At 38.9% G+C, this 140,535-nt stretch overlaps 9 protein-coding genes and 1 long non-coding RNA gene across 21 annotated transcripts in view; 4 read left to right on the top strand and 6 right to left on the bottom strand.

The window, feature by feature from the left end:
- Window positions 1-638, bottom strand: part of lpl (lipoprotein lipase) — a 7,967-nt gene extending 7,329 nt beyond the window's left edge. For both annotated transcript variants that reach the window (XM_038281076.1, XM_038281077.1), the window contains exon 1: window positions 367-638. In XM_038281076.1, coding sequence (XP_038137004.1) covers window positions 367-472 — 106 coding nt within the window. In that variant the 5' untranslated portion in view covers window positions 473-638. The remainder of the gene's footprint in view (window positions 1-366) is intronic.
- Window positions 639-19,464: 18,826 nt separating this feature from the next.
- LOC119780850 lies at window positions 19,465-21,866 on the bottom strand. Its single transcript, XR_005280454.1, has 3 exons — window positions 20,849-21,866; window positions 20,672-20,766; window positions 19,465-19,893 (listed from the first exon to the last, which is right to left on the bottom strand). It is a non-coding gene; the product is annotated as an uncharacterized LOC119780850 (long non-coding RNA).
- Window positions 21,867-29,877: 8,011 nt separating this feature from the next.
- On the bottom strand, window positions 29,878-43,120 carry safb (scaffold attachment factor B). Of its 4 annotated transcripts, none has more exons than XM_038281071.1 (20): window positions 42,831-43,120; window positions 42,491-42,581; window positions 39,179-39,240; window positions 38,881-39,084; window positions 37,628-37,661; window positions 36,469-36,853; window positions 36,115-36,158; window positions 35,938-36,029; window positions 35,272-35,421; window positions 33,806-33,885; window positions 33,677-33,711; window positions 33,494-33,579; window positions 33,222-33,364; window positions 32,980-33,073; window positions 32,696-32,892; window positions 32,467-32,593; window positions 32,203-32,267; window positions 32,050-32,105; window positions 30,961-31,015; window positions 29,878-30,867 (listed from the first exon to the last, which is right to left on the bottom strand). In XM_038281071.1, the coding sequence occupies exons 1-20, from the start codon at window positions 42,981-42,983 to the stop codon at window positions 30,750-30,752; spliced, it is 2,271 nt and encodes a 756-aa protein (XP_038136999.1). In that variant the 5' UTR covers window positions 42,984-43,120; the 3' UTR covers window positions 29,878-30,749. The 4 variants fall into 4 exon arrangements, with proteins under 4 accessions (XP_038136999.1, XP_038137000.1, XP_038137001.1 ...); XM_038281072.1 differs by having other exon boundaries at window positions 35,938-36,026; XM_038281073.1 differs by having other exon boundaries at window positions 36,469-36,820.
- Window positions 43,121-45,530: 2,410 nt separating this feature from the next.
- Window positions 45,531-63,131, bottom strand: malt2 (MALT paracaspase 2). Of its 2 annotated transcripts, none has more exons than XM_038281052.1 (17): window positions 62,911-63,131; window positions 62,342-62,494; window positions 60,963-61,129; window positions 57,570-57,700; window positions 57,322-57,478; window positions 57,049-57,233; window positions 56,003-56,099; window positions 55,764-55,814; window positions 55,508-55,585; window positions 55,222-55,425; window positions 53,827-54,004; window positions 53,670-53,744; window positions 53,457-53,584; window positions 50,665-50,814; window positions 50,364-50,521; window positions 48,276-48,413; window positions 45,531-46,612 (listed from the first exon to the last, which is right to left on the bottom strand). In XM_038281052.1, exons 2-17 carry the CDS (start codon window positions 62,461-62,463, stop codon window positions 46,205-46,207), a joined length of 2,427 nt encoding a protein of 808 aa, XP_038136980.1. In that variant the 5' UTR covers window positions 62,464-62,494; window positions 62,911-63,131; the 3' UTR covers window positions 45,531-46,204. The 2 variants fall into 2 exon arrangements, with proteins under 2 accessions (XP_038136980.1, XP_038136983.1); XM_038281055.1 differs by having other exon boundaries at window positions 62,342-62,489.
- A 983-nt stretch (window positions 63,132-64,114) lies between these two features.
- mrpl54 (mitochondrial ribosomal protein L54) lies at window positions 64,115-67,547 on the bottom strand. The gene is made up of 3 exons (XM_038281068.1): window positions 67,415-67,547; window positions 65,953-66,109; window positions 64,115-64,528 (listed from the first exon to the last, which is right to left on the bottom strand). The coding sequence occupies exons 1-3, from the start codon at window positions 67,545-67,547 to the stop codon at window positions 64,396-64,398; spliced, it is 423 nt and encodes a 140-aa protein (XP_038136996.1). The 3' UTR covers window positions 64,115-64,395.
- Window positions 67,548-67,726: 179 nt separating this feature from the next.
- Window positions 67,727-71,943, top strand: fam32a (family with sequence similarity 32 member A). Of its 2 annotated transcripts, none has more exons than XM_038281069.1 (4): window positions 67,727-67,884; window positions 69,039-69,186; window positions 71,477-71,530; window positions 71,732-71,943. In XM_038281069.1, exons 1-4 carry the CDS (start codon window positions 67,811-67,813, stop codon window positions 71,798-71,800), a joined length of 345 nt encoding a protein of 114 aa, XP_038136997.1. In that variant the 5' UTR covers window positions 67,727-67,810; the 3' UTR covers window positions 71,801-71,943. The 2 variants fall into 2 exon arrangements, with proteins under 2 accessions (XP_038136997.1, XP_038136998.1); XM_038281070.1 differs by having other exon boundaries at window positions 67,733-67,881.
- Window positions 71,944-72,008: 65 nt separating this feature from the next.
- On the bottom strand, window positions 72,009-73,897 carry fh (fumarate hydratase). The gene has a single exon (XM_038281065.1). It carries the CDS (start codon window positions 73,813-73,815, stop codon window positions 72,316-72,318), a length of 1,500 nt encoding a protein of 499 aa, XP_038136993.1. The 5' UTR covers window positions 73,816-73,897; the 3' UTR covers window positions 72,009-72,315.
- A 2,136-nt stretch (window positions 73,898-76,033) lies between these two features.
- hdgfl2 (HDGF like 2) lies at window positions 76,034-84,714 on the top strand. 2 transcript variants are annotated; one of them, XM_038281064.1, is made up of 16 exons: window positions 76,034-76,281; window positions 76,691-76,767; window positions 77,641-77,782; window positions 78,233-78,409; window positions 78,617-78,739; window positions 79,107-79,175; window positions 79,273-79,453; window positions 79,544-79,628; window positions 79,750-80,047; window positions 80,129-80,259; window positions 80,357-80,424; window positions 81,694-81,764; window positions 81,848-81,949; window positions 83,225-83,381; window positions 83,456-83,573; window positions 83,663-84,714. In XM_038281064.1, exons 1-16 carry the CDS (start codon window positions 76,210-76,212, stop codon window positions 83,760-83,762), a joined length of 1,971 nt encoding a protein of 656 aa, XP_038136992.1. In that variant the 5' UTR covers window positions 76,034-76,209; the 3' UTR covers window positions 83,763-84,714. The 2 variants fall into 2 exon arrangements, with proteins under 2 accessions (XP_038136992.1, XP_038136991.1); XM_038281063.1 differs by having other exon boundaries at window positions 78,230-78,409.
- A 2,927-nt stretch (window positions 84,715-87,641) lies between these two features.
- On the top strand, window positions 87,642-118,762 carry ap3d1 (adaptor related protein complex 3 subunit delta 1). 5 transcript variants are annotated; one of them, XM_038281058.1, is made up of 35 exons: window positions 87,642-87,973; window positions 91,326-91,421; window positions 92,098-92,178; window positions 92,315-92,395; window positions 92,517-92,624; window positions 92,801-92,930; window positions 93,743-93,882; window positions 94,831-94,904; window positions 95,017-95,066; window positions 95,306-95,355; window positions 95,618-95,666; window positions 98,697-98,842; window positions 102,152-102,300; window positions 102,389-102,619; window positions 102,703-102,934; window positions 103,013-103,158; window positions 103,292-103,433; window positions 103,743-103,814; window positions 104,508-104,583; window positions 104,784-104,983; window positions 106,608-106,681; window positions 107,249-107,272; window positions 108,669-108,831; window positions 108,975-109,124; window positions 109,699-109,752; window positions 111,654-111,755; window positions 112,027-112,182; window positions 112,455-112,502; window positions 113,236-113,256; window positions 113,560-113,749; window positions 113,842-113,930; window positions 114,413-114,498; window positions 114,794-114,915; window positions 116,799-116,878; window positions 117,126-118,762. In XM_038281058.1, the coding sequence occupies exons 1-35, from the start codon at window positions 87,878-87,880 to the stop codon at window positions 117,219-117,221; spliced, it is 3,804 nt and encodes a 1,267-aa protein (XP_038136986.1). In that variant the 5' UTR covers window positions 87,642-87,877; the 3' UTR covers window positions 117,222-118,762. The 5 variants fall into 5 exon arrangements, with proteins under 5 accessions (XP_038136986.1, XP_038136988.1, XP_038136990.1 ...); XM_038281060.1 differs by lacking the exon at window positions 107,249-107,272 and having other exon boundaries at window positions 87,643-87,973; XM_038281062.1 differs by lacking the exon at window positions 109,699-109,752 and having other exon boundaries at window positions 87,643-87,973.
- A 1,509-nt stretch (window positions 118,763-120,271) lies between these two features.
- cdc34a (cell division cycle 34 homolog (S. cerevisiae) a) lies at window positions 120,272-132,013 on the top strand. The gene is made up of 5 exons (XM_038281066.1): window positions 120,272-120,724; window positions 129,656-129,742; window positions 130,357-130,454; window positions 131,247-131,381; window positions 131,467-132,013. Exons 1-5 carry the CDS (start codon window positions 120,542-120,544, stop codon window positions 131,687-131,689), a joined length of 726 nt encoding a protein of 241 aa, XP_038136994.1. The 5' UTR covers window positions 120,272-120,541; the 3' UTR covers window positions 131,690-132,013.
- The last annotated feature ends 8,522 nt before the right edge of the window (window positions 132,014-140,535 follow it).

Raw genomic sequence — 140,535 nt, 5'->3', positions numbered from 1 at the left:
ATTATGCAAACAGATCCTTAAATTGGGTTAAAAGTGTGTGGTTTTCCTTTATCTAAATTAACCATATCCCATAAATATATCCTTTTTTAAATTTTTATTAAACCCAAACAAAGTTTTCTCCCTCTGCTTATCTATCCTGAGACACAAAAGTATGTGCCGGCTGTTTTTCTTCATGCACACATGGAGCTGAGCGCAGTGAAACGGTGCGCAGACCTGCGCTCTTTTTAAAAAGGGGTTATTACCGGCCAAAAGCGGGGGAAAGCATGTAGTAATTAACTCGCTATCCACAAATTCAACCTTTAGATCTGCATTTCTTCTATTTTCATCCAAAAATATACATCATATTCAAACTAAAGGGGCTCTTACCAAAGACAGTTGAGTTGCTGGTGGTTTCAAGATCTGAAGAAAAAGTTGCAAGGATGTTTCCCAAAGTTATCCAAATGGTTAAAAAGCAAATCGTTTCTTTTCCCATCTTAATACCGAGTTGGGTCGTTTTATAATCTTGTTGTCCTGGTTTTAATGTTATTTTTGGGTTGGTCGAATAGTTGTAGAGCCACTTAAACCCAAAGCACCGGTGACAAAGTGGTGTGCTGTTTGTGGTTTAAGGGTGAAGTTGCTTATGGTCTCCGGCGGTTGGTGTAGCAGGTCATCTTAATGGGTGGCTTATTTGAATACTCAACCGTGATTGGATCTAGATTAAGGGGCGGGGACTAAACTTTGTCCCAGCTCTGGAAAAAAAAAAAAAAACCTAAGAGGTTGGTCATGCTGCTGTGAGGAAAGCGGGGCCCCTGGCTCCACAACAGAAGGTTTCAGTTACAGACTGTCATTAGTGTCACCTCCTAACTCACAGTGTGTCTGATATTTGCCATTGCATGAGTTTCCTATGATCTGGTACCAAAATCTATTTTGAAATAGGTATTCCTAGAATATAGTATGGTTTTGCAAGACAACAAAATAAAGAATCTTATAAGCAAGAAAGGGGTAGAAAACATTATAGCAAGATACATCTTTTTATGATACTTGAAGGAGACATTTCCCTTTTTAGGGCTGCGTGATGGACAGTTATGCTTTACAGCAAAAAGACCTTGGGTTTAAAAACTGGCCTGGGTCTTTCTGTGAGGTTTGCATACTTTATTTTTTCCCAAATCTCTAGTGTCAGCCACAGACATGACTGTTCTCTGGTCTCTCAAAGTCAGCCTCAGTATGTGTATCTGTGTTTTTTCCCTGTGATGGACTAGTGACCTGTCCAACGTCTACCCCCCACAATGACTGCTGGAGATAGGCACCCAAGACCCTGCACAGATAAGTGAGTTTAGACAAGGCATGGATTTTCTTTTTATATAAAATTATCTAACTTGCACAAATGTATACAAAAGACAGTTAAATACCTATTAAAGAATATAAACAGTTTTGTTTCAAATGCTTGGAAAGAAATCGTGATAACTCTTGATCTTTTTTACATTTTGTCATTTTTCAAACAAAAGTGTGAATGTAAATTATTTGGAGTTTATGTGAAACACCAGCAAAACATAGTTTAAGGGAAAGGATGCAGTTCTATGTAGTTTTTTTTTTCATCCATCCAACCATTTTCTGTCACGCTTATCCCTTCTGGGGTTGCGAGGGGTGCTGGTGCCTATCTCCAGCTGTCTATGGGCGAGAGGCGGGGTACACCCTGGAGAGGTTGCGAGTCCCTCACAGGGCAGTACAGAGATAAACAGGACAAACAACCATTGATGCATACATTCACACCTAAAGAGAATTTAGAGCAGCCAATTAACCTAACAGTCATTTTTTTGGACTTTGAGAGGAAGCCGGTGCACCCAGAGAGAACCCACACATATACAGGGTCAAAACACAAACTCCATGCAAAAAAAGCCCCAGGGCTGGGAATTTGTCCCCAAACCTTCTTGCTGCAAGGCTGCTACCCACTGCTCAACTGTGCAGCCAGTTGTGTTTTTTTTACAAATGAGAATATAAAAAGTTTTACCATGTATTGTTTACAAGAATTATCCTGATACCCTTAAGAAAAATAAAAAATAATACCGATATAACAAAGTCCATCTTCGAGTGATTAAACATCTGTATAAAGCCAGATATTCCCATGAGGGCAAAATAAACAACATTATGAGGATCGAAGAATTTAAAGAAATTAAAATACCACTTCGTATCAACACAGCTAGACCACCAAATCGGACAAGATACACCTAAAAAGTTCATGTTAACCGGAGGAGCAGCTGACATCGACAACTACAGAACAGCTTATAGTTTTTCACTGTAAATGCGGAGTTTTATGGTAAACCTGCCATGAGAAACCTGCTGTTAAAAGAATGCCTAAGCAAGTATCCTTCACATCTGATTCTAAGGAATATTATATTATATACTATATTGAGATGGCCATGGACTTTAGAAAGAGAAAAGCCCCACCCTTTCTAGTCACTGCTGCGGACTTCTTCCAATTCCTGGGCATCATCATCACTCAGCATCTTAAGTGGAACCTGAACCTCACCTCCCTTATCAGGAAAGCAAAGCAGAGGATTTACACACTGTGGCAGCAGAAGAAAGGCAAAGTCAATGATGGTGTAATTGTATTTCCGCATCACTGAACCCATTTTCTTCTTCTCCATCATCATATGGTGCATTGCTGCCACCGCCCAGGACAAGACCAGGCTGCAGGGTACCGCTCGCTCTGCAGAGATCGTGCAAACTTCCTTACCTTCAGGAAATACATCTTTCGAGGATTTAAAGCCGAGCAGGTATGATTGCAGCAGACTGTGCCACTGGTGCCATAAACTCTTTTTGATTCTTTGCAGCAGATCAGGATGAAAAAAAAATCCTGCCAAAAAAACAGCTTCTTCCCATCTGCAGATAGTCTCATAAACAAGCCCAAAGTCCCTCACTGACAGTTTCCCCTAGCACATTATGCCGCTTTACTTTCTCTGTTAAAAACGTTGCTCTATTTTTCTCTATTCTCTTATTATTCCTATACAACTTGGATTCGTTTGAACACATTCCATCCATCCATCCATCCATCCATCCATCCATCCATCCATCCATCCATCCATCCATCCATTTTCTTACACGCTTGTCCCGAGTGGGATCGCGAGGGGTGCTGGTGCCTCTCTCCAGCAGTCTGAACACATTCCATATTTCTGAATTGATTAATGTCAGTTGACTGTTTGTCTTTGTGTGCACTACTTGGAAGTAAAGCTATTTCTGATTCCGAATACATTTTATAAATTTTATAAATTTATGTTGCACAGCAGCCTTTAAAAACCCGGACGGAATGACCTTCGATAGACCTGTGGCTGTAATTGAAGCACATGCAGTACACTTCAGACAAAAAAAAAGATTAATCATCTTCATTCCACTTTACAGCCACTGTTTTGTACAACCTTTTATATCATTTAAACTTTAAAATAATATAATCTGGAGTTGGAGGTTGTTACGTGATTAAATCCTGGCCATGCTGCTGGGAACACTGGAAAGATGTGTAGCGAACCATAAAACAAGCAATTTATTACATTAATATATTTGTTTTTTGTAAGATTGTATTATTCATATTATTCAAGTGTTAAAACTCATTGCTAGCTGTCTAGAGGACTTCTGCAGAGCCATTCAAAACCAAGAAATCCAAGCAGAACAAGTGACGGATATTTTTTTGTGGGAAGCTGTTCCCTTCCCCTCAGGGTCTTGGTCTAATAGAAGTCAGTCCGGAGCAGTTTTAGTTTGTTTGTGTGGCAGGAAATTCTAACCTTTTGGTAAATGCTTGATGAGGAAAATGCAACATGAAAACATGACTATTCTTTATGCTTAAACATCCTCATGGGTGTGGGCATATGATTACAAGCCGTTTCTTTATTCTTGGGAAAATATTCACGGTCCAACTGGTTCTGTGGGGCCCCACTGTAAGTGTAGGGGCCCCCAAGCAGCTGCTGTGTTTGGGTGAGCCTCATGTTCTATGGTATACACTGCTGTATTTGTATTGTAACCCATGATGGCAGGAAAACAGATGTTTCCTGTGTACATTGAAAAAAGGCAAACCTTCAAGATTATTTGTAACTAGCATGACGTATTAAAGAAATCACAGGTACAACAGAGCTGAGAGCAAAATAATGGAAAAAAAAATAAAACTACTTTTAAAAGTAACATTAAGTTAATCACAAATAGAGGAAAGTGTGAAACACTAAGCTGACCGCCTTTTTCCTTTGTTATAAGGGCAGGAGTTGGGGGTGGTGTGCATTCAGGCTGGGGCCCACCGTCTGATAATCCATCCATACATTCAGGATCTTTCACATGCATGAGAGCTGTGTGGGTGTGGTATATAATCCCCTCTCCTTATTGGCTGACCAGGAGACTAAAGTCTAAAACAGATTTGGAGCTCCACTGGTTTCCAGAGGATGCCCTCATTTCTCTTGAGAATGACATTCCTTCCTCATATCAGGTCACAGAAAATAAAAACAAGATGTGGAGACAGACAGTATGCACACTAGGTGCCTAAACTTCAAGCTCTATTTTACACCCCTTAAGGGCACAGAGGCAGCTACAGAGCAATGAAGAAAACAAACAGACGTTTAAGTCATGAATATTAGCAGTTAACATTGGTAGTTCTGTCCTGACATGGTCCTGAAGTCAATAAACAGAGAGTGATAAACACCTTCCATGTTGTTAAACAGAGAGAGATGCTGTATTTTTATCTTCTATGATGGTAAAAAAAAAATGTAAAAGTGTCAAATGCGTAAAACCTGAACACATAAATGGGGCAAATCCTATCAATGCTATTCATTATCAATTATCATTTTTCTGTCATTGTTAAAATAAAACCATAACAAATAAAACTGATGCATGGGACCCATTATTTACTGTTGCTGTACCAGCACATGTCATTATTTGCATATATTTATTTTGTATTATGTCATTTTTAAAGAAGAGGGGCCATAACATAAGTCAATGGTTCTACAATTGCCCTGGGCCCTGCAGGCCTGTCTCTAGAAACACTTCTGCACTGCAAAAACAATCTACAAACGAGTTAAGGTTTCTTAAAATAAGTACCCTAAATTTAAGTAGGCAAATAACTGATCTGCTAATTGAGTATTTTTACCCTATAAAATAAGATACTTGATATTATGTACTTGAAATAAGAGATGGCTGTTGATTTTTCTTATTTTAAATGTAAATTGTCTTATTCCATTTGCAAAGGGTCTCACTTACCAGTTCATCCTTCCTTAATTCCCTCCATATTCTCCCACTTATTCCTTCAGGGTCATTGTTGGCCTGGCACCTGTCTTCGGCAACATTCTGAACAGAGACACTCAGACCTTTATGAAAAACACACACTTGTCTCTGTGGGACTGATAACGATTCAGAACTACGGACAGTTCCAGCCTCCTCGACAGGTCCAGTTGACCTTGGCACATGGACTGGGTCACAGCCTGGGATCTCCAGTCAGTCCTCTCTTTTAACACTCAGCATCCACCTATGTATTACTCTTAATTTTGTTTATTAAAACTATCTCTAAAATTGGATCAGGACAATTTCAATTTTAACACAGATTATACCATTATTATTGCTTTTTATGTCTGACTTCATATTAAAACATCACACCACTTCAACTCTTTAATTTCTCACTAATTTTTTGGCTCCTTGATTAGCTCAGTGAACCTTGTAAGGAGAATATTGCTAAATACTCTCTCAAACTATATATATAAATATATATATATATATATATATATATATATATATATATATATATATATATATATACTGTATATATATTAGCGCATATCAGCATGTTAATACATTTGATCATTTAATCATTTTAACTAAAAGTATTGCTTTTGAACAATCCACCCTCAAGGTTCTGTGTTGCCATTTGGTTGGGTTTTTTTTTTTTTTTTTTTTTTTTTTTTATGGAAAGTGGGCAACAGCAATTTTTTTAAATCTGTAGGACTATAAAAAAAAAAAGAGTGCAATAAAATAACTTCATTTCTGAAAGTTTGATTTGTCAATTAACACTTCTTAGACAGAGTACCTAAATATATAAATGAACAAATGGAAAACCAATTAGTCTAAATGTTTTCCCAGATTTTTGCAGAAAAACAACCTTCCTCCCATCTTTTTATTATAGTTGTGTATAGAATTGTTTCTAAGATTTCTCCATTAAGGTTTTAAATGAAGTTTGATTTATTTACAGTTTTTAATACTCCTGTATGTAGTTGCATGTTTTATTTTTCAGAAAACATTTTTATCGACAAACTTCATGTTTCTTCTTATTCCCTTTTACAGTGCCCCTTTCTGCCAGCCCATATTTACATCTTAAATGTAACATTAACAAGTGTGTTTCTTTTATTTGTTTATTTATTTCCTCCAAAGATATCTCAGGACAGTGGCCTAATCACTTCATTAAACCCAGATTCATCCAGCATGAAGTAGGCATACCAGAACAATATAGTACTGCAGCCTTTTATGTATGACCTTCAAATATTTGGAGTAAATGTGTATTGATACTTACAGTAGGTGGGTTAGCACCCACAGTACTTATTTAATTTTCACAACACCTAATAATGTTTTTTCTAAACACCCACACACCATGAATAAACCCTTCCAAGTATGACTAAGTTAATCTGTGTTGAATGTGAAAATAGGACTTAGGACACAAAGTTCCTCCTGAAACTGTAGATTAAGAATAAAGGATAATTTAACATTACTGATTGCCATGATCTGACTCAAAGTAAATATTTTTACTTAGCATACATGTGTGTTTGCATCTCACTTGAACAAATGGTACCTGTTCACCTGAAGAGACATTACAGTATTTGGCCTTTATTGATTGCCTATTCTAGAAGAGACACTGGCGTCACCAAATGAGCTCTGATGTCACTAACTTTCATCCATCCATTTTCCGCCACGCTTTGTCCCTGCTGTGGTTGCGAGGAGTGCTGGTGCCTATCTCCAGCTGTCTACGGACAAGAGGTGGGGGACCAACTGTTGCAGGACACACTTACCTGCTCAATTCAAGAAAAAGTGTATTTATTTTTTTTAAAAACTTGACTTAGATTTCACTTTTTTTTTCTTTTTTTTTTCCAGTGTGCCCCAGAGAACTTGAAAAGGTGCTGTATAGGTGCAGGCACCAAACCATGTTTACATTTTTTTTAACAACTAGTATTTCTTCTACAGAATAGTACATAAAACACTTCATAGCATCCCCCATGTTCATTTTAGTACCTTTAGACATTTCTTTCATTTACTTCAAACCCCTGCAACGCTAGCATGAAAGTACTGAAAGAAGGACAAAAGGTAAGAGGATCTGTAGATGTTTTGGTTATGTTTTCTGAGTTTATGTCATTCACTTGTCATCATTGTTCATTATGCACATTAGCTCATTCCTTCATTCAGTCCATTCTTGTGTGCTCAGATCTTTAGAAAAGTCTCTCTGTAGTTTCTCTGTTTATTTTTATGTTCTTTACTGTAGATTGGTTGTTATAACAGTTTACATCTCTGCTTGATAGTTATTGTTTTTTTCATCAGATAGTTCCTGTGTATTTCTGTGCCGCTTCATTTATGTCCACTAGTTTATTTTCAAGGTAGCGACAATCATTCACGCTCAACACCATTAAGCTCATTCAGCCTGCCAGTCATACAAATGCCTCTCACCTGTTTCACCCACCATTTATGATCCTGACTATTTTCCCCTGAGAGTCAAGTAGATATACATCATATGCTTCCCTTTTCGAATACGGAAAATAGTAAATTCAATGCTGTAAATTCTAACAGAAAAACAGTATTTTCGAAACATTTCTAAAAAAGAAAAAAAAAAAGAAAATAAACAGGATATTTGGCCCACTGTTGGTTTCTATTTCCAAAGTTAAGGTTGGGAGCCTCTTGGATGTGACAGATTGAAACAAACAGGGGTTTTAGATTTGATTCAGAAATCATTTTAGATTATGAAAATCATAACTGATAAAGCTAGAGAGGCTCTGATGGGCTAAGGCAACATTAACTAGTTATCTTTGAGTTCACTGGTGTACGGCGATGTCACCGTAATGCTCTAGAAACCAGATTGAGGGTATCTGGGCTTGGTGACTTTGCAATCAGAATATACACTGCACTCATAAAGTGGGATGCATTGTCAACAATAATGCTCAAGTAAGCTTTGGTGTTTGAAGAGGGCTCAAATGGGACTAAGGGGCCAAAATACCACCATCATTAAAACAAAAGCAGCAGCCTGAACTGTTGATAGAAGGCACAAAGGATTCAACATGTCTTGTTATTTTATGCTGAATTCTGATCCTAGTTTCCAAATGTCGGAGCTACCAAAGAGATTAATCAGAAAATGCAACAATAATGGTGAGGCTTTAAGGACTGTAACATCGGTTTCCTGTTTTAGCTGACAGCAGGGGCTCCTGGCGTGTTCTACAGCTGTTGTAGCCCATCTGCTTTAAGGTTCAACATGTTCTTCGTTCAGGGATGTTACACATTCTTTAACCTTCCATATCTACAAGGCAGTTTTGCTCACAAAAGTGCAGCTTTTTGAGATACTCAGAACAGAATGCATCAAAAAAACATGATACAATAAAAATCTATAAAATTCCTTAAAATGTTGGTGCCCAGTTTGAGTAAACAGGTCTCCTTCACCTCATGTAAATGCTTTATACATTAGGTTGAACGTATGGATTTCTATTTGTGAAAATAAGCAGCAGATCAAGTGTAAAAAGGTGCTTCTTGTCCGTGCGTGTGTCAATTTTGTTGGCAAAACACATCAGACCAGTAAGGTCATGCATTCTCTGTAGGCTTGTTTTCCACAGATAGACATAAGAAGTGAATGAACACCTCGTTTTCCGGTAGGTTTATGAGAGGTGAAACCGTCAACTTTCATATCAATGCAGACTTCACAGTTGCACTGTAGTTCAGGGGACCCGGTGCTTAGCTGTTCTCCTCTGCTACTGTAAATGACTACATCATGTTCGTATGTCTCTGTAAAGAAGGTAGTGCTTATTTCCCGGCAAGTCGGTCCAACCCAGCGATTAGGCAGAGGAGCAACGCCCATTACTCAGTCTGTGATTTTGTGTTTCTGTCTCTGCTTGATAACATGACCTAGAGATAGGTCAGTGATACCAACTATGCAGAGTGATACACGCCCAACGGGCTCCAAGTTAAATTTGACCTTATGGATGTTTTTTTTTTTCATTCTAGAGGTCTATCAGCCTCTTGGAGGTTGTTGTGACTTAGAGGAAAATATGGTAGATAAATAGAGGAAGGAGGGTCATAGATACTGACAGAGAGAATACATTTAGATAGTTTGCTGTTCAGCTTTTAAATAATTCAGTTTGGCTTCCCTTGAAGGAAATCAAAGGGATCTTCAGGGGAAAAAACACAGATAACCTTTGCTTTCCTGTTATTGCTTTTGTCACGAAAGGCTCACAAACCCAAAAAACAGAACATTTGTTTCACATTTACCACGTCTGCACAATCTGACCATCCGAATCTGAGCCGCGCACCCAACTCTACAAAGAAAGAGAAACCCACTGGTGTCTGTGTGCTGTTTTTAGGCCTAGCTGCAAATATTTGAATTAGTTATAAACATTTTCCATCTGCTTCTTTGTTGCCTCTCTCATGCCTGCAGGGTTTACATGTGTTTACAGGATGTAAAAAAAATAAAAAAAAAATGCTCAGAAGAGACACTCAAGTTCTGCAGGTGAAGCTGCAGGTGCAGCTGCAGTCTTTGTGAAAACATAATAAAGTTAAGCTATATGCTTAAATGGGAGATGTAAACCTCATGAACCTGTGTTGATGAGCCTGCTGCAAACACACAGCTTAGAGCAAACATAGATTTGGATGAATTACAAATAATTCATTCTAGGAAAATCTAAAAAAGGGGAATTTTGCATCTTTGTTTCCCTCTTCTTAATGTGGATAGTTGCGCATTTGCATACATAATGTTAAATTGTGTTTACAATGCTGAAATATCCAGCTTCCTTCTTCATGGCAACTTAAAGGAGAATTCCGGTTTTTAACACTTTTAGCCCATTTTCTGTAGTGTCCAGGATGAAATCGAATGATCGACACCAAAATTTTGACAATTGGTCCTGTCTCTGCTTTTTGGCTCATTTAGAATCCACCCCTGGCTGCTTCAGAATGGCTTTCATAGTGCATGTCCACTAATGTCCTTAAAACAACCTTAAACGTTCTTTTTTTAAAATATGCTACTCACCGGGTCATCAGCGCTGTTCAATGACGTTCCAAAAAAAGTTTCGTAAAGAAAAAACGTTCCTGTAGTGTTTTATTTAGCATTTTGTAAATCCCATTGAGTTCTGTTGGAATAGTCAATATTCCCCTGCCACCGGAAACGGAAATGGGGCCTGTTTACACAGTTGTAGTCTTTTCGCTTCACTCTGTGTACTCCGACGTCGAGAATCAAGAATCCACCTTTCGTATTCCATTTTCAGAGTTTTTTAAAGTGTTTAACAGAGACGTTAGCACCTCGACGTCGGAGTACACAGAGTGAAGCGAAAAGACTACAACTGTGTAAACAGGCCCCATTTCCGTTTCCGGTGGCAGCGGAATATTGACTATTCCAACAGAACTCAATGGGATTTACAAAATGCTAAATAAAACACTACAGGAACGTTTTTTCTTTACGAAACTTTTTTTGGAACGTCATTGAACAGCGCTGACGACCCGGTGAGTAGCATATTTTAAAAAAAGAACGTTTAAGGTTGTTTTAAGGACATTAGCGGACATGCTCTATGCAAGCCATTCTGAAGCAGCCAGGGGGTGATTCTGCATGAGCCAAAAAGCAGAGACAGGACCAATTGTCAAAATTTTGGTGTCGATCATTCGATTTCATCCTGGACACTACAGAAAATGGGCTAAAAGTGTTAAAAACCAGAATTCTCCTTTAAATTAAATAGACTTCTCAGAAGTTACCATCTTGCATTTCTTTGTTTCTACTTTTATCAGTTAATATCTATATTATGGCAGCATGCTGACTTGTCTAAACAACTGTCACCTAACTTGCATGCTTGACGTAAAACACCAAGCTGCATGTGCAAGGCCGTTCTCTGTTTGTATTCACTTTACATTGTGTTCCGCTCTATCTGTTCGACTCCACTTTCAATTTGTCTGCATTTATAGTTAGACACAACAGTACATCAAAAAGACCTTCAAGATAGGAGGTTTGAGATCATATTTCATGGTTAAAGCTAAAGAGAAAGTTTCAATTAGCAGATTATATGGTTCGTTATTCCAGTGACCCGTTCAGTGAGAGGTATTTTCTCTGTGGGAATAAAAACAAGGAATGAAGAGTTGGACTTCATAAGTGCCTCTCTAAAGACTCACTAAGGTTGTAAAATAAGATGTAGCTACAAAGAATAAGAAAAAAGGTATGTTGATACAGTGAGGACAGCCACATTTCAGTCTTGTATTCATTTGCTAATGAATAGATTTTATGGGACCCTTGTCCCGGGGTCCTACAGCCAAACTACTTGTTGCAGGAACTTTGGGTGCTTGCATGTCGTTTTTTCATTGCAGACCTTCTTTAGTAAGTCAGTTGTCATCACTTCACAGAAGAAAAAACAGCTTGCAAGTAAAAAAAAAAAACAAAAAAAACTCAAAGCACTTGGGGAACAGTTTGTGTTTAAATGTGGAAATGTTTCGAGTAGAGACAAACACTTTGTTGAAATCTAATTAAGTCATGTTTTTCTTAAAAAAAGAGAATATTTTGAATAGTTTGCCAATGGAACAAGACAATTTACATTTAAAATAAGAGGAAACAGTTGCATTGTCTCATTTCAAGTGCATTGTATCTAGTTATCTTAATGTAAGAGTAAAAATACTCATTCCGTTGGCAAATCATCTTATTTCTTGTAAATACACTTAATTTAAGAATGTATTAGTTATTTCTAGATCATTTTTGCAGTGAAGATAAATGTGTTGGTGTTACACTGCAAAAGCAACCTAGAAATAAGTAAAAATGTCTTAAATTAAGTGTATTTACTCTTAATTTGAGTAGGTAAACAAGATGATATGTCAATGGTATTGGTATTTTTTTAATTAATAAAATAATAAGCACTTGAAATAAGAAAATTGAATTGTTTTTATTTTATTTTTTTCTTATTCTAAATGTGAATTGTCTTGTTTGGCAAAATGTCTAACTTACCTCTTCAATTCAAGAAAAATAACGTATTTAAAAAAAAATTACTTATTTAGATTTCAGTTTTTTGCAGTGTAGTCCCTTTGAAAATGTGAATACTCACGGTGTCACGCCCTAACCAGCTAGCTAACTCAAAATGTCCTGAGACTTTAAATACACTCTCACTCTGGGTCAGTAGGTTACACAATTACTGGGAAGACTGCTGACAGGATAGATGTCCAGAAAACATTCATCGACACGCTTCACAGCTCCATTTCTGAAGAAGCTGGTTAATCCACAGTGCTATATCTAAGTATATTAACAGAATGAAATTAATTGGAAGGAGGGAGTGTAGCAGGAAAGGGTTCCCTAGCAACAAGGAGAACCACAGTCTTTAGAGGCCTTTCAAACGAAATCTATTCAGGGTAGGTTTGGGGTCCATGCATCTAAAGTCACTATGAACAGAAAAATCCCATGCATCAGCTACCAATGTTGCATTCCTCATATCCAGTCATTCCTAAACCAGAGAGAACATCAGAGGCATCATAACTGGGCCAAGGAGAAAAGGAAGTGGACTAGTGTTCAATGGATTAAAATCCTACTTTCAGATAAAAGTAGATTAAAAGTGTAGTTTATATATACCGTAGGTCAGTAATGGCTTGGCGTGTCAAGTCATCTGCTGGTGTAGCTCTATTGTGTTTTCTGAAGTCCTCTATCAATGCAGCCCTCTATAAGGAAATTCTAGGGTCCATCCTGCCTCTCTCTGCTGACAAGTTTTATGTAGATGCTGATAGTATTACTTGGCATGTACTGTATTAAGTATTTACAAAGCTGCTTCAAAGCAGCTTTGTAAATACTTTATATAGTACATGCCAATGCATAAATACCATGAGACTTAGGTTCCAGGTGTTCACAGATACACAGTAATACTAAATACTAAGCTAAAGATATTTACAACCCTGGATAATATTGTGTAATCGCCACAGGTTTTTAGCTTCGACACACATGGATATCTAAGGGATATGCTCTTGAAGTTTTTTCTAGATGTTTTACTTTGGTCATCTTTTAGCTATTGTTTTGAAACTTTATTGAAAATAAAGACGATTTTAATAAAGTTTCGGATGCAAGTACCGAGCAGAACCTTATGGCAGCAGTCATAATGGTCTGCTTGTGAAAGCAAAGCTGTTGGACTTACACCTAGAGCTTTGGGACATCTATTCCCAGACCTATATTGGAAAAACAGGACACAAAGAAAAAAATAATCATATCCACTACTTGCCTGATGTAAATTTATATGAATGTTATGAATTTCCCTATTAGATGCTTAAAAGCCTTATCAGGAATTTTTGATCAAGTAACAAAAAAAATCTTAAGAATCAACTCGCTCTAATCATAATTGACTTAAAACAGGTAGGGTCATTTGATTTTATCTCAGAAAACGAGAAAAAAAATGGTTTGTATCCATTTACAGAGAGTATGTCAATAACTAGGTATATGAGCAAATACACGGGGTAACGTACATGTTACTCGAGGCACGTGTGTAGTTCAAACATCTGAGGTTATCACAACACACAGAACTCCGCTTGTCCTTTACCCACTGTGACCACTGCTCTGATATGTTTAGCACTTTAACAGTAGCATACATATCGATTGTACAGTTCAGCACGTGTGGTGCGGGGTCATCTGGATCTTTTGAGTGCAGAAGGATCAGAACAGAAGCCTGGATTATTCCAGAATTTCAACCAATCACAAAGATGTGCAAGTGGTCACTGCACATTATTCTAGTTGCAGGCCTGTTTGCAAGTTTCTCAAGTAACCTCTGCTTTCACAACTGGAAGAAAAATGACATTTCGAAAATAATTTGATTTCATTTGCTCCAAAGGATGCCAGTGTCTGGGAGGCAGTGGTGGGGTTAGATTGCACAGTAGAACACTCTTAGAGGCCTGGTCAGCTATGTAGAAACCCGTCTGAGCTTAGCGAAAACTTCACACAAGCGGCCCGTTTTCATCTTCATTTGGTTTAGAGTGACATTTATAGCTGCATTAAGATGAGACAGATCCGTTTTGTTCCTTTCCCTTCATAGATGATATCAATGTGCACAGCTTCAAATCTTGAGACATATTTATGGAGCATGGTTTATAAAAGTTATGAAACATTCTGGGACTAGTCAGCGATTACTAGCAATCTCCTGGTACAAAAATTCACTTCTTGAAATATAAAAAAGTATACCACATTTACATTTTTATAAGAGGAACTACTTTGTCTCTTTTGAAGTTAGAAAAATTTATATTAAAAATTATTTTAAAAAACTAACATGTATGTTTTGACAAAGTTTATATGATTCAAATGTGAAAGTCTACATATCTCAGCGTTAGAATGTAAAAAATAAAAAGCTGGAATAATATTGTTGCATTATTTGGCAGTTCTTTAGGCAAAAAAATTTGATCCGTTTGCTTTATTCAAGCTTTTGTCTGCTGTCCCAGGGGATTTTTTTTACATGAACTCACCTGCAATTACATGTTTGAGCTAAAGCCAGGTTTGGCAAGGAGTGGAAATTATCTCATTTAACAAAGGTATCAGACAGGAGGACACAAATAAATGTTTTCAAATGTTTTAGAAAAAATTTACTGAGATCCCTGTCTTTTGGATAAAAAATATCTGATGTTCTAACTGGAGACAAAGAATTGTTTGAGCCAATGGATATGATGTTTCTAAAATAAATGATCCAGGGAAAACGTCTTACTAATAGTTCCACATGTGAAGCTTTTAGACATTCTGTTTGCATCCTAAGCATGAATTCAAAATCCTTCCTTTTATAACAATAAACTCTCTATTGCCAAAAAAAAAAAAAAAAAAAAAACTGTGAGAAAGGAATTGCATCCTCCTGTGTAATGCTGCAAGAACACTTTTCTATCGCTGTGGAGGAGATTTGGGCCCCTCTTTTTACAGATTTCTTTAAATCTAACTAGACTGAATCTGTTTGTTTTTTTTCCTCGTTTAAGTGAGGCTTTATAACGGGTTTTGTAACCCTTCCCATATTATCCAGATGATCCTGACTTGTTGAATTTGTTTAAATAGAAGCGTAATGGTTTGTGTTTTTATATCTTGGAGACGAGTTTGTGATGTCTGACAGGTTTCTGCAGGTCCATCAAGAAGCAGGGTTGGGTTCGGCTTAACAAATTAAAATTTGCTTTCCAAAAATGTGGTTAATAAGAGCAGATTCAAATTTGAACAAGAACGGCTGTTATCTTTTCACAAAGGCTCAAATAACTTCTGATGCTCTTTCTTCTACATATATCAAGTCAAGAAAAAAAACAGTTTTGCTCTATTTTCTAAAGCTATCTTTGTCTAATAGTGGGATTGTTTGATGATTTGAAACATTTTAACATGACAAAAATGCAGAAAACAAGACATCGGTAAAAGGGCAAATACTTGTAACGTTTTCTATTATTTCTAGAAATAATGGTTTTCTATTTTTATTAACGATTTAGATAATCAGATCTCTGTTTATTAAGGCATTCTTTACACTATTTTTGCTTTTTAATGGGTTAGCCAGCAGTTCCTCTTGAAATAATGCTCATCAGCTGTTGAGCCAGCAGACTTGAATATTAGCAATCTGTCTGTCTAATGACCCAGTTTGTCTGAAGTTCTCTGATTCTCTCAGTGGGGGGTTTGTCTAGCGTCATCCTTCTTCTGCCACACTCCAGCAGGGTGCCATTAAGTCCCCTCTTTTCACACAAATAACTTCAAGAAACGTTTTTGCATGTTTTCTTTTAACTGAAAGAGTCCTACCTGCCCACCAATCACCTCCCTGCTCAAGCCTATCAGCACAGATCTGCACTCTCACCTCAGACAATCAAATCCAAGGATGCCCCCACTTTCCCTTTCAGCCTCCATACCATACCAGGTTCAGGTTTTGGAGGAGAAGACGTCTCTAACCTATGTTTACCCCGAGGGCAAGTTTACCTGTCCTGCAAGTTTGAGATATTTCCCTGCTTCAGCACAGCTGATTTTCATTGATAGCTGATAAACAGACTTTTGCTGCCCTGCAATCATCAGAATCAGCTGTGCTTGAAGCAGGGAAACCTCTAAAACCTGCAGGACAGTGGCCCTCGAGGGCCAATTTTTGGCAGCCCAATATGTATCCATATGTGTTTATGTCAATAAAACTTCTAATTGCTGTTTTTTTTCTCTCTCTGTTTGAGACTCTCTGGATTGAATTGACTTTTAAATATAAAGAGTTTCTTGAACATGTCTACATCTATATTGGTTTTCTATATAGCTCTAAAATTGTAGATTGGAAATCAAGAAGTTCAATCCAGCAGTGCATCACTAATAGAGATGAGTGTAGTTCAAATACTAGATTAGGTTAGGCTTTACTGTTCCCACAGTAGGGAAATGTTCATGTTACAACAATAAGTAAAAGAAAAGTCCAAGAAATTAAAGGAAAGTCCACCTTATTCCTTAATGGTAATTATATATTTTTTTTTGTCTGAAATTAATTACCATGGTTACAGGTAAAGAATAGAGACTATATCTATGAATAAACCTTGATCTGATTCGATTCAGACTTTTTAATTGCATCTTCCTCTGGAGTTAACAATCCATACGTTTCATTACAGATAAATTTGGCATTTTCCCCTTTTAAAGTGTGATAAAGTTATCCATGAGGTATTTATTAGCATTTTAAACCAGTGTTTCTAGGTTATGTTTGCTTGCAGCCAAATGAAGGAGCTTTGCTGCTTCTCTGAACTGCATCTGTGTTGGAACATAATAAGGATGTTGTCTCAGCTTTGTTTTCGTTCTGCTGGTGAGGACACTCCGGGAAGATCCTCCCACGGTGGATCAGCAACATTCGGTATAGAAGGGAGTTTGATCACATTTCATCAGAATCACACAGGCTGAGATCCGCCAAAACTGATTATTAAAACTTGATCATATGACAAGACCTTTAAACTTTATTTATTGTTATGATTCAGGACAAGAATGCATCTCATTGCAGCTTTTTTTTTAAACCGCTTATCTCATTCTTATATTTATAAATCAACTCCTACAAACAAAGTTCTGAAGGTATTATATAAGGTAATAGGGATACTATTATAAGTCAATAACAGGATGTCATGACCAAATTAGACTTTAGGTTTATAGTTTGTTTCTTTAAGGGGATGAATTATTGACTATCACTTATCAGTTTAGTTTTAATGAAACACAAACATTGTAATTCAACCCATGTGTGCAGAAAAGTGAAACTACATTAATGAAAACACAAAATGTAAATAAATTGTGGCACATGAGTCACTATGGCTGATTATTTTGTAATTATTCTCTTATTTAAAAATGCCAGTTTTATATTTACAGCTGTACAAAAACAACAGATCTTCTTATGAATAATTAAAGCTAAGAATAGCTCTTCAAATCAAATCAGAAGACACATCAAAGCAAAATAAACATCTTCACGTTTCAGGCTGCAGGAATCTGGGTAAATCATGTTTCACAGCCAGGGGCCGACACTGATGATCAGCAGGGCCTCTTCTTTGCTCTGGCCTCAGTTCGGTTCAATGGATGGACACACATTTCAATCCAGTCCCTCTGAGGCATCTACAACCCTTCTGAGGATCGAGCTGCTGTTTTTCTTCTTCCAGTGGTGGTTGTGTTATTTCATGTTGACTCTTCTACAGCTGGTGAATTGTTTGGACTTCAGGAGTGGTCAGTCGAAGCCTTTACACATCCCCTCCTTCATAACAGATCCTCTTTACTCCTGAGCTACAGTGGGCCTCAGACTTTTCCACATTTTGTCACATTAGAATCACAAACTTCAATTTATTTTATTGGAATTTTATGTGAAAGACAAAGTTATATAGAATTGTGAAGAAGAAATGAAGCATAGGCCTAGTAGTTTTCATTTGTTACCAAAAAAATACTGACTGAGTTAATACTTTGTGGAATAACATTTTGCTGACATACAGCTACAAGTCTGTAAGGGTCTGTTTCTAGCAGCTTTACACATTTAGGGACTTAGATTTTTACACATTCTCTTTGAAAATATGGCAGAGATTGTTTGTGAAAAGCAGTTTTCAGATCTTACAGCAGGTTCGTCATTCTAGCATACGAGTTTTTATTTAAACCATTCCATTGTAGCCCAAGCTATATGTTTATTCTCATTGTTCTCCTGGAAGGTGAACTCTCTCAAATATTTTTCTGACTCCAACAAAGCTTCTTCCAAGATTTCCCTGTATTTGGCTCTATCCATCTCTCCATGAGACCACATGTCCCTGCTGAAGAGAAGCACCCCCAGAAAATGATACTGCCACCACCATATTTGACAATGGGGATGGTGTGTTCAGAGTGATGCACAGTCTTAATTCTCCACCGCATACAATGTTTCTTATGGACAACTCACTTTCAGCTTTTTATTTGTAATAAATGTCTCAAGTCATGTATAATTTTCTTTCTACTTTACAGCCACTCTGCGTCATTCTTCCCAATAAGATTCCAATAAAAATGTATTTATTTGCTACGTGACAAGATGTGGAAGAGTTCAAGGGGTGTGAATACTTTTGCCAGTCTCTCCTACTTCCTGCTGCACATTTGCAGTCAGACTGAGGCTTTGAAGATCATCATCAATTCATGCAGGTCAGGCAGGTTCTTCAGTTCAGCTTATTTTCATGTTACTTATATCTGGGAATACATCGCCATCTACTGATGGATGAATGGATGAAGTCCATCAGGGAACCAGATGTTTTTATGTGGATGTTTGAGCTTTGATGGTGTTTTTAATGGTAAAAACACAAATGGACAGATAAATAAACTGACTAAAATAATAATACTGGGAGCTATTTGTCAATAGCTAAGTTTAATTTGAAAGCAAATTATTAACACTGAAATAACTTGGAAGTACCATTTATTTACAAAAAGACAAGCAACTTTTTCCAAATAGAAATTCTTTGTTAATTTCACTCAATAAAATCTAAATACATTTTATTTGGTAAGAAGAATTGATTTAACAAATAAAAAAAAAATTAAGAACATTTTACTGTAAAGGTTTTTTTGTAATAAATTTTACACATAGACACACAGACATACGACCATGCACACTCTCTAGAGAAGCCAGTTCACCTAACATTTTGTCATGATTTTAAAGCGAAAGTCTTTTCATAGCTGGATTTCTTGCACAGGTGGCATCTTATCCCAGTTCCTGACACATTCTTGGACAAATGTTTATCTTACAGTCTGCAAGCCTAGGTCCTTGATTTTATATCTGAGTGGCCAGAGAAGTGATTGGAACACCTGTACATTAATTCCAATGACTTGGATGGATGAGGAAATGTGTAACGCTTGTTAAAGGCTAATGACAAGGAACTGACTATATAGATGTAGAAAGATGTTACCAGAAGAGGGTTCGTTGAGGAGCCCGAGGTGTGAATAATCACAGAGACAAAAATAAGGTTTAACTAGTTTTGTATTAAAGTGGCCAAGACACACACAAAAAAAAAAACAACAAACACACAAACATTAATAACAAAACAGTTTTTGATTAATTGTCCCCAAGGTTCAGTTAGGTTAGATTGTTAGTCCATACGCTATGGTAATCCAGGGTTGGGAAGAGAATAGTTTTTATCCTTATAGGAAAGAAGAGTCTGTATCCTACCGCACAGGTAGAGGTCTTAGCTCGCCATCTTCAGTTGAATTAGAAGAAAAAAAAGTTGTTGTGAACCAGATTGTAGTGAGGGTGATGTCCTTTTTCTGGCATAAAAAAAAAACCTGACCTAGAATGGTCAAAAAAAAACAAATGAGCAGTTCTTAACCAATGAGATCTGCATGTTTAAAATATGTGTGCATTAAATTTTGGAACACATTTATACATGCAGATAGTTTTCCATATTTACACATTTTACCAATATATATACAAACATATATATATATATATATATATATATATATATAGCTATAACAAATAACTATATAAATAAAGAAATAAATCGTTTAACAGATTATCACAAAAGTTTTAGATACTCAAAAACACATTGTAATCAAGTGCACTTTTTTTCCCATAAATCATGAATATTCAATGTATATAAAAAAAAAACTCTTTTCCAATTAAATTACTTGAGCAGAGAAAAATACTCAAGCAGATCTTAAGTTCTTAAGTTGCGCAACAAATTCCACAAGTACGTAGCTACATTCAAATATTTATTTAATTTTCAATGAGGTAAGAGGAAGGAAGAAAGAAAAAAAAAACTAAACCTCATTGCTTTTCTAATGATCCAGTCAAAAGCTGGAAAAAAAGGGGCGCTTCTGTTAAACTAAAATGTAAAGCAAAATTCGGCTTGAATGTAAATTAAAAATAATTTATATTAAACAAGCAGAAGCGATATTTTACACACTACAAACGTAGTTCAAAATTCATAATAACGCTGGGACTCAGCGCGGCAAGGAATTAAGTGGAGGCAGCGGTACAAACAAAAGACGCAGATCGCGGAATATAAACTTAAATCTAGCCGCTGCAAACAAAATAAATGACCCGAATCGGAGTTAACAACTCACCGTTGAAGGGATGACAAGTTGATCTCCGTCTGTGTAGTGGTATTAATGAAAGACAACATGAGCGGTTTGGCCCAAGTTGTGAGAGAGAAGCGAGTCTGTAAAAAGTTACGCTTGGTGAGTAATCACACGATGTTAGTAAACATTAGGAGATTGGTTTTGTAGCGTTAAAACACTCACCCAAAAGACAGCTTATAATATTAGATCTTTAGGAAGATCCAGTAGCTTTTTTTTTAAACGAGACGCCAACAGAGCATGCAACAGCCACAGGTGGGGAATGGAGGAGGGAGTGGCACTCTGACTCCGCAGGTAAATAGAGTTGGGGTGATGTCGCACAGGGCGTGGCCCGTCAAATTAAAAGGACTTAGGAGCTGAGGGCTACACGTTCCCCCCCTGAACTCATGTACGGCCCTGTACATGCAGCGGGCTGACGGCAGACGGCTTGTTTACTGGTAAGGGAAGGTTGGACCTCATCAATTTCAACAACATAATTAAAGGCGGTGCTTAGTCCATGGAACAAAGATTGGATACTTTGGAGCAGTGGATGGCCCAGCCTGGAGTATTGGAACCGCTCAGGAGGACGACGTGTTCGGATAGGTCGATGGCCTGGTGGTTCGGACCCGGGACTGGACAATTCAAGCTCAGAGGGTGAGTCAGATTCAGAGACAATGCTGACGGGGTCTGGAGTTTCCGGATCAGAGGAAGCGCTTTCTTCAGGCTCCAGGTTAGCAGCAGGTCTTAAGTCTAAGTGAGTATTTACAGCTTCAGCTAAGTGGTCAATGGTTTCTTGTGACGATTCAGATTCCGGTTCACTCTCAATCACACGAGGCCCCACTTCCATCAGAGGTTCTTCAGTCCGGGCAGACTGTGGTTGCTGGCCAGGCGGGACCACAGCTGACTCAGCCGGATGAGCAGAAGTGGGCAATTCGATTATGGATGTGAATCTGACTGGTTCTGAGATGGAGAGAGGTTTAACAGGAATCAGTTCTTCTTCCGACAGGATATCTTCACCACCATCATCAGGAGGATTGAGAGGTGTGCTTTCTGACGGTAGGGAATGTGTCACTTTCTGTTTGATTTGTTTGGCAGGGGCTGAGAGGAAACCACAGGGTAATAGCAGGTCTCGATGGAGTGTACGTACAGGACGGTCCTTGTTTTCTGGCTTCACGGTGTAGACTGGAAGTGGACTGGCTCTTTTGATGACTGTGTCACCGATCAGCAATTTTGTGTTTTCCCCTTATTCTCACATTTCTCACCAGCACACGATCTCCCACCGACAACTCTGAAGGAGTGATGTTCTTGTCGAAACGGGTTTTGTTTTTCAGCATCAGCTTCTCAGAGTTCTCAATGGCAATTTGGTAGCTTTCTTCGAGGTGGGCTTTCAGCTTTTCAATGTACTGAGAGTGAGAGGAGTGCGTTTTCTCTCCCAATGGCAGTCCGAAAGCGAGATCTATTGGGAGGCGTGGCTGACGTCCAAACATAAGCTCATAAGGGGAGAATCCTGTGACATCGCTCCGGGTACAGTTGTACGCATGCACCAGTGGTTTTACAAAATCTCTCCAGTGTGTCTTGTCGTGATCATTCAAAGTTCCCAGCATGTCCAGAAGGGTGCGATTAAACCGTTCTACTGGATTACCCCGAGGATGGTATGGGGTGGTACGGATCTTGCTGATTTCTGCCATTGCACAGAGTTCTTTGATAATACGGCTCTCAAAATCAGGTCCTTGGTCACTATGGAGCTTCTCAGGGATGCCGTAATGTACCAGGAAGTTGTCCCATAAGCACTTTGCTACGGTCTTCGCTTTTTGGTTTGGCGTGGGAACAGCGACTGCATACTTTGTGAAGTGGTCAGTTATCACGAGTATGTCTTTGGTATTGCTCCGATCAGGTTCCAACGACAAGAAATCCATGCATACCAGTTCCAAAGGTCTTGACGTTTTGATGTTAACCAGCGGAGCTGCTTTGTCTGGCAGTGTTTTCCGTCGGACACATCTTTCACAGTTCTTTATTTTGTTGTGGACATCTGCAGACATACGAGGCCAGTAAAACCGGGATCTTGCAAGGTCAAGCGTTGTCTCAATGCCCAAGTGTCCCATCTGATCATGCAGCTGGTATAATGCTTCAGAGCGACATTCTTCAGGTAGCACAAGCTGGTATGTGGTTTCACTCCCAATCTGCCTTCTCCGTACAAGAACATTGTTGTGGAGCTCCAGTTTTGTTAGTTCTCGCAGGAGTAAAGGTAAGTCTGGAAGTTCGTCCCTCAGAGAAGTAGGTGGACTTTCTCCTCTTTCCAACTGTGCAACAACATGCTGTATGACGGGATCGGTGTGCTGTTTGGCTGCAATTTCATCAGGAGAGAATGCAGGTATGACGGGTGAGGCAAACTGTATGTCATCAACAAAACTGTCTGGCAGACTTCCTGGATCAGTGGTGAGTGTCTGGACCAGAGCAAGAACTTGGTCTTCAGCAGTGGAACCATACACAAGCTGTCGGTCACAAATGGCATGGACTGTGTGCTGGTCTATGGAGACAGGTGAGGAATCTTGTAGGTGATGTTGGGTGAACCTTAAAATTCTCTCACGCTCTTTTTGTGTCAGGTGGTCATCTGGCAACACCTCATGCGGTCGACGAGAGAGACCATCTGCGTCAGCATTTTGCTTTCCTGCTCTGTAAATAATCTTGAATGAGTAGGTGGAAAGGGCAGAGAGCCACCTGTAGCTCGTTGCATCCAGCTTTGCAGAGGTAAGGAGGTAGGTCAAAGGGTTACTGTCTGTGACCACTGTAAAAGGTGTGCCGTACAAATAGTCATTAAACTTTTCGGTCACCGCCCACTTCAATGCTAGGAATTCCAGCTTGTGTGCAGAGTATCTGGCTTCACTCCGAGACAGGCCCCTGCTGGCATAAGCAACCACTCTGTTCTTGCCGTCGTGTTCTTGGTATAAAACAGCACCAAGTCCTGTGCAGCTGGCATCTGTATGCAGGGTGTACGACTTGCTAGGATCGGCAAAGGCGAGAACAGGCGCTGAAGTGAGCTTTTGAATGATGGTCTCAAAGGCAGTCTGACATGCAGGGGACCAGCGGCCACCGAAAGGCTCTTTTGGGTTCAGGTAGGTCTGGGATTTTATCAATGGTTTTCGTTTTTTCTGGTTTGGTGGATAGCCTGAGGTCAGCTCATTCAGTGGTTTGACGATGGATGAGTAGTCTTTCACAAAGCGTCGGTAATAACCGGCAAATCCGAGGAATGAGCGAAGTTCCTTGAGGTTCTGTGGGACTGGCCAAGATGTTAGGGTGGCAATTTTCTCTGGGTCTGTCTCAACTCCATTCCTCGACACCACATGTCCGAGATACCGCACAGATGGCTGGAAAAAGACACACTTCTCCACAGACAACTTCAGGCCAAACTCCTTTAACCGCAGCAAAACCCTCAACAGCCGCTCTTCGTGCTCTTCCAGCGTCGGAGCGAACACGATTAAATCATCGATGAAGACGAGTGCTTCTTTGAGGTTTAAATCGCTCATGCACTTCTCCATCAACCGCTGAAAAGTGGAGGGCGCATTTGTAACTCCTTGCGGCAAGCGGTTAAACTCCCAGAAGCCTAGAGGACAGACGAAGGCGGTTTTGCATTTATCAGATTCCTCCATCTCGATTTGATAGTAGCCGGACTTCAAATCTAGGACGGAAAACCATTTTGATCCGGACAGGGCCGTAAAGGTGTCTTCTAGCTTTGGCAGAGGATATGCATCTTTGATGGTTTGAGTGTTTAACTTTCTGTAGTCTATGCAGAGTCTTACGCTGCCATTCTTTTTGCGCACCACAACGATGGGGGAAGCAAATGGTGAGTCTGATTCACGTATTATGCCAGACTCCAACAGCTCTTGCAAATGTTGTTTGACAGCATCCAGGTCTTGTGGGTGGATGGGCCTGGGTCTTTGCTTAAAAGGTGTTGGGTCTGCAAGTTTGATCTGGTGCTTTACTTTGTCAGTGCAACCAAAATCAAGGTCATGGTGAGCAAAGACTTCAGGAATGCTATCGAGCTTGGAAATAATACGTTGCTTCCACTCTGGGGAGATGGGTGAATCAGCAAAATTGTAGTTCAGCTTTGACTCTGATGACTTTAGGCTGTCTTGCTGGCACACACTCTGTTGCTTGTGGAGGACTGACTGGAAGGCACACAGCTCTGCGATAGCAGCACGGGCTGGAAGGATGACATCGTGGTCAGACTCATTTGTGATGACAACTGGGAGATGGCACGGTTGGACTGAGGGAAGATCCACCAGGCATGACTGGACCATCAGGCCGCCGGGCAGGGAGAAAGATGTTGGATGCTGGATAACGACAGACTTCTCACCTTGTAACACTGGAGCGATGGATATAGCATCCATGACAATGGTTTTTCCAGCTGCGAAGGTCTGTGGACTGTTGGTCTGTAGCTTTAAAATGCCATGGTGATCATCAGTGGCAAGCTTGTGTCTTAGCTCTAGGATCTTCAGCACAGCTCTATGCCCATATGGTACTGGTTGGAATTCGGAGTCTTTGATCTCAGAGTGTTTCTCATACACCACATCCAGTGTGCTGGTACCAATGAGGACTGAGGGCTGTGATGATCTGAAGTCAGGTACCACCAATGCCAGAGTGTTCACATTCACTGACTGTCCCAGGAACTCAGCAGGAAAGGTAATGTCCAACTCCACAAATCCTAAGTAGGGCACAGCTTGTCCGTTTGCACCTTCCACCTCCAGCAGGTTATTTAGGGGCTTGATCTCGTGGTCGGACAAATATGTGTTATAGAAGGAGTGAGTGACAGTGGTAACCTGGGATCCGGTGTCAAACAAGCAATGAAAGTTTGAGCCTTTTATCTTGACCTGTCCTATACTTTTTGTTCCAATTAATCCTTTGGGAAAGGAGTTTCGTGGTGTAAAACGTTGATTTTGGGGACACAATTCAGTAGCAGCTTCCACCTGTCCCTCCGAAGAAGCTGCATTTAGTTTAACTGTTTGGAGTTCTTAGCGTCCCATGCTTGCTGCTTCTGTTTCAGCTGTCGGCGCTTTTGTTCAACAAGGCTGGAGTTGGCTAAATTTGTGCAGGCAGGAACAATATGTCCATCTTCGCCGCACTTGAAGCAAAACCAAGGCTTGGGCCTGGTGGAGACATTGACTTTTGGCTTTAACTTACTCTGCCGGTAATCTGGTGCAGAGGCGGGAATTTTCTTCGCCAGCAAAGCAGACATCTGATTTTGCAGTTTTACCATTTGTTGTTTCAGTTCATCAATGGCGCTGGTGTCCGTGCGGCCACAGACACAGGAGGATGCACTCTGAGACTGCAGGTTGGCACGATGTTTCGAGGATGTAATGTGTTTCTTCATTAAGGACTCTTTGGCCAACTGCCTGTCCTCTTCGGTCCGGAGCAGGAACAAAAGTTCGGAGAAGGTAGGTGGATTGTCTTTTTTTTGCTCAAGCTGTAATTTTGTAATGACAACATTGTCCCAGCATCCTCTGCAGAACTGTTTCAATAGATGCTTGTCAGTGTCTCTTGCTGGGATTCCGCCCCGCTTCACAACTGTGCTCAGTGTCAGTTGCAGTCTTTGCAGGAAGGAAGACCCTCGCTCTCCGTGGTCCTGAAGAGTGTTTAGGAACTGAGCGAAGAGCTCTTCTCCATCCTGGACAGTGGCAAAGGCTGAGTCGAGCACTTGGGTGAACATGATTGGTAAAGAGTTGGGCCCCAAGCTTTTAACAAGGTCGGCAGCTGGAGGGAGCAGGCTTTCTAGAATGCGCCTTGTAACGTGCAGTGGCGACAAGGTAGGGTCAGCTCGCAAGAGTTCAATATGGGAACGCCATGAGTCGTAATCTGCCTCATTACTTGGTTTAGGAATCCTTCCAGAAAATGTTCGTAGGCGCAGTGGGGACAAGGATTGGAGGCTCATGTCGTCCTTTCTCACAATGTGCTCCACGACAACCCTCTGTACTTCTGGGGGATTCAAGTCGTGTCCAGAAAGAGAAATCAGCTGTCCTGGATTGGCAGCTGTATTGACTAGAGGAGGGTCTGCTGATTGGCCAGTGGAAGAATGACCCACCGACTGAGAAGTTGATGGCATCTGAGACACAAGGGTTGAACCTGACATGGTCTGCCCCGTCTCCAGTACATCAACTGTAGTCTCTTGTCTCTCCTCATCTTCATCATCATCATCATTTCCTCCGACTTCTGCCAGATGTCCACTTATTTGATCCATTACCTCTTTAATAACTTCTTCAAAGGGTTTTCCACATCGGTAAGCAATGCGTTTGAGCTCATGGAGGTAATCAGTGGAAGGTACAGTGGGGGCAGGAATGATGGCAGTACTCCCCCCTGTGGCTGTGGCATAAAGTTCATCCGCAAGTAGTTTTATTTCACAGACTAAACCAGACTTGCTCTGTGATTCAAATTTATATGGCAAAAGAGGCTTCAATTTATTCAAAGCTGCGTATGTATCATATTCAACAATCAGGTTTTTGTAAAAAGAACTGTCAGAATCTGTAACAGTAAATGCCATTTTTAAATCCCCATAAGTACGCAAATAATCAATCAACTCATCATCTGCTTGAGTGTTAGTCACACCGGTAGCAAAAACACAATGGGAAACCTCAACCCCTGTTTTTTCAATGAAATCCATTTCAGACACTTCTGATGCAAGTTTAGTCAAAAAACAAAAAACAATCTCAGTAATTCACAATGAATATTCACACATCAGACTCCTGGCTAGCTCGCCAAATGTAACGCTTGTTAAAGGCTAATGACAAGGAACTGACTATATAGATGTAGAAAGATGTTACCAGAAGAGGGTTCGTTGAGGAGCCCGAGGTGTGAATAATCACAGAGACAAAAATAAGGTTTAACTAGTTTTGTATTAAAGTGGCCAAGACACACACAAAAAAAAAACAACAAACACACAAACATTAATAACAAAACAGTTTTTGATTAATTGTCCCCAAGGTTCAGTTAGGTTAGATTGTTAGTCCATACGCTATGGTAATCCAGGGTTGGGAAGAGAATAGTTTTTATCCTTATAGGAAAGAAGAGTCTGTATCCTACCGCACAGGTAGAGGTCTTAGCTCGCCATCTTCAGTTGAATTAGAAGAAAAAAAAGTTGTTGTGAACCAGATTGTAGTGAGGGTGATGTCCTTTTTCTGGCATAAAAAAAAAACCTGACCTAGAATGGTCAAAAAAAAACAAATGAGCAGTTGTTCTTAACCAATGAGATCTGCATGTTTAAAATATGTGTGCATTAAATTTTGGAACACATTTATACATGCAGATAGTTTTCCATATTTACACATTTTACCAATATATATACAAACATATATATATATATATATATATATATATATATATATATATATATATATATATATATATATATATAGCTATAACAAATAACTATATAAATAAAGAAATAAATCGTTTAACAGATTATCACAAAAGTTTTAGATACTCAAAAACACATTGTAATCAAGTGCACTTTTTTTCCCATAAATCATGAATATTCAATGTATATAAAAAAAAAACTCTTTTCCAATTAAATTACTTGAGCAGAGAAAAATACTCAAGCAGATCTTAAGTTCTTAAGTTGCGCAACAAATTCCACAAGTACGTAGCTACATTCAAATATTTATTTAATTTTCAATGAGGTAAGAGGAAGGAAGAAAGAAAAAAAAAACTAAACCTCATTGCTTTTCTAATGATCCAGTCAAAAGCTGGAAAAAAAGGGGCGCTTCTGTTAAACTAAAATGTAAAGCAAAATTCGGCTTGAATGTAAATTAAAAATAATTTATATTAAACAAGCAGAAGCGATATTTTACACACTACAAACGTAGTTCAAAATTCATAATAACGCTGGGACTCAGCGCGGCAAGGAATTAAGTGGAGGCAGCGGTACAAACAAAAGACGCAGATCGCGGAATATAAACTTAAATCTAGCCGCTGCAAACAAAATAAATGACCCGAATCGGAGTTAACAACTCACCGTTGAAGGGATGACAAGTTGATCTCCGTCTGTGTAGTGGTATTAATGAAAGACAACATGAGCGGTTTGGCCCAAGTTGTGAGAGAGAAGCGAGTCTGTAAAAAGTTACGCTTGGTGAGTAATCACACGATGTTAGTAAACATTAGGAGATTGGTTTTGTAGCGTTAAAACACTCACCCAAAAGACAGCTTATAATATTAGATCTTTAGGAAGATCCAGTAGCTTTTTTTTGAAACGAGACGCCAACAGAGCATGCAACAGCCACAGGTGGGGAATGGAGGAGGGAGTGGCACTCTGACTCCGCAGGTAAATAGAGTTGGGGTGATGTCGCACAGGGCGTGGCCCGTCAAATTAAAAGGACTTAGGAGCTGAGGGCTACAAATGCTTTTAGCATCATAGTGTACATACCCTTTTGATTGTTTATCTTAGTCAGTTTTAGACCAGATGACCATTGCAAGAACTGGGTATGAAGAGTTAGATCAACAGACCACTTATCAGTAACTATGCATTCGGGGTGACTTTTCAGTCATTTTTTAATGCTGGTGTTGATGTGGCAAGAAAAACCTCTGCCTTTGTAATAGGAGGAACACTGCCAAAGCCCTGCAAAATGACCTCCAACAGGCCACAAACGGTTTGAAACTGACTCCATGAGGATGGTACGGAGGCCTGATGTCGACAGATTGGGGGCTGTGCTCACAGCCCAACATGCCTGGCATTTGCCACAGAACACCAGTGTTTTTACTGAGCACATGTAGATGGATGAGTCTAGACACTGGTGATCAATCTGCTGCCTGCAAAATCTTTTTTTTTTTTTTTGGAGGGCCACATAGGCCTCCATGTGCTCACCAGAAGTAGAATGACTGCCATTAGATACCAAGGTAAGATCCTTAAACCGCTTGTTAGACCATATGCTGGTGAGCTTGGCCCTGCACTTCTCCTAATGCAGGAAAATGCTATGTCCGCAGTTCCTGCCACGTAAGCTTGCACCACTGATTGTCCAGGATTTGGGGGATGCTTTAGTCCAGGTCTGGGAGGAGATCCCTCAGAACATCCACCATCTAATCAGGAGCATGACCAGGCTTTGTGGGGTCATACGGGCACATGTAGGCTACATCCAATATGAAGTATAATTTTGACTTGTTTTGAGGACATTGCCTTAAAGTTGGATCAGCCTGTAGTTTTGTTTTCAACTCAAATGTTGTGCGACTCCAAATCCAGGCCTCCACTTAATTTTATTTCCATTTTTTGCTGTCAGCACATTCACCTTTGTACAGAACACAGTATTCAATAACAATATTTCATTCGTTCTGATCAAAGATATGACAATGGACCATAGCCAACTTTCCTCACATGTAGCCATGAATGATCTAAGCATCTACACCGATTCTGGTGTGACCCAATGTTTCTAGCTATATAGTGTATATGTGCCTCAGTGTTGTGAATAATAAAATGTCCTTTCTCATAACAGGACCCTTAAATTTGATGCTTTCAACCACAACTGGATGCATTTTTCTTTCAAGCCACAAAATGAAAATGTTTATTTCACCCTGTAAATCTAACAGGACACCCGCTGCTGTGAGCTGGTCCAATATTAAAAGACACTCTTGAATGGTGAAACAGGAAATCTCAAATTGTTACACAAAATCAAAAACATACCTGACTGAACATTTGAATTCAGTATAAACCCCACTTGAAAAAGGTGAAGAAAAAAAAAGTAATAATACATGCACAGGATAATGAATTGACATTTTCTTTAAAATTCTTCATATGTGCAGATGGCTTAAAAAAAAATTTAAGAACTAGTAGTTCACAGAAAAGCCCATCTGCTATAAATAGAACAAAAAGACTTGGATGCTGAAGTTAGGTCCATGAACCCAGGTTTCTAATGAACATCTGAAGTTATTACAGTCTAGTTGGATTCACTTACACTGAAAATGATCAATTTGTACGATAAACAGAAAAGTCAAATCTAGTCAGAAAAAAAAAATAGAAAAAAAAAATCAGAGGTACAAAAGAAAACGTCATATCCATGACGAAAAAAAAGAAAAAGAAAAAAACTTAAACTGTACATCGTTATCACACAAATCAGTAGCGCCGTCCAAAGGCTCCCCCCTGGATCCCTCCTCCCTGCATCATCTGGTTCTGTCTGTTCAAAGCTCCAGACAGAGACTGAGATGTTCCTGTGTTCATGTAACCTCCACGGCTGCAAGACAGAAATCATCAATTAGTGCTGGCCCATCTTATGGCTTCTAGGAAGCAAATAAGGAAGTTGAATAAAAACTCCTTAACTACTCACCCTGACATTCCTCCACGTGGCATGTGGCTCTGTCCTGGAATGCCCCCCTCTCTACCTGGTTTAAGGAGAGAAAACATCAAGGTTGTTGGTCTAAATTCCAAAGCCACCACAACTTATGAAGGTATTCATTCACACTTTATCATGTGCAAGCTTAAATGTCCATCCATTTCTCTAGTAAATATTACCGGGCTGTGTACAATATATAAATGACCAATCTTAAAAACAGAAGTCACTCAGAGCTGACTGAAGACTAGACGTTAACAGGCAATAATGGAGGAAAACATTAACTTGGGATTTTTCACCACTCAGGAAATAAAACATAATATAAAGTCAGCGCCACAAAGAGACTGTTTAGATCAAAATATACTTTTATAAATAATTAGTTGCACCTTTAACTGGTGCAATAATGTGCAACATTTATGTAGCCTGATAAAGCAGACCAAATGTGAGATTAAATGTGTAATTTAGTTTGGCCCAAATGAATGAGACGTCGGAACATTGTTGATGAGAACAACCCATTGCCTATTGGCCAACACTCTGTCCATTGAGCGCAACTGACTGTGACGTAGTAAGTGCAACAGAAAGCTGGTGGGGGGAGTGTACACAAACAGCACTTCGGTAAAACGGCGAAAACGTCCCTCTTAAAAATGAATGAGCGTAGAGCCTCTTCCTGCTCACATTTCAACAAAAACCCCAAGTCTAATCCTTCCAAAACTGATTCCAAAGCTAAGTCAAACGAGAGCTGTTCAATAGTTGTTGCCATCTTCCTTGTTGTGCTTTCTCCTGCGTCGCTCAGCTTTGTCGTCCCGCCCTAAAAACCCCGCCTGCTTTGCATCCAGGAATTCAAAACATATCTCTGCGTTGTGATTTGCCCACCAGTTCTAGGGCCTGGGGCATTGATCGAGGCTAGACCACTTGCAGGCAAAAATGATTTTGGCAGCTGGTGTGTTGGGCTAGTTTACTAGGCTAACATTTATGCCCTTTCAGAGCAGCTGAATGAATATGAATGCAGTCTTTTTCTGAGTTCTATTTGTAAAACATCACATGTCCAATGATCTAGGAGGATCACTAACATAAAGTTATGATTACCTTGCCATGGTCTGTCTCCATCCATCTTTCTGCCAGAGTCCCATTCACGGCCCTCCCTTGGAGAAAGAAAAATAAAGTATTACTACTGTTCATATCAGACCGGATTTATAATAGCCTGGACAGAAGGTGGCGGTATGTCTGAGTGATGCTCACCTAGGGTTCACACGCTTATCATAGCCTCCCCCCCAGGAACCTCTGCCATTTCTGTCTGAGAAGTTCTGCAGAAAGAAACAGGTTATAATTGCTTTTCTTTAAAGAGTGAATTTAAAGTGAGCTGTTGGATTTTTGCTCATTAGATTTATATAACAAGTTTTCACTAAGCTATTAGCTGAATTTATGACACCCCTGAACCTTTGTACCCACAGGTCTTGCTTTTTGAGAGTGTCAAGTACAAATGGAGGATCCCAGCCATCTTACCGGGCCATCGCCAGTGAAACGGCCACGATCTCTGTGATCAAAGTCCTGATAGCGGTCCTGGCGACCAAAGTCTGAGCGGCCAAAACGGTCATCCATAGCCATGCGCTTGTCTGGCCAATCGTCCTTTCTGGAAAAGAAACCAATACTGAGTTGTACTTCAAGGATAGTTCAGTAAATCTACGGGCAATGAAATAAATGTAGTTTTACAGACTATCACTGAGCAGTCTACCTTCCATCCATGTCATATGGCCTCTTTACGGGGCGTCTGTCCTGCTCAAAGCGCAGCTGCTCTTGCTGCCTCCTCAGTTCCTCGCGTTCCTTCATTATCCTGTCTTGCTCGCGACGCCGCTCGTACTCGATTCGCATCCTTTCACGCTCCAGGAACTGGCGCTCCATTCGGTCTGCCTCGAGGCGCTGTCTTTCTACCTGGCAGCAAAAAAAAATCCAACCACAACCGTTAGGCAATGACGAGAAGTTGGAAAACTTCTAATCTTCTTCTTCTTCTGAACACACCTCCAGCCATCGGCGGCTGTTTATCATCCTCTCCTCCCTCTCTCGGAAGAGGCGGATTCGCTCACGTTCTGATGGATTATCACGACCGCGATCACTGGAAGTAAAAGGGAGATCTTTATTTAGCATCTACTCTACATCACACTGCCCAGACCACTGTAAAGGAATCCATAAAGGAGTTTTCTTTTCTTTTTTTTTATATGTAAATCAAGAGAACAAGGTCTGTTGATGCTTTTAATCCTTACTTGAATCTAAATCTTTCAACCTCTCTTATCTCCCTCTCCCTCTGCCTCATTTTCTCCCTCTTTCTCTGCGCCTTGATTTGGGCAAACGTCAAGATGTCTCTTCTCTCTTTGCTGGAAGAAGCACGACTCCGACTCTTAGAGCTCTAAAGAGATACAAGAGAAGGTGTAACAAAAAAAAAATAAGCCACTACAACACTGTTTTGATTAGAGGAAAAGAAAAGTTGTGATAATGCAGAGCTCAAAGTAAAGCAGATGAGGAATCGTTTTCTCACCCTCTCCCTGCTTCTGCTTTTGGTCTTGACGCTGACGACAGGTTCTCCCTTAGATGAGTCCATAACTACTGTCCTCTCATTTTCATCTATAGAAAAAAAAGTAGAGGGTAAAACTTAAGATGCTCTGTGAGTTTTTATTTTTTATTTTAAGTCATTTAAAATTTAAAACAAAAAATGAGTCACCTTTGTCATCTCCTGTCTTATCACCCTTTTCAGATCTACATAGAAGAAAAACAAGTTTTTTTATAAGACAACACATTAACACATGTCCAAGATGATATGAACACCCAGAAATCAACCTTGTATTCTTACTTGGAGTCAGTAGAGTGTCTCCTGTCGCTGGCGGACTTGCTTGAGTCAGCTGGCTTTTTGCTTGCCGGCTCGTTTTTAGCCTAAAAAGAATAAGAATACATTTGTTTTTAATATCAAAATGTGTGTCAAGTTATTGAAAAAATTAATCTCTTGTTAGCTTCAGGGAACTTCCAACTGATTCTCTAAAACCATAAAGCATTTTAAGCATGCAAGGAGGCAGCCTACAATGAATTGAAGACTTTTAGAGGGTTTTCTTGTTCTAAAAATAAGAGCAAAGCCTAAACGTAAAGTAGTAAATTTATCTAAATAAACAGCAAGATTGGAATAATTCAATTTGAGCTCAAAGTTATATTTGGAGCCGGAGGTAAATGCGTCATGTTGTAAGCATTATTCATTACTGTTAGTATAGTATAACTAACAGTTGTATGCATGTATTTTATGCATGTTGTTGAGTTTGTCAAAAAGAAAAGGCCCTTCAGCCTTCATCTTGTTTCCAGATGGTCATCTGGATGTGCAATGTTCACCAGCATGGGAGGATGAGACTGTGTGATTGAATCCCTGTTCAAACAGTATTCTGCTTAGGCTGCAGAAATAAAGCCTTTGTGAAAGGCTGCGTGTCCAATGTGACCACAGGCTGAATTTTGTACCATTACTCACATGTCCAGGTCGGGTTTTAAACAGGATCAACAAGAAAAAAAACTGGTAGGTTCTTGGTTCTGGGCACTACAGGGGTGGATGGAAACCATTTAGAAATATCGGACCTGGTACAGATCCAAACAGAGCAGGACAGCTCACTGTCCACTGCTCATAACGAAGAAAGAATACCTTTCATATCCAAAGAGGCATTTGGACCCGAGTTCGACCATGTAAAAGTTGTTTAGAGCCACAAAGTATAACCCGACTTTAAAAAAAAAAAACTGCCTTTTTTATTATCTCGTATAGTAAATTATTTACCAACAAATTATGTATTTTTAGCTTTTAAAATACTATTAAAACATATAAATTCAAAGCTAGTTAAAGGATAAATGGTTCCAAAAACATTTTTGGTTCTTTTAATGTCATTCTTTTCCGTCTTATAAAAACCACTAAAGCATTTCAGACTAGTGCATTATTTAGTTCTTTAAATACATTTTAGCCTCTATGAAGAGGGTCCAAAGAGTCGCATGTGGCTCTAGAGACACAAGTTACAGATCCCTAGTCGAGGATATTGTTATGGATTGTTGCTTGCAGCCCATGGGATATCCCTAACTTCCAGACGTTCTACCAAGCAGACCTGATCACCCAAGATGTGGACTGAAGAACCTCATTGCAGCAAACTACTCTGCAGCTTAAGCAAATGTTTCGGTATCCTAAGTCCTGCTCTGGATATTCATAGGCTACGATGTCAATTAACCATTACCAGCAGCAGCAGAACTGAGGACTATTAATCCATCAAGTCACTAATAAAATCATGTTCCTTTACATACCCTCTCTACAAAGATCATCTTTCCATGAAGCTCAGTCTTGTGTAGGTGACTGATACAGTTGGTGGCTTCCTCCGAGGATGACATGGTCACAAACCCGTAGCACCGAGCCCCGGGGCTCTTAGCGTTGGTAACCACCTTGACTCCAACAACCTGGAGGAAAACATAGTACCCACAACTCAATATATAAAAATACTTCCCTTTTTAATCGAAGTATAAATTGGAAATTAGAATAAAATTACCCATTTGAAATTCTTTGTCTTAGGGTTTGAAAAAAATAAAAAAATCTTTTGATAAAAGTTTAAAATAATTCATTTCAAATACTTTTGCACATCTTAAGTATTCGGCAGATTATTGACTGCCATTCGCTTTGTTCATTTTGTTGCATATCTTCCAACAGGTCAATCATTAGTGAGTAAATATTGCTTAGAAAAATTAATCAAATCATTGTTTATATAAGAATTTATATAGAAATTAACATCAATTACTTCCTTCTGATCTAATTAAGGACTCTACAAAAATTGAAAACATGGCTAATACATGCTCAGTGGGAAAAAATAAATTCATCCTTCAGAGATTTTGTTCAAATTAGAAAAAGAGAAGGAATGATGCCAATAGTGGTGCATCCCAAAGGATTTATAGCCCCCCATGTAATTCAGCATAATTTACCTTTCCATGTTTGCTGAATAGCGCCTTTAGATCAGTCGCTCTGCTGGTGGAGGACAGCCCACTGACCCACAGATTTCGGCTAGTGTTTGCTGCGGGAACAGGCATTTAATATAGGTGAGCTCACATGCAATGAACACTGCAGATAAAAAAAAAATGTAAATAAAAAGTTCCTCTCACTCTTTTCATCTTTAGAGTCCGGCTTGGCTTCCTTTTCTTCAGAGCTAGAAAGAGGAAAAAAGTTGTGAATAAACAAGAACTAGAGCATGCTGGAACGCCTATCATACTTAGCTTTACTAAGCTTCGATGTTTCAGTAAAGCGCTTTAATGGTGATTAAATGATAACACACTCTTAACTTCATTACCATTTACTAAACAGTAAAGTGAGACAGGTGAGTGGAGGGCATGAGAAAAATCATCACAACTCCGGAGGAAAATTTACCTTGAAAGAGCATCCAATTTTTTTTGTAATCACAAAGGGGCCAATGCAACAGAGATAACCATTTGGTTTCTAGTAGACAGAAAGCAACAAACCTCTTGTTCTGATCATCGCCCTCTACAGAAGAGGACTCTTTCAGTGCTGAGGTTGAATCCGGGGCAGCCTCATCCATTGTCTTCTCGTCCTCCTCACCCTTCTTAGACCCCTTTTCTGAATCAACAGATTCACCCGAGCCACCCTGTTCGCTTACACTAACAGCCTCTGAGCTTTTGTTTTCAGTTTCAAGTGTCTCTTCTGGGACGGTATTCCCATCCCCGGCCTCTTTGGTGTTATCCCCATCCTCGGATGCAGTACTGCTGGCCTTGGCGCCAGCGTTGGACACGCCGTCTTCCCCTCCGGCAGCTTGCTCTTCTTCTGGGCTCTGGTGCTGGTCTTCTTTTAGTGGCTCTGATAAACAAGACCCGGCTACTTTGTTATTTTCTACGGATTTAACAGGAATAGAATGGCAGAGTTTAATCACTTCTGAAACACATCAATGGTTAACGAGGAACTGGCACGGCCTGGATTAGGAACCTCATGATCACTTGGCTGTGCTCTTAAAATCAAGTATCAACAGAAGAAGACCCTAACAAAGAGACTGGAAGAGGACCCAAAGGCTGCAGAACAACCAATCAACTAAGGTGCGGCAAACGATTGGGTTCATTTCTCAAGGAGAACCACATATCTCTAGTCTCCTGATCCAAAACACACAAATACTGTTCAGTTCTGAACAGAGCCACAACACCAGCTTTTTAGCAGCAGCCACGGGTCGCTGCAGTTCCATATTCTTCCAGCAGGGGCACATTCTCCGAGATCCAGGTTTCTTTGGACAGAACTTCAGCTCAGGTGGAGTCGTTCCATTCCCACGTCATTTCTGCATTGCACAAATCGTACGGGATCTTCTTTTTCTTTGTCTCAATTTAGCAAAACCTAGAAATGCTACAATCACTTGCAATGGCTCAATCATCCCTGACCATAAAGAAAATATAATTGCTGACATTATGCATCAGACTGTTAACTGTTTGAGAAAAAAACAAAACATTTACTTGATCATCACAAGCAGTGTGGATTTTTATTTTTATAGGTTAACAAAATCACAGCACAAAGTCAGCAATTTCCTTTGGGCTTCCAGTCTCTCCTTGTGGTTGAAACTAAACCGTTTCATATCCAACTCAACACGAAAACGAACCTTTGATCAACCTTTTGCTACTGTACCTGTTTTTTCTTCTTCAGCATCAGCATTTGGATTCTGGAAGGAAAGAAAGTAGATGGATGAGTTGAGATCCCCTTTAAACACGCAGGCCAAAAGTCAGTCCTCCAGGGCCGCTGTCCTGCAGGTTATAGAGGTTTCCCTGCTTTAGCACAGCCGATTCTGATAACTGCAGTTCAGGAAAATCTGCAGGCCAGCAGCACTCAAGATCCGACGTAGGATTGCCTACCTAGTCTTGACTTTCACATAGTAATGTCCTGATACAATTTTTTCCATTTCCAATACTGAAATTCCAGTTTTGAGCAGTGATAACATTGACCTGATAGAATATCAGCTCAAATCAATAATAATTATGTCACTCATTTTGTAGTTTAGAATATTAAACAAGGTTTAAGCAATATTCCTCAGAGAACAGTCAACAACAGGTAGGACAACAAGTGGCCTATCTATTATTAACCAGTGGGTTACATAAACAGAAGCAGAGTGTTTTATCTGTTTACTTGGCTTTTATCACAGGGTTTAGATGCAGACTTATTTGGGTATTTTTTTGGCTTACATCCGTATCAGATCAGGACATGCCTCCTTTCACATGCATTTTCAATCAGGTCCATAAACATTTCCATAAAAAATAAAAAACTTTTCCAGAACCAAAACTCAGCCCTATCTCAAAAAACGAATTAAAGGCAGGAGGTCAAATCTGGTCGTGGTTATTCTAAAACAGATCATTTTAAGAATATTTTGTGAAATCCTAATTTTTTTCTTTAGTTGAGAGAAAGAAAATACACTAGTCATCGCTTTTTTGGAGATCTCTGCCAGACCAAATTTAATAACTATTAAATTTCCACTTTTTCAATTACTGAATGAGTTATGCAAGTTACTAAAAACAAAGAAATCAGAAGGTTGAAGAAATGCTTCACTCTTGATTTGTCAAATAAAAAAAATAAAAAAACATTTAATAGGAGAGTGTAAAGCTTTCTCATTCTTTGAGCTAATGGAATAAAGCACATTCTAAATTTATGATAATTCACTTTTCTTGTCTGAACACTTATCCAGAGTTAGAAAATTTGATCTGAAACAGCAATCCCATTTAACCATGTCCAAATACACCATGGACAGAGTTACTAAACTGGCTGATAAACCTGTCACCTCTTTATTTCACACACCAATTTCAAACCAGCCCTACTGATAAATGAGGGAAAATCAGTTCTCTTTTTAATTTAAAGTGATTGTAACTTGGGCAGATAATTGTGCCTCTTACCTCTGTCCCTTGAGGTTCTTGCCCTGACTCAAATTCAGTGAAGTTGCGTTCATCCCCCAGCAATGCGTTGTCATCTTTGTCAGGATTCTCTTCATGTTCCGGATCATCAGCTGACATTCCAACTTCATTCTCGGTCTCATCCAGAACGTTCATGTCAAGGATGTCCATGTCCTGCATGTTCTCATGGCCGCCCAGAAAGTCATCCTTATGATAAAAAAAAAATACAAATCAAACTGTATTTCAGCAGCAACATCAGCACTTTAACTCTGTTGAAAATAGGTACTTTTCAAAAGCATACCTGTTCATCACGACAATCCTCCTCCATAGGGCCGTCTTCTGTTTCATCATCTTGTCGGGATTCTGAGGAGAAAATGCATTTGTTCATTACGATGTAACATGGAGGAAACTAGGCATGGGCCTGTTAACAGCTTCAAGATACGTCAGTGGGAAAAAGTCAGTTGTGATTAGTTGCAGCATCATGAGCCCTTGCCCTGCATATCCCAGAGTAGCTGCTTTCAGGGAGGAGGGGATTGCCCCAGACTTTTCCTCCTGCTTTGGCACATTCGGACACTGCAAAATGCGCCCACAGTTCCACTTTGGAACTTATTATTTTCCGCTATAGGGGAATATTTTGGCCAACGCAAGAAGACAGATGGCAACGGCTTGGAGGCAGGCTGCCCTGCATGTTCGAACAGCTGCAGCCAGAGGAAGCAATACAGTATCACCCAGCAATGTTCGCTAAATTCAAGGCAATGGAATTCTTAAAATTAAAGTTCTACCTTTAGCATCAGGCATTGGTGAAACAAATTAATTTATTGAACTTTATTCATCTCACATTGGAGAAATTTACCAGGGTGTCACTGCAGTGGACAGCTTGGGTCAGCTACTCTGCTGTTTTTTGGAGCTGTTGGAATATCTGGGAGACAGCCAGAAGATGGCAAAAGTGCATGTATATCTACCACTTGCATGTAGCACATTTCTTTTGACACCCAGTTTGGCTGCTAAGCGTTTCTGGAGCACAGCGTGTAAAGGCAAGTGCCTGGTTCACCAGTTGCTAAATGGCTTGCCCTGTCTCCTCCACCCATGCCCAGCGCCATTTATCTTTGAGACATTTATCTATGGTTGTGACATCTTCCCCGGAGTTCATTAACTGCATTGTGCCCACTCCATGCAATTCCGTTCCCTCCCTCGCCCTTCTCTCCAAACACAAAGTTTCTTTAATTTTTATTTTTACACATCTCTCAGTTGAATGGAGCTGTAAACGCCTCAAGGTGACTTTCCATGTAGAACTTCAGCTCAAATACAGTTTCAAATTTTAATGATAAAGGAACTACACACCAAGGAGAATGGGCTACATGCCAAAGTCCACTGCTTCCTCCACTACTTCAGTAACCATGACAACATTGGTCAGACACACCTGGATTAATAAGTCTGTCCAGTGAAGGCTGCACATTTTAATTTAATTTAAATTGATTCTTTAAAGGTTTATTACCTTCTGATTCTATGGCATGACGCCCTTTATTACAGTTTAATGGCAAAAATATACTTTAAGCATTTTAACATGAATAAAAAATTACAGCTTTGTAAAGTGATTTCTAATCTATTTTTATTTTAATGTCAATAACATTTAAACTAACCTTTTAAAATGTGCATTTTTATTACAAGGTTCAAGCAGGTATATTTTCTATATGTATCAGTTTTTAAATAATGTTTTTTTTCTTCTGGATATCAAATTTAAAAAGCAGAGTTTACTCATTTTTGTTATCCATATAATTGTACTGGAAAATTAAAACCATTGTGTAAAAAACAGCGCAAACGTTTCCTGAGGTTACCTTACCATTAGAGCACAAGTATTTCATGCATGGGCGTAGGTTTGCATAGGGACCAAAGGGACATGTCCGTACCAAAATTTTGGACCGACCTACTTGTCCCTACCAACAATTACATGTGAATAACATGTTTATAATTTACAATACAGCGTTGTTGCAGCAGTATAGGAGTTCTGGATGGGGAATATTGACAGACGAAAACATGTTTTATCTAAAATACAAAATGTTTATTTATTTATTTATTTTTTTTACAATTTTGGTATAATTCCTACTCTAAGTGGGTCGCTCTGTGAGCTAAAGACATGTTTTGGAGTCTCTATACCCCAGTTAATAATTAACCGATTTGTTGACATTATTTCAATAATTGATTTATCCAATGATTTGTTTCAGCCCTAAATAAAATACATGATATGGGTTAAACAGTAACTGCAGCCTAGATGTACAACTTGTGGAGTGAAGTTAATATCCTCATACCCCATTTACACTACCCTTGAAAAACCGGTCCATGCCTAGACCGGTTCGAGCTCGGATCAGTTAACCAGGCCACACTCGGTTGTGACGACCATTTACACATCACGCTATCTTGGCTCCTCGACTCCTCGCCTCCTAGTGATGATCTGCGGTATTACTGCCAGTATTGAAGGAGGAAATCAAGCAGTTGGTGGTGGTAATGCATCAAAAGTTGTTTGCCAACCACCATAAAACACAAGAAGAAGAAGAAGACGAAGAAGGAGGGAATAAAGCAAATCAAAATGGCGGCGCCCGTCACATTTGGAAAGTTATGCTTGATTGTTATTGCTGTACTTCGGTTTTATTATTTAAAATGCCATTATTCAAAATGTTGCAAAGATTTCGATTGTTGTTTATAACTACTTCTTCTGTTTTGTGTTGGTCGGCAAGCAACTTCCGGAGGGGCATTACCGCCAACTACTGGAATGGAGTGTGAATCGGGGTGTGCAGCCACACGGAGATGGCATGTTCTGCTCATGCGCTCCTGTTATCAGAGAACCAAGCCAGGGAAAAACCGAGCCGAGCCCACCTCTGGAACTGGTTTTGCAATTAGCTCGGTTTGGTTGTGTCAAGCTCGGTTCAGTTCAGTTTGCTTTCCATTTACACACGATAAGTTATCTCAGTTACTTAGCTTGGACTGGTCTCGGCATGGTTTTTCAAGGGTAGTGTAAATGGGGTATCAGCGTCAGTTCCTCTTCTAGTTCCAGTGCACAAGTAAATATAATACGTTTATTTGGCATCCCTTTAATCTATTATTTCGCTTTGTTTCGTCATAAAAACAGAACATTTAAAATATAAGAGTGGGTTTTACTTTGTTTACCTCTGCACAATTCTATATCTTCAAAATAAAAAAAGTTTAAATCCACATATAACGGACATATTTAGACTATATTCTGTTAAATAGGCACAGATTTACCTACTGTCTTAGTCACTAGTAATTTCAAAGACAAACCTTTTTCAAAATGGAAAGGAGTCCAATTTCCTCATTCATCAGAGCCAGTTATTGATAAACAGCATCTAGTGTGTGTAGTGCTCATAAGATTTGTATAAATGTACCAAGAAATGCTGCTTTTCTCTGTAAACGAAATACACCCTGATTTTCACGTCAAGCATAAAAAACGAGCATGCATATTTTTGCATAGGACCGATGACATCAGACCAATAGTGTCCCTACCAAAGCTGAAATCAAACATACGCTCATGTGTTATTCAACCAGCAGGCCTGATTGATTCAATGAGGCAGATGTTAGCCTAGCCAGCTGCTCTTGTTACCTTTCGTGGACCGCTTGGGTGTAGCTTTCTTGGGGTTAGAATCCGGGATGAGGACAATCTCCTCTGGATTCCCTCCTTCTTCCTCAATCGCCTGTTTGAGGATAGAAAAGAAAAAAACACTTTGGTAGATTGCACAAACACGGTCAGAAACACGGTGACGAAATTAAATGTATGCTCTACGGAGACCAACGGCTCAGTTAGCTTCAGCGCTAGCATTCCGTTTTAATACATTTAGGCAGAAATGCGCTTGATAAACCAACATGAAAACAGCACCGAACCCTCAAATATGTGATGGCTTATTAAATTCGCGATTGTTTCGTTTAATATGACAGAACAGTACCTTTTTGAGACGCTCCGACAGCACGCTCTTGACGCCAGTAGTGTCCAGGTTTCGTTTTTTCAGTTCGGCCTTCAGGTCGATGACTCTAAGCTCCGACAGTTTACGGACCTCCGCACCCTCAGGCATCTCCATTTCACCTGATGGATTCGCCATCGTTTAGGTAGGAGAATGATTTCTAGGAGGTTTAAAAGAATGTTCAAAATAAGTGTAATAGACTAGCGCTGCTTCGCAAATGGAAGCAGCAGACTCGGAAAAGCGACAGCAAAATGGCGGACGCGACAGGTCAAGATAACGCAATGCGCATGCGCAGACCAGAACTGTCTGCAGCGCTCCACCACCTCATTGTAAAATGAGGGTTTGACAGAAGAAAAACCCGTTACTTCTGAAATAATGTTCATACCTGAGATGGTGAAATTATGAACAATCCTTATTCTGTTAAGTATTTCATGTTTAAAAATAAAGAAAAGGCATTGACATTTTGTAAAAAAAAAAAAAAAAAACAAGATGGAAGCATACTTTTCCATAAAAGGTTGGTATTTGTTGAAAATCGTCCTCCTAGTTTCCAACCTTATTACAGAAACTGATCTAAAAAATCATTACTGATAACTTTTATGCCAATCTATTGTAAAGAAAGCATCTTTGCATTCGAAGAAAATATGCATTGCTGCAGTAAATATCATTTATAATTTTTCTGGATAAAACATTTGTTAATGTTTTTAAACTAATGGTTAATAAGAGGGCAAGTGTAAGTCTAAAGAGCTGGTATGCCCCCTACGCAATTGTGGACTAGGACGTTTCTTTGCAGATGTAATAGCGCGAAATGTTCCTCTTAAACCCACCTGATACTGGGTTGATTGACCGGACCTTATTTATACCCCAACACATGCCAGATTTCAACATGATGGTGAGCCATTTAAACACAACACCAATAGCAAAGCAGACAGTGGTACTTTTAATTACTATGTTAATAACTGTTCATTAGACGGTTGGTAAAAAATACACTCATATAATATGTTTCAAACCGAAATAAAGATCTTAAAAGAACGATGCATTTGAGTATTTTATTTTTACAAGATGACTTGGAATTATCGGTAATCCAGAGTGTAGATTAAAACCATAACCGTAATGAGCAATGTGTTAGCGACGTGGGGGTTTGGGGGGGGGGGGGGGGGGGGTTGTAGGGGGAGGGGGGGCGGATAGGGGGGGTTTTGTACTTTATATGGGGCCCACCCACATATGGTCGTTACACCATTGTCATTAAGAGATTTTTTTCTGTATTGTATTCTTCAGGGAATGCACTTCTAAAACTGGAAAACATTAGAAATACAAGGGGGGTCTGATCATCTTTCTTCATTCATGAAACTTCTCAACTATGGTTTGCATATTTAAACTTAATTTAACTTGCATTGTATCCGATATAGAATAGACCTCTGCTTTTAATGTGGTATTATGAGCCTAGTTTTGTCATGCATCAAAGTTGCTTATTTTACCTATTTTACCTGGGTTCAATCACAAGCTTGAAAATCTAGTCAAGGCAAGTTTATTTGTATAGCATGTTTCACTGACAATAGAGTTCAAAGTGTTGTACATGAACAGAACACAAAAAACACACAGAAAAGTAGATACAGTGGCATAAAACATAGAAAATTAGAAGATAGACTGCAGTATAAAAGAAAAGGTTGGTCTACAAACTTAAACTATTGATTTTTCTAGAGTGTATTTCAGTAGAGCATTCAAGGTAAACTCTAAACAAATAGAATTTTTAGCGTTTTTTTTTTTTACTTTGTTTTTTTTACCTAAACCCATTAATATGTTTTAATAACATAGCAGCAGTAATGGAGTTTGAAGTGCAAATTCTGATTTGGTGAAACAATCTTGATTTTCTAACTTGAAGCTCAAAATTAGTAATTTTCCATTACATTCATAATACCTTTGGCTTAGACAATAGTACATTTTATAATATTAGTAGTATTACTAGTAGCAAAATGGTTTTCTGAAAGAAGCTAAATCCAGTTGTTCATATGTAAGTCATCAATTCAATGCTTGTAAAATGATGGTAAGCTAAACAAAGGCCCCGTCCACACGAAGTCAAAACGAACACGAAACGCTGATATTTTCCAAAACGTTTGCCGTAAAGACGGAGACGTAAAATAAATGTGATCGTCCACACGAATGCATGAAAACGCTGCAAAATGTATGCCAGGCCTGTAAGTGGCGCTGTGGTGCCAAAGCAAAAATAAGCGACGAAATGTAGGGCATGCGCACTAATATTTATACATGGTTGCCCTGCGGGTCTATTTTCGTGGTTAAGTCAAATTCAGGTGCTGAACTATGTGGTCGATATTGCTCTGTTCTTCCTGGAGATATTCCAGAAGAAGAAGATTCTGTTGTAAGCCCGACCAGCCCGACAGCAGGGTGAGTAGCATTAGCAGCAACGGCGCCATTGTTGTTGTGATGTGTCGCGCTTGCGTGTTTAGAGGCGACGCTATGACGCATGCGTGTAAAAAAAAAATGCGGTTAGGGTGTAAAGATGGAAACGCGAATACGGCGTTTCAGAATCTTCCCACTCTGAAGGGTGTATAAAAAAAATGATCGTTTACAGACCCCCGAAACGCCGGCTTCGTGTGGATGAGAGGCTGGTTTGGTGAAAAATTTGTGCGTTTAGGCCAGGGTTCGTCTTCGTGTGGACGGGGCCAAAGAGGAGCAAAAAACAACAAGACTTAAAAGTATTTTAGGATATGTATTCAAACCTACTCACAGCTAAAGACATGCTAAATTTGAACTATTTCATTTAATATGTTGCTCATCTATTATATTCACATTTATAAGACAGCACAAATAAGCACAAACGTATATAAAATGAGGTGATATACATAGTAAAACAAAATAATCTGCACTTAATAAGTCTGGTTCATTTATAATGTGTTCTAAGGACCTGAGTATGGAAAAGTATGGAATTTGCTTTAGTATTTCTTAGGCATAAAAATGTTACAAAAGTGTTATATATAACTTACATATTTTGTTATTTTATTATAAACCATTTTAAAATATATTAAAAAGAAGAGCATAGTCTTAGTTTTCATTCACATTATAAAACTCTTTATAAAAATGTACCAAATCCATTTTTCTGCATAACTACACGCATCAACAGTAAACCCAGCTAAACAACCATTTTTTTATCAACCTTGAAATGTTATGAAGGACAAGAGAGTAAACATATTATAATCAAGAGAACTTGTGATTAATACATCACACTGATTGAGATATATTTTGTTGTACTTTTTATACTTAATGTATAAAAACAATGTCTGAAATCGACATTTTAGATTGCATGAAAGAAAAAGACTGGTAATAATCCCTAGAGTGAGTATCACTTAGAAAGAATGGAAGTTGTACATGTCGCTAAATTTGTAGTTAATTTCGCCAGTGTGGCCATGGGGCAAGCTTTTACTAGCAGTAAGAGGTTGCGGTGAATTAAACACCCCTGGGCTGTCGGTCTCCTCTGGCATATTGGCACTCCTTGATAAAGTCAGAGAGTCGGCATGAGAAAATTCAGTACTGGTTTGTCCAAAGGATGTCCATGTGTCTGAGGCTAAGGAAGAGCACTCTGCAGAGTCGAAGCTGGAGCACGAGTAAGCAGGGCCACTAGTAGACATTCGAGATTCGTGGAGATTCAGTTTGGAGACCAGGGGTTTGCCCACTGTTACAGGCAGTTGCTCTTGTACCTCTTCATCCATGTTGGAATATGTGTAATGAAGGCAGACAGTAAAAGTGAGGTCCGTCTGTGAGGTGAATGAAAAGCAGAATGTCTTCTTTAAGTCAAAGAGCATAATAATATAAACAGAAAACTCAAACCCCTGTAACAGTTCCACTTGTCTTTTTAAAGTTAACTTACCAACAAGGTTTCTACTAACTGCATTCATTACAAATGAAGAAAGACTATCGGTTGGCCCGCAAAGGGATTTTGGCAAACTTTCCGGTGCTTCTGGAGAGGGAATAAGGGGTTTGTTTAGCCTTTTTTCTAGTTGGGCTTAATTCTATGGAGATCTAACCCAATTACTTTGGAGCTCTGGGCATGGCAGTCAAAGGACAGTGCCACTGGACTGGCAGACTGGGATAGTGGTTCCTCTTTATAAGAAGGGGTACCGGAGGGTGTGTTCCAACTATAGTGAGATCACCTATCTCAGCCTCCACAGGAAGGCCAATATCACAGAGCTGAAGAGGAGAGTCCAGCTGATTGTCCAGCCTCGGCTTCAGAAGGAGCAGTGTGGTTTTCTTCTCAGCTGTGGAACATTCGACCAGCTCTACATCCCCTGCAGGGGGTTTATGGGTTCATGGGAGTTTGCCCAACTGGTCCACATGTGTTTTGTGGACTTGGAGAATGGATTCAACCATTTCCTTTATGGGGCCCTGTGAGGGGCACTCACGGAGTACAGGGTATGGAGTCTTATACTAGGGGCCATCTGGTCTCTGAAGAAGCAGGGCAGGAGTTTGATTCAAGCATTAAGTCAGACCTGTTCCCAGTGTGTGTTTTGGGAGGGCTGCTCTCTGTCAATGGTCATGTTCATAAACTTTATGGACCTTCTTTTATATTTTGCTGGCTCCCTCCTACAAGACCTATAGCATGGACTGGGGCTGTTAGCAGCAGAGTCCAAAGTGGCCAGAATGAGATTCAGGGGTTCTAAAACATGAAATGATGGCTTGTCCCCTTTAAATAGGGGGAGAGTTCCTGCTTTAAGTGAAGGAGTAGGGTCCCACTCCTGGAGTGGGAAATTGATAAACGGATCATTGCAGCCGCCACTATAATGCTAGCACTGCAACAGTCTATTGAAGTAATAAGATTGCCCAGAGAAAAGGTTAAACTAGTAATCTACCAGTCATTCTATGTTCCTACCCTAAAATTCTAGGTGGTGACTGAAATAACGAGTTCCAGATATGAGCAGCTGAAATTAGCTTTATCTGCAGGGTGGCCATGCACATGCGGAGCTCGGTCATCCGTGCAAGGTTCAGAGTAGAGCTGCTTTATCCTTCACATCCAAAGGAGTTTAGGTGCTCGGGGATCTTTATTGGATGCAACCTGGACGCCTCCCTCAGGAGGTGTTCCAGGCATGTCGCACCTGGAAAATGCCCAAGACATAAGCAAGGACCCGCTGGAGGGACTATGTCTCTCAGCTGGCCAGGGGAAGTCCTGGGCTTCCCCCAGCTGAGCTAGGGGAGGTGTCTGGGGAGGGAGGTTTGGAAGATACGGTTCATTTTAATTTTCCTATTTAAATTGCTAATACAATTGCCATTTTGTCCAGGAAATCCCGAATAAAAAAAAAATGGTTAAAGACTGACAGACTACTCATAAATATGTTCATGGTTGAAAATAACATTTTGCACAGTTCTATAAAGAAAACATAATAATTTTCCAATTAGATCAATGAACACAAATGATTGTCTGACCCTGAGTCTCTGCAGACCACGGATGCGTGTGTAAAGACTCTTTGCCTCTGGTGAGGGAAGTTCCTCCTTAATCAGCAGCAAGCAGCCGGCCTCAAACAGAGTCTCCTGGTTACTCTTCTTCAGGTCAATGTCCACTTCCTGTTGAAAGAAATGAACATTGAGGAGCATTGTACATATTAAATCATTATCATTTTCATAGTATACTGTTTGCTTGCCAAGGAAATAGCATGCCAGAAAAGACTGCACAACTATGTTGATTGTAATAAGTCCAGTTTGGAGAACAAAGAGTTGCCAGTTTGAGGATTTTAAAAGCCGGCATACATCCTCACATAAAAATCATGAACATCAAGAGCAGTAATGCAGTTTTAAGGGCATTACTGCCCTAAAAAGTATTATCTAATATGTTTTTTCACTGAAGCAACCTTCCCATACAAAGAACACGTTTAATGCCTCCACATTGTCCATTTATTTTTGATAATGTCAAAAGTCAAAAAGTCAAAAAGCCTTTATTGTCATTATATTCTGTGACAGATACAATGAGATTTGGGACTTCCATAACAGCTACCGTAAAATAAAAATAAAAATAAAAAATATATAGATATATTAAAAGGAAAAGGAAATGTAAACAGTTACAAAATATATATATAAATATATTAAAAGGAAATGTAAACAGTGAAAAGGAAATATAAACAGTACTGGCACAGATTGTGGGGGGGGGGGGGGGGGGGGGGGGGATAGTGCAAAACAGGTGTAAAGTGACCGACAGTGCAGGTCGGAGTTGAGGGGGGGGCAATGGCTTGGGGAATAATGCAAACCAGGTGAAAAGTGTACACCTTATCAGGAATTATGGGACAACTAAAGTGGCTTGTTAGATTAAAAAGAGAAGTGATCTCTGCTACTGCATTAGACTATGTACGAATCATGTACAAAGCTGGAAGAAGCATTATGATGGTACTGTGGTTTCTAATTGTAACAAATTGAAGTTTCTATAAGACAAGAAAGAAATTCCCAACATAGAGAGATAGGATGTTCATGGGTAGGTAGGAAGTCCAAAAGAACATTTACACAGCAGTGCACATAGAAAAAAATCCTTAGGCGGTCTAGAGAGGGGCTGGCACTCATCACTTGTAGTAATAGAAGCAGGGTATGTCCTGGAAAGGTCGCCCTTACCCTGAGGGCAATTTAGAGAAAGTAATTAAGTAAGCGGTTATATTTTTGGAGTGAGGCAGCTGTACCTGGATAAAAACCAAGAAAAAAATCAGACTCCATGCAGAAAGAACCAACCTCCTGCTGCGAGGTTACAGTGCTACTCACTGGCCCACCAGGCTGCTCTCCCACCCTGTGTGGATCCTTTCTACAGTAGTTTCCATGTATCTGTCACTCCTTGATCTTATCAGTAAACCTGTTCTTGTCATTTCTCACCCTACCAACAAAACATAATCATATTTAAAATATCTTTTAAATAACTATGAATAATATTGCAAAGACATCATTTAGTATTTCAAGGGTTTTTAACAAAATAGAAAAATAGAATGGTAGAGCCTGATTGGACTGATTTTAGATTGTCACATAAAATGAAACATATTCCTTTTATCCTATCATTTTTATTCTTTTCTTCCTCATTTCAGTGCACAGAGTTTAACCTTGATACTGAAAAATCTAACCTTATTTTGAGAAAATTGAACAAATATTCTTTATTTGCATTGAAAAAACAATCTAGAAATATGTCAAAATGTCTTAATTGAAGTGGATTTACCTTCAATTTGAGAAGGTAGATGAGATTATTTGCCAATGGAATGAATATTTTTATGCTTAAAATAAGATAATTAGATAAAATGCAATTGTAAATAGAAAATGCTATTGTTTTTTCTTATTTTAAATGTAAATTGTCCGGTTCCATTGGCAAAGAGTCCTACTTACCTCCTCAATTTAAGACAAAATGACTTATTAAGATTTAATTTTTTTTCAAAAAATGATAATCCATGATAATCCAACTTCTGTTTAAAGTGTGTCAAAAAGGCTAAATCACTATCAGTCATCCCAGGAGATGAAAAACCTATAGAGCCATACTGTAGATAGCCAACACACCTGTGGGAAGTCTGTGAGCTGAGCACAACAGGTTTCTATTTCTGCAGGTTTCTCAAGTATCCGGGAGTAGATGACCATAACGTTAGAAAATTCTGCTGCAAATCCCAGCTGGACCTGTACCCCACAGTCAAACTGGAGACAGCGGCTCTCAGGCAGAACTGTTCGAATAATAAAAAAAAAAAAAAAAAAAAAAAAACATTTTAAATCTGGGAGTCTAGATAATACAGAGCATGAAAATGAAACAATCTGCAACTATAAGTAACTTTTAAGCATTTAATCAAATCAGTTTTTATGTTTGTACCATGAGCGACCGCCCACTGCAGATTTCGAGCTGAATCGGATTCCGAGCTCTCAGATGTCTGGATCTGATCTGTGAGAGAACGTCTTTCAGAAAGGTTGCTGCGCAGCTCCAGAGCCTGTCTTCCTCTTGTAATCGCACAGCGACCCATGTCTGAAAAAAATGAATAGCGCTTTCAAAGGAGGGCAGTCTAACGTCAGTGCTGTTGAAGAGTTTAACACTAGGGTAAACCTGGCTCCCATCAGAACACAGGGAGAGATTAAGATTTGTATGCGAATGACTCTATATAAGGTCTTACCAGCCTTGCTAATAGAACAGAACATATAATTATCCAAATATCTAAGTTGTATATTTTGATGACTGATAAAATAAAGAATCAAAAATAAAGATAAAATCTAAATACTTAAAGTTTACAAGGAATTAAGGATGAATGTTCAGAATACTAGTAACTGATTAAAGGTCTCGTTTCAAAGGTAAACCCTAATGGTTCGCAAAAAACTAATTACCTTATTTAACTTTAAGGAAATTTCTTTAGAGAAAGGACTAGTACTGGTGGTGCTTACATAAACTAATAAAATGGCCTAACCTCGGTCTTGTTGAGTTGAACTGGACTAACTGAAAGGACAGGAGAAATGTTGATGTAGCAATTGTCCAACATGGTTTTAGGGGACAGTTCTTGGATGCAACCATTCATAAAGACATATTACTTTAAGATGGATGGTCTCTTCATTGGTTCCATAAAGACCAAACAAAGATGGATGGAAAATGAACAAAACAAAACAAAAATCCACAAATGATCCAAATTTTATGGTCTTAAGAGAAGGTTGAAACATAGACTGACTGCTAAATCGAGAACTTTGCTCTTTTCACTCAGCTCTGTCTTAACCACGACAGACTAAGGAAATATGAACAATAGAGAAGCAGCTCCATCGATCCATCTATCAATCTCCCGCTTCATCCTCCCCTTACTTGTGAAGAGGACCCCAGAATACTTGAGCTCCTCCTCTTGAGGCAGGAACTCAAGGGGGGAGTGATGGTCTAGTGGTTAGGGCATTGCACAAAAAACAGACTACCACTCTGGGTCCCTGTGCAAAACACTCTTAACCCCACACTGCTCCCTGGGCACCACACAATAGCAGCCCACTGGGTTAAATGCAGAGGTAAATTTCTCCTGTGTGAGATCAATAAAGGTCCATTATTATTATCTTTCCTCCAACCTGAAGCGAACAAGCCACCTTTTTCCTGGCGAGAACCATTGCCTTAGACTTGGAGTAGTTGATTCTCATCCCGGTCGCTTCACACTCGGCTGCAAACCATCCCAGTGCATGCTGTAGATCTTGGCAGGAGGAAGCCAGTATAACCACATTATCTGTGAAAAGTAGGGATGAGATCTGCTGGTCTGGCTGTGCCTAGAAACAGCACCAGTGACAGAGGACAGGATTGTCAGAGTCCAACGGGCACCAGGAACAAGTCCAACTTAATGCTGGCAATGCGGACCAAACTCATGCTCTGGATATACAGACTGAATAGCACCTAGTTAAGGCCCCAGACTCCAGGTCAACAAAACACATGTGGACCAGTTGGGCAAAATCCCAAGCTCCCTCAAGAACCCTGCAGAGAGTGTAGAGTTGCTCCACTGTTCCACAGCCAGGATGAAAATCACACTGCTCCTCCTGAAGCCGGGATTCAACAATCAGCCAGACTCTCCTCTCCTGGGCGCTGCTCTAGGAGCTCTTGGTCAGAGACGTGTTCAACTCCCTCCTCCGGGAGAGCTTCTCCCAGATTGTGGGGGAGGCTAGAGACATGGAGTATGAGTCGGCCATTTTCTCTGCCTCCATTGTCTCCAACTCCATCGTTCTGTTTGTCTAATTTCTTCCTCAAAAGTATATGCGCTAATCAGCACGTAGGAAGCTCCCCATATCAGGTACTGATGATGGACAGTAAAAGCAGCACAGGTGTGTTTGAGATACTAAAACCTTTTTTTTGTCTAGAAGTCTTTCAAGAAAGAGATCTCACCAGTATAGATTAGCAAGACATACATGCATCCATTCAAAACGCTTAATGATTTATGGTACTTAACAAGCAGAGACAATTACTAAATTAGTTAACATAGTATAGCAGGATTGCTCTTTATCTACATCCAGTTTGTTTTTTTAAAACATCCGTTCATAAATATAGTATTAAAATGTGGTTGAGCCAGTATGGTTTTAATTCCTTTAGATTTTTGCTAAGTGTAGGTACAGCTTTTAAGCATATTGGGTTTTGGTACCAGCAGCTGAACTGAACTTGCATAAAGATATATTTTTTGGAACAATGTCAAATCTGGCCTATTGCACTATAAGCCCATAAACTTTGTTTCAGCTTCTTTTCAAATAATGATTGCTCGCTATGGGGTTGGATATAAAATTAATTTTGTTTTCCTGAAATGATTAGATGGTTTTCTAACATCGCTGATGTAAGTTGTGGAGATATGTATTTAGCTGTTTGCTAACTGTGTCTGTATTTAAACCAGACACAAAAAGCACTGTGTCATCAGCATACATACAACAAAGAGCTTGTATCTTTAAGCACTTGAGGAAGGTTGTTTAAGCAAATCTGACAGTTTTATTTTCATCTGCGTTAGTTTGTCTGTCTGTTTGTTTGTTTATTTGTTTGTCTAGAGGTATGTTACTGAAGACAAATGCAATAAAAGGGAGTCTTGTTGGTTTGTTAGCAGGATCAATTGAAAACTGAATTGAATTTAAAGACATTTCTACCAGAGGTGATGTCCACCTAGTGCTGAGAGACTGCTCTACCTTCAGCGACTCTGTCCAGCATGACGGTGACCTTCTCATCCTGACATACGTGCTGTTTGAGAAAGCTTATGAAGATGCCATTCGACACATCATCTCTCTTTACTTCATACGCTTCGGCATCAACACATCTAAACATAGAAAATTACACACAAGTTACAAGAAGGACATGCTGGAAAAACTTTTTTGATTAGAATAACAACATATGCAACTTACGTGGCATAACCAAACACTATATTGGCTGTGACTTTGAGCGTTCCTGGTTTTACAATCAAATCATCATTTGGATTTCTGGGAAAAGATGTGATTTCAAGAGTAAACCTCACAGTGTATGAAAACAATATTATTTTTAAAGACTGACCTATTGGTATACCTTTTGCGACACATGTCCAGCAGGAACACATTGAGTCCAGTCTCTTTCTCCTGCATCCTGGTCAGTATGTTTTGCACACACAAGCAGTGCTCGGATGTGTAGGAAGCTGGTGCATCTATAGGAACCATGAAACTGTTGCCATAGTTCTCATAGCCATGACCGGCAAAATACAGCAAGCCTGTAGAAGTAATGGACAGAAACAAACAAACGCAGCATAGGTGAAAAATTAACAACCAGCTACATTATATTTGACAAACATTATAACATTAAATTTATTTATTTCAGCTGTTCTTTGTCCTGGTTGGAATAACTGTAAAACAACAAGTTATATTAATACACAAGAATTAGTGCACAACTTTGACGTTATGGTGGATCCTCTCAAATAATACACACAATTAGCATAATTATACTGTTTATAGATCCCCATATAATATTTAAGTAAATTTAATTTGTATATATCAGAAAGCTTCAGGTCTAATTTTTAATATATGATTACTTAAACTTATCAGGAGAAAGCAGAGCTCCAAAAGTTGGTTGTTTTTCCAGCCATAGTCCTGGCTTTTAAAAAACAGCCCTTTACTTTCAGTAAGACTGAGACCAGAATCGCTCCAGATGCTTAATATTAGTGTGCTTTGTCTAACGTGAGACCAAAAATTATTTTCCCTTAACACACAGCTGCATCCAAGATTCACCCAAAATATCACACTAAGTTAAACGGGAATCAGCTTTGATTGTTAGAAAAAACATTAGGACACAAAAAAGACAAGGCAAGGCTTCTGAACTGAAGAAACATTGTATCAGCTATTAAGCATGGTGGTGGTAATATCATAATGTAGGTCTCTGCTTCACTACCAGCATGTATCTGGTGAAATAACAAAGGAAGAACCATCATAAGGTCTTAAACAGATTACATTTCCGCACACAATGACCTTTAACCTTCTTAAATGGCTTCCCCAATCCAGACCTCAACCCCATTAAACCTTTGTGAACTACATTCAAAAGTCTGTTTAAGGACAAAAACAAATGAAAGAGGTGGAAAATTTCTACACAGTAAAATACCAGAGGCCTGTTGTATGGTATAAAAAAACACATGTTAAAGGTGCTACTCAATTACTATTAATAGGGATGTGTGTGTTTGAGTTTGTATTTATAAATGTCACCAGGGGTGTATTAGAGAAAATCCATTTACAATTAGATACTAACTAAAAACAAAATGTTCAAACAGATCATATAAAATGCTAAACTTTTTTGTATCCATGTCCATGATGCTATGATGAGCTGGTGAATACTTGTCAAGGTCTTTGAACGTTTCAATGAATCTTAACCAAAACAAATCCTGAACTTATCCTAATTTTAATCTAGCTGGACATGGACTTTAGAGACAAATGGACTGACCATAAACGCCCTTGTCGAGAAGCAACAGGAACTCATTGACAGCGCTGTTCATTTCCTGACAGTTGAGGTCGATCAGAGAGACCACTTTGAAGTCCATCTGTCTGAGAAGGTTGGTCAGCTCGTGGACGTCAGAAATGGGAGCGCTCAGCTGACAGTGGTGGAGGTAGTTCATGTTTCCAATCAGGAGAGCAACTTTGTCTGTGGCTGAGAGCATGATTGTGGCACCATGAAACCTGCGACTTTTAATATGAAGGTTCTCTATACAACTTATTGGTGTCAAACTAACCATAGAAATTCTTGGCTGCTGAGGGAGGAGAGGCCGTCGGCGGCAAAGGATGTATCTGCCTTTGGCCTTCTGAGGAATCTGGCAACATTAAAAAAGCAAAAAAGAAAAGATTGATATAACTTTTATATTATAGTTTTGACAAACATAATATGCATAGAAAAAAACAGGAATAAAGGTGTAATAAATGACAGAGGAAGTATATAACTGTTGTAGTTCCTCTATTTCCTTTGAATATTCTACCCAAAATTACGCATACCAAACCCACGACCATCTTCTACCCAGGAGGCATCTATGACTGAACTCGGGCCTGCATGAAAGTACAGAAACAGAAAGAGTTAGCTGTTGTAAATTCAACGTGAAACTAAAAATTTGCATTGTCACTTATTCGTTGCACAACCTGATATTAAAAGTATACTGTTGGAATGGCTCAAATGTGAAACTTTTATTTTTTTAAATGTAAAGAACAAAGGGGAGAAAACAGTATCCATATTTCACCAATTTTCACTGTTGCTGTCTCGCTCCATGCTTCGTGATACAAATTAAACGCCTTGCATCTGTACTCTCCTCTGTGCTGTGTGGTCACACATGGGATCTAAGAAACAGTGATTACACATTTTAGGCTTGACATCACTCTGGAAAGTTTTAAATGTAAGCCTGTTGCAACAGCTCCACCAACACTCAAGACAATCACAATAAAACCGAAACTACACACAAAGTTAAAAAGAATATGTGAAAGCAAAGAGAAAATTGAGAAAAAAATGATTCCCAATTTACAATAGTGATATAAATTATGAAAAATGTATATTTTTTCATAACTAATGTCAGATATAGAAATGTTATCCATTAAACATGCCTGATTTATGTCTTTGCTTTGCAGAGTCGACATTCAGCTAACACAGTCAAATCGCCACTGTCTTATCTAAAAGGTTATAACAATGGTTAGAGCATCTAATATAGCTTTTGCTTACCTTCTATTTAAATGGAAAGAACCTCCATTTTTTTACAACTTCAGACCTGTTTCTAATTTACTATGTAAGGTAATTTTTGTTTAAAAAAAAACAAACATTAATGTCTGTCCATTTGCTTTATCCAGAACTCCACAAGTGGAAAAGTTTTAATTTTACCCGGTTTAAATCTGTAGAAATCTTCTATAAGGAACCTTTTGCTATCTGATTATTAATCAAATAATAATCATCAAAATAATCAACAGATTAATTGATTTGCAAAATAATTGTTAGTTGCAGCTTTACATTATGCATAAGCACCTAACATATGCATATAACATATACAACTTCCTTGGACGTAAGCACATAACACATACACAAAAACATATACATAGACATGTAAACATATTTTTGGCACTAACGGAACCCTATAGAATATGAATCTTTTTCTCTCCATCTAACTTCCATGCAATTATGAAACTATATGGCTATAAAAGTTTTTTTGGTTGTAAAAATTCACAAAAAAGCATTAATAGTTTTACAGGCACATTATTAAACATTATCTTACTGTATGTGTAGGTGTTTGACATTACTTACCCTGAGGGAGCATGTTTTTTGATCAGGTATGGGCCTTTTGTTGTGATACCACTCATACTGTGGAGGGGGATTAGCTTCTGCTGTGCATTTCAGGACCAGATTATCCCCCTCAGATGCCAATTGGGACTGAGGATGCTGGCTGATACGCAGTCCACTAACTGAGCCTGGAAACAGACTGCTGCACCCTGCAATGACAATGGTTTACCAGCATGTTGGATATACGCTGTGAGACGGGGAGAGACCAGGAAAAACAGCAAGTAGGAAAAGGAATACCTGGAGTGGAACCAGCAGAGTGAAGCAGTCGAACATGAGCCCACATGGAGAAGATGTAGTTCTCTCCATGGTTGATTCTACAGATATAGTAACCTTGGTGGGCGGGGCCTAAAGGACACAGAACCAACTCTGGCAAACTTCCCGTTTCATGTAAAATCTAAAGCAAGAAGAGAATCAACATGGGTTAAGAGGAGAATAGAAGCACATTAATTGATTGGTGAAACTGATGTATTAACTGTTGCTCTAACCTCTTCTTTTCCTTTGAACCACTGATAGCTGAGTCCAGGAGGTCCAGATGCCCTGCATATCAGCACCACCCTGCTCCCCAGAGAAGCCTGCTGAGACTGTGGCTGCACAGTGATCTTAATCTGCTCCGACACTAACAATTAACACACAACATGAATAGTAAGGAGTACAGGAAGGAACAAACTGCAGGTATTTCAAGTAAGACATGTACCAGCAAAAAATGTTAAAACATCTCATTATTTCAAACATGTGCCAACTTGTGAGCAGTGTGATAATCCATCTTTAAAAGTCAAACTTGACAAACTATCAGGGATTAGCTCTTCACACCTTAAGGATTTTAAAGTGTGTACCACTAAAGTTGTGATCATTAAGAACATTTACCGTATTTTCACGACTATAAGGCGCACTTAAACGTCTTTTTTTTCCCTCAAAATGTGCGGTGCGCCCTATGGTGCGGTGCGCCCTATGTGTGTTGTAACTGCGACTTTTGAGACCACCTCATTGAGGAGATGATGAAAGAGTGGCTGAATGTAAGGAGACCAGGTGTTTTTTTTCCACTCATCACCATTAATCTGTAACTCCATGCGTGCCCATCTCACAGCTGATGTGAAAAACATGGGGAAACAAATTAACGCTGTGCTCGCTGTTCAACCGCTCGACATCGGTGTGAACCGGACCCAGCAGGTGCAGCAGAAGCAGCGAGTTTACATGCAAAGTCAATGGTTGACGCGCGTATAGGCGCAGCAAAAGGTCCCGCAGCGCGTTTTGGTGCAGCACGTCGGGAGCGTTTAAGCATCTGATGCACCGCCAACGCGCTGCTGCTGCTCAGATGGAAAAATTGAAGTTTTGCTGCTGGACGCGCCGCATCAACCAATCAGAGAAGCTGATCTGGGAGCTGGCAGCGAGACAGACAGCGCTCTGATGACATATGATATTAACGCAAATGAAAAGGCTGGGTGAACGCTGTGCTTGCCGTTATCCCGGGGGTCTGACAAAGGAACTTCCACCGCTCGACATCGGTTTGAAGCGGCCGTTCACAGTAAGGCTGTGAGCGGCGTGGGAGCGATGGATGACAGACTGAGACCACAGTTTCAGGATAAATGGAAGGCAGTAACAAGTGAAAAATATCTTTATTTCCACGCCTAATGTGTTGGTAATGAGGCGGAGCTGAATGCGCGCTCCCGACGCAGGGGATACAAATTATGTCGGGGATAACTCGTTTGGCACGACACCTGTCTGCGGATGGATTGTAGATGGACTGTGTCTGCTGGCTCTGTTGTTCAAGCTTTTGCAAAAGCCGGCATTATTTCTGAGGAGCTGCGCTGCACGGAAAGTGACTCTGACAGCGAAGAAGGGGAAACTGGCATGTCTGATTTAGCGCAGCTGTTTTATTCAGAGGAATGCTGAGGATAACAGAGGATGATGACTTTGATGGGTTTGATTAATACTTTGTAATAAATACATGAATAAAGCACAATCATACTCAGGTTTGCTCCCGCTCTATTTTTCTCCCTGAAAGCTTAATTCAATGGCAGCCTCTGAGCGCGTCTCCTCCGCTTCACCGCGGTGGCTGGCAGGTGTTTTTTCATCTAAATAATCTAAATCTTGCAGCTATATTTGCTGTGATCAGTGGGAATAAATAAGTATAAATATGTTTTTAAGTGAGAAAGGCCACCTGAAAACTTAATAATTGCAGTCAGTTCATCCAGATTATCTATTTCTGTCGGAGGCGCTCAGACCCCCACATACCAGCGGTGCGCCGACAGGAGAAATCCTTTCGTTCACCGCGGCTGCTGGCAGGTGTTTTTCATCTAAATAATCTAAATCTTGCAGCTATATTTGCTGTGATCAGTGGGAATAAAGTAGTTTTAATATGTTTTTAAGTGAGAAAGTCCACCTGAAAACTTAATAATTGCAGTCAGTTCATCCAGATTATCTATTTCTGTCGGAGGCGCTCAGACCCCCACATACCAGCGGTGCACCGACAGGAGAAATCCTTTCGTTCACCGCGGCTGCGGGCAGGTGTTTTTCATCTAAATAATCTAAATCTTGCAGCTATATTTGCTGTGATCAGTTGGAATAAAGTAGTTTTAATATGTTTTTAAGTGAGAAAGTCCACCTGAAAACTTCATAATTGCAGTCAGTTCATCCAGATTATCTATTTCTGTCGGAGGCGCTCAGACCCCCACATACCAGCGGTGCGCTGACAGCAGAAATCTCTTCATCAGCAGCCTGTAGGCTGCTGATGAAGGTGCTGGCAGGTGTTTTTCATCTAAATAATTTTAGCTGCAGGCACCAGGATACCGGCAATAAAAGCGAACATATTCCGTCAGCAGGTTTCAGGATTTTAAGTTAATTTAGGAGTTATCACAGCGCTGTGTCATCTGTCTCATGGCCAGCTGCCAGGTTTGATTATTACTTTGTAATAAATACATGAATAAAGCACAGTCATACTCAGTTTTGCCCCCGCTGTATTTTTAAATACGCAGTAGAGGTATTTAAAGGTAGTAGAGGACTTGTACCTGTATATAAAAAACGCGCCCTATAGTCCGGTGCGCCTTATGTGTGTGTTAAATACAGAAATGGGACACATAACTGAGAGTGCGCCTTTTAGTCCGGTGCGCCTTATGGTCGTGAAAATACGGTACATTATTTTAAGACAGCAAAAGCCTAAAACCATACGTACTTTTCTACAAAATTTATAGGAGAATTGTTGATCGGTGCCTTAAGTTTGTAAAAGGAGAATGATTTTGCCCATTTATGCCCATTGTCTGTTTCCAGAAGCCCAATCTCTAGCAGAAAATGTGTGTTCTTTTTTTAAATAAAAAAAAAGTCTTTAATTGCATTAGACTAATAGCGAAACTCAAAAGTAAAAATCTTAACCTTAAGTTAAAATACTTTCATTTATTCAGACTTCCCACATTCAAAAACAATTGTTTTTATTTATTACAAAACTTCCCTTCCATTTACAGGCACTCTTCTAGATTCCTATTAAATGTTACCAAAACATTTTACTCCAATTTCTTTTCAAAGGTCAGAGTGCCTTTGAAATTTTTGTGATTGCCTGTTTCCCCCAGAAATACAACTGATGTGACACACATCTACTGTTAAGAAAATGTAAATATTCTCCTTTCTATGAATCATTCCTATTTGTATTAAATATATAAAGTCATACAGTATTTCTGTTTCACTTCATAATGAGGTTGTGCACTACTTTGAGTTGCTCTATCACAAAAAACAAACAAACGTGATACCGTATGTTTGTTTTTGGTATGTATGAAAATGTAAAAGTAAATTAATTTCAAAAAAGAGAAAAACAAGTAAATGTTTGTAAGGAACTGTATGTTGATCTTTCAGCAAATGAATGCCTCACCTCCCCCCTCTGTTTTACCGACCTGTGGTGGAGAGGAACTGCAGAGCTTCCTGGTGTTCCATCTTCCTCAGACAGTAGAGGAGGAAGTCCACAGAGCATCCACGATCTGCTAACCAAGCCAGAAGGGTACGGGCAGGACTGCCTGCAGATTTCAGAACCTGAAGGGAGCAGCTGGTCAGCTCCATTTCACTACAAAGAGAGAGAGGTGGTCTGGATCATCTGAGCAGGAGGGGTCAGAACCTCAAAAATGAATCAACAAACACACTACAAATTCATATAAGAATCTAAAAAAAAAACTGAGGAAATAAAAAATTAATTTTATGCAAAATGTTTATTGATAAAAGTAGGTCAGTAATGACAAAGGAAAAGATTTACGTCCCAGAACTCAAAACTGAAACAATTCTATCCACTATACCTTTTATTTAGAAAGCACAGATGTTTAAATATCTATTTGTTAACAAAGGCTGCAGGAAAGTATAGGTTGCCTTTATTTAGAAAATATTGTTTTTTTTCACATTAATTTTCCTGTTGGAACAGTGTAGATTCAGAGGCATAGCCACAAAATTTTAATAGGGGTGGCCAGTCAAAAACCAATGTAAACTGAGGGGTGGCCGAAAGCGGCTAGGCGCCAGAACCTCAGGGTCCATCTACACTGTTCCAATAGGAACGAGCACAACATCCATAATTTCTAAATAAAGACAAACTATACTTTTCCACAACAAATAGATGCATATATTTAAACATCCATGCTGTCTAAATTAAAGCTATAGTGGACAAAATGTCTGTAGCGAACATCTTTTCCATTGTCATTACTTACCTACTTTTATCAAAAATTGTTCTGCATAACATTAATATCACATGTACTAAAATCTACATTAAATAGATTTTTAAGTTATTATTAAAGTAGTTATTGATCTATGATTTCACTGAAAACTCCTTGATGACTTGCAGAGACACATAATTTTCTCTTTACCCCATATAACACAAAAGAGAATGCATTTTGTATATATCAACTTTAATGTTTGTATTTTAATGTGCATAATTAACCACAGCGTTTTAGTTGTCAAGTAACTATTGATATATGAAAAATTTAAATGTCTAATAAGTTTAAAAATTCCTTTTGTTAGTAATACTGCTGCCACCGTCTGTATTAGAGGGCGAATAAAAATGGTAGGGGTGGCCAATGACTGGCTAAGGGTGGCCATGGCCACCTCTGGCCCCCCATCTAGCTCCGCCCCTGTGTAGATTGACCGGGAGGTTCTGGTGCCTGTTCACTTTCGGCCAATAACCAATGTACCCCTCACCCTCAGTGTACATTGGTTATTGCCTGGCCCCCTTATAAAAATGTTCTGGCTACGCCTCTGGATACAGAGAATATATGATGCCTTCAGGGTCACTCACCTGCATTGGAATTGTGGCTGTTCCGCCGCCGCGTTTGCCAGCTGCCTCCATCCACAACTGCAGTTGTCCAGCAGCTTTGACAGCTTCGTCAACCCTGCTTCACCGAGACTGGTGATATTCATTGTTTTCCAATCTTCTAACTCCTTAGCTACCCTTTCCAACATACCATAAAAAGGCACAGATAGACAACAAATTAAAATGAGACACGTTGGTACTAAAAAGAGCCGCGGTGATTCCTCTCTGAGAAGTGATTCACTAACAGTAAGAGCGAACTAACGAACTAAAAATGAATGGTCTCTAATCACAAAACCAACCCACGGACACCGACACTTTAGAAAACTACAGGCTTAAAACACAACTCTGGGATTTCCCAAGTTAAGACGTTATTGTGATTAGGCTGTAACGTAACAGGCTGAAGAGCAACAACAAATGTTGAAGTAACAACAAATAAGACAAAATATGAAGTTAAACCAGAACAAGCTGAACAATCTGCAGCTGGGCTGCCGCTTCCGCCATGAGCTGAGCTGAATATCTTGAAGTAAAGTAGGGGGAAAAAAGTGAAAGTTTACCAAAGCGTCCGAGCCGGGAGGAAACCCTGAGCGCGTGTGACCGTGGGATGGGTGGCCTGGGAGTCACGCAGGTGTCCGGGACATTTTTACACGCTGGAGGCTCCCCGATCTGAAGAGACAACTAGGTTCCCCAGATACTCTGCTTCTCATTTCGGTTCCTCTTTCTTTCTGCCATCCCTGGCACGTATGACTGTCATTTGCATGAAGCGTTTCTATGGTTACGCCTTTCACAGAGCCCCACAACAGAGAAAATAATTATTTAGGGCGTTTTTATTTTTTCCCATGTCTCCATAATAAATTTTTTTTTTATAATAACCTGGTAAGTTTATTTGTTCATAAGCACCTTTTTCAACAATCTTAAACATTAACAAGTTGTACAGCTCTTATATTGTGTTTTTTTTATTTTTTTTATTTGATGGGTTATTCTACCACATCTGCTTGTTTTGATCTAACCCAGTTATTTATGGCTTATATGTTGCACTGGTCTTATACTGGAAGAAGAACCAGTCTCAGGTCCTTTGCAACCTTTAAAAATATTTCCTTCCAAGCTTTAGACCTCTTGATGAATAATCCCACAGCATGATGCTGCCACCATCATATTTCACTTAGATTATATCCAGTGTTGGTTTCTTGTTGAGTAATGCATTTTTTCCTTCTTCAGTTAATAAAGTGACATTTTTACATTTTGTATAGATAAGGATCCTGCTTCATAACCTTACCCTGCATGAGACTTCTACACAAGGGTATTTCAAATATTTCTGATGCATTCCTCATTGTCCGTTATATAGCATCTAGACTGCTTTCCAACAATTTTTGACAGAGTAGCTGCAATAAAGTGTTACTCAGGTGGCTTTTTTTCATAAAACACAAAAATATATGTAGATCAAAGGGTTGTTCTTGATTTTAGTTCACAGGCATTAAAGTAAAGGGGTAAGGTGTCAATACTTATTTTGCAAGACAAATAAAGAAAACACCTCTTGTCATTTTCCTTTACAGTTGTCAAATGATTTGTGCTGCACAACCCCAAATGTACTACTTTCTTGGAGTCAATTACTTTATAATAATTTCTAGAGGTGGGATTCTAATCGCATAATTAATTTACATTGTCTGAAACACACAGGGCTTTTTGCAAAGTTAAAAAAAGGCACAATCACTATGGTTTATGAAAGAAAAGCAGAACAAGCACAAAAGTGAAAAGACACGCTTTAAGGTCCCATCTTTTATTATAACAGTAGATCTTGAGTTTTAGTACTTGACTCCACCGCCACTTTTGTGCAGCGCCTTCCTAACAGAATAAAGGAAAGAAATCACTTCTGTTCATCTTCTGACTACAATAACCATGCTGCAGGACAAGTGCCAAATAGATTCCCTCATTACAGACATTAGTTACATAGAAACGTCCCATCACTTTCATAGTTATTCATCCCCAGCTGTGAAGTGTGTCGCTCAAACAGACGGAAGCCAAATGTCAGTCCAGTGAAGGGTCTACAGCTTCTTCCCTTTGTGCAGTCTGTTGTAGCGCCAAATGTTCTCCTTCCTCAGACGTTTCCAGTACTCCCAGGTGTCAGGTTCCAGCTCGTGCAGCTTTTTGGCTTTCCCCAAGTCCAACTGGAACAACCTGAACAAGTAAAAAGAAAAGGAGGAAGAAGGAAAGACGTGACAAAACTTCAACTATACCGACTAAGACTGGTTTCTTCCAACAAGTGACTTTGTGATGTCTTTCAAAATAAATTTGTGATGACTGCAGTAATTCTAACATGATTAGAATCAGCTTTAATGGTGCAGTTTGTGTTCACAAACTAGGAATGTCACTTCTGCTTTCCATCACTCACATTGTTATCAACAGTTCACATTTTTATAGCCTTATCGGTATAAAGGACAGGTGTGTGTTTACAGTACATTTGCTTTATAAAGAAAAAAGAAAGGCGAGTGATGGAAATGCGAACATGTTTGTTAAAATATTGATATACATTTTAACTTAAATGAAGACATGAATACAGTCCTCTCTTGTCTGTTTTCCAAACTTCTTCTTGCATCTTTGAAAAAGGGTAACAAACCTGCAAATCAAATAAAGCTTTCTACAGTAACAAAATTAGTTATGTAGATGTAGCTATTAACAAGTATACATATTTATGCTAACCTAGTATTCAAAGGGAGATAATAACTGAGGTTCTCTTTTTTGGTGATGTCACCAGCTCTACTGATATCCACTCGCCAGCATTCTTGGTGTTTTATCATTGTAGATATTCTTATAAAGCTTGTTTGTCTCACAAGTCAGTTTATGCATTTTAAAGCAATCTTGATATTAAAGGTAATTAAACTGATAATACTTAATAAAAGATTAAAATAATAATAAATGGATTTTGAAGACGTTTTGATTCACATCCAGGAAGCTTTTCCAATTAAAAATGTAAATAATTGAAAGTTTCCTGGATGTGAAGAGAAATGTCTTCAAACCTGGAAACAAAGTTTAGTGGATTGTTTTTTAACTTTTTTGGAATGACTATGACTTGGAATGACTGAGAATCTTCGCTAGCATACGACATTAATACGCATTAATAAACAACAAGTGGCACATTTCATTTCTCTAAGGAAACCTTTAACAGCCTATATTGTAATGGGACACAGAACAATTACAGAAAGAGAATTCCAGACCAACAGTAGGAAACAGCAGCCAAAGTGCTATGCAAAGAGTTTGCATTACAACTATTGTAAACAGAGAGCCTCCAATTAAAAGCAAGAGGTTGTTTTATTTTCAGTTTAATTATAATAGACAAAAATAAAAAAAAATCTTAACCGGATACCACGACCAAGACAGACCTTGGTTATCCTATTGAGCTTAAAAGGTTAATGGTTAAAAGCCATCAAGACGACAAAAAAATATAAATTCAGACAAAAAAATCTAAAGAAATGCTAAGATTTTTCCTTAGCGATTAACACTTTTTATGAGGAAAAAGTACCATGATGCAGCCAATGAGTGATTGAGCAGAGGTAAAAAGAAAAAAATGAACATGTGTGTAAGATAAGAACACATTAACTCACCACTCAGGATATTCCTCAGGAGGCTTTAGTTTGGGGTCCTCCCCTTGTTTGTAGATGTTCACCCCGACAGCATAGGACGTTAGTCTGACTGGGTCTTTACACACCTCTGGACCTTTCAGTTCCTCTTTCATCATGCCTTTACCTTTTCCTTTTGAAGCTAAAAGGTGGTGAACAAGGTTTGAGTTGATATGATGATGCCCAGCAACAAAACATTAACACATACACGAAGGAAATTATAAGCAATCAACCATTTAGAGCAGGGGTCTCCAACCCTGGTCCTCCAGATCTACTGTCCTGCTCCAACGCAGCTAATTCAAGTGGCTGAATGACCTTTTCATGCCATCAAGTTGGACAGAGGCCTATTAACTAGTGATGTTATGAGATGAGCCGAGGCTTCGAGGCACATGTCGAGTATTGGAGGGAGCTTTTCTGTGAGGCGTGTATCGAGGCTTGCTTTATTTGGGGGAAGAGCTAAAATAGATGACGTCCAAAGCCTCGCTACCTGCCATACCACCTGACTACTTCGGGAAGTGGTTCAGCTCACCCGGAACTTAGACAGGCATTTAAACAGCCTCTGTGTTCAGCCAAGATGTGGGAGTTTGTAGGAGAGTTGGATAGATTCTAAGAATAGATTGCTGTTTTTTTTCAACCAATCTAGTTGGTTTAAATTAGTTTGGTTAGATTAAACAATGTAATGATCAAAATCTGAGCAGGCCACTGATCATAGAAGTATTGTATTTTAAGTTGTAATGCTCTCTATAGGTATGTCACTTACTTAGTAGCGTCAGTTGTAAGAAATGTACTTCCCATCTTCGGGTTGTTGGTTCAAGACCCACCTTAGACTTTTAAAAGTTGCGATAAAACACAATAAGTGTTTTGGCTAATGTGGCTAATTTGTATTCATTGCCTCAGTATAAATATAGATTGGAATAAAAGAAACACAAAAAATTAGAAAAGATTGGTTGAACATATAACTTCCAACCCAATTAAACCAAAAAGTGTGGAAAAAACTATTATGTAATATATAAAAATAATATATTGCAAATAAAATAAATAAAAATCATAGATTATATTACTAACTGTAGTTCTACACTCCACCAGTAGGTGGTGACATGTTCATATGAGGCTTCATGAACGTTTAGGTAATTTGGCCAAACGGATGAGGTTTCATCTCACCATCACTACTATTAACGCATTTGATTCGTTTGTGTTCAAGCAGGGATTCATCTAAAACCTGCATGATAGTATTTCTAGAGCATCAGGGTTGGTCACCCCTGCTTTAGAGATAAAACAGTAACACACACAGCTGATAGAAAATGAGATAGAAATAATAATATTGGAAGGAATAGCTTTAACTGTGCCGTAAATTATAACATCCCGCATCTAAACTGATTTACAAGTTGCCCTGGGAAAATATTATGTGACTATTTATAAACAGAAGTAAGACATTAGCTTCACTCACCAACTTTCTTAGCATATCCGCATATCTGTGTTGTGTTAAACGTGTTAATTCTGCATAAAAACGCTCCAGCACCGCTTCTTATGCAATGAGCGCTCGGTTCTACTGCTGTCCGAAATAAACTGTAGGCAAACATTTTTACACGGAGTTATCTGAACACACAACAAACCATGCTACCGTTTGACATTCATTTATGTATCCGACTTCCGTTTTCTGCTTAGTTATCAGTAGATAACAATCTACAGCGCCCCTTTCGCACCGGAAGGAACATTGCAGGCAAGAAATACACGGTTTAGGGGCGTGATAATTCTTTTTAATCCAGTAGGTAGCAGCAGTGAGGCACTCGGTTACCTTAGATGAAAACAAAGGAGAAGAAGACCGCAGGAAAAGTTCTCGAAAATGTCCGAGTACGAGAAGATCCAGAAGAGCGCCCTAAAAATTAAAGGGCTGGGGGAACTTTCAGCAGGAAAGAAGTAAGTAACGTACCGTTAATGAAATCTATTAACAACTCATAACTTGGTATGTGCTTCAAACGAACTCTTTGTTGAAACGTAAGCCTCTGAAATATCGTTAGCTCTTAAGCTAACACAATAATTTCCTTTCGTCCTCACCGTGTCTAAAACGTGTTTAGCATGAAAATGACACACAAAAAACACCTCAATGTTCATAGTGCTATGGGGAAAACTAAATGTAGAGTTTTATGGGAACCTTATAATAATTTATACAAATAAACTTGCCTTGCCTTAAAATCCTGGCTATTTAGTCCTAGCAGCAACAAAGCCACTGCTATGGTCATATGGTGCGATACAGATTAGCAAAAGTCTTTACTGCTAAATTAACAACAGGCATTTTCAATGCCATGCAAGAAGCTAGGCTAGGTTAGGCCACCAAGATCCCATATCCTTCTAAATTCATCACACTTAATATTTGTGGATTAACTAACTAGTTTTATCCGTTAATCTCAAATTCTCAAATATTTAATATGATTTGTTTAAAATACCTGGCTGCGAATAGACTTTGGTATGGGTGAAGCTGAAGTAAATGTAAAAACCGTTTAAAGTGAAACAAGAGAATCTAAGTTCAGCAAACAGCTGTTTGGCTTGGGGGAAGCTGAAATAAATCTGTCACTTTCATGATTATTAAAGCTATTTGGCTACATTAAATGGAGCCATATATTACAAACAAATCTGCTCATTTAATTTGGAAAAATTGGGATTATTAGGTTACAGTGTTTACTGTCCATTTAGAAAAAAAAAAAGAAAAAACAAGTTAATCAAAAGCCATAGAGAAAAAGCTAAATATTTGCCTTTTAAATGTTTAAATATATTTTTTCACTTTTTGTTTCATTTTGAGGGGTTAATCTTACAAGCAAAAGCCAGTGAAGTAAACTATTTTAACCTGAATAAATCTGACCCAGGTTTGCAAACCTTATTTAAAGAACTTGGTGTGATAATTGTTTCGAAGTAGCATGAATCATGATATGTATATTCTTTTCTTGTTTACCAACAGGTATGAAAGAAACAAAACTTGCAACAGGAGTTTTTACCAAAATGTAATAATTCATCTGGTTCAGATGAAACTGAGGGGTGATTAGCTGTTTGTTTTTTCTTTTTTTCTTTTTTTGTAGGAAGAAGAAGAAGAACAAAGAGAGTAAACATCGCATGGAGCAGATTGTGACGGGAGAAAATGATGAGGAGGAGGTGAAGACAAAGAAAGCATACATTGACAAAAGGACACCGGCACAAATTGCTTTTGACAAGATGCAAGAAAAGAGGGTAGGTTTAAAAAAAAAAAAAACACACATCTGATATGCTATCAATGGTTATATGTAATTACCAGTGAAAAAAAGATTACAAAATTGGGTTTGGTATTATGGCTTTTATTGGTTTTTATTACAGCTGGTTCATCTGGCATGATTTTAAAGGAAAAGTCTGGTCAGCAAGGATGATCAATATATCATTATCTATACCTAGCAGTCCAGGACCGACCATTTTGACCCAAATATATTAACACCTCACTCCTAACATCTTCAGGCAGTGATGTCACAGTGCGGTAAGCCTGCAATCAACAACAATTATTTAAAACTTAAGAAAATAAGATAGAAAGAAAGAGCTATAGTTAAACTGACAATGCCCACGCGTGTGGCAGTTGGATGTTGTAATACATTCAACTGTTAAAAAAAAATTATTTCACCTTTCTGATTCACAATGCACCACGGAGGAGTTCGTCGTTGGATTGCCAACTTGAAGAGGGAGAATTTGCCATCAAACTTCTGGTCAGGGAAAAACGAGTCATATGTAGCCAACATTTAGATGAGGAATGTTTTCAAGATAATAGTTTTGGATAATAGCGCATTGTGCCAAACAACAGATACAGCACTGGGACTTGCTCAACAGCCGATACCGCATCGTGACGTCACAAACCGGTAGGTGGCAGTAGTGTTGTTTGACAGACATAGATGCCTCCGTTAAAGCACATTCAAATCAAAATTACTCTTAATTAAAAACACTTATCATTTATTGAACAGTATGTAATAATTTTATATTTAAAGTACTTTCAGAAGTTGACCGGACTTTTCCTTTAAAATGGGCATAGAAGTGTTTTGGACATGCAGTGTGCTGTCTCCAGCCACACCATTAGGACAGCCAACCACAAACTTTGCTCTCAGTGTTCTTCGAGCAAAGGATGAGCACAGACACATTTTCTGCATGATGCCAGTCTATATGTGTGACAGCAGATGCCATGCCTTGGCTAGATTGAATGGGGGGGGAGCGGTTGCGGTTTAAAAAAAAAAGTTTTTTAACCAAGAAAATACACCTCAAAATGTAATCCATGCAGATGGTTCATCAATATTATAATCCTACCTTTAGATGTAATGTTGATATTTTTAATCACCTTAGCTTTTAACTATACTTGTTCAATACAGTAACAAAATATCGACTGTCTTCCATCAAGCTCCCAGATCAGCTTTTCTGATTGGCTGAAGTTCAGATTTTCAAACTTTAACATCTTATTCTGAAAACATCTGACTCGAGGGACACCAGACACACGACAGGATATCAGGCCAAGACAATCCAACTTTTTGGATTTCCTCGTTCCTCGTTGTAGTATAATATTGGGAATAAAAATTCTTATTTGAACACTTTTCACTCTTAAAGGGAAAAAAAGCTTTCCAAAACCATCTGTAAAGAAGTTCCAGGTCTTTAGCCTCATCAGTCAACCATGAAGTTTTTGTATGAACAGGTAATAGTTATTTTATAATACAATTCAGGCATTTTATTCCAATTTTCTTTGCATAAACATTTCACTAAAGGCTGGTTCACACTTCAAGATAATAACGCCGACTTCCCATTCCGCGGTTGGGAGTTTTAGCCTGATTTTTTTTTTTTTAACAGAATCCTTAGTGCGATCTGTTCATGCTTGCTATCTGTACCACATACCATGTGAGAAAATCTGTTTCGCCCTCCTTTTTTTATTTCAATAGTTACCTTTGGAGTCTCTCGGGCTTTCAAAATGTTAACCAACCTTCAAGTAACATGAAAGGGTTTTCAAATATGACTGGCCTGTTTATGGTGGTGCTGCTAAATTTCAATCTTATTTACATTGATTAACTCATCATTTAACAAATGGGGGGTGGTTAATTTTCTGACTTAGTGCCAGGTTTGGCAGGATGGCTGTCCCCCTTAATAAAGATCATACTGGTAAACTGTATGTTTTTCCCTATGGTTTTTAGTCTGATATTGACATTTGTTTGATCTGAAACGTATTTAGTGACAAATGGCTCAAAAGACCAGATGTTTAAGTAGCAACTTATTTTCCAAATCAGTCGTGTCAACAAACCCTTTACCCTCCTCAAAATCAAATAAGTTTAGATAAACTCGTGCAATAAGAACTTTAAAGCCATGAATACATTCTAAAGGTTAAATTGCAGAAATCCTGCCACAGCTGATATCTTCTGTTATCTCAAAAAACAAATGTTTATGTATTAACTTGTCAACCATTGTTGTTCTGTTTAGAGGGCATCATTTTGGGTAAATTCAGCTTATTCTCTGTCTCTTTTTACAGCAAATGGAACGAATTCTGAAGAAGGCATCAAAGACACACAAGCATAGAGTTGAGGTGAGTTATCTGGTGCAGGTTAAATGCATTTTACTTCTCAGAAAAGAATACTTTATATTCATTTAGAGAGAGACTCACCATATGGATATATTTTGTGTATCTGTTTTATTCTTTTTTGACTGAATATCTCATGGCTTAATGTACCATATGTTTACATAATGTAAAACAGGATTTTTAACTTAAGATTTGATTTCTTTATAGGATTTCAATCGCCACCTGGACAACCTTACAGAGCATTACGATATTCCAAAAGTCAGCTGGACCAAGTAAAAAACAAGCCTTTTTTTTTTTTTTTTGTATGTTTTTGAAACTTTTTCCTTGCATGTTTATGAAATGCCCTTTTAGAATTAAAGTGGCATTTATTCCCCCAGTTGTTACTTTTCCTGTACACAATAAACTATTTAACGTTTTAATGTGTGGTGTGTTTCTCTCTCTATCAAACATGTGCTTCAGGGATTTTTTCTAATGTTTGAATGGAAACATGTCATCAGGGTACTTTTTATTTTAGTTATTCAACCAGACACTGCAAATATGGCACTCTGCATATTCTGTAAACCTGAAGAAAAACTGTACTGCCATTCATATTAACAGGAAATATTTTACTTAAATACATATTTGTATGAATTAACGGATTCACTGACACCATGATGGGATGCAGTGGTTATCAAATCAATCCGTTGAGTTTTAAGACTCAAGTTATGAAAAAAACAAACTTATATCTGGCAAGAGAGGTAAGAATTTAGAAAGGTTCATGAACTTCCAACGTGCTGTAGTGTACTCAGAGTTCACTTTGGCCCGAGCATTTCAGCAGGCTTCACCCACTGATCAAACTGCTCCTCGGTCAGGTAGCCCAGCTCCACGGCCACGGCCTTCAGCGTGGAGCCCTTCTTGTGAGCGGTCTTGGCGATGGTGGCCGCTTTATCGTAGCCGATGTGCGGGTTGAGGGCGGTGACCAGCATGAGCGACTCGTTCATCAGCTTGTTGATCCTCTCCGTGTTGGCCTGGATGCCCACCACGCAGTTGTTGGTGAAGGACACGGACGCGTCTCCGAGCAGGCGTGCGGAGTTCAGCACGTTCTTCACCATCATGGGTTTGAACACATTGAGCTCAAAGTGTCCGTTACTCCCTCCCACGGTCACGGCCACGTGGTTCCCCATCACCTGGGCCGCCACCATGGTCATGGCCTCACACTGGGTGGGGTTCACCTTGCCCGGCATGATGCTGCTGCCTGGCTCGTTCTCCGGTAGGATGAGCTCCCCCAGGCCAGAGCGGGGTCCTGACCCCAAGAACCGGATGTCGTTGGCGATCTTCATCATGCTGACAGCCACCGTGTTCAGAGCTCCACTCAGCTCCACCAGAGCGTCATGAGCTGCCAGAGCTTCAAACTTGTTTTGGGCTGTGATGAATGGGAGGCCGGTGAGAGAAGCGACTGTAGCGGCGACCTTCTCGGCGAAGCCAATGCGGGTGTTGAGACCTGTACCAACCGCCGTCCCCCCTGCTGCCAGTTCATACACCCTGGGCATGGCAGCCTTCACCCTCTCGATGCTGTACTTCACCTGCTGGACGTAGCCACCAAACTCCTGCCCGAGCGACAGCGGGACAGCGTCCTGAGTGTGGGTCCGTCCGATCTTGATGATGTCTTTGAACTCTTCAGCCTTGGCAGCCAGGGCGTCATGCAGGGTCTGCAGGCCAGGCAGTAGGACATGGTGGACCTCAGTGGCTACAGCTATGTGCATGGCAGTGGGAAATGTATCATTGGAGCTCTGACTCTTATTAACGTGGTCATTTGGGTGAACTGGATCCTTGGAGCCCAGTTTCCCCCCTAGTATCTCAATGGCCCTGTTGCTGATCACCTCATTAACATTCATGTTCGTCTGAGTTCCTGATCCAGTCTGCCACACCACCAGAGGGAAATGATCATCCAGTTTACCTGCTGAAACCTCATCTGCAGCCTTTATGATTGCATCTGCTAGCTTAGGGTCCAGGCCGTAGTCCTTGTTCACTTCAGCGGCCGCTCTCTTCAATATACCAAAGGCCTTGATCACCTGGATTGGCATTCTCTCACTGGGTCCCCCGATCTTGAAGTTCATGGTGGATCTGACCGTCTGGGCGCCGTAGTACTTGTCAGCAGGGACCTTGAGCTCGCCAAAAGTGTCCCGCTCAAGCCTGAACTCTGAGCCGGCCATCTTGGAAGTACAGATCAGGAGTTTAGAGTTGGCGTGGAGTTTTTGCAGGGTCAGGAGGTTGCAGTTAAACTGCCGGACGCTTTTTAATGAGCGAAACATGGCTTCTCATTAGAGGTGAAATTTAGGGGGAGGTCAGCGCAGCTTTCCACATTGTAACCTGTCATTGGGCGACAAGAAACCGTTGAAGGCACGACAGCCAATCATGGAGCAGGAGAGGCGCGACTTCCGGCTTCGGGCGGAAGTGTAAAGCTCTTCAAAACATTGTACTCTGTCCCTTTCGATAAACAGAAAATTCAGAAAATAAAGTCAGTATTTTGTAAAAATTAAATAAATAAATACATCTTAAAGAATATTGTTGGACAAACTTTTGATTATTGTGCCTGGTTTTATATTTTATTTTATTTATTTCTCCACATATATTATTTAATACTACAGGGCAACCTATTCTGTTTTTTTATATGATTGTATAAAGTTTAATCTAAAAACACAAGCTTATGATATTTATTAATTTAATATGCACATTTTTTTTTCATATTTTATTTTAGGGGAGGTGTAATAACCACAAATTACTTATAGTTTTCATCTCCTTTTGCTGATTCAAACCAAAGTTAAACTTCCAAATACAATAAATACCAAGTATCTAAATAAGTCTATTGACAAGAAAGAAAGAAAGAAAGAAAGAAAGAAAGAGAATAAAACAAAAATATCCATTATCGTAGATAATAATACACATTATATAGTTATGTTCCCACTCCTCTGGCAGATTTGCCAGTTAGTTTTATGATTATTTTTGCATATACATGATTCCCTTCTCAGATCTAAAACAAACAGACTCAAACACATGACATCACACTTTAGTTAGTTTCAGTTATAGAAAAGTAGATTGCTGGAAATATTGTAAATACAATTATGTCCTGTCAAAGAGGAAGCCTACCAGATATGGAGCGGCAAATCATTCCAGAGTTTGGGGCTGGCTGCAGAGAAAGTTCCCTCTGAGTGTACGCTACGTTCTAGGTACTGACAGGAATAATTGATCCACTAAACTAAGAGAACAAAGTGGATTTAGGAGATCTGAAATAGATGGTGGAGCAAGGCCATTTAAAGACTAAAAAAGAATATATTTTTTCATTAATCCTGAAATTAATCAGAAGCCACCAAAGTGAATTTAAAACTGGAGAGATATGTTTAAACGTGTCCCAGTTAGAAATCGTGCAGCAGTAATTTGAACCGTCTTCCGATGGGCAATTAAAGAGTACTCACAAAGGCGTGGATCATTGTCTCCAAATGTGCTTTGCTCAGCATGAACTGTACTTTGGCCAGCTGCTGCAGCTGAACAGAACTTGATTTGACAACAACTTTGATTTGATTTTAAGACCTATATTTATGGTTATTGGCTTCACAAGCTGATCTAGATAGTCCAGAAGTAAAGGTAGACTGTCTGAAGTACTTCAAAAAACCATCACTTCTGTCATTTTTATGTAGGTTACATGTAGTGGAAGTTCTGGAAAAACAGGGAATCGGGGTGAGGGTGGGGGGTCTAAAATTAATGTTATATCAAGTGAGACTTAATATAGCTGAAGCTTAAAGGTGATTGAACTTTTCAAACAACTGATAAAGTAAATTACAAAGGTGAATAATAAATTTGTCTAAGGGATGGATCACTTATATATCTTTTGAAAAAATTCTGCTCAAAATAAGTACACTGAAATTACACTTTGTAAACTCTTTTGAAATTATTAACTATATTCTCAAAACAAGAAGGTAATCAATCTCAAAAGAAAATTAAAACATCTTTTAGACACTTCCAGTGCAGTCCCTTCTGTCACTGCATATATATATATATATATATATATATATATATATATATATATATATATATATATATATATATATATATATATATGAATTAAATTGCAAAAACAAATCTGAAAAAGTTAAAATATATTAATATAAGCATATTTTGCCTTAAACGGAGCAGCAAAAGGAAGATATTTACATAATTAAATAGCTGAGATTTTTTCTATGTTAAATGTAAATCATCTTATTCCATTAGTAAATGCTCTTATCTACCCGCTCAGTCGAGGTAAAATACACATTTTTCAAGAAATAAATATTATTTTTTACAGTGTATTCTTTCAGTGCTTTTGCCCCCTGTCAAAAACTACCCATTGTTACATTGTTTAAAATGATTATGTTAAGTTCTACCTCAGAAAATAAACATAGTCCCTATAATCGTTTTAAAACCTACATATTTTATTTTGAAGGAAAAAGGTCTTCCCTTAGCGGAAGTACCCGCTGCGCATCGTCTCTTCTCTTCTCGCATTCTCTTCTCGCGGTAACACCAGAGATCGGTGAGAATGCAGCTAGCTCGTTAGCTGATTCCATCGTTTCCAGGTTTCGTGTCAACCTGAAAACATCAGACCAAGAGAGACACAGACAGCAAATTGAAAACGTAACGCTTTTAACACCCAGGCTGCAAGGAGAGGTGGGACAATGCCGCACAACTTCCAGGCCGGAGACCTGGTCTTCGCTAAAATGAAGGGATACCCCCACTGGCCAGCTAGGGTAAGTAAGCAGCCGGAGGAGGAGGAGGAGGGGGTGGGTGGCTCTGCATGGGACGCTGTGGAAGCCTCTCAGGGTATCTAATCAATATCCAACACACGTTGAAAAACACATATATAACTTATTCTGTGTATGCTATAATTTGCTTAATAATAAAGCCATTCAGTCTAGGTTAAAGCGGGGAAATTAGCATGTTATACTGCAAGGAAAACACAAGCGGAGCTACCGTTGTTAATTTGAAAATGACGTTTGAGATAACCGAGGCTTGTTTCCTGGATCATAAACCCCCCTTAATGGAGTAAAAGCATATTTATCTTGGCTCCTTTTCATCATACCGTGTCATGAATGCTGTTTTTTTGACATGGCAGAGGGATGTCTGAGTTGTTGCTTGGATGTTTTGTCTTGGTTACAGATCGAAGATGTGGCTGATGGTGCTGTGAAACCACCCCCCAATAAAATCCCTATTTTCTTCTTTGGGACACATGAAACGTGAGTGCATTATTCAACACAGATGGCTTTTATGGAAATCTTAGCATTTATATTTAGCCTCATATTTGAATTGTTTTCTCTTTATTTTGATTTTGCATGTAGAAATAGTCACAAAATGACAGCTAGTTAGCAATCAGAACTGTACAGTAAGAATTTGTGGGTGAAAACATGAAGAGAGTTCTGTTGATTGTTTTTATGAATTAAGAGAATGTGATTAAAAGATCAGATGATCAGTTTTTGTGACTGAAGGGGAAAAGGGGTGCACTTTTGTTACCTGAACCTTCTGACTCTTGAAGACGTGTGGCTGTATTATTTGTGTAAATTGAGTTTTAATGGTGAAAACAAAGACATGCCTTGACAGTTTCTGAGAAGATGGCACAAGCAATACACAAGCCCAGCAGCAGGGGGCAGAATATCCCATTCCCATGTCTTTCTTGGTATAATACAACAGAATAGAATAGAAAAAATATCCTTTTATTGTCCCATAATGGGGAAATTCTGGTGTTTACAGCAGCAAAAGATTACAGAAAAAAACTTATACCCAAATGTGGGCCTTAAAAATGTATAAGAATAACATAATAGTGAAGTATTAAAAAGATAAAATATGAAATTCTGTACTGTAAAGTGTTTTGACAATAAAAAACTGTGCACCTGGAGAATAAATAACCAATATACAGCTATGGGCATTTTTAGAGTAACGGATATTTGAAAATAGTGCCAACATCAGAGATGTGCAAAATTCAGCAGCGTGTTATTTAAGTTACTAAGATAGAAACTGTGCAGAAAATAAACAGTTCTTTTTCTGAATGCAAACATCCTGCCTGTTTTGCAGTAATGCAGTAACTTCAAACTTTCTTTTTTTCTGTGGTGCAGAGCATTCCTTGCAGCGAAAGACCTATTCCCATATGAAAAATACAGCGATCGCTACGGCAAGCCCAACAAAAGGAAGGGATTCAATGAAGGTTTATGGGAGATCCAGAACAACCCACATGCCTCTTATAGTGCCCCGCCTGCTGTAAGTCAGCTGCTAATTTAAAAAGTTAAGATTTCCTCTGATATTTTTTTTTTTTTAAGAAAGGGTTCTAAAATGCTGAGCAGACCCTTTATGATAACTTTGTTTAAAAAAAGTATCATATTCATATAAATAATGTAAAATAAATATGTTTAAAGTGTAGTATTTGTTTCTACTTCTGTCAAAATAATATATGTATGATTTGGTTGACGACATTCTGTTTATCTCTCCGACATCTGATTAAAAAGATCTTACATTGTAGGACCAGAATGAGTAATTTGTAGCTTTTTAAAACTTTGTTTTACCTCAAAAGTGGTCGCCATCTACTGCTCAACACTGACTGTCCATCTGGAAAAAGATTCTTAGAAGTTTTAGATATGATGTAAAGTTCGACTGGGTTATTATTGCAAGGAAATGTCAGTTAATGCTTTCATTGTGATGTTTCTGTAGCAGGCTAGCTCATCGGACAGTGAGGGTAACGAAGCAGCAGGAGGAAGTGAGGAGGAAGATGAGGATGAAGAGGCCCCGATACCCCAAAAGGCGGAGTCCAGCAGTGATGAGGAGTCAGAATCTGGGAGTGACGACAGAGGGAGGGGAGGCGGGACAAAGCGAAAGCCGCCGGCTCCTAAGGTATATCATTTGCTTTGGTGATGTCTCTAAGCTAAAGCAAAAGAGGCTTTGAGTCAAAAAATGAAAACATTTCGGGCACAATTGAATTGCTTATAGAAGATTATCCACAAGAAGAAGCATAGCAGGCAAGTTTATACTTTGGTGAAAAGTCAAATAAAAGATAACTCTTCCCTATTTTTTTTGTTTGTTTGTTTGTTTGTTTTGAAGCGGCCACCTCCTCCAAAAAAGCCGCGAGGATCGTCCAGTGATCGAGCCGAAGAGGAGAGTGGATCCCCCTCCGAGTCAGATCCGACAGCTTCAGAGTCCGACTCTGGCAAAAACAGTGACAAGGTCATTTTTGCAAAATGTAGATCCCACCGTACGACGATCATACAGTAGTAGCCATTCAAAATGTCCCCACTTTGCTTGATGGTCCCTTGGCTGGTCCCCTACAATTCCCTATTAAACATCTAAAATATTCTTTCTGTCATAATTTGTGGACAAAAAGATATAAAGAGAAGCGTTATCTCCTGGTCGGATCCTGTAATTTAGTGAAAGGGTGGAGAAAAATATGCTCGTCCATGAGAAGGCCAGTGGCTGAAAGTTTGAAGGGATTCTGCTGCCAATTGACTGGCTTTTGACTAGGGAGGGCTGTTTTGAATGGCTGCTACGGCATATAGCAGTTCTCTGAGTTTAGCTTTAATTTGCCATTCAACAGGATTTTACTCCAGAGAAAAAATCTGTAGGACGAGGAGGAAAGAAAGCAGGAGGCAGAGGGAAGAAAAAGGTGAAGCATTAATCCCTTTTCACACGTTATTGTCTGTTTATTTTGTGTCAATCCATCAATCCATTTGCTCTCTGTCCCATTCTCTCGGATCCTTCAGAAAGGTTCTTCTGACTCAGATTCAGAATCAGGATCAGGGTCAGAGAAGAAAGTAGCAGACAGCGATTCTGAGGATGAGAAACCTCGGCCGGCGCTGTCCGGCTCAGAGTCCCAGTCCGGCTCAAAATCCGAGTCCGAGTCTGATCCACCTCCCCGTAAAGGACCACAGCCTCGCAAGAAAGGTGCTTCTTCTGACCGCACCTTCATCCCTGTTCTTCCTTGTCAATTTGCATTCAGATATTTATTATGTGCTTGTTTGTCTTGATTCACAGAGAAGGCAGCTCCAAAGCCTCGAGCAAGAAAACCCAAACCTGCCCCAGTCAAACGAGCGCCGTCGTCATCGTCCAGCAGTGACAGGTCAACTGCTCTAACTTCTTGCTTTTTTTTTCTTATCTCTTCTCACATGCCTGATTTTTTTTTTTTTTTTTTTTATGTAAAAAAAAACTCAGTTCTTTAATAGCGTCCCCTCTACGTACAGTGACAGTGAACCCGACCGCATCAGTGAATGGAAAAAACGAGATGAGGAGCGCCGACGGGAGCTTGAGGAGCGGCGGAAAAAGGAGGAGGCAGAGGAGCTTCGCCGGCTGCGTGAGCGAGAGAAGGAGGAAGAGGAAAAAAAGAAAAAAGAGAAGGATAAGGGCAAAAAAGGGAGCGAGAGCGACAGCAGTAGCAGCTCTGACGAAGGTGTAGACGATCACCCACTGAAGAAGTCCAAGAAACCCCCTCCGCCTCCAATCCCTGCACCCTCAGACTCTGATTCTCCTCCTCCGATGGAGGTACGTTTCATTTAGGAATCGCCACGTATCTAACCTCCTTTCATGGCGCTATAGTTTGTGCTTGTGTATTTTTGACAACAGGTGAAAAAGCCGCCAAAGAAGGTAGACAAACAGAAGACCAGAATAAAGAAAGAAAAGGAAAGAAAAGAAAGAAAAGAGAAGGAGCTAAAAGAGAAGAAAGCCAGACGAGCAGAGGAGAAGTCCAGAGCAAGGTGAACAGAACGGCAGCAGGCCACAGAATGCAAATGTCATTAGATGAACCTGATTAAATATTAAAGGACAGTGATCATGGCGTTCTTCCTGACTTAGATCTAAGCCTGAAAAACCAAGACGCAAACCGGAGAGACCTCCAGAGAAGAAGGTGGAAAAGAAAAAAGGTCAGAAGCCCTCACCTGCACAAACACTCTGCTTGACTCAACAGCTGCAGATTCTTCTTATAAAGTGCTTGTATAGATTCCCCTTGGAACTTTATTTAGTTTTATTTTGTTGAAAACACAAACCTCTATCCTCTTTACTATTAAATAAAATCCATAGCTAGCAACTGCGTCTAAGAGCCACATTATTACTAATCAGTTTGAGGTTTTATCTTAGTAGTAGTAGTAGTTTTGTGAAAGCCTCAGTGGATTTTGAGAACAATGGTGAACAAACTGCATCCTGGAAACTTTCAGAATTAATAGTTAAGCAGAAATTTACAGCACAGCTAGGTTTTAAAAATGTATCCTGAGCCTCAACAGACTCGATCCATTTAATCCTATTTGACACAAATGCTAACCTACCAAATTATCATCATCCACTAAGATGATCAGAGAAACAGTCAAGATGCCCATAAATGAGCTGCCAATGGAAGAATTTGTGGACATGACAAATATCTAAAATGTGCATTGCAAAAAAAAAACTTCTTGACAACAAGAAGCCATAAGATGTTCCTTTTTTTCCCCCGAGAGCTTTGAAAGGACTCTAGAAACCAGTGGAAAATTGTGCTTTTGTCAGATGAGTCCCACAGCTGATTCCTTTTCTTCCCTTGTGCAAAATATATGTAGATGTAAGATGAAAAAACTAAACTGAGAATCAAGCTGAACACATAAATTTACAAAAGTGAGCAGGAACAGAGCCAGACGTGAGAATGGCAGAAGATAAAAGGCTCATCGAAAACAAAGCCAAGGGCGCAGAGAAGGAACATACACTCATGTTTGTGATGTATTGGTGGCCTCATGGTGTTGAATCTGCATGCATAAAACCTTTAATGTTTTGGGGGTGTTTAGGATGCTTTTGTAAGGAGCCCCTTAACAGGGGTTTCAAACTCAAATCCCCAAGAGCCAGTATCCTGCAGCCTATAGATTAGTTCCTGATCCAATGTGGCTTAATCAAATGGCTGAAATATCTGCTTAGTATGCAGCCAAGTTCTCCTCAGTCCTTTGGATGAGCTGATGATTTGATTGGGGTGTTTAAAGCAAAGACAGAACTAGAGTGGCAGGACACTGGGCTGCTGTGATTTAGAACAATCCTCTATGTTTGTTTGAATAGTCCCATTAAAGTTCAGATTAGACCCAAATTAGAGTCTATTTGCTTTGAAAAATGTATAATGTTTTGGAATTAGGATGCTTCAATTTTCTTTATGTTTTGTGTTTTTGTGTGTCAATATCTAGAGCCATCACCAGAGGAAAGGCTACAGAAGCTCCATACAGATATAAAATTTGCACTTAAAGTGGACAACCCAGTAAGTGACATAAAAGGCCATCTCTTTTATACCTTTGAGTTGCTAGGAATCATTAACTGTTGGACATTTTTGTTGTATTTCAGGACATTGACCGTTGTCTAAAAGCACTTGAAGAGCTTGAAAGTATCCCAGTCACCAGCCAGATTCTCCATAAAAACGCTGAAGTCATTGCCACACTAAAAAAGGTTCTTCTTTCCTCTCTCTGCCTTTTCGATAATTTTCTAGATTCTAATTTATTCTGCAAATAACTTTTAATAAATATCCATCTGAAACAGAATATTTACAGACAGGGATACTGATCGCGTTTTATTTTTTAATGCCAGACATCGAATCGGATACTTCACTTGTTAATGATCTATTAGGATAACCTTAATCATTTTTATATCCTTAAAGCTTATGAGTTTTTAGTTTTTATTTTGTTCTTAATATTTTTAATGGATTTACAGATCCTTGCTGATGCATTTTAAGACAAAGCATCAATCTTGCAGCATTTCCTTATCATTAATTGAAAATAAATCTGCAAAGTTATATGTAACGTATAAATTGTGCATCAACCTGAAAACAAAAGCAACAGATTTTGTGATGCTGCTCACTTGCAGATGAAGAAGCCATTACTCTAAAAGGAGCACAAGAAGCTTAATGAAACAATGAGAAAATTAAATTTAGCATTGGTAGAAATGTATTTTTTTTTTATAATAAAAATAAATTGGGGGAGGGTCATAAACCCAGAAAAGGGAAAAAGATGGAAGCTCTTAAGCTGTGACCATCGTGCCAGCCATGAAGGACTGGCAACCTCATGAAGAAAGAACAAGACGCAATGGTGTGCTTAAGAAATTAACACTTCTGGTACACAGTAATTAGTAGCATTGGCTTAAGAATAACAAAGTCTTTGCTTTCTTTGGGTTTGGTTCTTTAGAAATGTGTGATCAAACATTAAAAGACATGTATGGATGAGGCAGCCTTACTACCAACATGACTTTAAGCCAGTTTTCTCAGGAGAAATGGACCCAAGCTGAAGCAAACTATTGTTGGACGTTCGTAGAAAAATGTTTGTATTTAGTCGTGCAGTTTAAAGTCAACTCTGCAAACAAAGAAATGTATAAAAACTTCTGAATTTAAAGAATGGTTAAACAAATTTAAATGTTTTAAATTTAAGATTTTTTTTTCAAACATTTAGCAAACAAAGTTTTGTTTTTCCAAACTAACCTCTAAACTGAGCATTAATTTGGACGGTTGAGGACAGAAAGGCTCTGTTCTTTTATTAAAAGGATGTAAATATCTGCTTTCAACAGGGTATGCAGTGTTTTTCATAATGTTTGCATTTCATTGTTTTATTCTATTTTAGCTTTGCATGTGTATATTTGTATGCATTTGTAGAGTTGGGTCCATTTTTGAATATTTCCATGTGCAGTTTGACTCTTTTTAGTCGTTAATTAAAACCCAAAATGCTGATTTCTCAGATTCGGCGTTATAAAGCTAGCGCTGCAGTCATGGAGAAGGCCAGCGAAGTCTACAACAAGCTAAAACTTCGCTTCGTGGGAAAACCAGAGCTGGCAGCTAAACCGAAGATGGAGAACAAAGAAACTGACGATAGTGAAAAGCAGTCACAAAACACTGGTGAGGCTTTATCATTTCAGATTGGCTTTTAGTCTGAGTGCAACCGGTTCTGAATCTCAACTGTTCTGCCGTAGAATCGACACCAGTGAATGGCGAATCGGAGCAGAAAAAAGGTGAAGCAGAGGAAGTAGAAAACCCTAAAACGCCCATGAGGGAGGAGAATGATGATGGTCCAGGTTCAAGTCCAAACAGGTCAGCATCAAACCCTCTTTTTTTTGTTTTTTGTCTTTAATGCATTGCTTTATTTTGAAGAGGCTGCCACTGCAATGTTTTCTCCCTAGGCCCAGCTCAGACAGCCCAGCTCAACTACAAACGCCCACATACGAGGAAGCGGACGGCTCTGTCTCAGCAGAGCCAGAACCGGCAGCTGTAGAAACTTAAAAGACTCTCTACAACCCCCTGCAGCGGACCAAGTGCTAAAAGATGGTGGCCTCTGACGATCAGACACCGCTACTGGCTCAGCAGCAGCGCAGCACGCACCTAGCATTTCCTCCAGCACCTGTTACAAAGATATTTGATGCTTTGGACTTTTTTGTGGTACACTTATCGAAGTAAAGAAAAAAAACCATCCACTCAAGCCGTTCGGTCCATTGTTTCTCATTGCTAAATTAACCGTTTCTTTTAACTGTTTTACCTCTCATTTTGTTTAATGTTTTGCTGAAACTCCAGCTCCTGTTTCATCATGCGTCTACCAACGTCACACTTTCAAACTGCCTACGGATCTTAGACAAAATCATTTTTGTTTTTAGGTTCTTGTAAAGAGAATGAATTGAAGAGCACATATTTTTAAAGCGAGACCGGGAAGACTGCGAGAGAAATGGGTCATCTCTTTCTCTTAAGATTTTTCTTTACACTTTTACATATTTCCGCTTCGTTTTATAAAGCCTGCTAAACATCACCAAGGCCTCTTGTCTATGTGTGCGTGGCGTTGCCTGAGTGGTACAGTACTGTTTGTGAGTCCTTTATGTTAAGTATTTAAGTATCTGGTCAAAATCCAGTCAATAAAGCCTGACAACGTAAAGAGCCACTAAAAAGCTGTTTTCTAACTGAGGTCCACCTCCTTTTTATTGCCTTTTTTTCTCATAGGATCACAGTTTTGTCTTTAAAAATGATTACTGTGTCATTAAGCACCATGTAATCTCCTCCTTAGGGTCTGCTTTCAGTGGATCAAGATGAATTGGGAAGAAACTCGAAAGCCATGGAGATCTCATGTAGCTGCAGCCTTTTTTTGACATTTTTTTTTTCTATGTGCATACATGTGTTTTTAGTGCTATGTAAATTGTTAAAGCATTTCTATAACGTAGTTGAGACTTGAATAAAAATCTCAGCATGATTTTGCTCACTGCTTCTTTTCTATTGATATTGATAACGGTACCATGGATGTGACAAATGGCAGGGCTGCTAACCGATGAGCAGCTGACAATTTCTTGAATTTTTAATATATGCCTATATTTTGAACCTGGATAATTCAAGTATATTCAGCACTTTTTTATAATTGCTTTGATAAAAATGAATAAAAGGTGTCATAAAAAATTGATCTGTTTGTTTTTAGACCTTACTCAATATTTTAAAATATGGATTTTTAAGAAAAATAATTAGCTTTTTAACTAAACACATTTTCCGTCTTAAGCATAAAATGTATCTCACGTCTGCATAAAAGAAAACAACACTATGACTAAACGTTTGGGGTTCATTTTAACTGTTAATCTAAAACAATTTAAATATACAGGAATTAAAATGAAAATATTTATTCTGTTTATGCTGTTTTTCCTCAAAATCAGGGTAAGATTCTAACTTCTGATTCCAATTTCATGGCTACTTTCTATAAACGCATTGGTAAAAATAAATGCATACACCCTTATGTATATGTATGTATGTATACACTCACCGGCCACTTTATTAGGTACACCTGTCCAACTGCTCGTTAACACTTAATTTCTAAGCAGCCAATCACATGGCGGCAACTCAGTGCATTTAGGCATGTAGACATGGTCAAGACAATCTCCCGCAGTTCAAACCGAGCATCAGTATGGGGAAGAAAGGTGATTTGAGTGACTTTGAACGTGGCATGATTGTTGGTGCCAGAAGGGCTGGTCTGAGTATTTCAGAAACTGCTGATCTACTGGGATTTTCACGCACAACCATCTCTAGGGTTTACAGAGAATGGTCCGAAAAAGAAAAAACATCCAGTGCAGCGGCAGTTCTGTGGGCGGAAATGCCTTGTTGATGCCAGAGGTCAGAGGAGAATGGCCAGACTGGTTCGAGCTGATAGAAGGGAAACAGTGCCTCAAATAACCACCCGTTACAATCAAGGTGGGCAGAAGAGCACCTCTGAACGCACAGTATGTCGAACTTTGAGGCAGATGGGCTACAGCAGCTGAAGACCACACCGGGTGCCACTCCTTTCAGCTATGAACAGGAAACTGAGGCTACAATTTGCACAAGCTCATCGAAATTGGACAATAGAAGATTGGAAAAACGTTGCCTGGTCTGATGAGTCTCGATTTCTGCTGCGACATTCGGATGGTAGGGTCAGAATTTGGCGTCTACTCAAATGGTTCCACAGTCACCAGATCTCAATCCAATAGAGCATCTTTGGGATGTGGTGGAACGGGAGATTCGCATCATGGATGGGCAGCCGACAAATCTGCGGCAACTGTGTGATGCCATCGTGTCAATATGGACCAAACTCCCTGAGGAATGCTTCCAGCACCTTGTTGAATCTATGCCACGAAGAATTGAGGCAGTTCTCAAGGCAAAAGGGGGTCCAACCCGTTACTAGCATGGGGTACCTAATAAAGTGGCCGGTGAGTGTATACATACACAATAGCAGACATTGTGGACAGTTACAAGTACCTTGGAATCCCACAAGCAAATGGCAACGTCGGAAGAGGTGAAAAGGAGAGCAGCTACAGCCAAATACCTCCAGCGTGTGAGGCAGGTCCTAAGGAGCCAGCTCAATGGCAAGAATAAGTCTCGGGCAATGAATAGCTACAATCTACCAATAATCAAATACCCTGCAGGAATAATAAGCTGGCCAAAGGATGAGATAAAGGCCACAGATATTAAGATACAAAAGCTCCCAACCATGCAAGGAAGGTACCCCAAATCCATGCTCAGTGAATGTCTCTGGAGGTTCCGTCAGTGGAGGACAAGCCACTGCACGAGATGTACCATTGAAACATAACCGAAGTGGTGGATATAAGGAAATTCTACCAATGGCTGGACAGAGTCAGACTGAAGGACAGCACAGATGTACTCATCATGGCTGCACAGGAGCAGGCCCTAAGCACCAGAGCAGTAGAGGCTCAGATCTACCTCACCAGACTAGACCCCATGTACAGACTGTGCAAAGAGGCCCCTGAAACAATCCAGCACATAACTGCAGGGTGTAAGATGCTGGTAGGGAAAACCTATGGAGTGCCATAACCAAGGAATAATATCTGAAATAGTATACAGGAACATCTGTGAAGAGTATGGGCTGGAAACCGCAAGGTCAAAGTGGGAAACACCTCCAAAGAGGGTAGAGAATGACCAAGCAAAGATCCTGTGGAAGTTCCAGACACAAACAAACTGACTGGTAATGGCAAACCAACTGGACATTTTGGAAGTGGACAAAAAGTAGAGGAAACTCGTTGTGGTTGACAAAGCAATATCAAGTGACTGCAACAACAGGAAAAAAGAACATGAAAAACTAGAGAAACACCAGGGGCTCAGAGAAGAGCTGGAGAAAACCTGGAAGGTCAATGCACCAGTGGTACCCGTGGTCATTGGGGCACTAGGGGCAGTGAACCCGAAACTGGAGGAATGGTTACAGCAGATCCCTGCAAGTACATCAGACATCTAGAAAAGTGCAGTTGTAGGAATAGAATACTGCAAGGAGCCCTCCAGCTCCCAGGACTAAGGTAAAGGACCCAAGCTTGGAGGAGAAAAGGGGAGAGGGGTTTTTATTTTTATTATATATATGTACATAAATATATATATATATATATATATATATATATATATATATATATATATATATATATATATATATATATATATATATATATATATATATTGTGTGTGTGTGTGTGAGTGTTTATGTATTTATTTATTATAGTTAATTAATTAAAGAATATTTAGTTTGTCTCTTGAGAGATGTGCTCGTTTCGCATGTTCTCATAAATATTAAATGTAGATTTGTAAATAAAGGGCTCTGGACCTTTAATTCCTCTGACTTCCACATCTGAACCTTCAACACTCCAGTCAGCTGACTCCAGACGCCATTTTGTCAGCCATTTCCTACGCTGATCCATTGCCAGCGTCTCTGCACAGCTCAGTCCGGCCTCAGCAGCTTTCACCTACCCACCCGGGCTCGGTAGACTGTAGCGGACCGCTGACTCCACTGGGTGGATGATAAACTAGCCCGGTCAGTCGCTCGGCACCCAGAGGGACCCTGTCTGCAAGGCGCCTGGCCCACGGGACGGAGAAAACGGCGCAAGTCCCCGGCAGACATGGCTTTGAAGATTGTCAAAGGGAGCATCGATCGGATGTTCGATAAAAACCTCCAGGATTTAGTACGTGGCATTAGGAACCATAAGGAGGATGAGGTAAAACGAGCACACTCTGCTATCCGAAAAAAATCAGAATCCTATATTCAGCAGTGTTTTTATAATTCAGTTCATTTTAGCATCACCGTTATACTAGCTAACCAGCGATAACGGCTAACTGTGGGTAAGTTAACATTAGCCCAGCCGTTTGAGTCAGCGGTTAGCTGGTAACTGGACACATTCTGCTGCTTTATGTCGCTGCGTTAGCTTAGCTAAATCATTATTTTTATGTTTGCAAAACGGAAGCTGCAAAGGAGCTTTTAGAACCATGTCAGGTTTTAAACTGGGAGGCTGACCGTGACAGCTGGCAAACAGTTATTGGAGGAAGATGGGAATGAATCACAGTTTACCAGGAAATTACTGCTCAGCAGAATGAGATCAAAACACCCCAAAGGATTACTGAACTGGGCTTTCGAGCTGGGCCTCCAATACCCGCAACACTATACATTGAAAAACATAAAGATATAGCATTTTTATTTTTTTTGTCTAAATGAAAAAGCAAAGAAAAGTTGACAACTTCTCATTTTGGTGATTTGTACCTTGCGGCGACCCGTCGCATTTTCAGCACATCAGATTTGTATTGATCTATTTATTATCTAAGTTCTGTCCACCCTGGATAAATAAACTCTTTAAGGTTAATATCTATATACCGACAGCAAAGCTGTTTAAAGCAGTAAAAATATTTTAACACACATAATCTGTCATTAAAGCTATATTTATTGACTTCATACGTAGGCCAACCCTATGCTCTATGACGGAGGTCTTCAACAGGGGGTCCGCGACCCCTAAGGGGTCCACGGAGGTACTGCATGGGGGTCGAAAGGTTTTAGTTGATCAGACTATTCTTTTTAATATATATTCCCCCCTGCAATTTTTTAACTAATTGAAATGTCTTTAAATACACATTAACATGAATTCAACACACTGTAGTTAATAGATAAATGGAGGCAGAAGATGTCTTTCAGTCATCAATGCACACATTCAGCGACACACATGAGCTCTTTCAAGCTGGACACTGCTTCATTCACAGCACCTGTCTCATCAACAGGGAATCAGAACCAGAAATACTCTAATAATCCCAGGGAGAAATTACTTTTGTTACATACATGCAGCTGACGTTGTGTTGGTAGGTGGAATAAGTGCTGTATTCATTTAAAACCAGCTATACTCCTCTATGATCTAAACTGACTGTGGATTTCTTTTAAAATTTGCCCACCTCACCATCTCTATAAAAGGCATGAAAGGCGACTAAACCAGCAGAATTGAGGTGTTCTTCGAGCCTGTGTAGGCTTGATCTCTTGACTCGGATCATGGCTTTGGACTCTATCAGTTGTAACCTAACCTGGGACGCTCGGAAAAGATCCCCGTTGCCCAGTCGACAGAGGACAGTTTGCTAAAATATTAATACCGTTTCTGTGTGCTCATGACTGTGTGCTAACTCCGCTCAGCCCACCTTTTTTTTTCTTTTTCATGCTCTCTGTTTGCCTTTCACATGAGAGCGCTTTCTTTTACACAGTTCATTCATTTCACTGTCCAGGCTTTTGAACGGAGCGAATAAGTAAGGGATACTTTATGTGAGGAAGCTGTTGGACTATTTAGTTTCTGCAGGAAGAAATGTAAAGCTTTTTGTTCTTTCAGAAGAAGAGAGGACAATTTCACATCCCATAACAAGTTAGAGAATATCTAATCAAGCTGAGATAGAAATCCTTTTAATCTACATTTCCATTCATTTTCTAGCTGTTCTAGAGCCTTACCATGACACTTACCCTAACCAAAGCCACACCTCACTTTAGTAAAATGCACCAAAATGTCTTCTCCTTGCAGTGAGTACAAGTGTACACACACACTCACAACCACCACCACCTCCTCCTTCCCCTCTTGTCCCTTCGCTGTCTCATGACTGCGCACACATGACCAGCGCCTTCCACACAGCTATATGTGTTTGTTTTTTGTGAGATTGCCCCTCTCAGCAATAGCTGACGGGTCTTTTCCATGAAAGGTTTCACTCTGTTTAACCCACTTTGCTGAGTGAAATGTTCTGTTGGTGAAACACGTTATTAAAGCCTGTTAAGCGGAAAAATGTATTTTATCTATTTAGAAAGTCCTTTTCAGGTTCTATTTATTTACATTTTTTTTAGGTAGTTGTAGCTTTTATTGTTGAATATAAATAAACTAGACTATTCAGCAAAGGTGATTATTTTAGTAATCCATATTATAATCACAGATTTAAAGTGTTAAGCTAGGTTATTATTGTTTATAGCTTAAATACCTCAGACTTTATTAGCCTGCTATTATAAAATAGCTTTTAATAAGCCAATAACAGAATATCAAAGGTCAATCATATAATAATTTTTTCACAGCTTTGTCCCATAATGTTAAAGGAAAATATGTTATGGAAATAAGCCAACAATCACCCAGGACATTTATCTGATTATATGTTACTGCTATTTTCAAGTCGTTGGACTACAGAGCTCCACTTCTCATTTCTGCTGAAAGCTCCATGAAAAACAAGACTTATTTGGGCTTTTCTAATTCGGCTTTCCTAAGCTAATAAATGCTTATTATATCTGAGGTGCACAGATCTTTTTAAATCTCTGCTGTACAGATATTTAGTACTTGTTATGCTTTTAAATACATCATTATCCTGAACCATTTGATGTGCTTTATAAATAAACATATTTGATATTAGCATTGATAATGAGTGCCACTTTAATTTATAAAATAAAAAAAGAATTTGAACAGGGCTGAAACAATCGGATCAATCGATTATTGAAATAATCATCAACTAATTTAGCAATTGATTAGTCATTAAATGGAGTATAAAGACTGTAAAACATGCCTTTACCTGACTGAGCAACCAACTTAGAGGAGTAATTATATCAAAATTATTACAAAAAATTATAAACCTTTTGCATTTAGGATTAAAAAAAATATATATATATATATATATATTTATATAAATTTTTTTTTTTTTTTTTCATCTGTCAGTATGTTCTATCCAGAACTCCTCAAGTGGAAAAAGTTTTGGTTTAACCTGGTTTAATTTTGTTTTCAAGCAGGGTGTTTTTTATTGAAGTATTTCAATACAATTGTTTGTGATTACAGTTTCATATATGACTCAGCTGCCTCCCTAAGCCAAAAGTAGAGCAACAAAAAAAAAAGAATGGATGTGCAAACTAATGACCGAGTTGCTTCTCTGTTGATTGGATAGTAGCAGCAGCACCAGCAGGGTCGTTACAGCAGGTTTCTGGTGCTCAGTAGAAACGTGCCACTCCGGATATTGCTCTGCTTAATCTGATCTGGTGTCTGCTTTTGTCTGTTCTCTTTTGCCCACTCCTTTGTCTGTCCTCAGGCCAAATACATCTCCACGTGCATCGATGAGATCAAACAGGAGCTCAAGCAAGACAACATTGCTGTCAAGGCCAATGCTGTGTGCAAGCTCACCTATGTAAGATCCCTCACTCCCTACACCCACCTGCCTGTCACATATAGTGTAGAATTGGCAGTTTAATCCTTTTCCTCCTGGCTTCTTTTGGTAAAAGACCGCAGGCTTGTTTTTAAGTGCCTGCTTAAAAAGTGAATTCATTGCTACACAAAACAAGCAGGATACGCTATGATTGTGGATTTAACTGTAAAAAGAGAGTACATGCACCATCTAGGAAGAAAAGCCAGTTTCCTTTTGTCTTGCTCGATAAAGGTGACTATACTGCTCTTTATTTAGATGCAAAAGTAGAGAATCCCATTCTGGTCAGTATTACGAATATTAATGGATTAATAATTAAAGAGCTATGATACAAACAGATGCAGAAAATTAACAAAACATTAGGCTGAACCATTTCTCATGATTACTGGTAATACTTTATGTACTTGCTTAAACCTGGAGATTTCACCACTATTAGCAACAAGCAAATATTGGTAGTTTGTGAAAGCATCAAGATCTTTAAACTGAAATCTCGATTACAATGCAAATTGTAGTTGACAGTAAAGAAATTGATTGATTAAAGTCTCCCTTCATTTGACCACCTTTAACACTACATTGATTGTTTCTGTTTTAGTCTCAGACACAGTATAAACCCCCCCTCCTCTGATTTTTATACCAGTGTATCTGTCTGCTCCAATTACAGCTTCAGATGCTCGGCTACGATGTCAGCTGGGCTGCTTTCAACATCGTTGAAGTCATGAGTTCCTCAAAGTTCACATACAAGGTATGACTGCACTGTTTTTCATGGCTAAGCACATCTCAAATCGGAGGACTTCTCTGAATCCTCCCTGGAAGTTATGCTGTATGGGTGAAACGTGATCTTTCTGTGCATGGATGAAAGTTTGCTCTTCTCCTTGCAGAGGATTGGTTACTTGGCAGCCTCGCAGTGCTTTCATGAGAGCACAGATGTCATCATGCTAACAACCAATCAGATCCGAAAGGTCAGTGAAGCACTTGTTTTGTGCATCTTGATGTTCATGCCTCTGTCTGATCTAAAATGTCTTCCCGCTTTTTTATCAGCTGTTTGTTTAATTTTCACTTTCTTTATTATTTTCCCCGCAGGATCTCAGTAGTCCCAACCAGTACGACACAGGTGTTGCCCTAACAGGCCTGTCTTGTTTTGTTACCCCTGATCTGGCTCGTGATCTTGCTAACGACATCATGACGCTGGTGAGTCAGAAAGAAAATGTCAAGTTTATCCACAGTTTTCATCCCATCGACCTCTTCCTTTTTCCCCTAGATATCCGATTTCCCTCGAGGCTTTTACTTTATTTCAAAGGAGACCAGGAAATACAATTCTTTAATTTAAATAAAATCACCTTCATCTCTTCACTGTTTTATTTTAGATGTCCCACACAAAGCCCTACATCAGGAAGAAAGCTGTGCTGATCATGTATAAGGTGTTTCTTAAGTACCCAGAATCTCTACGCCCAGCTTTTCCAAGACTCAAGGAGAAACTGGAGGACCCAGATCCAGGTATTGGACCACAAACGTATACAGTTTGTTGTTCAGAAAGACTTAATTCATAAGTTTGTTGTTGGTTCACTTATTAGAGGTGAATGGGGTGGACACAGTGGTACAGTTCATGTTTATTCGTTCAAAATGGAAAAAAAAATTGTATTTTCCTGTACCAGTAAGGTCTTTTCAAGTTCATCTTGCCAGGATTTTATTACAGTAAACGCTTGGAAATTCCGGTTAATTGATGCAGTTTTATTGTTAGAATTAACAGGGATGCGATATTTTGAATCGTAAAGCTAAGGGGTACCCCTAAATGAGGGCTGTGCTTTCATGATATGAAATGTTGAAATGACAGGTTTAAATCCTGCTTTAGAGAAATTCCTGATGGTTTATAAGGATAGAAACTTCTTTCAGCAATTAGTTGCAACACTTGCATTCGTTATTAATATTTCGTTAAGGTTTCTGTTATAAAAAAACATTATTTCACCAGGTGTCTAACATAGGAAGAATATTTAGAAAATAAATGGGTTACTCAATTACTTTACAAAAAATAGACTGAATTGTGCAGCTCAGAAATGTATAAGATGTAAAATATCTCTTTTCTACATTTTTTTTAACCTGTTCAATGGTTTTAGTTGCTAAACATAATAGTGATTCTTATTTTTTGTTTTGCTTTTGGTGGTTGAACTCACATTATTGCTTATTATAGTTTTTTCACGATAAACAATATACACATAAAAATATACAATCAACTTGAATAAAACATTATTTTATAGGTAATTTTTTAGTATTTTTTAATCGTTTTTATTGCATTTTCTTTCTTCTCTCAGGGGTCCAGTCAGCAGCGGTTAATGTTATTTGTGAGCTGGCAAGAAGAAATCCCAAGAACTACTTGTCTCTTGCCCCGCTTTTCTTCAAGCTTATGACCTCTTCTACCAATAACTGGGTTCTTATTAAGATCATCAAACTGGTGAGTTGACAGGATGAAAAGAGCAAAAAAACAAGGCATTAGAGGAGAGTTAGCAACTCTAACAGCTCTGTAACAGAAATGAACAGCATCAGTGAATTTTGTTCAATTACATCCTGCTATAATATAAGAACTGAAAAAAAAAAAAAAAAAAAAAAAAAGCAAATCAACCCTAAAGGAGGAAGTAGTGCTAGTTCTTCCCTTTAAAATCACATGACATTTTGAATACTATAGATGGAGCATTCCCAACAGTTGCCTCTTTTCATTCTGGTCTACCCTTTATTGAAGCCCTCACATGTGAAATAAATACCTACAGGGGAGGAACGAGAGGGGGGACCATGGCCACCCCAGCCAGTCATTGGTCTCCCCTATCAGGTGATAGGCTGTTCCCAGGTGGATGTAATTCTCCACCTCTGGAACAAACAGTTCTCCTCTAAACCAGAAGGTGGCAGCAGTGATGCCATCAGGTGGAATGTCTCTCCCTGACATCTTAAAGTTACTATATATTAACCAAAACCTGATGACAAAGATAGATACTTTAAAAAAAAAGTATTCAAAGCACTGTAGTCCAAATAAACAGGGCTGATAGAGAATTTTTGCTCTTCTACAAATTAGTTTTTAAGTTTTATCGTGGGTGGTCATCTTGCAGCCTCTTCTATGTTATGTGGAACCATAAATTAATTAACAGCACCAATCGATAAACATGTTAGTAACTTTTTTAGCAAGGGCCTCATGGACATCTAGTCTGTCTTCAGTGATTTCATTGAAAATATAGATGTTCATTTTCCATATGGTTTTATTGTGATCAGCATAGATGTTTTTGGCCATTGTTCCCTGCCTGGCCACCTGTATGAAATGTTCTGGAACCAACACTGACTGGTTAATTCTCACTGGAACTCCAATGTTTTTTTTCTTTGACCATTTATTTCCCCTTTTTCTCTCTTCGCACAGTTTGGTGCACTTACACCTCTGGAGCCAAGGTTGGGTAAGAAGCTAATCGAACCACTGACAAACCTAATCCACAGGTGAGATGGAAGTCCTGTTTACAGTTGTCAGATGGAGGCTAAAATATATCCATTCATTGAATAACAGTCTGCTTTTCCTCTCTGCCTCATAACCCGTCTCCCCCTCCTACAGTACCTCTGCCATGTCTCTGCTGTATGAATGTGTCAACACTGTAATAGCAGGTCAGTCTTGGTAATCTGTTGGAAATGTTTGTGCTGTGAGATCAGACTGTTAGATTTAGATTGTGACTCCCGATTAGGAGTTTGCAAGAGCCTAAAGTTTAAATATACATTTTGCAGTCGAGTTGATCCATTTTATCCAAGCTTCTGTAAAGCCTGTGAATATCTGAAGTATGATCAATGTCTTGATTTAAAATCCAATCCCTGATCCAGTGTAATAGCCCTTTTGCCCTTCATTACAGTGTTGATTTCTTTGTCCTCTGGGATGCCGAACCACAGCGCTAGTATCCAGGTAGGTGGCTTCAGCTTCACATCTTATTTCTTGGAAGTTTACATGGATTGATTCTGATTTCAATCCTTTCCACTCCAGTTCTCCATCATGCACAAAGACCACATGCCCTTCATTTTCATTAATCCATCTTTGAGATGATTTGTTTGGTTTGCATGATATTTCCTTTTGGAAGGCAGGACCGGTGTGGAAAGGTTGTGAGCATTTTTAGTGCCTTTGCTCTCTTTGTTTTTTTCCTGTTTCTCTCATTTTCTCTCTCCCACAGCTCTGTGTGCAGAAGCTGCGAATCCTGATAGAAGACTCGGACCAGAACTGTGAGCCCTCAGTCAATGCCTGCAGTGTGTCATTTTCTCATTGTCTGTGTGTTTATGACTGTGGAACAGTCGGCCCCTCGTAGACGACCAGACCGTAGACCTCCTGACTCTGGATAACTCGAACTTTATTGCATTTTTTCTCTTAATTTGGAGGCTGGCTTAGAATACCATTGTTCTTAAGCAGCATCTACAAATTGCTGAGTATGACTGTGGAAATCCTTGCAGTGTTTTTTCTCTCTATAACCAGCCGGTCTGGAAACAAAAGACCTGACTCTGAGTTCCCTTCAGTCATGGTATCTACATAGTTGTTTTAAGCCATTCGAGTTATCCGGACATCCATCTATAGGTAGCTATTTGTGTGTGGTGTAGACAGTGGACCTCAGTGATAGTGTAGTAAAATTAGATGTCTAATGTTTTGTTTATTCTTTTATCATGATTTCTGTTTGATTTAATGAGAGGCTTCTCAGCAATTAGCGAACCGGTTTGAGAGGGAGAGAAAAGGATTTTTCTGGGTAATTTGATCAAATGTAGGCTGGTTTTAGAACTGCTTCTCATAGCCAGGAGGCAGTTTGGTCTTAGCTGGTACTATGATGCCTTTTGAGCAAGATCAGTGGCTTATTGAACTAACTTTATATGTAGTTTTGGATTTTCTATGAAATATTGCTGATACCTTAGCCACTTATAAAGAGGTTTGGAGATCAGAAAGCACAATTAGTCTTCCAAAATACAACAATAGGCATAAATATGCCCTTTTTTCTCTTCCTTCCTTGAATGTTTCATCATATAATCTTTCCAAAGGTTCTCATAGTAGCATAGATGGACCTAAAGCTGATATTGAGAGCTCTAAAGTTTGTTCAAGAGAACTTCCAACAAATCGGCCTGAGATCAAAATGTTCCAAATCTCCCCCCAATTTGTTCAGATTGGTGATCAGCAACTAAAGCTAAATACTAAACAGGTAAATACTAAACAATGCAATGATCTTTATTTAGTTTTTAATGTATCAAAACGGAACAGTTACAGTTTGTTTAAAAAAAAAATGAACAAAGTTATATAACTGAACTAAAGTTATATTTTAAATACATGTTCTTTGGTGCATAAATGGGAACATTATTATAGTTCCTCCTTAGATCTTATGAAAAAAAAAAAATCAAACAAAATTTTAAACTGTAACACTCTTTATGTGACATTATTGAATATGTGGAGCATCAGCTTGTGCCGCTATTATAAATCCTCCAGCTAAAATAAATTTGGTCATTTGCCATTTTTTCGAGAACATATATATATATATATATATATATATATATATATATATATATATATATATATATATATATTTTTTTTTTTTAGTGTAGAAAGGACTAAATCAGTGACGATTGTTGAACACAGATGTTATTTGTTCTTTTTCCTTCAGACTCTTTCATTATCCACATGATAATGCGTTTTAGTAAGGGGTAATGTCAGGGAATCAAGCATTCATCCAGACCATGGTATAAAAGCCAGTGAATCTGGTGCAGAGAGTCTAACCAGCTTTTTGATGCCAAATAACCGATCCTTACTGTGGAGGTTAATTAGGCTACATTTCTCATAGAGGCCCCAGAAATGTTAAACCTGCTTTGAAGACCCAGAATTCAGCCCTTTTTTTAAATAAGCCCATTGGAAGAAGTGACTGAAACATGAAGCTAATACTGTGATCTAACCATATTGGCTCACTGTTGGGGAAAGTAGTGCTAACTTTAACACTAACAGGAATACAATCATCAGGGTACCAAAGCGGCTTCTTTTGTCTTAAACATTAGGGTTTAAATACTTTAAATACAAATTCAAGCTGTTTCTTTTTTTTTTTTTTTGCGTTTTATTCACTTTATACAGAATGTAGGTAATCACCTGCAACAAACTGGACTAAGAAACATATTTTCACTAACTGCCCTTAAATGATTTGTTAAATTTATGCCTTGCAGTAAAAAATTACTTTGTTAAAGTGGTTAAAAAATAGCTTGTGTCACATGATGTCCCTCATAAAAGATGGTATCAGTCCTCATCCACTGCTTTTGTGAAGTACCCACACCAGTAGGCAGCAGTTTGTGTAAGGGTACTCTCTGCATCACCCCAAGGTTACTGCTTCTCGTCATTGATTTAGTGAGCTGAGAGGCTTTATTTCTGCAGGACGGCTGACAGAATGCCTGTTTTAGACACTCATTTTAGGGAGGGAGGGACACAGAGGATTAAACAAAACCAAAATAGTTCCCTGTGTATGTGTGTGTTTGTCCTTTCCATTGTCTCGTGTTTTGTGTTACTTTCCTTATTTACTCAATGTTTTGATTGAATTCATAGCTTATATTAGAACATATGGAGCATATCTGTGAAATACAATATCTTAGACATTTTGATTTATAGTGTTAAACCCCTACTCTGTAAAGAAGATGCTCTGAGTTGTCTAGATTTTGATGATTATGGCGTACAGTTAATTGAAGCTCTAAATCCTAGAATGGGCTTCATTTCAGTTTTCCCTAGATTATTATTCTGTCACCTGTTGTCACTATTCTACATGTTTTCCCTCCCTCTAAATTTTCCATTAGTCTGTTTTGATACAAAGTTATGTGGATTTTTTATTTCAGCATTGCTATATTGGCTTAAACTCCTTGTGAATGATATGAGTGATTGTCTGCTGGAAATCCACATACATGGAGATGAGGGTTCTGCCTTAAAGCCATTCATTTCTCTTATTTAATATTCAGATTTACATAGAAATGTAATTTTGGGATTATCCTTAGCTGTTCGCCCTAATCATCAATAGAAATAAACATGAATATAAATACACCTGGAGAGCCTTAAAATTATCTATTTCAGTCTTCTATAGTGAATGCTGTTATATAACTTATCGATTACCACAGGATTGATAAATAATCTGTTTAAATTGGCTGTTTTTAGAAGAATATGATTTGATCAGTTAGAAGAACTGGTGAAACATTAGAAGTAGAGTTTTCGCAGGGGCATTTTATGAAGCTCTGTGTGTTTGTGTCTTTATCCAGTGAAATATTTGGGCTTGCTCGCCATGTCAAAGATTCTGAAGACCCACCCCAAGTCGGTGCAGTCTCATAAGGACCTCATCCTCCAGTGTCTGGATGACAAAGATGAATCCATTCGTCTCAGAGCTTTGGACCTGCTCTACGGCATGGTAGGGAGTCAAAACATATGTCTTGTAGAATCAGAGGGTTTTAATTATGCCCCTTTTTGCTGTGGTTGTTGCATCACATGTTTCCATTTAATTTACAGGTGCTGGTCATAAAATTAGAATATCATGAAAAAGTAGATTGATTTCAGTAATTCCATTTAAAAAGTGAAACTTGTATATTATATTCATACATTACATACAAACTCATATATTTCAGATGTTTATTTTGTTTAATTTTGATGATTACAAATGACAACAAATGAAAATCTCAAATTCATCATATCAGAAAATTAGAATATTACTGAAGACCAATAAAAACAAAGGATTTATAGAAATGTTGGCCAACTGAAAAGTATGAACATGAAAAGTATGAGCATGTACAGCACTCAGTATTTAGTTGGGCCTCCTTTGGCCTGTATTACTGCAGCAATGCGGCGTGGCATGGAGTCGATCAGTCTGTGGCACTGCTCAGGTGTTATGATAGCCCAGGTTGCTCTAATAGTGGCTTTTAGCTCTTCTGAATTGTTGGGTCTGGTGTATTGCATCTTCTTCTTCACAATACCCCATAGATTTTCTATGGGGTTAAGGTCAGGAGAGTTTGCTGGCCAATTAAGAACAGGGATACCATGGTCCTTCAACCAGGTACTGGTCGCTTTGGCACTGTGTGCAGGTGCCAAGTCCTGTTGGAAAATGAAATCTGCATCTCCAAAAAGTTGGTCAGCTGCAGGAAGCATGAAGTGCTCTAAAACTTCCTGGTATGTGGCTGCGTTGACCCTGGACCTCAGAAAACACAATGGACCAACACCAGCAGATGACATGGGACCCCAAACCATCACTGACTGTGGAAACTTTACACTGGACTTCAAGCAACGTGGATGAAGTGGCTCTCTTCTTTTCCTCCAGACTCTGGGACCTTGATTTCCAAAGGAAATGCAAAATTTACTTTCATCAGAGAACATGACTTTGGACCACTCACCAGCAGTCCAGTCCTGTTTCTCTTTAGCCCAGGCAAGACGCTTCTGACGCTGTCTGTGGTTCAAGAGTGGCTTGACACAAGGAATGCGACAGCAGAAACCCATGTCTTTCATACGTCTGTGTGTGGTGGTTCTTGAAGCACTCACTCCAGCTGCAGTCCACTCTTTGTGAATCTCCCCCACATTTTTGAAGGGGTTTTGTTTCACAATCCTCTCCAGGGTGCGGTTATCTCTCTTGCTTGTACACTTTTTTCGACCACATCTTTTCCTTCCCTTCGCCTCTCTATTAATGTGCTTGGACACTGAGCTCTGTGAACAGCCAGCCTCTTTAGCGATGACCTTTTGTGTCTTGCCCTCCTTGTGCAAGGTGTCGATGGTCGTCTTTTGGACAACTGTCAAGTCAGCAGTCTTCCCCATGATTGTGTAGCCTATAGAACTAGACTGAAAGACCATTTAAAGGCTTTTGCAGGTGGTTTGAGTTAATTAGCTGATTAGAGTGTGGCACCAGGGGCCATCAATTTTGAACCTTTTCACAATATTCTAATTTTCTGATATGATGAATTTGAGATTTTCATTTGTTGTCATTTGTAATCATCAAAATTAAACAAAATAAACATCTGAAATATATGAGTTTGTATGTAATGTATGAATATAATATACAAGTTTCACTTTTTAAATGGAATTACTGAAATCAATCTACTTTTTCATGATATTCTAATTTTATGACCAGCACCTGTAGTTTAGTAAATTTCTGCAGCTTAGAACTGTGGTTGCCCAGACAACAATCATCTGATTTTTCTATCTGAAATGATCCTGACTGGCGTTCAGCAGTGAACATACCATCCATAAGCACTTCCAGGTTCCAGTAATGATAGCAGTCAAGTGTGGAAAACTGTTAATGAATGATGAGGACTAAAATAAGCTACTTGCAGTATCAGTGAAGTGATAATAAAGAATTCAGAGGCAGCAGAAACATTAGCGGCTGCAGCTGTTTCCTTTAACCTCCAGACAGCAGTTGGCCCGTAAGAGAGCCAGACTTCAGTAGATAACAGGAAGCTGCTATTAATGTAAATAATGGCTGTTCTTAGTAAGATGGTTTGAAACGGTGTTTTTCATTTGGCCCACGTTCAAACTGCAGCTCCAAATGCTCTGTTGCAATTGTTTATTTTTCCTGCAATCCTATTTGTTTTTTTTTGCTCTTCATTCACATCCCTTTTAAGATGCTGCGCATGTCCAACTGAATCCTGATATTGCATACAGGACTCTATAGTCCAGGAAGAAATGAAAGTTACACCAAATACAGAGGGGTGGATGCGATACTCTGTTTTCTGGTATCTTGCTAGTTCAGCTCAAAGGTTTGTTTGAATGTGGGGACACGCCCAGGAATAGTGGGACCAGCATTTAACAAACAGAGCCTCTTCATTTGACTCCTAAGGTGGGACACTCATTGCAAGACGTTATCATGGAAAGCAATGTGGACAGATTACAACCTGCTGGGTAACCTATGTGTTATTGCAAAGCCCTTATTATTCAGTGCTCTTAGCATCTTTCTCTGACCACCTTCCAGTTTGGCTCAAATTGATGCAATACTGCATATAATGGTGAGATCTAACATCTCGCTGTTCTTCCACTTTGCAGTACCACAGCAGCTGTTGTCTGTCCTGCTAACTACTATCACCTTATGCTGGGACAAAGTTGTGACAAGTGACAAAGGAAAGTGATTAGAAAGTTGCATCAAATCCACCATGGTTTTTCCTTCTGGAGTCTTTTCCAAAAGAGCAGATGCAAGTCAGATTTGACCCCGCCTATGGAAGGGGCTTAAATGTGACTTGAAAACAATCAGACATGAGCTAAATGTTGGCTATCATAGAAGATTGAATGTGTATCAGCAGGTTGGGGTTTGGAAGCAAAACTCAGTTCATCTCTAGGTGATTTTAGTTTCCTTTTTATGGTGTGTTTGGCGTTAATGTTGTCTTTATTGAGAGCTGTGAACCTGTTTAAAACTCTTTCTAAAACATTACTGCGGTTCTAAATCCCTCAAGCTTTTGTTAATTAGTGGGTTGTTGGTGCGATGATGCTCAAGCTTCTAGGTTAACTGTACGATGACCAATTTTTTTTATTTGTTGTCTTTTTTTCTATATTGCACATTGGTGTCCGTTTATAAGTGAATAATAATTAAAGTTTAATTGGATTTTGTAAAACAGGAGAAAAATCATATAATGAAAATCTTATACAGGAAAATTTATGTTGTTGGCGTCCTCAATTAGTTTTATTTGTGTGAATGTTTGTTTTAATAACTAAAACAAATCATGACTGATTGGATTTCTGTCTTCTCCAGGTTTCTAAGAAGAACCTGATGGAGATTGTGAAGAAGCTGATGCTGCATGTGGACAAAGCTGAGGGAACCACTTACAGGGATGAGCTGCTCACCAAGATCATCGACATTTGCAGCCAGAGCAACTACCAGTACATCACAAACTTCGAATGGTTTGTTTTCTTTCTGTCTGTCTGCTCTGTTGTTTTTTGGGTTTGTTAGACTTGTATGAAAATTACATCCCATCGTATTGACTGACAGGTATATCAGTATCCTGGTGGAGCTGACCCGGTTAGAAGGCACACGGCACGGCCACCTCATTGCCTCTCAGATGCTAGATGTTGCCATTCGGGTCAAAGCCATCAGAGTGTTTGCCGTTGCTCAGATGGCCACTTTGCTAGACAACGCCCACCTGTTGACGGGTAACACGCAGAGGAATGGCATCTGTGAAGTGCTGTATGCTGCCGCCTGGATTTGCGGCGAGTTCTCGGAGTGAGTTCCGCGTGCAGCATCCAAAGCCTTCAGTGTTGAAGTATTCTGAACCAGTAGCTCTAGAAATCCTCTTCTTTCCACAGACACCTAGAGAACCCGATGCAGACGTTGGAGGCCATGCTGCGGCCTAAGGTGGCCACGCTGCCTGGCCACATCCAGGCTGTGTATGTTCAGAACGCAGCCAAGCTGTTTGCCACTGTGCTGAAAGGCCAGGAGGGGAACACAGACGGCACTGCTGCACAGGAAGCCAGCCAGCTGATGATAGACAGGCTGCCACTGTTTGTGCAGAGTGCAAACCTCGAAGTCCAGGAGAGGGTGAGACAAAATGAGACAAATAAAGAACTAGTCTGAACAAGTATATGTAAAGATGACTAACTTAGCTTCTGTCATCAGGCGTCCTGCATTCTGCAGCTGGTTAAATACATCCAGAAACTCCAACAGAAGGATGTGGAAGTGGCAGAGGAAGTCAGCGCTCTGTTTGCTGGAGAGCTCAACCCTGTAGCCCCGAAAGCACAGAAGAAAGTACCTGTTCCTGATGGGTCAGTTCATCCTCTATATGTTGAGAAGCTGTTTTAAATTACAACTGCATTTTAAACCTAAATTAACACCTCAGCACATCAAAATTACTGTTAACTCTAACCGCGTAAAGTGTAAACGTGTTTGTTTGTGAAGCCTGGACCTGGATGCCTGGATCAACGAGCCGCCGTCCGAAAGCGAGTCTGAGGACGAACAGCCGAAGGCGATTTTTGCAAAGGAGGAGCCGAAACACTCCCGACCCCGTCACACAGAGGTGGATGAGAAGGAGCTGGCAAGGGTACGCACTGGGGAACCTGCCTCATTTTACTGCAGAGGATTTTATTAGGTCTGCACTGTTTGATGTAAGGTCAGGTGAAGGTGGATGCAGGTTTTCCTTTAAGTTCAATTTAAAACTCCCAATGAGGGAAATGTATATCCCCTAAATTTTAAAGCATGAATGTCTTGCCAATGATTCTATTAAGAGTATTGATTTTTAGCTCAGAGTTTAAGAATGATTTATCTGCCCTCTCGTGTGGACGCCTGCGTAAACTAAGTTAGGCGGTTATTCATTAATCAATTCATTGTGTGGATTTTATTTCTTTCCCAGAGGAGGGAAGCCAGAAAGCAGGAACAAGCCAACAATCCATTCTACATCAAGGCTTCCCCATCCTCTCAAAAGGTATTTTGACCCATCTTAACTTGTCCTATGGTCTTGTAACTTAAGGTGTTTTGCTTTCCTCCATATTAGTTTAAACGGTTAGGAAAAGAAAAGCAGGGATTCTTTTTTCCAATGTTCTTTTTAGGATAAGACAGAAGAGAATGGAAAAGCTATGTTTCTATAACTTGAATACATGTTCAGTTGTCTAAGGATTATATCAGTATTTTTCATAATTACCCACCTATTCATAAGTCCAACTCTTTGCCTATCAGCCCTTTTCGTTCATCCCTTAGTCCAGCAGGCTTCTATTCATCTGGTTCTCCATTGGTTTATCAGTTTGTCTGCCTGTCCATCAGTTCGTTTTATCCATCTATCCATTCCTCTTTTTTTTTTTTTTATCCATCAGTCATCTATACATCAGTAAAGCATTTTCTATCAGTTTCTACATCGCTCCACCTGTTTGTTAGCCAGGAATCCATCCTTCCATTCAGCTTCTGGTTTGACAGGTTCCTTATTCAAAGCCTGATGACTAGAAATGTCTGCCACTGACTCAGACTGAGGTTTTATAATAAAGGTGAAAAGTTCCCCAAAAAAAAAAATAGAAGCTTTGAATTTTTAGTTTGGAACAATAGGGTTTCCATTAGGGAGAAATGTATTGGATTTTACTGAGATATAAACCTTCCCTGTATCATTTTGTTTGTATTTCTCCTATAGGTGTATCAGGATGCTCCTGGAGTGGAGCACATCCCAGTTGTGCAAATTGACCTCAACGTGCCTCTCAAAGTCCCAGGTTGAGCCCCAATATCTTAACATTAATACAAAAGACTTCCATTTTCTCTCAGAACATTTAAATGGTTAGAAGTCTTATCGAAAATATTACATTTCCAGTTAATATTGCCGAAGCTCCCCCTTCCCTACATTGTTTCCTGCCTCCTTAAGTTCATACTGTATTATATTGTTGTTTCTCTTGTGGTCTCACTCTTTTTTTAGGTCTGCCTATGTCTGACCAGTACGTGAAACTGGAGGAAGAGCGGCGTCAGAAGGAGAGAGCAGAGAAGAAGAAGAAAGAAAAGAAGAAGAGGAAAGAGAAGCGCAGCGGACGAGGGAAGAAACATGATTCGGGTCCAGAGAGTGAAGAGGACATCACTCCAGCCCACATGGTGGACATTGTTACAGAGGAGATGCCAGAGGTAGGCTCTTTTCCTTTTTTTACTACTTCACATAGAGGTGGGTGATGAATCAAATATGCTCGATGGATCTCGAGTTTTTCCCTGCATTATAGTTAAAATGACTCAATCGCAACCATTGAGTACAAATTTGCATGATGACATTAAGCTGTCTGCATCTATTTCACAGAGTTTTTTTTTTCCCCAAACACTTTAAATGCATCATAAACGCTTCCTCCAAACATGACAGTATTTCGACTTTTGTTTTTTTAAAATTTGAGGTCAATTTCTTTTTTCTTTCTGCATTATTTTTTTTAAATTATGCACAAAAGAGCCCTTTTTTATTTGCATTTTATTTAGTATTGCATGTTTTTGCTTTGTTTCCTGTTTGGTTGCTGGTATCTTTTTAAAAGACTAAGACTGGCACCGAAAGACATAATGTGGCAGAATTATTAGTGAAAAACTTTGAGCTGGTTAAGATAAATGTTTTAAATTTGAAGGCAAAGGTTTTAATGAGTATATCTGTGCAATTTTATGCATTCTATTGTTTTTGGAAATGATGTAAACATATCGTGAAATATACCATGTATCGCGATGTAGCCCAAATATATCGTGATATTCGATTTTCTCCATATCGCCCAGCTCTACCTTGTCATGGTTTGTACCAACACTGCAGAGCTGCTGTGTGACATGTGTTCAACATTCATGTAACCAAGGACTGTTTTGAGTGCAGTAACTGCTGGCCGCTGTTCAGCTGGTTGGACAGAATCACATGGCAACAGATGCTCACGTCAGACACAAATGACATTACCCAAAATGCTAAAGAAGGAAATTGATTTATTGTCATAAAATATCCAATATTATCATGACTGCCGGATATTTTAGATGGCTCAGGCCTATAACTAACTATACTACCTACCATTGTGCTGTTTATTTAACCCAGTAACGATCTCTTTGCTCCTACCTGAGTTAATATATGCAGCTGCAAGTAAAGGAGGAAAAGGAAACAGATGTTTGAGGAGCGTAAAAATAACACTGCATTGAACGCAACTCACAGATGGTCCAAGGGTCTCTGCTTTAGCAGCTTATCAGTACTACAAGCTGTGACTATAAGACACATTTGATTCTCAACGGACACAGTTTAATCTGTTCTTCAAAAAGAAACAATGATAGTTGTTTAAGATAAAAAATACTTTGCTGAAAGAAATCTCTCACTCCTACATGGATGATGTTATTAAGATTTTTAAAAAATCACCCAGATGCAAATTTGTGTTTTTGATGTTGAGAAAACCTTTCTGTTAAAGGTGTCTGGAAAGTATAATAAGGAAGTAACTTTGTTTGTTTTTAATGAGATAAATGCAGCTCTAAGCAAACTGTCCCACACTGCTTTTTATTGTGTTAGTACTCAAGTTGGTCTGAAACACTTGTGTAATTTGTTAAAATAATGTAGATTTCTTCCCCAGTGAGTATTTTGATTAATATAAGAACAGAAAATACCAGAAAATGTCAATCCTGAATTATTTATCGGCTTTATATATATTTTTTTTATTTGCCTTAAATGTATGTTGGGAAAGTTTGATTGCTGAAAAGAGATTCTTTGCCAGGTTACTAACTGCCTGGTTTTGTTTGATGTTTCCACTTGCCTCAGAATGCCTTACCCAGTGATGATGATGAGAGAGACCCCACTGACCCCCACAAAGCCCTGGACATCGACCTGGATAAGTGAGTCCACACACCTTAATCAGAAGCTTCTGTTCTAACCTTCCTCATTTAAGGCTTTAGAACTACTTGTGTGGGTTTTTAATCTTGTTTCGTTTTAGTTTGTTTTATGCAACATTTCTATCCCTGTAGTTTTTATTTTGTGTAAGTTCATTTTAGTATTTCTGGGATTCGATTACAGGACATATAAAATTTATTTAATTGTCTTCTACACTTTGTGTCAAAATTTCCAAAATGGACTACATTTTCTTTTTTCCACCTTTTCATGAATTCTTTAGGAGATGGTACATCCTATTCATTGGTTAGCTCATCTCTTCCTCTTTAAATCTATTAGATGTAATTAGGAGGCACATAGACCTCCGTATAACGCCACTAGACGCTATTGAATAAAACTAAAATGTAAATATTTTTTGGAGATCTAAATGGTCTGAAGATGTTGTCTAAACATTACATCTTCATTTGTGGCCAAAACATCAAATTCGATGTCACTTGGTCCTGTCCTTCCTCACTGCTTTCTGCTTCCTCTTTTCTCTGCTTGCACACAACCATCACTGCCTGTTTATGTGGCAGTTTGATGGAGTCGACCGGGCGCAGGTGAGTAGTACCACAGCCACAGGAAGTGAGCTCTGACTGCTCACAGACAGACTTCCAGGCTGTCTCTATCTGCCAGTAGAACCCTTTAAACATAATCCAGCCATCTCATCCTCTGATACTTGGAGCTTTGCCCTACATGCTGCCTTTCTTTTCTATACCTGACTTTTTTTTCAGTAACTAGCAGCTTTGGACATGTTATCTATAATCCTCCTCCTGGTCTTACCCTCATGCTTGTTCCTCCATCTTTCCTCTGCCTTGGCACTTTGCTTGATAATATCAGCATCTTTAATTCAAACAAAGGGTTCTATAGTTTATGTGCTCTTTAAACCACTAGGACAGCAAAGCCTATACGTTTCCATATTTACCTTTTGGTGCTGATGTTCTCAGGTCTAATTCTTGGCAATCTGTCTTCTGGAATAGACTCCTGGAATCATTATCTTGCTTTATGTATCTCCTTAAAGTTATTAAAATTCTGCATGTTTTTAAGAGGACTTATACCCCAGTACTACTTAGATGATTGCTAGTCACCCATACTGGAAAAATGTTGCATGATTTAGTCTTCACACAGGAATTTACTAAAAAAAGATACTTTTGCTGTGAGCAGTTCATTAATAAACATCCAGCATGTTGGGTGTTCAGGCTATAAATTAATCATTTATGCTGATAAAGTAGAGATTTCCCGATACAACTTTTTCATTTTTGATATAATGTAGAAATCACAGCTTCATGTATTGGATGATTTTACCGTTTACCAGATAAATCAGCTCAAACAATGCTTACTTATATGAATGATTTATTCTTGTGGCATATTAGAAATAACAGGTTTGAGTCCTATTACTGGGAGAACACCAGAACCCTTAAACTGAAGCAGTATTTCTATCAGTGTGCTGATCCAGCATATTGTAGATACAGGCTCATATATTCTGATTTTAGTTTTTTGGATGATATTAGAGCAATTTCCTTTGTCAATATCTGATCGGGACATCCCTTCCTAAAATAATGTAGTTGTCTGATTATATTTCTACATTTCCTGGTTTTTAAAGGTTATTTCCCACAAAAAAGCCTTGTTAAAAAAAAAAAGAAAGAGCATTGTCTCCATTGAGTGTAGCCAGCAGCGGGTCATTCTGCACGTTCCTCCCTGCATTGGCCAAACTTGGAAGGTGAAGAACTCATAGTGGACACAAGTTCAGATGTTGTATTCTTGCCTTGTTTGGGAACTGGCACTGCATTTTGAAAAACCTGAATGTGCCTGAGTTTTACTTTCTGTTGCATTTTGGTATCTCTCATCTTATCAGCTTGTAAAACAAACTAATACTTAATAGTCCCTAGATTGTGGCTCCAATTTCAGGTGGATAAGTAGTGAGTTAAGTTTTGTATTTGTGTTTTATTTGTCCAGGCCGCTTGCAGACAACGAGAAGCTGCCTGTCAGGTCACACCGTGCGGCTGAAGCTCAGAAAAGCCCAACGGATGGAGAAAACGAAAACATATTGCAGGAACCCAAGAAGAAGATCAGTAAAGAAAAGAGAGTGAAGAAGAAGGATAAAGACAGAGAACGGAAGGTAATAGTGTTGCTATCGAAGATTATACCCAAACCCCACACTGTTCAGCCTATTGTATAATAATCTGGACTGAATATTATTCAGGTTTACTGAAGTTAGTTCCTCAGTCTGAATGATGCATGAATTATTATCTGTTTTCACAGAAGAGCAAAGAAGAGAAAAAGAAGAAAAAACACAAAGAGGAAGACAAGGAGGAGAATCTTCTGGGTGACCATGACGATGTACCTGTCCTCCAATCAGAAGAAACCAGTCAAGTGGCAGCACCCCCTACTTCCACTTCTACCACTGCAGAGGTAATTATTTTAACATGCTTAGAAAACTGATCTTATTACTCATCCTAGTATTTAGTTCAACATTTGCTTTAAATTGTAAATCAAAGTGTTGTGTTGATATTAAGCTCTCAAACTTCCCACCGATATAAAGGTAAAGAGGGGGTCTGTTTGTAACCAATATGTTGACAGATCTATTGTCCGGGATATTTTTTTTTACTTCACTGCTGCAGGTTTAGGAGCTTTACTGGCTTTTCAGGTTTTCCTGTCCGTCTGCCTCATTGGCAAAAGGAACTTAAATGAATACTTTTACAAGGTTCTATACATGAACGTAATGTAATCAGAAACGTATGGAAAAAACATCACTTAAGAATTTTTTTCTTTTTGACTTAGTGCTTGCAGTGCTTCTTTATATCAATCAGCTTCTGCAATCTAGTATCTGCTTCCTCATAGCTGCAGTCTCTTGCCAAATACTTGATTTATCCATGCAGTAGTTCAGTGTAATCTCTATATCTGTTGTCAGGAGTAGTATTAAGATTCAGAACCTATTTGGCCCTCTCACCTCCTGCCCCTCCTCTCCTCCACCCTCCTCCTCTAGGTATCGGATCTGGATTTCTGGCTATCAAACGCTCCAATGCCCTCTAACACCCAGGTTGAGTCCTTCCCTCCCTCCCTCTCTCCTCATCCTGCCTTCCTATTCTCAGTTACACATCCCTGTCTCATAATCCTGTGCTTCATGGACATTCCTCACATGTTGGATTGATTGCACCCCCGTTTAAATGGCTGTCTCTTTCTTTTTTATTTTCCCCTCTCTTCCACAGGTCACGATAATCTATACCTTCCCATTTTTAAGTGCACTATTTTTTCTAGCATGTATGTCTGCACATTGTATGTCTGTGATTGTGAAACGGTGCTGGTGGTTCGCCTTAGTTTTTTTTTTGTGCCCAGCAGTTGTCTTTCTGCTGTTTAGGTTGAAGTGGGAGAGAAACAAGTCTGTAGTGGGGTGTGTTTGTTTTATTGATGTCCATGACGCATCATGAAGGGACCTCTGACTCCTCCTTTGTCACATAGAGCTTTTTATAGTTCAATGTTTTTTTGTTTTTAATTTATTGGTCCTGGGAGTTTTTTCTAGAAAGATGAAAATCCCCGATTTAGAAACTCTTAAAGTAACTTTTTAGCTAAAACGACTTGGCATAGAGATTTTCTACTAAAGTCTTAGTTTTATTTGTGTGCAGGAAAAGGAATAACAGGCTCTGAGATAACATTTAAACAGGTTTATTGTTTTTCCTTTAGTGTGTTTTTGGAGCAGCAGAGCTATAGCTTCCTTAAACAGGATAAAGCTAAATCTAAGCTTCCCTTGTTTACATAGAACTCTTAACTGGATTTGTTGGTACTAAAAAACAGATGCACAGCATAATCGAGTTGTTTTGATTTAAAGCAAAAAGTGCTAAATATTCTAATTGCTGCTATGATAATAAAAAAATCATATTTTTATATTTAAGTTTAGTGCAACCAAGAACAGGCTGGTTATTGGTAGGAAGGTTGGAAACAATATAGAATTAAAGCTTTTCTCTTTTAATCATAATGTTCTTATGGTATGGAGTCCATGGAAGAAGCAAAGGTCGCAGAGGTCTGAGTGCTCTGGGTTTGCTCTGTTTCTATAGATGTAAAGCAGAGCTGCCCTTCCCCCACTTGTAGGAGCTAAGGCACTTTTATCTCACTTTCTTTAACAAATTTTCCAATTTGGGAATGAAAAACAGACAGTCGTAGAGCTGAGACTTAAGGGGAGCCTGGCTTCACTTTAATGCCATTTTCAAACTGCAGTTAAAAGCAACACAACAGGCTTGTTTACTTAAAAAACTTTTGTATTTGTTTTATATTTTCAGTAACATTGGAATCAGAGCATTTTCAAACTAGTATGAATAGTGGTTCCTTAAAAGAAAATAAACACAGTCAGGGAATTGCTTTTTATTACATTGTCATCTTTATAGAGTAACACATTTAAGGGACTGAAATAATTAAGCACTAAGTTAGGGTTTCCCAGGTGCTACTTGTCAGCTTTGAAACAATTACGTTAGTCCAGCAATATGCAGGGTATGGGCAGCATTTTATCATTTATAATTCAGGACAGCTGAAGAAAATTGGGGGTTGCATTCATCCCCTTTTCATCCTTTTGATTCTCATTCGCTGGCTCTTACACCTTTAATACACCTCTTAGGGGAACTGGCTTAATCGAGCAAAGAGCTGTCTAGATGTCAGACGTTGGGCTCTTTAGCCCTGAAGAGACAGACTCACCTGGAAATGTTCCTCAGAGCATTTTTTTTTTTTTTTTGTATGGCTGTCACTCCAGCATAACAGATCCTAGATCCTGGCTGAAAGGCTAACCGTAGCTAGATAGTGCTGTAGTTTTAGAAAACTTCCAAGCATGTATGTTTACACACACATACTGTATATTTCAGCTAAACATATGTGTTGCTTCCACTGGTACTTGCTGTTTCTTGCTCCAGCTGATGTATTAATTGGATGTTTATGTTCGGGTGTGTGTCTGAGCAGGAAGCAGCAACAGTAGCAGCAGCAGAAGCAGCCCCAGAGCCCTCCATCACAGCGCCCGACTCCGAGCCAGAGGAACCCAAAGACACAGAAATGGAGGAGACGGTGAGTCACTGCTGATGATGTGATCGTCTCAAAGTGAAGTTATGGCTGCAGAGCTCGTGATTCCAGTTCACAGCCTCCTGGCAGCATTCATCCCAGCAGCAACTCACATTTTAAAATGTTGGTGTAAACGATGTAACACAGACTTGACAGTGTCTCTTGTTTTTTCTGTTGAAATCCTGCTAGTCTCCATGCTCCAGCTTCTTTATTTAGCTTTTGAAATGTATTTGATTCAGCCAAGCTCTAATTTATGCTTTTGTGTTTCAATGATAAGAAATCATCAAAACACAAGAAAAAGAAGCAGAAAAAGGAAAAGGAAGAGAAGGAGAAGAAAAAGAAGAAAAAGCATCACCACCATCGCCACCACAGTGACGGAGGAGGGGAGCAGTCTGTCCAGAACGGCACCGTTGAGGAGGAAGAGCCCCTCCCGGTCAGTGGTAAAGTAGTAACCCTAAGGTTATTTTTTATGGGCATGTAAGGATTTAGAGTTAAGTAATTTTTATTCTGTGCTTCTAATTCATTGTCTGAAGCTAGAGGAGCTTCTCAGGCAGAGAATCTTTTATCTTTATTGTTTTTACTACCTCCAACACTCATTTACTGTTACAACAACACTCAGCAACACAGAACAAGCTCTTATTGCCTGCTTGACGCTGTGAGGGACACAGAACGGCTGAAGTGACCTGAGTTCTTCTCTCCTTTCAGCCAATGTCTAATTACTGCCTACTGGCTGAGAACTCCTACATCAAAATGGTGAGTGACTGTGATGTCTTCTATGAAATTCCCTCTGTCATTTGTCCTTATTTGGCTCATAGTAACATCAAATTCCTAAATTAATTTAGTTGTTTCTAACAGGATGGTGTTTTATTAAAGATATGCTCATATTTAGATTGTGTTGCAGATTCAGTCTGAATGGAATAAAAAGGAGACTTTGTTTTATAAACCCATTACCAGATTAAAATCTTAGTCTGTTGTGCATTTGAATTCAGATTCTTTTCATTCTATCCTAAAATGAAATCCAGGTAGACTGTTTGGTTTCTAAAGTAAGCCATTTAGTTAATAAGACCTCAACCCTTCTGCAAATAAATCCAGATGTTCTCTGAAGGTCTCTGAGGTTTAAGACCACTGTAAGACAAACAAAGAACACATCAGGGCTCAGAGTTGTAGAGAAGTTAAAAGTAAGGCTGGGTTTCTATCTTTGTTTTGACTATTGAACGTCTTCTGTTCAATTCATTAGATCATCTGAAAGTGGGAAGAGTAGAGCACAAACGCAAACCTATTAAAACACAGCCTTACCCAACCAGGCACACAAGGAGAGATCCATGGTTAAGTGGGATAATATGACCCCTTGTGGAACTTTTCAAAAAGAAAAATATTGTTGAAGGGTTAAGTGATTTATTTAAGTGCGATAAAAAAAAAAAAAAAAAAACAACTACAAATTAAAAATCAGTCTAAATTGTTTTCTGATGTCTTGTTTTCTTTAAAGATGAAGGAAGATGCTGAAGAGGTACTGGTTACCATTCTGTCAGTGACAGAGTATTTGACACACTCCTTCCTAGATGTGCTTTTCTCTTTTCCACTTGTTCTTTACAGACCGCCCTCTTGGCCAGATAACATAAAGCCTTTCTGGAGTGTTGCTTTGGTTTCTCAGGCTGTTTGTTCCTTCTGTTTATCTTATTGTTTTCAGTCTGGTTTCATGAAACAGTCTAATTTCCTGGGTTTCCTAGTGTTTTAAACTGCTGGGGAATTGAATTAGGCATTGTGATCATGAAATATACCTGTTAAGTTGCCTGTCCTGTCTATTCTCAAGGTGTATGACATCCAGGGAAACCTGCAGGATGGTAGCCAGGTGGTTGTGTCTGTTATATTTGAAAACAAGTGCAACAGCTTCCTTAAATCCATGGAGTTCAACGTCCTGGACTCTCTGAACTCCAAGCTGCAGAGGCCAGAAGGCTCAGGTCCACATGATGGCGTTGTTGTCCCCTTTCAGCTTCCTCCAGGTGAGAAATTATCTGCAGAAGGCATTCAGAGCACCCTCCTCAAATATTGGCTAACTTTTTTTTTGTTGTTTATTTGTTTTCTCCCTGATCAGGAGTTTCTAATGAGGCACGGTTTGTTTTCACTGTGCAAAGCATCGTAATGCCACAGAAACTGAAGGGAACTCTAACTTTCATTGTTAAGGTCGGTATTAAAATTCACAGCAGCGCCACTCTTCCTATTAATAAAGATGCACAACATTGCAGAAGGATTTCTAGAACACATTCACTGTGACCAAGATTATTTTGTTTTTTGTTCGGTTTGCTTTAGCTTGTTTTGCTGCTGTTTCCGTTTTAAAGAACCAGTGTAATCATAGTGGTAGTTGCTATTTGATCTTATTAGACAAATTTACAATTTAGTCTTTAGTCCTCTCACTATAGGAATCAAGGGTGAGCTCATATGCTAATGGGAATATGAGTTTTATGTGTTGGACATTTAAATTAGAACTCATTTTCATCATTTAAAAAATCTAGAATTTCTTTTTTTATAGAGGCTTCAAAACTACAAATGTATAATATTCCAACTGATTCCTGGATGTTATTGTTTTGAAGAATCTTAGACAAAATAACTTCTACCAAAACAAGAAAAATATGTAATTGTAATATTTTCTGTCTTTTTTCCCTCAGAATGAAGATGACTCTACTCATGAGAAACTGGACTTTAAACTGCACTTTACCTGCACTTCCTACCTGATCACTACTCCTTGTTACAGGTGGGGTTTAAGTGCACACATGAAAAATACTTTTTTTACTATAGAATTTTTTTCTTTGCAACCGTGTGATCACAGTTGGAATAAGAAATCCCATCCCTAGACATAGTCTTATGCTTTTCCAGAAATCTGTGTGTTTGTAGATCAGTGCTTCTCCATAGAGCCAGAAACTAAATCCAGTCCACTTCATCCCTGAGAGACTCTTTATAAATGCTTCTCACTTGTGTCCAGAATAAAAACCTGCTGAACATTCTGTTCTTTGGTTAACGGTATGTCTTGCAATGTGGTTTGTTTTTAGTGACGCTTTTGCCAAACTGTTGGAGTCGGGAGACCTGAAGAGCAGCTCGATCCGGCTGGAGGGGGTTAACATGCCCTTTCATCATCTACTGGCAAGGATTTGCTTTCACCACCACTTTTCAGGTAGTTTTGGTTTGTGTTTAAATGCTTAAAATGTTTCCATATCTAAAAGATGTTTCCATTCAGTACCAAACAGACATTTAAAAAGATAAATAATTTAAATGGTTTTCTTGTTGTGCAAAACTGTAAAACAAATTACATGACAAAACTGTTAATGGTCCTACAGTCGGCTTGTTAGCTTAGCACAAGGTCCCTTAATTCTTCCCACAATCAACTTTAACGCCGGCACAGAGTTTGCTGCTTTGCAATGACTCAAACTGAGCCAGTTGTGGGGTTATTATATTAGAAAACCTGTTTTTTTTTTTACTTTTAAAGATCTTTAAGAACAATAACCTTCAACATTAATAGAAAACACAATATTAGCATTAATTCTTCTGTTGCTTTAAATTAATTCTTTATCTATGAAATAATTTATATTCACCTATTTTTCTTTCAATGGAGTTCATAAACTTAAAAATGTTCATATAGATCTGGAGCAAGGCATGTTGTTCTCCTGCTTTAAGGTTACAAACACAAATTCTCAAAGGTTGACTCCAACAGTGGAGGCACTGAACCCAAGATATGAAGACAAAGCGAAAAAATCTTAAATAACAAGTCTTCAGTTCAAAATCCAATGAGGCTTTTGTTTATTGAGAACAAGCTGAAGAGAAACCCAACTCCCAGCAGCAGTATATGCCACAAACAACATCTAGTTAGATGGCTCAGCAGGCTAAATCCAACAGGCTCAAATAACGGAGGAGGGAAGATCTTGCAAACCAAAGATGAGTTGCAAACGGACAGGTTGGCTGTGAGGCTTCCTAAAGCCTAATCCGAACAGCTGCCATTCAACAGGTGAATTATGGGCTGAGTAGAGCTTCTTCTGTTAGAAGTGGCCTATAAATTAAAGATTAATGGGTTTGCAAGCATAACATAACAAAAAGAAACTCGAAGCAGTTAGAAAAGTGTTCCAAACCAACATTAATAAGTTCGGCCTTGTCTCCTCCCATCAGTAACTTACCAGAATCCATTGATGCCCACTTTACACAGTAGGAACTGAGACACAGCATAAGCTACAACGGAGGTCTTCAACAGGGGGTCCGCGAACCCTAGGGGGTCCACAGAGGTTGATTAGACTTTTATTTTATATTCCCCCTGCAATTTTTTCCACTAATTGAAATGTCTTTAAATATACATTAACATAATTTCAACTCGCTGTAGTAAACAGATAAATGGAGGCAGAAGATGACTCAGTCATCAGAGCACACATTCAGCAGCTTTTTCAAGCTGGGCACCATTTCATTCACAACACCTGTCCTGTCCCACCAACCACAAATCAGAATCAGAAATACTTTAATAATCCCAGATCGAAATTACTTTCGTTACATGACTCCATGACTATAGGACCAGTTTGATATAACACAATTTCTCACAATATATGTAATTAGGGGTCCCCACTCCTGAGCTACAATATTATGACGAAACTTTGAATATTTCAGAAGAGTTGAAGAAAGGCTAATAGTAGAAGCTTTAGATATATCTGAGCTATGCATCTTGCTGCCCAGCATGGCAGTTTTTTCTGGTCTTTACAAGGCATTAGTGTTTACTAGCGCCTCCTAGGGATGGGGTCCTTAGAATCTATATAGTACTCTATCAGTACAGGCCTTTTACCATTCTAAAGAAATTAACATAAATCAACTGTCCATTTCTGTATAAAGGTCAAAACATTTTGGCGTCAGGTTATTTAAGAGGACATTTAAAAGCAACATGGCATCTAGGTTTTTGTCTGAAAGAGCAAATCATGAATACTTTTTATAAGAGCAGTAGATAATTCACTCTACTCTAGACAGATGTCTCTTTAACGTGCAATCCAAAATTGACCTCCTCTCCTCCTCATTATCTTTGGCTAGTTGTGGAGAGGATCGACTCCTGTGCCTCCATGTACAGCAGGTCCATCCAGGGTCACCACGTCTGTCTGCTGGTCAAAACTGTGAGTGGAATATTTCCTTCTTTGCAAGGTCTTTATTACTGTGATACACCTGTATTTAAAACATGTACACATAAAAAAACATGAGGTGGTTAAAAATAGACAAATGAAGTTGACTTTTACATCCAAAACCTTGAGGTTTTTTTTCCTAAAACGCATCCATATTATTTTTGTTGTAAATGAAACACTGCTACTTTCTGATTTTGTTATTGAATCAATAAATGTGAATTTGTTTCTGGTTCTTTCCCAGGCCGGTCAGACTGTGTCCATCGATGCAAAATGTGACGAGCCGACTCTTCTTGGGAATGTTCTGGATGAGATCAAGCAGACCTTCTCTCAGTGCTGATTGTTTCTGACGGCCCCAGGGTGCCCCGACCCCTTCATGCCACCCACTCCATCATTAAAGCGACACAATCACATTATGAAACACTGCGGCTGGGACCTCCAGCTTCACCCTATTTATTAGTTGTCCAGGTTTCAAGATTACCGTTTCCTTGCCTCGGCTCCGGGGCCCTCACTTTAATTTTTCCTCTGCACTCTCATGCTTTCTGTTGTTTTGCAGACTTTTTTCATGCTTTGTCTTCTCTGTGGTGCACTTTGACTTGTACCTTGGTTTTCCAGCTTCTCCTTGCTTTGGATTGCCTCACATCCTCTGCTGTCCCCGGCCGGCCTTACCCTCCGCCCTCCCACTCTGCTGGCAGTTCACTCTGACAGTCATGTGACGTAACAACTGGATGTTTGCTGTTGATGGTTGAAATGTATTTTCACTGTTTGAGGTTTTATGTTTTCGTCTGTAGTTGTTTTTTGTTTTGATGTATGAGTTTCGTCTTTCCTCCTTTGAAGCCTGTCTGCGCCTTTCTCAACACACCGTTTTCCGCTTACTGAACATCAGTGCAGCTCTGCTCATTTGGCCTGGGACGCCAATGGGACCGACTCCTTCTCCACCAAGGTCCCTAGCTAGAGGAAATGTAGTATCCTAGCTTGGTTCCTCAGCTGTTGTGTAAAGATGAAACATTTGGGCAGCTGCATTGATGATGGAGCAGAGATGAAACCAAAGCTAGATACACTAAAAGGCGGGGGTTTCGGGGTTGAATAAAAGCTTTTTTCCCCTCATTTTTTTCTTGGCAGTGCTCCGAACAGATGTGGGATTTTAACAAGTACGACTTAATGGTTTAGTTTTTTTTTTTATTATTTTGTTCTGTGCCTTTTCTCCTACATTCTACTCAAGCTCTTTAGGACAATTTGCATATCATTCCTTCCATAAATAAAACTGAGTAAATAGTTTATACATAACTATATATCTATATATATATATATATATATATATATATATATATATATATATATATATAGTACAGCTGTCCAACATGAAGGAGTATTATTTGCTAGCAGATGCTGTTTAGGCCTCATGTACTCCAGTATTACTGTAACTCCAGAGAGGAAGTATTTCCTCTTGTACCACTTGAAGGTTTGCATCACGGTTGATCCTCCTGTCAGTCGGTACCCAGGTGACATTCCTGATGTTTCCCTGCCCTTTGGAAAATCACCATGCCTCTTCTCATGCATTATCGTTCTTCAGAAGCATGATTGTTTAGTTTTTTTTTAATCTTTGAAGAGATTTGTCACCTTAGAAATCTCCCTTTAGTTTGATTCTGTTTAGAAAGATGAAATTATGTTCACATTTACTGTTACGGCCCCTCCTCTGCATCCGTTTGCAGTTGTAGATACTCTTGAGTGTTTTTGTGACCTACTGGTCAGGTCAGCCATTCCATGATATTCAGTCTGAATACAGAGGTGATCCTTTTTTCATGAATGTCAAAAGAAAATCATGTATTGGTCCTGAAAACAACCTGTTATTCCAAAAAAAAACAATTATCTCATTCTTCATTCGAAACATGTGCATAATAGATTAAAATCTGTATATTGCATGATCAGGAATGTATTTTTTTTTTTTTTTCTTTCACAGGACATGCTCACACCAAGAGTAAAGTCATTCCATGTGTTCCTTTTTTATCCCCTAAATATTTTTGTTTACATGATCATTCTGTATTTTTGATGGCATTGTGTTTTTACTGGTTCGGACATATCACTGAATGTTTTAAATTATTGAACATGGGGGAAGGAAGGGTTTTGGTGTCATCACACCAAGGGTGCGGGGCTCAGAAAAATGGGCAGATCACCTATGCAGCATACTGAGAAACAAACAACCCACCCTCTCGCTTTTCTTAAGTTCATCGTGAGCCGTTTTACATTTGGCTTGTGACATTGAAATATACTCTCAAATTAAGGATTTTAAACGGTTATTTATAACTTTTTTTTCCTTCTCCATATTCTGCTATCAAGCTTGCATTGTAAATTGTCATAAAGTCAAGGGGACGACATAAAATATATGCTCTCCCTTTAAAGAAAGTCCACCAACAGAAATAAATTGTGGGAGTAGATTCTGTAGACTTTTTTTCTCTCCTTTTTTTTTGTGTTACAAAAAATAAATCAATAAAACTCATATACCAAAGCTTTTTGTGTGTATGATAGGCTTCCGCAGTCTGCTAGTTGGTGATGAGTGAAATTACCTGCCTGTCTGTAACTCTGTATTTTGAAAGAGAACTGGGGCTTATTTACTTATGGTTACTAAAATATTAGCTTTCATCATTAGTAAACCACCCCTGAGCTTCTGCATTGCCCTATGCTCAGCTGGAAACTGAGATTTTCCAAACATTGAACTGGGGTTGATTAATTTTTTGGTTCTTTAATCTCCAATAAATGTGGTATATTAAGGAAATGTTCCATAATGACACTCGGAAAGGTTGTTTACCAACTTTTACATTATGTACTAATTTTCTTTTACTTTGGTGTTAAGAAAAATGAATGTTAAAGTTAATGTTCAGATCAATCTGTTCTCAAGAAACATACTGGCATCCTTACAGATGGGCTTTTTTTTTTTTGCCACTAAATGATTTGGATCCATAGGTGACAATGGGAATCGCATAGTTCTTGTGTTGCCCTTTCGTCCTGGCCACCTGAACTCTTCTCCTGTATTTAGAGTCAGAATCAGGCAGAGGACATTCCACAATCCCCTGTATTGTTTTGACAATCAAGGCCAATTTCTCCTTTTCCTGTGTAGCATCATTACCTCACTGTTATATGTAGACCCGGGATGCTCTTTGTTGTGGTTCTGTATAAATGCACAAGTACTGTGAAGGACTGCTGACTCATCAGTTCCTTTGAGAAAGAAGAATCCCTTCTGACCCCCAGGGCAAAGGTGACCTGGGTTTAAAAAAACGCCTAAATATTTACCATGAAAAGTTTATGCTTTTATTTTGAAAGCCTGTAGCCGGAAATGGAGTAAACCTAGCGGCTAACTTGATCAGAGCTGCTTTATTCTGAATGTACTGAGCTCCCGGGGATCCTTCACGCCAAGAGAGGAAGAAGACGCACCAGCTGCGACCAAAAAAAAAAAAAAAAAAAAAGCCCAGCCGTTGTGGTTTTTATACTCCGTTTTCTTTTTCTTCTCTTTTCCCCCTCCGAAGACACGCTGACGGAAACCAGCGTTCACAAACTCGTTGGTTCTTTGTTGTTAGCTGTTGTTCGCACCGACCTAGCTTTGTCCTTCGCATACACAGTTGGCTGTGGGTTGCTGAAATCTATTAATATTGTTCGTTGTGGAATATGGCTCAGCATGTGCACCATGTAGCCAGTTCACAAAAAGCACTAATGCTGGAGATGAAGAGCCTCCAAGATGAGCCGGTGGAGGGATTCAAGATAACTTTAGTGGACGAGTCGGACATGTATAACTGGGAAGTGGCGATATTCGGACCCCCAAACACTCACTACCAGGGTGGTTATTTTAAGGTGAGTGGCTAACGTTAGCTAGCTCCACATCTATTGTTCTACCGCGGATTTTATTTCCCCTACTTTTCCCACACAAAGAGCAGGACTCCAGTTAGCTTAGCCTTTCTATGGACCAACATAAGCAGGTTAAAGTTATTACCTACATTGTTTAACTAATTGTTGTTTCCTGTTTAATCGTTGCTGTGATACAACATAGCTCTTTGTTCAACTTTAAACCAACTCTCCTCAATCAGAATTTATCCACCTTTAATGTTGAGATTTTTTTTTAAATAAAGTAGCTTATTAATGGGTTGTTTTTCTTTGAAAATTCCCATTTATTGTCTCCTTACAGTCGCAGTCTAGATATGATTGATACATCTATATTGGAACAAAGGCTGCGGTGTGAATGGGACCTTCTTTAGTTGGCTAACTAATTCAATAATCTCCTCTGTGCTCATCATTACAGCCCAGATATGTTTCCTTTTGAAATGTAGCCTTTTCTAACAGTTTGACTGGTGTTATTTATTTTTTATTTTTTTTATAATCAGGCCAGAAAACACAATTCCTTTCAGATCAATGTAAATTTCACTGCGGAAACATTGTTCCTGTTCTACTAAACTGCTCTAACCAAACACAATCACATTTATTTTCAAATTAAAATAGAAAAATAATAGATAAAAGGGTTTTATTCTCATAGTCAGGGTTTGGAAAATGCCAAAAATATACATAAACCAAAAAAGCATTTATTATAAATATATTATTTTAAACTCAATGTCGATATATTTACTTAACTATATTTATTTAACTAAACAAGTTGTAATAGCTTTATTTTTACTTGTATTGTGACTTTGGAATGATAATTTATTTAGGATAAAACCTAAGACTGTCACAATATTTCAGCAAATGTACACTGTTATAAAGAATTTCCTTTGGTTTTATTTGATCCAGGCAAAATTCAATTATTCTTAAATGCCACCAGTGTTTTGTTTTCACTCCTAATCTAAACCTGTATCCTTTCAAGTCCATTTCCATTGTTTTCAGCTGCAATCAGACCTAATCATACTTGTGTGTCTTCCAATAATCTGAGTAATCTTGCTCCTCTGCTGTCTGTTTTCTGTGTACTAAACAAACTAGATAAACTTGTCACCTTCCTAACTGATTCAATCATTTCTTTGTCTTTTGTTTTAACTTGTCAGCCTTTAGAAAGGTTGGCCGCCTATTTTCTTATTCAGATTCGCTCCTTGATGACCCATATAGTAGGCATCTATGGTCTGGTTTCGGGTTTCCTCTTTAATATGTCGCTAATCTTTTTTGTTTTTCTAACATGCTTCCTCCCCTGGGAGTAAATGTGTTTGACAGATGTTCTTTGTCTGTACAGATTATTTCAGTCAACCATAGATCACCTTATCGAATCTCTTGGATGAAAAATATTCTCCTGAATATTTAAATCTTTAAAAATTACATTCTCTTTATGCTGTTTTTTTTTACCAGGTAATTAAGCTCATTTTAGATCCTACCCACAGCTACATACCTACAGTAGATGATGTTGCCATAGCAAAAAGCTTTCTGTCGTTTTATCTCAAACTTAATAAAACTTAAGGTTCTTTAAAATGCTCTGATTAAAATGCATTCTGTGCGAAAGGGGTTCTAGATCACCGGGATCTGTTAATTCCGTCTAAAACTTGGAATTAATGCCAGATAAAACAAAAAGGTAGTTACGTTATTGAACCTGTAGAGGGTATAACCTTCAACTATTGCTGTAATGTATACATTTGCACTGTTTTAAACAAGTTTAATAGATCTGTTTTTGCAAAACAACCCTTTAGCTGTTTTGAAATTGAGTAATTCCAGTGCTTGAGAAGCACTCTGGCCGTTTTTGGGGTTTTTTTTTAATCAAGCCTGTGAACACAAGCAAAGGGCCCCAGCACCTCTGGGGATGGTGTTTTAGTTTGTTGGTGTGGGTGCTACAGGATTCCTTTGTCGGGACAGGAATGCACATCCCGGCTGTGAAATACGCCTCATGGTTATGACTCATTGTTCTTTTCTGGGTTTCCATCCAACCAGTTTGCCCGACTCAAACAGTTTTATCCAGTTACGTTGCTGAACAGAAACGGAGCCAATCCTAATGAAACCTGGCTGAGTCAGGGTTTCTTGTTTTTCTCTCCATTTTTTTTTTTTTTTTTTTTTGATTTCAGTCACATTGTAGCTCCAGGCCACACAGTGCATTATAAATATATCATCCAATCCTGATTAGGGGACTGGGGCATTAAGACTTTAAACTGGCTATTGATCTGGAGGTTTCATGTGCTCCCCTAAACATTCCTGTTCAACCGACACGTCTCAGGTATCCGCTTGCCTTCTGCATTGTACCATGAGGTATCCCCAATCCCTCAGCCTAATGTGAGTGTCTGATTACACACAGAGGCTGGCAATGATCTTGGATGAATATTTAAGGTACACTGGCCGATTTGGCTGCTCTTGTTGGACAAGCATGTTTCTCTAGGTGGTCACTGATACACTTTATCTCTAAAAGCAGCCAATCGTTCTTATTAGAGCAACCAGCTTTTGGTGTAAAAATCAAAATACAATGGGCTCTTTTTAAGGCTGGTTCACACTGTCGGGTGATTATTTTTATCTTTTTTTAAACTTAAGAGATCCTTATGATGATTTTATAGAATCAGACATAGGCCAGGTTTGGTTGTACAGTGTGTTATCTTCAACCATGCCACAAGTGCAGTACATCCCACACAGGCTAATTTAGTTGCTGTCAACGCGGATCTGACAAAGTCTCTGCGTCCCAATAGTTTTATTTGCTGTGAACAGTGCGGAAAAGGTGGTTGTAAGCTACTTTTAAGCGTGAAACTCCACTTCAACACCTCATCCATACAGTCTGTTCACCAGGATTATGACCCTACCTTTTAATTTTCTGTAGTTTGTAGCTGCAGACCCCTGCATAGCGGGAGCTGTCGCTTGCCAATCACTCAGGGAATTCCTGTTGCCTTTGGTAGCAACTGGAATTAAGAGTGTTTCTGATGGTAAGATATGGAAGTACCAGAATATAAAATAAACTAATTTTCGCTGGCAAATTTAAAAATTTTAGGTTATTGTATAAATTATAACCAGTTTTTCTGTTCTTGGGCAAAAATCGGCGGTTTTATTGTCAGGTGAACTAGCCTTTACTTTGGCGGTACATAGAGGCAGGTTTCTGCTCTTATCTGTACTTATGATCAAATACTTCATGATATTAAACCTAATTTTTCTCCAGGTACACACCCCATATATTTTTGCCCTTTGCTTCACAAAGGTAGCTTCTTCTACTTCTCAAGTCTTTGATTCATGCCATAGTGTGACATGTTTGATTTAAATTTGATTTTGTTTACCTCTGCATTTACTTTTTTCGATCAATAAAATTTAAATCTTGTTTCCCACGGTTTGGTACATCTGTGTGAAATCAGATTTCGACCTGTTTAACAAGGTTTAACCTCTTTTTTTTAAATCTCTGTTTTCCAAAACACAGGAAAACTGACCTAACTTAGAGGAAGGCTAATCGTTTCCCCAAAGGCTCCATGAGTAATTGTGACTGAGAGCCAGAACATTGACTGACCCAAGTTATTTCAGACATTTATCTGACAACAATTTTTTTATTGCAACTTATTATTAAAATGTGATTTACAGTACAGGTAACTTAAGTTTTTTCTATTTTTAAAAGAAATAAGAAAATGTAGAAGTTGTTATATTCTTGATTCCAGGTGTAGTTCTTAAGAGTGTAGTTTTCCACTGAGCCTCTTTATCTTCGACTTCTGTAAAGAAATACTAAAGTAAAGTCTAGTACAATATTAAGTTGTTATATTATTATAATGTGGTAAAATCTCCACAATGGTCTTTTCTAAGTGCTCTGTATGTCTGCAGCTATATGAGGTGACGCTACTTTACAGAGCATACATCTGTATGAAGAAACAAAAATCTGCCCTGCTGTATACAGACCCTGAAACACTCCATGTATTTGTTGGCTACATAGAAGAAGCTGATTAGTAAATACCCACCCTTTCCTGTTGAGCTGTTGTCTTGGCTTGCTTGCTTCTCCACTTTGGCTTTTAAGCCATGGAGCAGTAGTCTAGGGACGGGTACAGGCAAGACACCCAGCTGCACCAGGATCGGCTGGGCACAGTTTCCAGAGTCATGTTCCCCCCCCCTAGGCACTGTCACTGAAACAAGAGCAGGCCGAAGAAAAAAGGAAAGAGGACTGAAATGGCTTGCTCAAGAGCAGACAGATCCCCTCCTCACAGTGCTGCCCCCTCCCCTTTCAAAGCAGAACTTACAAGCAGGGGTGAGTTTGAGGCCCCAGCTAGTTCTAATCGTCCCCTGAAGCAATGGCAGGGGTTTGTCTCTTTCCTGTTTAGGCTAGCTGTGTGGTTATCTCTGAAACACCGCAGTTTCTGGAGCTCAATCTCATATGAACCATTCTGAAGATCTCTTAGTTTTAATCTGTTTCCTTCCTTTTTTTTCGTTTGAGAATGAAGATAATGGCGGGGGGCTATTGATAAACTGGAAGATGTATCTGCTTGGTGTTACATCTTCCCTCTTCTCAAGGTCCCTGTCATTAGGGATGACCATAAGTAGTGTGTGTCTGTGTGTGTGTTAAGATGTGTAGAGGCCTTGAGGAGGTGCAGAACCAGAACAGAATGATTTGTTCTTTTCGGGTCGTTCATTGACCTCCTTTAGCCTGCCTTCATGTCATTTTTCAGCGGCTGGGAGTGTTCTCTTTCTCATTGCTGTTTTTTTTTTTTGGACTCAAGGCAACTTTTAAAGTCCCAATCTCAAAAAAATGTTTACAGAATTGGTCACTTAGTTCATGTTCTGAACTCATGGTAGCAGGAAAAATGTCTTTGTTTTTGTGTCTTTGGTAGAAAATTGGTTTTAGTCTTTGAGTGGCTGAACCCTGGCTACACTCTTTTATAAGTAGGTCAGATTTAATTTGGGAATTTGCTGTTATGCAACCTGTGTCTCATTGGTTAAATGTAGTTATTCTCTTCATGTTTTAGTTTTTCTATCACATGACATATTATTGGGGTTTCCCTTTATATCCATTGCTGACAGATAATTGGGAAGTTGGCCAGGATAATGATTTAACCAAAGTGTGAAAAAGCCACTTTGAGACGACTCGTTCCTGGTCTGCTGTGACTTTGGTTTTTGGTCTCATTACATCTAATCAAGCAAAGTAACCTTTTTTCATTGCATCTGTCATTGTACACAAGAGACCAGCAAAAGAATCCATGAGGGGGTGTTGGATGACTTTTTGGCTACGTTTACACAGTAGCCTGAAATGACCCAGATCGGATTTTTTTTTTTTTGGCCCATATCAGACCTGTATCTGATCTTTTCATGGCTGTCTGAACAACAAAGATCAGATTTTTTTCCAACGCGACCCGGGCCATTTGGCTATGTGGTCCTGAATCCGATACGAATCTGATCTTTTCAAATGCGAGCTGTGTCTAAACAGCCAGGTCGCATTCATCTGACCTGAACGCCATTAATACATGACAAATATTACTATTCTGGGTCTTGCTATAAAGAAGCAGCAAGAAAAACAACAACCATGGTGGACGATGATGCGGAGAGCAGTATTTATGTTTAACCATATTGAAAAGATAGGTTAGTAGGTAGGAAGAGGAAGTAAGATGCTTCCAGTTGATGGTTCATGTAGCATAGAAACCTCCTAATATTCCCATCTGGTGCATAGGAACTGTACAGTTTCCGTTCATCCGTTATTTATTCTTTCTTTTTGTGTGTAACTTTTTTTTTATTCTTTTTAAGAGAGCTGTAGTTTGCAAATTTTTTTGGCTAAAGATCTTCCAGATTCAGCAGCACAACAGTGCAGAGTTTCTTTCCTACCTAAGATGACTTTTTTTTCTGTTGACCCTGTAAACTGCGAAGGAATGGGAGCTGCAATTTGCACTATTCAGATTAACTCAGCGATAACATGGAAATTGCTCGCTCCGGGAGCCGCATTTGCGTTAGGTGTAAGCGTACCTTTGGTTGCAAGGATCTGCAAGAAATGTGACATGCAGTAGTGAGTTTTGTCCACAGAATTATACATAGGTTTGTGTATCTTAAAGGAGAACATTCATAAAAGGGCATTTCTTAAAAATGACACTTTCCTGTCGAGGGGAATTTGTGAAATGCATGCACCCAGAGTTCCAGAAACATTCTGAGGCAATTTTGTTTGCAGGTTGAGTGGGCCATGAGGTTCATTAAGAGCTAAAATGACAGAAACTAAAGAACACAGGTAAAAACCAAAGGAAGAAGGGGCTTCTTGACGGAAAATGTTTTTCATTTGACCATTTTCCACAGTTTGCTTATATTTAGTCTGGGAGAGTTGAAATGAATGAAGCCTTTTTCACAAATATTCTGTAAATGTGTTCAGACCCTTACAGAAAAAACCCACCAGAGTGAGAGATTGGGTCTTTACAGCTACCTCCCCACAGACATAAATGTTTATGTATCTGAAGGAGAGAGCGAGTGTTTGGTATTTTTAATACACTTGGATGTAACTTTGTGGTTATTTTTGTTGACCAAAGGAATATATTGGAGTTTTTTTCTTTTATTGCTAAAGTTTTCTTAATAATTATGGAATGAATGTTAAAAGAAACCAAAAAGCTTTGAATTCATCTTTTAGTTTGACGTCTTTAATTTTAAGAAATACTGAATACCTGAAGCAGTATACTGTTTTACTTTTGAATTTATGAAAAAGAGACTTTTTTCTGAAGATATTGAAATTAATACAAACAATATAATAAATGCTATATTTAATAATAATGAAATTTTGATAATGAAAACATAAGCGTCCTAATAAGGGTTGATTACGAAAAATTATTCCCCAACAAATATTACAAAAAAGGAGAATGGTTGAAGGGAGAAAAAAAAACAATATTAACTACTACATATCACTATTTAATAAATTGTATACTATAGTTTAGATTAAATATTAATTAAAAGAATTCTACAAATGTACAAAAGTAATGAAGAGTTAGAAGAATAGTATTCAAACCTACCTTTTTATAGTGGATATTTAATCTTTAGTTTACTGGTTTTATGTATTACAATGTGAAAAAGAGGAACTTAAATGACTTCATGTTTTTCCCTTTTGCCTCAGTCCTTGTTAATGTATAGACAAAATCTAGATTTATGTACTGCTTTATTTTAGAAGTGAACCTACCAATCTGTCTGCTGTTTGTCTGCTGTGTCCACCCCCCACTGACTCTGTGCCAGCTGTAAAGTGTACAGTGTGGCCTTGAACCCTGCCCTCTGCCAGCTTTCTGCCACGACTAGTCAAAGCCAGGGATTTAATGTTTTCCCCATTTGTGACCATGTCAGCATTTTCTCTTCAGGATTGCTGCACGGGGGCAGAGCAGATTATTTTTCCCGATTGTTGATCCCCTTTTTGACACATCAAACGTCGATAGTTACCGTAACTCTACACCTCATGGACCAGGACACAGAAACGCAGTTTAATTCATTTACATCTGTTGAGCTTCTGAACTTTGATAAAGATTTTGGCATCTTTGGGTTTAAATTATGCAACACGCTCACATAAGTCTAAATCCTTTATATAGCCCAACCCCCCTCCACACGGTTTATTTTTCACCCCAGCACACAGCCCATCTGACCAAGCTAAACCAACAAATGTAAGTAACTGTCTAAGAAGCTGATATGGGTATCAGCAGAAAGGTTCCTGCTGTGAGTGATGTGCATGCGTGTAATCGGTCCAATCGGTGCATGATCTCCACTGAGCCTGTCTCTCCTGAGAGGCTTTGTGTATAGGGAAGGGGGGTGCACACTGGTTTTATACATTATATGTGCAAGTGGTAGTTCCTCAATTTTAATACATATAATGGCAGATCACAGTGCGAGTGTCGGATTGTTTTGGTTCGTCTCTATGTGAACAAACCTCCACTCCTCCCAGACACTCATGTTTCTCTGAGACTGTGCAGCTGAGCGCCCTGCTAGGCTCTGGCCCCTCCTTCCTCCACATCCTATTCTATTACCCTGGCTTTAGCTGCTCCATGTGCACCTTTGAGTGGATAGCACCGACACCTCATTTTCATTACCACTGTGGAGATTTACCACATTTTGGGGAAACTTTCAGCCTTTCTTTAATCCAGTTTTGCAGTTTTATATATATAAAAAAGACTGTTGATGACTCACTGGATAAGTAAATGGCCTGTATTTATATAGCACCTTTTCAGGTTAGGAAACTTGTCCAAAGCGCTTTATACTACATCTGTCATTCAACTAGTAACACACACATTGATGGTGGTAAGCTACATTGTAGCCACAGCTGCCCTGGGGCTCACTGACAGAAGCGACTGAAAGCTGGAGCCGGGGCTTGAACCATCAACCCTTCGATTTTAGGGCAAACTCCTTCACCCAATTCAGTGTAGCCAAACAAGTATATATGTACACTTGTGTGGCTAGTTTTGGATATTTTAATGAGAGGGATAAATGAGAACAGAGTCAGAATCCTTGTCAGAAAAAACAAATGGTTGCTTTATTTTAAGTGCAGCTGAAAATGGTAATTTGAAGAAATTGTTTTTATTTGGGCCTTAATTACCTGTATAAGCATATAACAGGTTACAGCAATGCTGTCACCCGCATGTAACCTTCATCAAAATGTACCAGGCCGTATATGCCGTATATTACCTTAATTTGCTTCCATAGTCTGGATTAGTTAAGCTATAATAACTTCATTACTTAATGAATTAAGGTATGATAAGTACCAGATATTTCTCCCCCATCATCTATAGTTAATTTAGATATAACACATTTTCATATTTTGATGTAGAACAAATGGTTTGTGTGGATTGTGGAAAAAGTAGTAAGTTGTCTGATGTCAACCAAGAAGGATTATAAAGCTTCCTTTGACGTCACCAGTATTTCTTCTCTCACCTTCAGGCTCGAATCAAGTTCCCGGTTGATTATCCGTACTCTCCACCTGCGTTCCGCTTCCTCACCAAAATGTGGCATCCCAACATCTATGAGGTAGTATCAACATAACTTCTTGTTTATCATTTGTGAAAAGTAGTTCAAAATCTTCCTTAAATTGCTTTATTCCCAACAAATACAAAAGAAATTTTTCTTTTCCAAGTATCTATTCTAGCAGCATCAGAGGAATGAGTGAAGAGTTTTTTTTTCTTCTTCTTCTGTCAGCTGCTTTTATGACCTGTACAAACCTAATTTCTGTTTAATTCTGGTATTTAGAATTTTATTTTTTTCCACATTAGAGGTTGAAGCAAGACGTTTAGATGCTTGAGATCATCATGAAATTAGAACAGGGGAATTGAGAGCGATATAGTTTGTGAAGTTTTTAAGTCTTATAAAAAGATGCTCTACTCCCTGACTGAGCTGCTATGCATGATCACAGTTTAGTCCTTAATGCTTCAAATGTACTGAGTCATGAATACATACCCTCTGCTCAGAGGCTGCAGCCCCTCGTATTGCACAGTAAATGTGTAAAATGACCAGGCTGGGAATCTGCAGTGAAACTGGCTCTATGTCTGTTGAAACAAATGATAGAAAAATCTGGTGTTTCCTGAAAACATTTTTTAAAAACCGTATTTTCCTCTAAGCAAGCTATGTTGCCGCTGTCTCTGCAGAACGGAGACGTCTGCATCTCCATCCTACATCCACCAGTGGACGACCCACAGAGTGGAGAGCTCCCTTCAGAGCGGTGGAACCCTACACAGAATGTCAGGTGATTATGACTGATGTAAAACCAATGTGTCAAACTGTTCCTGCATTCAGCAGAAGCTGTTTTTGTTTTGGGTTTAATATTTTGGCAGATTATTTGACAATATAAACTGTTTACTTTCCTGTTATGTAACCTATTTTTAGAAACGTATGAAAAGAAGTGCTGAGGCCTGATCATCTTGGTTGAACAGGGCTGATCAGAACTGAATGCAGAAAGAGTTTTTATCAACTATTTAATATATTATCTTGTGAGGAAATTGTGAAGCCTTTTGTGTAAACCAAAGAAAGGAAGTTAAAATCCTCAAATTTTGCTCTTGAGAGCTGCAAAAATACTGATCAAATAACTATAAATTCAATATAAACATCTCCCTAAACTTAGCATGTTTTATTTGTTCATTAATCGGCGTGCAGATATGGTGTTTCCCCCGACGTCACATCTGACTGGAAGTCAGCTAAACAGTAGCAGATTAAAGCCTGGATTCACTCATTTTAGTTGTGATTTGAAAATAATTTCCTTCTGCCTGGTTGAAAAGTAGGGGAAAATATTTACAATATGCCAGACAGGGTCTGGAAGGTGTCGATGTGAGAAGAGCGATTACCATCTCTAACCAGAGGTTTTAGGAGCTTAGCTGAGATGTTGTGCTCCTCATTTGTTCCTGTTCATTTCTTTAGTCCTGCTATGAGTCTCACCTTACCATACCTCGCCTCCGACCTCTCTGCCCTATTCTTTAGTCTTTTGCTCACTCTGCATTACTTCCTCCTATTCTATTTTGACCCTCCTTTTCTTGTGTTCCAGGACCATCCTGCTCAGCGTTATCTCTCTGCTAAACGAACCAAACACATTTTCCCCAGCCAACGTGGACGCATCAGTAATGTACCGCAAGTGGAGGGACAGCAAAGGAAAGGACAGAGAATACATCGAGATCATAAGGTATCTACAGAGGGTACCATCCTTAATCAGGAAGCCTGCCTGGGATTTGGTGATTTAGAGCTTCTTCTTTTTTTTCTTTTAAAAGGAAACAGGTGTTGTCTACAAAAGCTGACGCAGAGCGGGACGGCGTCAAAGTTCCCACCACGTTGGACGAATACTGCGTCCGCACACAAGTTCCTCCCACAGACGACGGCTCCAACCTCCTCTATGACGACTACTATGATGACGAGGAGCTGGATGAAGATGAGGAGGAGGACGAGGAAGACTGTTGCTATGACGAGGATGACTCTGGCACCGAGGACTCCTGACCGTGCCACGCTGTGACATCACCCCCCCTCCCTCCCCTGACCAAATCTTGTTCTCACCCACTCGCATTCAAAGTCTCCCTCTTGTGTCACAGACTGAACTTTGACCCCTCCCTCCTCCTTCTAAAGGACACTCTTGGCACAGTCTGTCCAGCGTCTGTTACGTGCAATCACACTAAAGCCTGGGTCATTGAAAACACAGCAGCTGAATTGCTTTTGGTCTTTTCCTGTTTTTTTTTGTTCTCCGAGTATAGGTTACACACGATCCACACAGAAACTGCACTGATGTGTGTCAAAATGTCCAAATAAAGGTCTTTGAAGCCCTAAGACCTATTTCCTCCACAGATGTCAAGGGAAATGAAGCTTTCTCATGGCTGTTTCTCTCTTTTGCAACAGATCAGCTCACTGTAAAACAGGAGCGCAAGACCACTTAAACACATAGGCAAACTTTTCTGTGTGACCTTCAGTTGGCAGAAGGTTCACCTGACACACCGTCACCCACGACTTTCAGAGCCACAGGGCTTGGGCTGTGCAGAACAGGAAAATTATCCATTTCTGAAAGCTACTCGCACTTCCTTGTGCCTTCCTTTAATCCCAGCTCTAAGTGATCAGCCCAAGCAAGCCTCTATCAGAAGAGTGATATTCAAGCTCTGACGCTAGAGTTAAAACTTCTGCTGGATAACCTCTCTGCTTATTTATAGAAGCACCTGTTAAATTTATCCAGGGTGTAAGGTAAGATCCAACAGCTGAACTCACCAGTCAAATGTAGATCATGCAACCAGTGTGCTGTTTCAAATCGAAGGGAATCTATGCAGTCAGAGCTTGAGTTTCTGTTACTTGCAGTGCTTTAAATATGGCAGTAAAGCAGCAGTTAGACCAAACTCCAGCTAGAGAGGAGCTGAGGGGGTATTTAGAGGGGCTCTTTCAGCTGGATCCGTCTTTTTGTCCGTATTGGTTAGTCATTCCCTCTCAGAGATGTACATATCATGGTGTTGCACTGCAGCCTTTTGCTGTGCTTGCCTCCTACTGGTGGCTGTGTGCAATGCAGCATCATTATTACGTTGTCTTGTTTTTCTTATCCTAACATGCTGCACTGGATTGCAGCCATCTTGACTCACCTGAATCAATGAGCTCAGTTGCTTTGAGCAGAGATCTAGTAGCCGTGTGAGGGAATTAGAAGGAAATAATGGTGGGTGGAATATCCAGACTGATGGGTTAGCTTTCCGTCTCCTTTACAACAACGAGGACTGGACAACGTACACATAACCACCACTGACCCCAGCAGTGTTTCCAGTGAAAATCTCAACTTTAACTTTCCGCTTTGTGAATAGCCGCTGATGGTTTTAAAGATGTGCTGAAAAATGTGACAAGGAAGTTCAGAATGGGATTTTATCCCAGCATGGGCAGAACACTGTGGTTCTTCACTAGCATGCTGATAGGTGTTTGGTTTTAGACATGTTGTAACGCTTGGGAATGTGTGCAAAGGTAAAAAGGTCCTCAAATTTGATTTCATCAAAGTCATATTATGAATGGGGTGGAGGTTGATTTGCTTTGTTTTTCCATAATCTTTGATATGAGCTGCAAAGATTTCCGAAGTGTTTGATTTTTGACTTGATATTTGTTTTTATAACCCAAGTTTTTTGCAGGCAGTATGAAGCAGTAAATGTTGAAGCAAAAACCCAATTATGTAAAAACCAAAATGTTGTCTCAATCCAACCAGACAGAGCACACATATTTTAAGAACCTTTAAGCTATCTATACTGGATCATTGAGTCCTGTTTTATGATTTCTAATGGTCCCCAGCCCTACATCATATTGTCTTTGGATAATGGGGTTTATTTTGTTTTTATTTGTTGGACTACTGTTAATTTTTTATGTTGACTTTCCTTCCCCACTTGCCCCTCCCCCCCTTGAGTTTTCTGATCTCTGATTGGTTAAAACACCAATAAGGGAAAACCCAGCAGTTGAGATAAAAAAAAAAAACCTCAGGAAAACATCCACCACCTAATAAATTGTATTCCAATTGAGTGAACCTGACCGGTGGGGGTGGGGGGAGCGTAACTTTTTGGCTTCAAAGGACTGTTTACAATCTCTACCTTGATATGCACATGTGGATAGTTTGACGATCACTTGTTTTGTTTTCTTGTTTATATTTTCTGTTTCTTATGGTTTGTAAATCTATTTAAATTCTGAAATAAAGTTCTTTATTAGATACTGATTTTTATGTATTTTTTTTTTATTATTTTGGTCTTTTTATCTATAGTCCATTTTAAATCTCACTTTTATTCTTTATTCTGTTATTTTTCTGCAGGTGCTGAACAGGATGAGTATATCAAACCAGGACTTGCCTCTAAAATGTAAGAACTGGATCTTTTCTTGTTTTGCTTCACAGGTTGTGTCTGAAGTTTACATTTAAATATGTTTGCCTGTAAAATGGCCATACCAAGAGTTCAAATGGATTAGTATGTTCTCAGAATGCTATTTTTGGTAAGATTTGCTGAAGTTAATTTAAATTGGTTGATGCTGATGGGGAGCCACGTTATCTTTAGTCCAAAGAATTAAGGTCTCTTAAACGTCCTGTTTGCATGCTCTGGCTATTCTAAAACCAGTTGATGTCAAAAGTCTTAATGCTCTGAGTGTCCTGTTGTGTTCAGGTTTGAAATGTTCAGTGAAACTGGCTCTCTACTAACAAAGTAAAAAGGCTTAAGCTTGAAGCCTCTACAGGGTTTCCGCGGGGTCATTAAAAAATCATTAAATGTCATTAAATTGTTGTTTTAATTTAAGGCCTTAATTGGCATTAAAATTCATTAGATGTGTTTCTTGTGGCATTTAAAAGGCTTTCTTAAAAAAAAAAAAATTTTTTTTATAAAAAACAATTTCGTCAGACATATTATATCAAGATATATTTGCGTGGAACTGCTTCTGGTTGATCGCAAATATGTATGTTCGGAAAAGAAGCTTGAGTCAGAGAAAAAGCTAGAGAATGGGAAAGATTGCCAATTTCAACAAAAGTGTTTTGAAAACGAGGAATTCGGGACATGGCTGCAGCCTGTCGACGAGTACCTGTTGGTGGCATTAAAATTATTTGTAAGAGCATTAAAAAGCGTTATATTAGAGTTATTCATTCCTGTATAAACCCTGCTCTAACCTTTTCAGTCCAGTAGCCTTTTTTCTCCCTTTTACCACTGAAGGAAATTTTCCAAGCAGACATTTATAGTTTATTTTTTTGGTTGTACTCTTAATACCCTTTTTTATAGGTTAAAACAAAGGGAATTCTGAAATGTTTTTGATGTGAAGAACACTTCCACCTTTGAGTGGGGGAAAAAAAGGCCAGTTTAGTTTATGCTTTCAGGGAAGATTAAAGAAAGAACATCTCCAGAAACCTAATTGATAATATTCTCTAGTTTTCCAACAAACTGCTCAATATGGTAGCTTTAAATTATCGGACCTTTTTAAAAAGACATTTGTGACTAGAGAAACAGGTTGAAGACGCACTGTTAGGTTGAATGAACATAAAACTATCAGACTAAAGCATGTTTTAAATCTTTATTGAGGAGCTGCTGAACAAGAAGAGCCTTTCCTCTACAATAAGCAGCTTTTAACTACCGGTAGAATGAAATTTACTGCTGCCCACATGTATAATCCAAATACTGTCTGAGGAAATGTTCTATTGTTGGAGAAGGCAAAGGTTGACCAACTGGGTCACTGTGAATGGACGAATGTTTACTGGCAGCATAACAGTTGTTGTGATTTGTGGTGGTAGCATTATGCAGGCTGGTATCCATGATGGCAGTTGTAGATGTACAGCGGCTTCAGTCCTCGACGTGGCCGTCTCAGGTTTGTATCCCAGCCTGGTGACCTTTGCCTCATATTTTCCCTCTCTGCCCTTTTCCTGCGTGTAGGGCAGCTTACAGCTCTGCAGGCCCCTCACCAACCGACTGGACACCAACAGACCTCCAGAGCCTCATTTGAGATACCTGATCTAAGTAGAGAGCACTTATACTGAGCTCTCTGATTTTCAGGATTTCTAGTGGTGATGTCAATAATATAACTGAGTTAAGTCGGCTCAGATTTCTCAGTAAGTCTGAGCTGATAAATAGCCCTCATTCATAAAATGCAGAAAATGTGATCCACAACAGCAATAGAGGGAAATGAGAAGCCTCTCACTGCACGTTTATCGCCAGTGAAACTTAGAATATTAATCACTAAATATGGAGAATATCAAAGAGGAAAAGGGATACTGTCGATCTGCAAAATGAGAAGGGTTAGAGTGACAGAGACCAACTAATGCATGAGAAAGAACCTATCTAACCTAGTTAGACCTATCATAAAAAAGATATGTGCAAAAAAGACATAGTACCACATCAGGATAAGATTATAAGATTTAAATCTGGTATAGGTCTAGTCATCAGCCATAATGTTTAACCTTTAATAACTAATTTAGACAGTGTTTTGGATTTATTTGAAAAATATAATTAATATTATGTAGGAAGTTAAACCTTTTTAAAACATAGTTAAAATTAATAACTACATCTCCCTGTTAGATGGATGTAAAATCTGTATATTAAAGGGAATGCATTTGATCTAAAAGGAACACCTTAAAAACATTAAATAAAACATAAAGTCCTTTTATTTAGTGAAGGAGCTGTAAATGTGATTGACATCCAAGTTCCCAATCATAACCAAAGAATATCTGAAAAGATGTGATACCTGCCAAATTATTGCCTTTAGTGATGCACGCAGTTCTATGAAAAACATGGGTGACTCTATACAGATGCACCCATGCTGTAGAACAGGTCCTGGCTCCTGTACTGGAAACATTTTACAAAATCAGATCATTTGAAGGTCTGTGCTGACACAAAAGAAAAAAAACGATTATTCTCTTTGAACAATTAGTTTCTTGACTTTTAGATTTGCTTCAACACTGATATTAAAATGTATGTATTGAATAGGATCACATTTTTTTTCTCTGTTATGTTTGCAACCTGCCGCCTGGAGCTGCAAGAGGCTGTTTGGCTTACTGATTATATTAAACTAGTAACTATTACCCTGTTTTATTTGTTCTGGCCCTCCTGGTATATTTGGGCTAAAGTTAACAATGTCTGTCTGCTGAGTGCATGTGAAACTAAATTCAACACAAGGATGGCAAGAAATCTGATCCTGTGGCGACGATAATGGAGTACTGCGAAATTCAATTTGAATCAACAGCGATTGAAATTTTCGCACTACGCTGACCAAATAGAAACATTTTGGGCGAAACATCAAATACTGACTGTAAAAATATCAAATAGTTGTATTAACAAATTGTCAAATTTCCATGGTGTTTCTCGCGTAAAAATTTGCAACTGCATACAAGTCTTTTCTTGTTTAGTGCGTAAACATATGGAAATGTAAAATAAATCTGAGAACTACAAGTAAATAAAATACAAATAATATGAATTGTGTGATTTCTTTTCCATTTCAAAAGCCAAAAATGGTTAACAGAGCACATGAGGATGTATGGCCATGGTGAACATGCAGTATGTAAACTTCTCACCAGAACTGTGATGGTGTTAGAAGTGCATGATGAGACATGTACCCAGTAGTCACCCTGCTATACTGAGGGTGGTGGAGACTGTAAAAGGATTTTCTGATGCTTTTTGTGCTTTACCAAAGGTAAATTGGTAGTAACTTCTCTAATTTTAGATTTTTTTTCTTTCTTTCCCTGCTCCAGGAAATGTTACTCACAGGGAAAACAAAGGTAACCCTCCTGTCTGCTCAATACTGATCACTTCTATGGATTGTTATTTAGATTTTCATTTTTTATTATTTTTTTAACATATTATAAACACTAGATTACATTAGAAATCGACATTGTAATGTGAAGTTTTTATACAGGTTTTAAGTTAGATGACCTGATGGTTGTAAGAGGGACAGGAAATATGGTTCTAATGCTGTTTTCTATAATCTAGATATATAGTTTCACAGATCTAGTAACTAATGTAATTTGTTCCTAATTTGTTACAAGGGAGATGTATTTTAAAATTTCAGACTGATGAAAGCCCTTAGTTTACATTTCACAGTCTGTGAAAATAAAGTTTATAGCACTGTGATATTCTGCCTCCAGAGAGCAGATTCAGCTTCTTCTCCATTGCAACAACCTGTTTAAAGCACATTTAAAGGTATAGTGTAGGATTTTCTTTTTCCAGGTGGATCAGGAAAATAAGTTGTCCTCCTCATTGTCAATCATTCTGGTGATATATTTACGTAAGGCCGTCCTACGTGCCCGCCCCCATTTCCACCACCGTGAGGCTGATATAGTGGAAAAATTGTAAATCTTCATTTGGAAAGCTGGTATGAGCGATGCAAACAGCAACTTTTAAACAGAGTGTGCATGAGGAGAAATGGGCTCATGCACGCTCTCGTACACGTTTAATAGGCGATCCCTCTCCGGAGAGGGTACAGGGTTGTGAATGTGCTTTTTTTTTTTTTTTTTTTTTTTTTGGAGATGGTCGGTCTTTTCAAACATTTATGAAAACCCTCCATACCTTTATGTTAATCTGCCTTAAAGGATAAAAAAAAAAAAAAAAAAAGGATGAAAATAGGTTAAACAGAAAGTCACAGGCAAGCATTTATAGAAACTCTGGAGACTAGCTATTAAAAACCTCATTTTAAAGTAATCAAAAACATATAAATTTCATTAATAAAGGAAAGATAAGTCACAAGTCCTTTATAAAGAGCATGGAAATCTAAACACAATTGCATTTAAAGATGATTTAATTAATGATATAAATAAAAACTAATACATTTATGTATCCATTGTCTGTATCTGCTTGTTTTTGCAGGGTCAGGGGTGTCTATCTCAAGCTGGGTGATTGTCAGGGTTACTGTCTGTAAAGGTCCCCGGTCCATCACAGGGAGACCCAAAGAGAGGAAGGGCAGTTTGCAGACTGGTGAATCTGCTGTCATTGGACTGTAGGAGGAAGCCAGACCTGTGGAGAAACCTCACATGCGCAGGGAGATCCTGCAAACCTCAGAAAGACAGAGGAACGTTCATCAACATTAGTCATAGTGCAGGAAAATAAATTCAAAAATATATGTTCCATAGTGGAAGTCCATCTCTTTAGAAGTTTAACTGGCTTTTATGCTCATGGTCCCGTTAGAAAGACTGATGTTAGACCTTAAATCACATGACTTCCTAAAACAAAGTTGCTGAGATTGAACTGAATATCTTTTTTCTCTTTGCTTTCAAAAGTAAAAGTTAGTTAAATAGATTCAGCCATTTAAAATTAAATAAAAAACGATTCTCACCAGTCTGGTGATTCTTCTTTTACTTTCCAAAATAATTCATAAAACGCAGCCTGGAAAGTTTATATATTTTATTTTAAATATATTCTGTGTTTTGATTTTGTATTTTAATTTTCATGTAATAATGGAACAGAAATATTTAATGGGCTGAATCTGCATCTTAGCATAAGCTCTGCTGCCGACTAGTGGTTAAAGGTGTAACTTTGAAAATGCAAGAATTTCAACCCTGATTTTAAAAAAGGTGCCCTTTTTTTGCTTAGTTAAGGAACGTTTATAGAGAAATTTTCAGGGACAGGATAATTCAAAGTGCAGAACATGAGAAAACAAATCTCAATTTCAGCTCGAATTTAAGCATTTGAAGAGTTTAGCAGGTTTTTAGGTTTCTTTGAGATTAGTGGAGCTAGTCTAAAAAGCACATCTTCTCCATGTTTGGTTCTGGTCCTAGGTGTGCAAAGTAAATCAGAGCCAAGAGGTCTGGGTGGTTGATACACAGAACAGATGTCTGTAATGTATATTGGAGCTAAAAACCATTCAGTGATTTATCACACTTTAGAACAGAGGTGATGTGCTCCAGCTCCACTTAGTTTTTGTGAGGATGAGGACAGCAGCATTTTGGATCAGCTACAGCTGCTGATCAACTTTTTAGGCCGACCTGTTGCAGTAAAATAAATCCATTAAAGATTAATGTATGAATTTCATTTCTCAATTATACTGTAAATTTATATAACACCATTTCACAACTAATGTTTCCTGAAACGATTCTAATTCCCAGGCACATTTGTGTATGTATATGTACACACACATACACATATATATATACACAATCTATTAAAATTGATTAAAGAGATGTTAATATGAATCTGTTCCTCTGTGGTTTAATTCTTTAATATGGATCTGGATAATATCTGGATCTGAATTTCACATACAAATCTGCTCAATCTAAACAGGTTATAATAACTTGCATCGATTTCTGAATAAGGAAACAGAATAAGGACTCATTAGCTTATGAAAAATGTTCAACCAGTTGTCTATATTGGGTAATCCTATAGATCAGGCATCCCCAAATTCGGTCCTCGAGGGCCGCTGTCCTGCAGGTTTTAGAGGTTTCGCTGCTTTAGCACAGCTGATTATAATGATTGCAGTAGAGCAAAAGCCTGTTAATCAACTATCAATTAAAATCAGCTGTGCTGGAGCAGAGAAACATCTAAAACATGCAGGACAGCGGCCCTCGAGGACCGAGTTTGGGGATGCCTGCTATAGATTCTAGTCATTGACTTTCAATATTCACTCCTCCTGAATGATCATGTGTCCACTGTTGTGTGTAACAACAGTGGAGAGGGAAAAGTCCCCCATCCATAAATGTTTGAATGACTTTCCCTAGAGAGCATCTTGGTGAAGGCTCCTGTGTGTGCAGTTCACATGTAATGGGAAAGTTGGTACCACGTGAACTTCATACAAATCAGCTTTTTGAGCCATGTATGTTAACACAGGCAAAAATTATTCATTAAAAAGTGGATATGAGGACCCCATGCTTTCTCCAACCTTCTCATTAGTGTGCTGAG

The sequence above is a fragment of the Cyprinodon tularosa genome, unplaced genomic scaffold (assembly GCF_016077235.1).
Source record: "Cyprinodon tularosa strain WSP-4 unplaced genomic scaffold, ASM1607723v1 ctg167, whole genome shotgun sequence".
Lineage (NCBI taxonomy): Eukaryota > Metazoa > Chordata > Actinopteri > Cyprinodontiformes > Cyprinodontidae > Cyprinodon > Cyprinodon tularosa.
Note: the sequence above shows the minus strand (reverse complement) of the source record. Positions and strands in the feature narration are given on the sequence as shown.

What these genes read in the sequence shown, in the direction of transcription:
- safb (XM_038281071.1), bottom strand. Translation starts at nt 42,983, where the DNA reads ATGGCGAATCCATCAGGTGAAATGGAGATGCCTGAGGGTGCGGAGGTC. An exon ending in AGACACTCTACTGACTCCAA is followed by an intron (nt 33,712 to 33,805) that starts GTAAGAATACAA and finishes TCTTCTATGTAG; the next exon opens with ATCTGAAAAGGGTGATAAGA. An exon ending in GATAAGCGTGTGAACCCTAG is followed by an intron (nt 32,106 to 32,202) that starts GTGAGCATCACT and finishes TCTTTCTCCAAG; the next exon opens with GGAGGGCCGTGAATGGGACT.
- malt2 (XM_038281052.1), bottom strand. Translation starts at nt 62,463, where the DNA reads ATGAATATCACCAGTCTCGGTGAAGCAGGGTTGACGAAGCTGTCAAAG. An exon ending in GCAGTTCCTCTCCACCACAG is followed by an intron (nt 57,701 to 60,962) that starts GTCGGTAAAACA and finishes GTTAATTGTTAG; the next exon opens with TGTCGGAGCAGATTAAGATC. An exon ending in CTCTGCTGGTTCCACTCCAG is followed by an intron (nt 57,234 to 57,321) that starts GTATTCCTTTTC and finishes TTGTCATTGCAG; the next exon opens with GGTGCAGCAGTCTGTTTCCA.
- mrpl54 (XM_038281068.1), bottom strand. Translation starts at nt 67,547, where the DNA reads ATGTTTGCCTACAGTTTATTTCGGACAGCAGTAGAACCGAGCGCTCAT. An exon ending in CGGATATGCTAAGAAAGTTG is followed by an intron (nt 66,110 to 67,414) that starts GTGAGTGAAGCT and finishes ACCACCTTTTAG; the next exon opens with CTTCAAAAGGAAAAGGTAAA. An exon ending in CCTGAGGAATATCCTGAGTG is followed by an intron (nt 64,529 to 65,952) that starts GTGAGTTAATGT and finishes TTACTTGTTCAG; the next exon opens with GTTGTTCCAGTTGGACTTGG.
- fam32a (XM_038281069.1), top strand. Translation starts at nt 67,811, where the DNA reads ATGTCCGAGTACGAGAAGATCCAGAAGAGCGCCCTAAAAATTAAAGGG. An exon ending in GAACTTTCAGCAGGAAAGAA is followed by an intron (nt 67,885 to 69,038) that starts GTAAGTAACGTA and finishes CTTTTTTTGTAG; the next exon opens with GAAGAAGAAGAAGAACAAAG. An exon ending in ACAAGATGCAAGAAAAGAGG is followed by an intron (nt 69,187 to 71,476) that starts GTAGGTTTAAAA and finishes CTCTTTTTACAG; the next exon opens with CAAATGGAACGAATTCTGAA.
- fh (XM_038281065.1), bottom strand. Translation starts at nt 73,815, where the DNA reads ATGTTTCGCTCATTAAAAAGCGTCCGGCAGTTTAACTGCAACCTCCTG.
- hdgfl2 (XM_038281063.1), top strand. Translation starts at nt 76,210, where the DNA reads ATGCCGCACAACTTCCAGGCCGGAGACCTGGTCTTCGCTAAAATGAAG. An exon ending in GAGGCAGAGGGAAGAAAAAG is followed by an intron (nt 79,176 to 79,272) that starts GTGAAGCATTAA and finishes CGGATCCTTCAG; the next exon opens with AAAGGTTCTTCTGACTCAGA. An exon ending in ACCACAGCCTCGCAAGAAAG is followed by an intron (nt 79,454 to 79,543) that starts GTGCTTCTTCTG and finishes CTTGATTCACAG; the next exon opens with AGAAGGCAGCTCCAAAGCCT.
- ap3d1 (XM_038281058.1), top strand. Translation starts at nt 87,878, where the DNA reads ATGGCTTTGAAGATTGTCAAAGGGAGCATCGATCGGATGTTCGATAAA. An exon ending in TACATCACAAACTTCGAATG is followed by an intron (nt 102,301 to 102,388) that starts GTTTGTTTTCTT and finishes ATTGACTGACAG; the next exon opens with GTATATCAGTATCCTGGTGG. An exon ending in ACCTCGAAGTCCAGGAGAGG is followed by an intron (nt 102,935 to 103,012) that starts GTGAGACAAAAT and finishes TTCTGTCATCAG; the next exon opens with GCGTCCTGCATTCTGCAGCT.
- cdc34a (XM_038281066.1), top strand. Translation starts at nt 120,542, where the DNA reads ATGGCTCAGCATGTGCACCATGTAGCCAGTTCACAAAAAGCACTAATG. An exon ending in GGCATCCCAACATCTATGAG is followed by an intron (nt 129,743 to 130,356) that starts GTAGTATCAACA and finishes CTGTCTCTGCAG; the next exon opens with AACGGAGACGTCTGCATCTC. An exon ending in GAATACATCGAGATCATAAG is followed by an intron (nt 131,382 to 131,466) that starts GTATCTACAGAG and finishes TTCTTTTAAAAG; the next exon opens with GAAACAGGTGTTGTCTACAA.